The 140,455-nt window shown below is 46.4% G+C and overlaps 3 protein-coding genes across 3 annotated transcripts in view; 1 reads left to right on the top strand and 2 right to left on the bottom strand.

Moving 5' to 3' along the window:
- Positions 1-22,264, bottom strand: part of IFT57 (intraflagellar transport 57) — a 23,000-nt gene extending 736 nt beyond the window's left edge. The window contains exons 1-10 of the mRNA XM_064143131.1: positions 22,062-22,264; positions 19,630-19,792; positions 14,035-14,153; positions 12,782-12,872; positions 10,587-10,655; positions 9,622-9,744; positions 6,964-7,035; positions 6,078-6,209; positions 4,135-4,197; positions 1,661-1,727 (exon numbers count right to left, since the gene is read on the bottom strand). Of these exons, the coding sequence (XP_063999201.1) occupies positions 1,661-1,727; positions 4,135-4,197; positions 6,078-6,209; positions 6,964-7,035; positions 9,622-9,744; positions 10,587-10,655; positions 12,782-12,872; positions 14,035-14,153; positions 19,630-19,792; positions 22,062-22,264 (1,102 nt within the window). The remainder of the gene's footprint in view (positions 1-1,660; positions 1,728-4,134; positions 4,198-6,077; positions 6,210-6,963; positions 7,036-9,621; positions 9,745-10,586; positions 10,656-12,781; positions 12,873-14,034; positions 14,154-19,629; positions 19,793-22,061) is intronic.
- Positions 22,265-24,149: 1,885 nt separating this feature from the next.
- Positions 24,150-40,313, top strand: HHLA2 (HHLA2 member of B7 family). The gene is made up of 7 exons (XM_064143938.1): positions 24,150-24,216; positions 31,485-31,805; positions 32,665-32,925; positions 33,780-34,064; positions 38,412-38,509; positions 39,973-40,076; positions 40,211-40,313. The coding sequence occupies exons 1-7, from the start codon at positions 24,150-24,152 to the stop codon at positions 40,311-40,313; spliced, it is 1,239 nt and encodes a 412-aa protein (XP_064000008.1).
- Positions 40,314-41,000: 687 nt separating this feature from the next.
- Positions 41,001-139,583, bottom strand: MYH15 (myosin heavy chain 15). Its single transcript, XM_064143129.1, has 43 exons — positions 139,458-139,583; positions 113,881-114,027; positions 112,192-112,295; positions 110,941-111,084; positions 107,487-107,643; positions 103,932-103,959; positions 102,245-102,338; positions 101,771-101,791; positions 101,101-101,193; positions 98,700-98,763; positions 98,497-98,595; positions 93,348-93,451; positions 92,521-92,659; positions 91,695-91,813; positions 89,815-89,964; positions 88,480-88,650; positions 87,185-87,364; positions 86,444-86,576; positions 82,928-82,995; positions 82,204-82,291; positions 81,041-81,158; positions 80,604-80,727; positions 78,723-78,859; positions 78,101-78,356; positions 76,975-77,217; positions 75,619-75,795; positions 74,928-75,073; positions 73,503-73,593; positions 71,664-72,053; positions 69,666-69,792; positions 66,972-67,090; positions 65,143-65,339; positions 62,735-63,084; positions 61,267-61,391; positions 57,354-57,469; positions 51,053-51,245; positions 48,632-48,835; positions 47,484-47,609; positions 45,441-45,611; positions 44,840-44,944; positions 42,507-42,602; positions 41,713-41,850; positions 41,001-41,146 (listed from the first exon to the last, which is right to left on the bottom strand). Exons 2-43 carry the CDS (start codon positions 113,972-113,974, stop codon positions 41,129-41,131), a joined length of 5,817 nt encoding a protein of 1,938 aa, XP_063999199.1. The 5' UTR covers positions 113,975-114,027; positions 139,458-139,583; the 3' UTR covers positions 41,001-41,128.
- Positions 139,584-140,455: the final 872 nt, after the last annotated feature.

Genomic DNA, 140,455 nt, shown 5'->3' with positions numbered 1-140,455 from the left:
CTTCATTCCAGTACCTGACCTGGGGTTTGGTAGAAAACACCTCCAGCAGGATGTCATTTTATCTGTGAAAACCTGTTTTGTCCTCCATACTTTATGTCTAGTCCCTCAGTTTCCACTAATACCACCCTTAAGATACTGCTCTTTTTAATTCTGGCTTCTAGACTTTATCCTGGCCCTTGGCCATGCCACAATACACAACAGATGTTGCAAGGGAAGCAAGTAGCTTCTTCAAAGACAAAGCAAGGATGCACAAAAGTTCTTTAAGCAATAACACGTCACAGGATCACAGAATCACAGGATGTTAGGAGTTGGAAGGGACCCAAAGTATAGAGTCCAACCCCCCTGCCAGAGCAGGACAATACTATCTAACACAGATCACAGAGGAACACATCCAGATAGGCATTGAAAGTCTCCATAGAAGGAAACTGCACAGTCTCTCTGTGGAGCCTGTTCTAGTGCTCTGTGACCCTCAAAACTTACAACTCCTTAAGAAAATTAGCTGGCATGGGTAGAGCTGAAGATGGATACAGCTAAATGTGGATGCAGCTTGCATATTTAGCCCTGCTGTAACATGCACCAATTTATTTCTGCATTCCTACTCCTTCTAGGTTTGCAAAAGGATTCATTTACCAGGAAAAAAAATCTCAATTTATGAGACAAATTTAAAGAGATATGAAAAGTGAAATATTAAAGATGTCCAGACATCAAAACACTAAAATCAATTTTCTTACTGACTCCAGCCAGCCTTAGTTGGGGAATCTAACAGCTACTGCCAATAATAATGCTGCCAATCATTCAAAAAATCAGCCTCCTTTAAAGGGCTTGAGGCAACTGCCCCCCCCCCCCCCTTTTTTAATCTTTCTTTGAAAGAAATACACAATTCTTTGAAGAAATTCACAAATAATCTACCCAAGGTGTCTCAGTTCTAATTTAAATTCCCAGAGACTCAAATATATTTGATAGAACCACCAACAACTTTTTAGAGTGCCCTTCCCTCTTCCCCAAAAGAATGGAATTAGATGTAGAGAGTGGCAAAGTGGTAAGCACTCCCAAACAAATAATCTCACTCTGACTTGGAAGTTAGAAGGAAAATTTAATGTTAAATTAAAAAGGTATCTGAGGTAGGGAAGTTACAAAGGTATAGGGAAGGGAAAGCAAATACAGAATGTGTAAATACAACCAGATTTTGATGGTAAGAGGTTTGCCTGCCTCGTGGGTGATGGCCACGTGGTGAAACAAAGAGAACCAGGAACAGGATGGTGATGCTGGTAAGCAGGGAGCACAGAGAGAGACAGAGAACAGGAAGTCCTCCTGCTTTTATAGACCTTTAACCAGGAAGGGGGAGTGGGCTAACCATGAATCACCTGCTGGTGTTCAGAACCACCCCTGGGGAGGGGTCAAGACCACCTAGGGTCAGGTTCAAGGTCACTCCTCCTGGAGGGTTAACCCTGTACACCAAGGAGGAAATTCTGAATCCCTACCTTCTGCAGATATCTTTTTCAAAGCAGTTTAGACTCCTGATTTTCCTAGATACCTTTAAAAATCTTAATACTGTTATTTTCAACTAGTTACTCATTCTGGTCTTCTTCTAATAAAGAACAAATCATCTACTTGTCAGGGGGAAAACAGGTGTTTTGTTTGAGGCAAAAAACATACTCACCACCATCAGTCATGCTGCTTCCTTTCTCTTCTGTTTCCTGCTTTACCCTCTCTAATACTTCTGTAATCTTAAAAAATAAAAGAGAGATTTTTTTTTGTTTAAACCAGATGAATGCCAAATTGAAAGAGAAAACCAACCAACCAACCAAAAATCTCTCCTGAATAACAGCATTAGCTAAAAAAATGAACCAAACTGAACCAATCTCTGCTGGCCAGCTGCATTAGTTAAAAAAAGGAACCAATCTGTTATAGTTGTGCATAAGGAGGAACTTTTCAAACATCAAGAAAAAAAATACTTAGATAATCTCCTGTAAAATGACATGGAGGTTGAGATGGTCCTTGGGGTCCTCTCCAGCCCTGACAATTCTATGATTCTGTGAAACACCATGGTGTTACAGAGGCTCTGTGCATCACTAGGACAGGCTGCTCAAGGTCTCGTCCAACCTGGCCTTGAACACCTCCAGGGAAGGGGCCCAACCTCTCTGGGCCACTCGTTTCAGTGTCTCAACACCCTCACTGTCAAGAATTTCTTCTTAATATCCACTCAAAATCTCCCCTCTTCTAGCTTCAATCCATTCCCTCTCATCATATCACTACAAGCCCCTGAAAAACATGCCTCTCCATGCCTGCTGCCCTCCTGGAAGTGTCAAGACTTCAGCAGGAAACAGCAGGAATTCAGAGATTAAGAATAAAAGTGCATTTCAGCACTGAATCTCTACTGACCAGTCTGCCTTTGTAGACAGCAAAGAAAACACAAGGGGACACAGTCTCAAGTTGTGCTGGGGAAAGTATAGGCTGCATGTTAGAAGGAAGTTCTTCCCAGAGAGAGTGATTGGCATTGGAATGGGATGCCCAGGGAGGTGGTGCAGGCACCGTCCCTGGGGGTGTTCAAGAGGAGACTGGCTGAGGCACTTAGTGCCATGGTCTAGTTGACTGGATAGGGCTGGGTGCTAGGTTGGACTGGATGCTCTTGGAGGTCTCTTCCAACCTGGTTGATTCTATGAGTCTAAGTTACAGTATATTCAGTATCTCTACAATATAAAAAAGGCTCTTCATTAAGGCTTCAGCAAGCCCTTTCAGTAATAGAAAAGAAGCATTTCTGCACTGTTCTTGCATACCTATAGTAGCCACATTATAAATCTGAAGTCATCATGAAGTATTCTGCTTTTCAAACTTACTTTTTTTGAGAATGGAATAGAAAGAAGCTTTTATTCTGCAGAATCCATACACTCAGCTGGAAAGCTCTCCTTGAATTGCTGGACTAGATTCTCATTGGAGATCCCTTCCAGCTGAACTATGCTATTCTAAACCATCTCAAACTAGTTTTGCAGTTTCCAGTATTTGATCTTTTTATATGTTTATATGATTTTTAATATGATTTTTCCAGCATGTGGTCTAGTAAGTGAAGCAAACCTTTCAAACCCAAAGAACAAAGCCATTACAAAACTTAATTTCTGAATTGGGTAAAGGCCTGGAAATCAAGCAGTAATTCTAAATAAAATGCCACAAAACACTCAACATGCTGAAGCAGTCAGGGGATTTAAAATGCCAGGAAACACAGAGAGGCTGAGGGACCTGGGGTTGTTCAGCCTGGAGAAGAGGAAGCTCAGGGGTGGCCTCATTGCTGTCTGCAACTACCTGAAGGGAGGTTGTAGTCAGGTGGGGGTTGGTCTCTTCTCCCAGACAACCAGCAACAGAACAAGGGGACACAGTCTCAAGTAGTGCCAGGGGAAGTATAGGCTGGATGTTAGGAGGAAGCTCTTCACAGAGAGTGACTGGCATTGGAATGGGCTGCCCAGGGAGGTGGTAGAGTCACCATCCCTGGAGGTGTTCAAGCAAAGCCTGGCTGAGGCACTTAGTGCCATGGTCTATTTGACTGGCTAGGGCTGGGTGCTAGGTTGGACTGGATGATCTTGGAGGTCTCTTCCAACCTGGTTGATTCTATGATTCTATGTTGAGGCAGTTAGGAGTCAGGGGATATTTTTCTTTGTATCTCTCTGATTTAAAACAAAAAACACCATCACAGAAAACCAACTTTAGGTAATTTGTCTAGCATGGAAATGTTACTAATTAGTCGAATATAGCTCCCCCCCCCCCCCCCCCCCCCCGAATTGTTAATTTTAATTAAATATTGAGCTTTTCTCATTCCAAGAATTTATGGACATGACTTGACTAATCCTCAACAATTCCAGGATACAGGTTATTAAATACAGAACATTTATTCTCTTTGATAAACTGGGGAATTGAAGAGCTTGCAATCATTTGCCCAGCTTCACCAGTTAAAAAGAAATAATCAATCACAGTCTAGGTTCAAAAATTACTGACTGGACTAGAGAGCACCCACTAAGCAGATTAATCTTTAACATGAAAACAAAGCATTAAGAACTGGGCTCATACAACTGCAAACACTAAATGCCAGCTCCATAGAGATTAATTTAAAATCAGAAAAAGAAAATATGTGAAGATGTGTTTTACCTCAGAAAGCACTTTAATCCTTTCAGTTACTCCTCCACTTCCCTCTTGGTACTTGTCTTTGGCCTGGAAAGAAAGAGTTTTTTTGTTGTAATGACTAAGGTGAAGAGATTATGTGCACATAGCTCAGGAAGAACATCAGAACTTGCTCTTGTTCATCACAATTCCAGACACTTTCCCACAAAATCCCAATGGTATTTACAGCACTACACGTATGAGGACAGGTTTGAAACATCAGCCCATGTAATGCCTATTATTTAATAAATTAATACAGTTGGAAAACAATTAATACATTGGCAATAAAAAGCATGTTTGCTAATCATTTACATGAGGAAATAAAAGTGAGGAAGTTTATACGAGGAAATAAGCATCACCAAACCTTGCCAGAAGGCACAGAATTGAATCCTGAAACCCAGAATTTTCCCTTCATCAACAGCAAATTACTGTTTTGAAGTTTCCTTACACTAAAGTAAACAGAAAGCAGAGAAGTCAATCCTGTTAGCCTTGTTTTAATGTCATAGTCACAAAGCCAAGAGCTTGTCAAATGGTAGATTATATAGGTCTCCTAACTAGGAGATCGTGTTCTTGGAGCACAACAGTGCCATGAATGCGTCAGGCTTAGGGCAGGTAAGTTGCCTGGCAGAAAAAGACATGGGGGTGCTGGTTGACAGCAGCTGAATGTGAGCCAGCAGATTGCTCAGGTGGCCAAGAAGGCCAACAGCCTCCCAGCCTGGATCAGGATTAGTGTGGCCAGCAGGAGTAGGAAAGCGATTGTGTCCCTTTACTGGGCACTGGTGAGGCCACACTTCCAGTGTGGGGTCCAGTTGGGGAGTTGGAGTGAAGACTCCAACAAGAACATTGAGGTGTCCAGAGAAAGACAACCAAGCTGGTGAGAAGCATGGAGAACAGGAACTGGAGTTGTTTAGTCTGGAGAAGAGGAGACTGAGGGGAGACCTCACTGCTCTCTACAACTCCCTGAAAGAAGGTTGGAGTGAGGTGGAGGTGTGTCTCTTCTCCCTATTATCAGGTGGTAGAACAAGAGGAAACAGCCTGGGGTTGTGCCAGGGAGGTTTAGGTTTGGATCTTAGGAAAAATCTTGTTCCTGCAAGAGTGGTCAGGCATTGGAACAGGCTGCCCAGGGAGGTGCTGGAGTCACCATTCCTGAAAGTCTTCAAGAAGCACATGGACATAGCACTTTGGGACATGTTTCCTTTGCCATGGTGATGTCGACAGTTGATGAGATTAGAGGTCTTTACCACCAAAACAACTCTGTGATTCTGTGATCAAAAAGCTTCTCAAACAGCACTCTGCTGGCATAAAAACTAAAAGAAGTAGGAAAGTAATCACAGTGCTTTGTGCACATTAGCAGGAGTGATCAATACAAGAGATGAATGCTGGAATAAGACTGTAGTTTTCCACTCACCACAGATGTGTGAAATTCACAGGGAGAGCAGAACTAGCAATTTACTAGCTGTTGAAGATTGGCAATGAATTTGCATAATAATCAGGCAAAACCCCCATTTACTTTCCCCTGTGGAATAGTTGTATAAAAGTTGCTAGCTTAGCTTGAGAACTATATAATTTGACACCCAGTCAACATTTCCTCTGCTTTATATGCAATGACAGAATTCACAAAGGGTAGATTTAGACTGGATATTAGGAAGAAATTTCTTGACAGTGAGAGTGGTGAGACATTGGAACAGGTTACTCAGAGAGGCTGTGGATACTCCCTCCCTGGAGGTTTTCAAGGCCAGGTTAGAGGAGGCTTCGAGCAACCTGGTCTTAGTGGAAGGTGCCACTGGCCATGGCAGAGGGGTTGGAACGAGATGGTCTTTAAGGTCCCTTGCAACCAAAACCATTCTATGAACTCTTTAAAGTCTACTTTGCCTTTATCTTCACTTCATATCCAATTAATACTAGAGAAGGCAACACCAGAAGTTCATTACCTCACTCAGCAACGCTTGTGCTGAACGGTACTCTTGGACCAAGTGCTCCAGCTGATTGTTGATGTACTTCTCCCTGCTGTTGATCTTTTCCAATGTTTTGCTGATTTCATTGTGGAGTTTGTCAAGGTAACCCTAGAAAATCACATTCTGTAATTTGACAGCATACAGATAGTATGCAAACAGTATTAAAATGGTGTTGGAATTAAGAAAGGGGACAGAAATCTCTAAGTGAGAGAAACAGTACAGAAAAGCTACATTTAACCAACAAAAAAAAAGGATTCCTTATGTGTTTGCCCATGTCCAAACCACTTATTTCCACTGTTATTTCTTCCATTATATGGAAGCCTTCAGCAACCTGGTCTAGTGGAAGGTGTCTGCCCATGGCAGGGGGATTGGAACTAGATGATCTTTAAGGTCCCTTTCAACCCAAACCATTTTATGAGTCTACAAATCATTCTCCTCCCCTCAATTAGTTACAAATGTCTGTGTTGGTAATTTACTGTAACCCCAGTATTTGACATGAATTTGAGGTTCATAACAGCACCTATTTTCAGACTGTACTGTTGTATTTGGGGGGGGGTATTTTGTGTATTTTATTATTCTAGTTTGCTCCCTGCAGTCAGGATGTACTTATGATAATTCACATAATAGCTTATGGTGAATGAACCCTGTTAGCCTTCATTTGCACACTCTTTATCTCAAGGTATTTTACCCATCTCTTTATCACAAGATATTTTGCCAGTCTCACTGTCCCTAATCATCCCTATCACAAGTTTCCCTTTTTAGTTTTATCAATAAAATGAAGAAAATAAAATAGTTTCTAAAATCAAAGAGTAAATGAAAATGCTGATAGGTGAGTGAAATACTCTGCTCATACAAGACATACCCTAGTTTCATTCAAAGAAGATTCAATTCCATCCTTATGCTGATGCATCTGATCTACATGAATCCTCCAATCCTAAAAAGGTAAGTAAAACAGAGGTAAGTAGAACTTTTGTCTTTCCTCTTATTACTAAACAAAGGCCAGTAGCAAGACTGGGGCTGTCCTCTTTTCTGCTATTGCTGTGTATCATTCTGCCATTGCCATGCTCATATCCAGAGGCACTTGCTTAATGTGACTCAATTTATAAACCTCCTAAATGTCACATGTCATGCTCAGATCCATAAACAAGCCCTGACATCCTCACTGATACCACACAGTAGCTGTGCTTTTTAGAGTCTGCTTGATGGGACTGTTAGAGACTTTAGAGATTTAAAGGCTGTCTTCATGGAACTATTTCTGCTAGAAAAAACTCTGAGCACAAATACTGAAAATATTGATTATAGCTGCACTAGGTATAGCTCATTGGTGTTTCAAATGCCCAACACTTACCAGTTCCAGACTATCAGATCTTCCCTTTCTACTTAGCCCTTACTGTTATCAGGAGAACAGAAAGAAATGGAAGAGAAGAAATGCACAGACTGATTTTTGATTAGGACAGAAAACATAGATGGTCTCTAGTGCTCAAAACACACTAGAGTGTGGCACTTTGGGACATGGTCTAATGGTCACAGAGGTGTTGGGTAAAGGCTGGACTTGATTATCTTAGAGGACTTTGCCTATGATTCTATGTGGGAAGAGAAAAAGTGCTGGTTTAACTTGCTAAGTATGTATCTTTTACTCAGAAATCAATTCCAGTTGCTAAGCTTTATCACAAGTTTTTTCATTTTACATCTCCCAGACCAGCTGCAGACAAACTCTGAGTTCAAAATGAAGCAGAACAGCATCGCTGCAAAATTAATGCTACTTCAGGATCAAGTTTCTGAACATGCTAACAAATATTTTAACCATTTTCAAGCTTTTGGCATTGTACTGGTCTAGGTGATTTTAAAAAGAGTCACATTAATAAATCTTCATCACCTAAAAATCAAACCTTAGGAGACTTTCTTGTAAAACAGGTTCTCTATACTTTGAAGTTGAAAGGTTGCTTCAGTAAGATTCTCTGATCAAGAGTCTTCACAAAAAGGATTGCAAGCAGAACACAGAGAGGCACAAACCTGACTGACAGACAATAATGGAGGCAGTAAGAAGAAGCAAGCACTATTGGATAAGGGCACGTGGAGTGGAAGAACTACACTTATCACTACAATTATCTGACCCACGACTTCGCCAAAATGGGATGGTACGGAAAAGGGAGAGGGGAAAAAGCCTACAGAGACACAGAGGTGTCAGACAATGTGTGGTCAGCAGGAGCAGGGAGGTCATTCTGCCCCTGTACTCTGCACTGGTCAGACCACACCTCGAGTACTGCGTTCAGTTCTGGGCCCCCCAGTTTAGGAAGGACACTGAGATGCTTGAGCGTGTCCAGAGAAGGGCGACAAGGCTGGGGAGAGGCCTCGAGCACAGCCCTACGAGGAGAGGCTTAGGGAGCTGGGATTGGTTAGCCTGGAGAAGAGGAGGCTCAGGGGTGACCTTATTGCTGTCTACAACTACCTGAAGGGTGGTTGTGGCCAGGAGGAGGTTGCTCTCTTCTCTCAGGTGGCCAGCTCCAGAACAAGAGGACACAGCCTCAGGCTGCGCCAGGGGAAATTTAGGCTGGAGGTGAGGAGAAAGTTCTTCACTGAGAGAGTCATTGGGCACTGGAATGGGCTGCCTGGGGAGGTGGTGGAGTCGTCGTCCCTGGGGCAGTTCAAGGCAAGGTTGGATGTGGCACTTGGTGCCATGGTCTAGCCTTGGGCACTGTGGTAAAGGGTTGGACTTGATGATCTGTGAGGTCTCTTCCAACCTTGGTGATACTGTGATACTGTGATACTGTGATACAAACTCTAAAGGAGGCAAGAAACAGCTCAGAAACACTAACATGCAGGGAGCTGGGGGCTGGAGAGGAGCAACTGTGAATAGACTGGAACAATTTCAGTAGTTTCCACCAAAGAAATTTATGGAAACAAACACACAGAAATAATGTGCCCAGGGAGTAGCAAAAGAAAATTATTCTTATACAGGACCTTGAGCAACCTGGCCTAGTGGAAGGTGTTCCTGCCCATGGCAGAGGTGTTGGAACTAGATGATCTTTAGGTCCCACTCAACCCAGACCATTTTATGAATCTATGACAACATTGGGGGAAAAAAAAAAAGCCCTACTGAAAATCATTGCTTCTAGGGTCAAAGTAAGTTCACACAAATAGCACTGGAGTGCTCATTATTGACAATAATTCTTGGCATAACAAAAGAGGAAAATAACCTTTAAATGGAAAAAAAAAACCTTTTAAATGGAAAATAAAATAACTTTTAAATGGGAAAAAAAACTTTAAGATGGAAAATAAAATAACTTTTAAATGGAAAAAAATTAAATGGAAAAAAATAACTTTTAAATGAAAAAAAAACTTTTAAATGGAAAAAATTTAAATGGAAAAAAATAACTTTTAAATGAAAAAAATAACTTTTAAATGGAAAATAAAATAACTTTTAAATGGAAAATAATAACTTTTAAATGGAAAATAAACACCAGTGACTGAAATGACACTTCCTTCAGCATATGTACAATGTAAATCCAGTCTTACACACCTTATTGTCAGTTCTGACTGTAACTTTCAGCTGTGGAAGCACACGTTCCACTTCCAGATTCCACTCTGCTGTGTCTGTTGTGGACTGTAAAATCTCTTCTTGCTTTGCTATGTCATTCATGTCCTGTCCAAAAATCACAAGGTTCATCTATAAAATACAATCACTATGCAGTATGCAGAGTGTAAACTGTTAGAAATCATGTTACAACAGCTGGCAGTGCTATATTTATATCCAGAATGGTGTAGATTACACATGTAACAGTCATGTCATGTCTTCAATGACTTCCACTGCAGTTAAAAATATTAGGTATTCAAATAAATGTATCTTCTTATCCTATTTAAAATTGAAAACAATGCAATGTTGTGATGGTTTGGGTGTTACTGGTCCCCCCACACTTGGAAATCACTCAGACTAGACTCAGCCAGCTCTGGAAATATGAATGAAGCTTATATTTACAGCTGGCACAATAGACAAGCAGATATTTACAGTAGATACAGTTATAGACAGAAATAGACAAGGTAAAAGGTAATACAGAAACACAACTCCCCTCCCAGAAACCTGAGTCCCCAGGAGGGGCTCCCAACCGCCCTTCTACCTTCTCCCACCCCTCTCAACCTTACCCTAGTCCCAAGGAAGAATGGAGGTTTCCCTCACTGGAGAGAATTTCTTCCTAATATCTTGACTAAATCTACCCTAAATTATAATATATTCCAGATACAGCAGGGGAGAATTAGAATATTCAATAAATTAACACTATGTTTCCTTAAAAGCCTCTGCAAATATTTCTTGCAAGTGTTTCCAGCACCCCCACAGTTGTATCAGCTGAGAATCTGGCTGCACATTTTCAAAACAAGCTGATTCAATTTAATTGGATTGGAGGCTTTTCAGATTTGAATCCCACAGAAATGAACTGCTGCTCCAGGTGCAAACAGCTCTCACGAGAAGACCACTCAGTAACGACTTACTGATCTGTACGTTTGTGCCTTTAGAATATTCAGGTCAATAAAGTTTTCTTCATTGTCTGACTCTTCTTCCTGAAGGAAAGTTGCAAAGACAGACATCAGTAAGCCTTGCACAATCCTTCTCCAGAATTTCATTTTGCAGTACAGAACAAGAAGTACTAAATTCCATATTTCTGAACAAAAGAAGATATGCAGAGTTTGTGGTAATAGATTCATAGAATCATAAAAAAATCCTGTTCAAGGCAGGATTGGACGTGGCACTTGGTGCCATGGTCTAGCCTTGAGCTCTGTGGTAAAGGGTTGGACTTGATGATCTATGAGGTCTCTTCCAACCTTGGTGACACTGTCATAAAATGGGTTGGGTTAGAAGGGACCTTCAAGATTATCTAGTTCCAGCCCCCCTGCCATGAGCAGGAACATCTTCCACTAGACCAACTTGCTCAAGGTCCCATCAAACCTGGCCTTGAACACCTCCAGGGAAGGGGCATCCACAACCTCCCTGGGCAACCTGTTCCAGTGTCTCACCAACCTCACTGTCAAGAATTTCTTCCTAAATACCCAGACTAAATCTACTCTCTTCCAGCTCAAACCCATTTCCCCCTTCTCCTATTACTACAAGCTGTAGTATAAAGTCCCTCCTAAGCTTTCTTGTACAACTTCTGTTACCCATCTTCTCCACCAAGGTCAAATTTCATCACCCACCTTCTTTCCAGACAAACCATGAAAGCTGCAACACAGGTCTTACAGTAGAGCCCTACAAGACTCAGTGCTTACTCCTTTGCCTTGCCTAGTTTCTAATAACAGGGACCACTTTATTTTCTTCTGGCATGTTTGGCCCCTAGTTCTCTGAATAGTTCCAAGAAATAAATAGTGATTAGATTGGGACTACCTCATGCTAAATGCACAAACATACATTTATTCTATTAGAAGAAAATACCACAACACTACCACAACAACACAATTAGCTATGAGAACTGAGGAACCAAGCTGCATACACCCAGCCTTACTGGCTGCTGCTCACTGCCCAATTCCCCAGCATTTACAGAACTAGGCTTGTCCCTCAGCCTCAAATTTTATTCCAGAATCAAAGGCAGAAGAGGAATCAATAAACCTCACCATTAGCATTTAACTACTGGAAATACTGCTAAATTCAATTCCAGATAGAGCAAATACACCCAGGACGTGTCGATATATTGGCAGAAACCATGGACTAGGGAAAAAATTACAACATATAATTAATTCCTGTAGAACCATTAGGGGCTATAAAAAGTATGGTTAGATTCCACTGCACTTTAACTACAAGTTAATGGCCAGCAATGTGTGCTCACAGCCAAGAAGGAAAATGGTCTCCATGGGTACATTAAGAGTGTGGCAAGCAGGTCAAGGAAGTTTTCCTCCCTCTCTATTCTGCTGAGGCTGCATCCGGAGTAATTTGGTCCAGTTCTGGGCTCCCCAGTTCAAGGACAAGGAACTACTGGAGAGTGCTCAGCAGAGGCTACAAAGATGCTGAGGGGCCTGGAGCATCTCTCTGAGGAAGAAAGGCTGAGAGGCATGGGGCTGTTTAGCCTGGAGAACAGCCTGAGAAAGGATCTTCTTAACATCTGGCAAGAGCTAAAGGGTGGGGGGCAAGTGGATGGGACCAGGCTCTTCTGTCCAATGACAAGGGGTAACAGGCACAAACCGGAACCCAGGAGGTTCCAACTGAACATGAGGAGAAACTTAATTGCTGTAAGGGTGCTGGAGTCCCGGAATAGGCTGCCCAAAGAAGTTGTGGAGTCTCCTCTGGAGAGATTCCAAACCCACAAGGACATTGTGATCCTAAGCAATCTGCTATGGGTGACTCTGCTCTACCTGGGAGGCTGGACTGGATGTCTCCAGAGGTCCCTTCCAACCCCCACCATGACAGGATTCTGTGACTATTAAAGAAAGAGATCTCAGGTTGTTTACAAATGAATTGGTGTTATATTGGTACTATAAATGCACATAAGAAGATACACTCTGGCCCAAAGAGTTAACAACCTTATCTAAAAGGAAAAACAAAACTCTGCAGAGAAGTTGATGATGCAAGAATAGAGATGCAGGGTGACTGAACAGCTAATAGAAAAGGCTTCTGAAAACTCAAACAAATGAGCAGCAAGTGAACATTTTCTCATAGCTGACCAATATTAATATAATCAAAACCAGACAGGTAAACCTACTGCAATGTCTTCTTCCAGTTTACTCAGTGTTAATTCTGCATCATCTTCTGTTATTTCTTCTTCTTCTAGCTCTTCTGTTGGATAAACTGGCCTAAAATCAATTCAAAGAACAGCAGAGCTTTGAAATACAGGGAATTGGAAATAACTCTTTACATTGCTCCTAAGCAAACACAACGTCCCAAAAGAAGCATGGATAATGTGGAATATGACTAGACAGTGTACTTAAATAAAATGAACACTCAGCCTTTACTTATGTTGAGACTGTCTTAAAAGCAAGGCTGAGTTACTGTGAGAAGTAGTGCAGTACATTCATACTACATCTGGGGAGTCAATTTTAATTTCTCTTCTGCTCTAATTTCTTACACTTCAGGTGCAAGTCATTACAGACTGATTTTCAGCCCAAAGTGGAATTAGTGTACTAAACTGAAGTAACAGGGAAGTATTTCCAAAGTAGAAATTACTTTGCTATATTCATTTTAAAACTCATCAGAGGGAAAGAATGAAATAAATAACACTTCTAAAGAAATCTTCATATACTGGGAATGATCTGTCATCTCATTTCTCCTAAATTTTCCTTTGGATTAATCAGAGTTGTTGTTGCCCACCTGTAACATGATCACACTCTGTGCATGCCACCAAATTAAGAGGTCAATAATTTAGCTGTTCATAGATTCATGAAATAGTTTGGTTGGAAGGGACCTTAAAGATCACCTATCTCCAACACTCCTGCCATGGACAGGGACACCTCCCACTAGACCAGGTTGCTCAAGGCCCCATCCATCCAGGCTTTGAACACCTCCAGGGAGGGGGCAACCACAAGCCCCCTGGGCAACCAGTTAGGATCTAAAAGGATACTGAATATTTGAACTGTCAGATTAACAAGCAGTTATGCATAAGAAATGACTGAAAAAAGATCAGCAAGCAAAACTTTATTGATGACCTATTGATGGTCCAAACTCATCCATTCAGTCCTTGAGCAACCTGGTGTAGTGGAAAGTGTCCTTGACCATGTCAGGAGAGTTGTAACTAGATGATCTTTAAGGTCCCTTCCAACCCAAATCATTCTATGAATCTATGAACTCTTCCTGGTAATAAATGGTGTGAAATTGCATAAAAAATTAATTGGTTCCACTGCATTCTGCATCTCATGAAACATCAAGTAGAACATTTGTAGTTATTACTATGCTTTGTCTTTATAGTGACATTTTACATCTTGGTGGAAAACAGGCAGGATGTTTAAAAGTGTACTATACCTTTTCCAGCTAAAGCCAGTAGATTTCAGGGCTTCCTCAGCTAAGCAATCCAGAACATAGCACACTTGCTCTCCATAGCCTGCCTTTAATTTTGAGGGAGGAAAATCCACAGGCCTTCCCTAAAATAAAGAGATATACTGATTACTAATGGCTACCCATCAATCCAAGTACCCTCTCAGGAAGAGAATAAGACTTTTTTACACTAAAACCCAAGTGTCCATTGTGTCTGAAGACTTTTTAAAAGTCAATGTAATAAGAGTATGATTATATTCTATATAATTCTACCCAGCACTCTGTAGTTGTGCTGGTTTAACATGGTCTGCTTTCACAAGCAAGTGCCCCACACACAGATGGGAGGGAAAGCTAACACAAAAACCCCCACCCCAACCTGGGTTGAGATGTCATCAGCCTGGTATTGAATACTCAGCAGCAGATTCAGTTGGCTAAACCTATGACATCCTCCACCCCTTGTTCTATACCATCTACATCGTGCCCAGCAGCAATTCACATCGCACAACATAGATCATGAATCACTCCCTGTTCATTCTCACTCAAAAGGAGATCACTTTGCACTATACAGAAGACTTCTCATTGCAGATGCTTTGGAGCTTCACCCTGTTCCAGTACAGTCTGGATCAGTCCATGACAAGTCCAAATGGTGGGGCTGTGTTTGGACCCCTAGGGCAGCCATTTCCAGTGACTCCTTCCATCCCTCCAAGTGAAAGCAAACGGTGGCCTGCGTTCTGGTGCTCAGCTTTGAACACATCCAGCTGGCTGTTGGGATCCCTGTCACACCAGAAACACAGATGTTTGGTGGCATCAGAGTACCCTGGGTGTCTGTATCTACTAAAGCTTTATATATGTGGATTCAGCACGCTGCCAGGCTGTCTTGATGCATACAATCCAATAAACTCAGTTGTCCATCTCCTGCATCTGGTTGGAGGCAGGGCCCCTCTAATCCTGAAAGGAATCACTTGCATCTTGTGAGGATGCTTTGGAAGTCCCTTCAGGAAGATCAGAAGCAGTATCACTCCATCTGCCCTCTTTGGATGATTTTCACTGGAAACTGAGGCAGCATTCTTTGGGGGAGAATTTCCCTGTAATTCACATCCTTGAGCAGCTAGGACTGAAGTAGTTTCTCCATCCCACTTCCTCATGCCTTCCTCATGGTCACACAAGTAAAAACCACAGTGTAAGTCATGGTGTATACCTCCCAGATCCTCTTCCTCGAACACAGGTGTGGAAGAGGACATGTTCTCTTTGAGTTGATGGACCTCCTGAGACAGCTCCTCCACAGCTGAAACACAGGCTTGGAGAGAAGAGAGACTTCTCTCACATTGCCAGAGCCTGCTAAACATTACATCCACTGTTTATCCTTGGTAATCTTCCCAAGCCAGAGATAAAGAATGAGTGAACATTCCTGGCTCTTCCTTTTGTTCCTGCGATGATCTTTATCCATCCTCATCCTTTGCCAGAGGAGTTGCTCTCCTTCTAAGTTTCTTTTTCTGTACAGGAGCAGCTGATACTGGCACAGGCTGGTTCTCTGAAGCAGCTGCCATGCCTGCTGTTGGAGTCTGAGTAGCCACAGGGCCTGCTAGTCTGCCTGTAGGTCCAAAGACCTCCTCTTGCCCCTGAGCATTCCAAGTGCTAAGAAGGGCTTGATAGGTATGGACCAGACCCCAGCACATCACAGCAATTTCTGTCTCTCAGGAGCTTCTGGGCTGGCAACAGACTTCTCCAAACATTTCATCAGCTTGTCAGGATTTTGCACTCGTTCTGGGGTGAAATTCCATGTCCCACATGACATTTCTGAACTGGGAAAGCATGGAGTTGAGAGGTGGCCTACTGGCTACATAAGGAACTGGCTGGATGGCCACACTCGGAGAGTTGCAGTCAATGACCAATGCCAGACCCCATCTGGAGTGCTGTGTACAGCTGTGGGGTCCCCAGCACAAGAAGAACATGAAACTGTTGGTATGGATCCACAGCAGGCCACAGAGGTGATCAGAGGACTGGAGCACCTCTGCTGTGAGGACAGACTGAGAGAGCTGAGGCTGCTCAGCCTGGAGAAGACCTTACAGCAGCCTTTTAGTACCTGAAAAGGGCTTACAAGAAAGACAGGGAGGGACTTTAGATGAGGGCTTGTAGTGACAGGATGAGGGGCATTGCATTGAAGATTGAGGAGGAGAGATTTAGGCCATTAGGAAGAAGCTCTGTACGGTGAAGATGGTGAGACACTGGAACAGGTTGCTGAGGGAGGCTGTGGATGCTCCTTCTCTGGAGGTGCTCAAGGGCAGGTCTGCTGAGGTCTTGGGCAACCTGTTCTAGTGCCCATGGTGGCAGACTGGAACTAGACAATCTTTAAGGTGCCTTCCAACCCAAACCATTCTATGAATCTATAAATCTATGAAATCAGAGATGACCACTGTTCTAGGTACATACTCTCCCACACATTCTGTTACTCATAATTATCCAGCCTTGAGGCAGATCTCCGAGTGGTATTCTTGGGAAGGACCTGCATCACTCTGGGCAAGACCAGGCACACATTTAGGAGGCACAAGAATGGAAGCAGGCTGGTGTGACAAAGACATTCTAAACCCTCAGAGGATGAAAAAGTGTTTTTCCATCTGTCAGTTGAGTGAGGTTATATGTAACCAAGTGACTAGTGGAGTAACCATATCATAATATGGCAGCATCCAGCACAGTCACATGATAGCTCTAGTTCATACCCCTGAGGTGATGAGCATCACCAGAAAGACTACAAACAGTACAAGTGCATAAGGTTTGATGTAACATAACCAGTGCCAGGCTCTAGCACACACTCAGAAAGCAAATTCATCAACATGATGAGCACACCACAGGAAAACAAAGCAAAAACAACTGTCCCCACCCTCTCCCCCAAAAAACCCAATTCTAAATGCAATTCTTCACGACAAATGAGATCATTAACTTGGACAGGAGTAGGATCACAAGCCCTGTGGCAACTTTTCAGATAAAATCTTTGTAGGTTTGTGCTGGTTTGAGGCTAATTTTTACTGAGAGAAATTAAATCCTTACTTGTGAGAAGAAAGAAAGAAAAAAGTCAACAGTAATCTGTGTCCCTTAGTTTTCTGCTGAGAAATGCAAAATGCAACTAGTCAAAATACAGCCATGATGGTCACTTCTCACACACTGCTCAGCTCTCACTTTGGGCTGTGCCTTCTTTCTGGCAGTCTGGTCTCTGTGGCTGACTCTGCCTTTAACTCTTTAATCCACCTAACCCCTTTTTCCTCTAACCTCTTTGTCATCTTTTTTTTGACATCTCACCTCAGATCTCCAGATTTATCATGTGAGATATACATGGTTTGACCTGGTTATTTCTGAAGGGAGGAAAAGAGGGAGGGGGAAGGGGGTTTGGGTAGGGAGCCCTCCTGGGGACTCTGTTTCTGGGAGGAGTATTCTGTTTCTGTGTTACTTTAACTCGGTATATAGCTGCATATATTTGTGTATATCTGATCTGTTTGTAGATTGTGCTAAGCTGCAAATATGGCTTCATTCTTAATTTCCAGCTCAGCTGAGTCTAGTCTGAGAGATTTCATAAGAGTGGGGGGGGAGGTAACATCCTAACATCCAAACCATCACAAGATTGTACTATCATAAATGAGTAACATATGTGGCACTACAAGAATCACAGAATTGTAGGATCACAGAAACGTTCATGTTGGAAAAGACCCTTGGGATCATCAAGTCCAACCAATAACTCTACTCTACAAAGTTCACCTCTAAACCATATCCCCAAGCACCACATCCAAACAACTTTTAAACACATCCAGGGTTGGTGACTCAACCACCTCCCTGGGCAGCTCACTCCAGATCCTGACCACTCTTGCTCTGAAAAAATGTTTCGTAATGGCCAGTTTAAACCTACCCAGTGGCAGCCTGAGGTCATTCCCTCTTGTTCTATCACTACTGACCTGTGAGAGGTGACCAGCACCAACCTCTCCACTATGTCCTTTCAGGTAGCTGTAGACAGCAATGAGGTCTCCCCTCAGCCTCCTCTTTTTCAAACTAACCATCCCCAGCTCCCTCAGTCACTCTTCATAAGATTTATTCTCCAGCCCCTTCCCCAGCTTCCTTGCCCTCTGCACTCACTCCAGCACCTCCACATCCCTCTTGTATTGAGTTGCCCAAACCTGAATACTCAAGGCATGGCCTCACCAGAGCTGAGTACAAGGGGACAATCACCTCCCTACTCCTTAGCATTTCTAATACAAGCCAGGGCACCACTGGATTTCTGGGCAACCTGGGCACACTGCTGGCTCATATTCAGATGGTTGTTGATCAGAACACCCAGGTCCCTTTGTGCCAGACAGCTTTCAGACACATTTCCCCAAGCCTGTAGCACTGCTTGGGGTTGTGATCCAAGTGCAGGGCTTGGTGTTTGGCCTTATTGAAACTCATCCCGTTAATGTTGGCCCACAGATCCAGTTTACCCAAGTCTCTCTGTAGAACATCCCTACCCCTGTGCAAATCAACAGTACCACCTAACTGGTGCCATCTGTGAATGTACTGATGACACACTCTGTGTCTTCATCAAGGTCATCAATAAAAATGTTAAACATTTGTTGCTCGCCTTGAGGAACAGCACTTGTGACCAGCCACCAGCTGGATTTAGCTCCACTGACCACCACTCCCTGGGCCTATTCTCCCAGCCAGTGCTTTAACCAGCAGAGCTGTGCTCGTCCAAGCCATGAGCAGTTTGTCCACTAGAATTGTGTGTGGAAGTGTCAAAGGCTTTTTGGAAGTCTAGGTAGACAATATCCACAGACTTTTCCTCATCGGATAATCAGATCATCTTGTCATAAAAATAAATCAGTTTTTTCAGGTGGGACCTGCCCTTCATGAACCCATACTCACTGGACCTAATCCCCTGGTTGTCTCCTACATGGTGTGTTGTGGTGCTTGAGATGACCTGCTCCATGACCTTCTCTGGTACCAAGGTCAGACTGACAGGTCTAGTTTCCCAGATCCTCCTTTCTTCCTTTCTTGTAGATCAATGGACAGTCAGATGGCTCGGCTCAGAAGGAACCACAAAGATCAACTAGTCCCAAATGCCCTGCCACAGGTAGTGACACCTCTCACTAGACCAGGTTACTCAAGGCCCCATTCAGCCTGGCCTTGAACACCTCCAGGGAGCAGAACAGTTTCCACAACCTTCCTGGGCAACCTGTTCCAGTGTCTCACCACTCTCACTGTAAAGAATTTCTTCCTAATATCCAATCTAAATCAACCCTCTTCCAGTTTAAAGCCATTACCACTCACTACAACAAGCCCTTGTAGAAAGTCCTCCAGCATGACTTAATTTCAGAGACTGTGGAATCACAATAATAGTGAGAATATAATAACACTATTTTTATAGTGCCAAAATCTTAGCAAGCAGGCACAGACTGAATAAACCTCTGATTAACCAATTAACATAGCACAAACTCATAGAGAAGTCTATCCAGCCCTTGGGAAGATAATCAGAAAGGAGACAAAGCATAGCATGACTGTTATTTCTGAGGGTCATGCACCAGCTTGAAACAGACTTAAGGAAACAGCGCAGTCAGCACTTACAAAGGAGCGCAATTCCGACAGCACATTTGATATCACAGCATTGGGGTCATCATATTCCTGGGGCTGCTCAAAAGGGTGTCCTGCTTTGGTGATCATCCAGGCAGCAAGAGTGCAAAACATAAAGAACTGCTCACCGGGGTTAGTGGGCAGTGCAAAGTAGTGCCTGTTTAAAAAGGAGGAAAAAAAGGTCAGTTTTAAGGCCAGCACAAGCTAGAAAGCATCTTCTTTAACTGACTTTCTCAGTAAGTGACCCATATGAACCAAGGCCAGATGTCTAGTTCCACACATAACCACATCAGGCTAAATCTTCTACATGCAGCTTACCCATTTCACACTATCACACAGGACTGTAGTGGTTGGAAGAGACCTCTGGAGATCATTGAGTCCAACCTCCCTGCCAAGGCAGGGTCACCTAGAGGTCACACATAAACATGCCCAGGTGGGTTTGGAATGTCTCCAGAGATAGACACTCAACCACCTATATCTAGGCAGCCTGTTCAGTGCTCCACCACCCTAAAATTAAAGACATTCCTTCTCGTGGTTAGGTGAAACTTCTCATGTTCATATTTGTCCCTGTTTACCTCTTGTCCTGTGACTGGGCACCACTGAAAAAAGACTGGTCCCACCCTCCTGACACCTGCTCCTTAAATATTGATTAGTGCTGACGAGATCCCTCCTCAGTCTGCTCTTTTCCAGACTGAAAAAAAAATAACTGTCTCAGTCTTTCCACATAATGTTCCAGCCTCCTAATAGCTTCTTGGTGACCTCTGCTAATGGCATACTTTGTGGTCTGTTGCGACACAAGATGTCTTCTGACTGATAATAGCAAGGACACTGCTGTCAAAGTGAGAATGATACCATAAGCTGAGCACAACCTTTAACAACGTTTTTACCTCCTACCAAAGTGTTGCTTATAGAAAAGCTTAAGCGTGTGATGGCTGCTGCAGAGTCTGCTTGAAACTGACAGAGGGGGTTGAAGGGTTTTTGGGCACGTGGACGTTGGTCCCACTACCCAAGTTTCTTGTTTCCCACCATGTTTTAAGAAAAAACTATCCCATATATGAAATAATGTGCAATAGATTAAAAAACAACAACAACAAAGCAACAGATTTGAGCCCCATTACAAATACAGTATCACAGGATCACCAAGGTTGGAAGAGACCTCACGGATCATCAAGTCCAACCCTTTACCACAGAGCTCAAGGCTAGACCATGGCACAAAGTGCCACGTCCAATCCTGCCTTGAACAGCTCCAGGGATGGTGACTCCACCACCTCCCCAGGTAGCCCATTCCAGTAGCCAATGACTCTCTCAGTGAAGAATCAGAGAATGCCAGGCTGGAATGAACCTCAAGGATCATCTGGTCCAACCTTTCTAGGTTATAATAGAGCTGACATGAGCTGGCTCAGCACCAAGCTGAGTCTTCAAACTGTCCAATGTAGGGGAATCCACTGCTTTTCTTGGGAAATGAGTCCAATCTCTAACTGTTCTCACGGGGAAACATTTTATTCTGGAGTTCAATCAGGAATCTCCCCAGCAGTAAGTTTTTTGACTACCTCTTGTCCTTCCCATGTGACCCCTTGTAAAAAGGGAGTCTCCATCATCTTGGTAGCCACACCTGATGTATTGTTGCATGGTAATAAGGTCTCCCCTAACCCCTCCCTTGCCAAGGCTGAAGAAAGCCACCTGCCCCAGCTTTTATTCACATGGCAGGTCCCATCCTCTGATCATTTTCTTGCACATCACAAATACTTATCCTGGATACCAGACACTGCATTAGGTAGACTGCTTTTTCTTTTTGCACAGATACACTGGCATGGCAATATCCAACTCCAGTAAACTACTAGGAGCAGGGAAGTTCAACTGACTGTTTAGTGATGATAACTCAACCTTTAGAGGAGCCTGTTCTCTTGGTGGTTTCCAAAGTATAGTGGAAGTTATGAAACTGAAATATTGACTATTAGAAATGGGTGTTATTGAATATTAGAAAGCAATTCTTTAGAGGGTGATGAGGCACTGGCACAGGCTGCCCAGGAACATCGTGAATGCCCCCACTCTGCAGGTATTCAAGGGCAGGCTGGACGAGGCCCTGAGCAACCTGCTCTGGTGGAAGGTGTCCCTGCCCACGGCAGGTGGGTTGGAACTAGATGATCTTTAAGGTCCCCTGCAACCGAAACCATTCTATAAACCTATGAAACAATGAAGTTGACTTCTTTTGACTTAACTCCTGTACCTGGCAACCTGAGAGCCACCTTTCCTTCCCTAATCTCTGAGCCTCCTCTCTGATGGCCTCGCTACGTATCTGACTGACGGGTCTCCCTGTAGCCCCTCACGAGTGAAAACTTCCTACGACGCGGCCCCCCGGCGGCAGCCATCGCCACTGCCCTCCCCGGGACCCTCCTCGGCCTCACGGTGGAGCGAGCGAGAGGCACCTGGAGAGCGGCCGCATGTTGTGGCGCCGCAGCGCCTCCTCCTCGTAGTTCAGCAGCTTCAGCTTGTCCAGCAGGTCCTCCATCAGCACGAACATGTGGTAGGCAGCTCCCGGCCCCCGCTCCGCCGCCAGTCCCTCCTCGTCCCGGTCCCGGTCCGCCGCCCCGCGCCGCACACCGCTGCCCCCAGCCCCTTCCTCCGCCATTGTGGAGCCGCCGCCCGTAACCAAGACAACCGGCCGGCCAATCACCGCTCGCCGCGGCCCCAAATCCCTCCTCCTGCCCAATCACACGCTCCAGAGCCGCCGAGAGCCCGCCCCCGTACATAACCACCAATGGCGCGCGTTATGGCGAGCTAGCCTCCAATCAGCGCTCCGCGGCGGCACGGCCGGGAGCGGCGGCGCAGAGCGCATCGAGTGGCCGGGGGAGCGCCCTGCCTGCCCGCACTGCGCAGGGGCGCCGCTGGCTGCGCCTGCTTGCTCGGGGCACACCGAGTTTGATCTTGGGTGGCTCCAGGAATGGGGCAGCCACAGTTTCCCTGGATATCCAGTTCCGGTATTTCACCTCTGTGATCTCACCTAAACTAAATCGACCCTGCTCCAGTTTCAAAGCATGGCACAACGACCAGTCACTACCGAGCAGCTTTAAACACTCCCTCCCCAGCCTTCCCGTAGGTCCCTTTTAGATATTGAAAAGCAGGTCTAAGGTCTCCCCAGAGCCATCTCTGGGTTGAATAGCCCAAATTCTTTCCGAGTGTGCCTATATGGGAGGCGAGGAGGCCACCTTCGTGGTCTCCTCTGGACCTGCTCCAGTAGGTCTCTGTCTCTCTTGTGTTGAGGGCTCCTTAGCTGGACACAGCACTCCAGGTGAGGTCTCACCAGAGCAGAGGGACAGAATCCCCACGCTGAATCTGCTAGCCATGCTTTAGTTGCAGCCCAGGATGCCATTGACTGCGTGATAGGAGGAGGTGGGGACTAAAGCCGTGCTGTCCTCAGCTGCACTGGCCTCGGTGTGCACGTGTGTGGTTTCTTAGCTAAACCCTGGTTGCCCACTAGGCTGTGACCATATTAGACCATGCAGGCTGAAAGGAAGGAGCAGCTATAGCTGCCGAGACCTGATGGCCTTGGGTGGGGTAGTTTGCAGCTGGGTGGATGCCAATATAAGGCTGGAGAAGTGGGCTGAGATGAACCTCATGAGGCTAAATAGGACCAAATGCAAGGACTTGCATCTGGGTCGGGGCAATCCTCAATATCAGTCCAGGCTGGAAGATGATGAGATTGAGAGCAGCCCTGCAGAAAAGGACTTGGGGGTGCTGGTGGGTGAGAAACTGGATATGAGCTGGCAATGGGCACTTGCAGCCTGGAAGGCCAATGACATCCTAGGCTACATCAAAACCATCATGGCTGGGAGACTGAGAGAGGTGATTTTGCCCCTCTGCTCTGGTGAGACCTCACCTAGAGTGCTATGCCCAGTTATGGGGCCCCAGACATAAGAGGGACGTGGACCTGCTGGGCCAGGTCCAGAAGAGGCCACAAAGATGATCAGAAGGCTGGAGCACCTCTCCTACAGGAACAGGCTGAGGGAATTGGGGCTTTCAGCCTGGAGAAGACAGGGCTCTGGGGAGACCTTAGAGCTGCATTTCAGTATCTGAAGGGGACCTATAGAAAGGCTAGGGAGGGTTTGAACGAGATGATCCTTTAGGTCCCTTCCAGCCCTAATGATTCCATGGTTCTATACACTGCTCCCTCCCTCTGGTTCCTAAGCCCAAGCACAACCCTGAAGTGGCAGCACCACTGCTGTAGAAATCACATCTCTTAACCCTAAAGGATGTCTTCTGTTACTTACAGCTTGCAGTACTTCTCTAAAGAGTTTGTTCACCAAAAGCAGGCAGAAGAAAGGGCTGAAAGAGGAAAAAATGATTAGGATCAAAGACAAACGAGGCTTGACAGCTTGTCATGTGTAAGAGATGTGTGGCTAAGTTGTCAGGCTAGGGCTGGGTGCTAGGTTGCACTGGATGATCTTGGAGGTCTCTTCCAACCTGGTTGATCCTATGATCCTATGATTCTAAGTGCTTTATGTCCTCCCTAAGCGATGCTTGTTGGCAGCATTCCTGAGCTCTGGGAGATGTGGGTGCGGCCGATGGCAGAGAGCGGCAAAGGTGAAGGGCGCAGGAGAGCTGCGTGTTCATATTCACTTATGTAAACCCTGCCTAGAAGCACCTGAGACCAGACTCTGGATTTTTTTTGGCTGCTTGTGAAATTGGAAGAGGTAAAGCCCACCCCCCCCCCCCCACCCCCCCTTAATTCTTACAACAGCTGCTTGGGGTCGTGAGAGTAGAAGGTGGGGGAGTGGGGGGAAACATGCTACGTGTATACAGTATTTCTGCTCTACTTCCTAAGACAGTTTTGGGTGTTCAGAATGGGGGAATTGTCTTTTTTGGGAACGTTTAGAACGTGGGAAGTTTCTTCTTGTGCCAGAGCTTCTGAACAACTGAAGTACGGAGGTAGCGTTGTCAGTCGCAGGGATTTCATCGCAGGGCGGTGGAGAATTACAGTATCACAGTATCACCAAGGTTGGAAGAGACCTCACAGATCATCAAGTCCAACCCTTTACCACAGTGCCCAATTCATTCTCTCTTCTGCTATTGAAAAAGCCTCCTGAAGGTTTGGTAGGGATATTCTGGCAAGCGAATGTTACTGTGGCTAGTATGGGATTTTAGCAATGTGTGATCAACCTGATATGTTTTAGAACTTTACAAACTCCTATTTCTTGTGGGCATTTGCATCCCTTGTACTTTGCACATTTATTTTTTCTTGCTTACTGGGAGCGTTTCCCAGTCCTTGTCCCTTGCACATTGATTTGGAATGGGCTGCCCGGGGAGGTGGTGGAGTCGCCGTCCCTGGAGCTGTTCAAGGCAGGATTGGACGTGGCACTTGGTGCCATGGTCTAGCCTTGAGCTCTGTGGTAAAGGGTTGGACTTGATGATCTGTGAGGTCTCTTCCAACCCTGATAATACTGTGATACTGTGATTTTTCTTGCTTCTCCAGGGGCATTTTTAGTCCTTTTAAGTGTGTGTGTGCGCTTGAAATGTGTTACTAAGTTACCCTGAAAAGGATTTAATCAAAATTCTTTACACTAAGTAAAGGAATTGCTTTGTTTGACAGAATTAGGAGAATATTACTGTGTGTATGGCTGCTCTCAAGTTACACCACAGAAAAGTTCACAGAGCAGAGATTGATCTCAGTGTTCTTAATCAGGTTTCACATTGATGCAGAATTCAAAGGGCATGTGGTTTTGTTACTGATTAGCAACAAGAAAATCATATACTGTTTGATCTTTGCTTCCTACAATCACAGAATCACATTCTCAAGGTTGGAAGTGACCTCAAGGATAATCCAGTTCCAACCCCCCTGCCGTGGGCAGGGACACCTCACATTAGATCAGGTTGCTCAGAGCCCTATCCAGCCTGGTTTGAAAACCTCCAAGGATGGGGATTCCACCATCTCCCTGGGCAACCTGTTCCAGTGCCTCACCACCCTCATGCTGAAGAACTTTTTGCTAGCATCCAGTATGAATCTACCCACATCTGGTTTTGCTCCATCCCCCTAGACCTATTCCTACCTGGCATCCTAAAAAGTCCCTCACCAGCTTTCATGCAGGCACCCTTCAAATACTGGAAGGCCACAATAAGGTCCCCTGGGAGCCTTCTCTTCTCCCAACTGAACAGCTCCAACTCTCTCAGTCTGTCTGCCTCCATAGGAGAGGTGCTCCAGCCCTGAGATCATCCTTGTGGCCCTTTGCTGGACATACTCCACCATGTCCATCTCCTTCTTGTAACAGGGTCTCCAGAACTGGGCACATTACTCCCAGTGGGGTCTCACTAGAGTGGAGTAGAGGGGGAGAATCACCTCCCTCAACCTGCTGGCTATGCTTCTCTTGATGCAGTCCAGGATACAGTTGGCTTTCTGGGCTGCAAGTGCACAGTGGTGGCTCATGTCAAGCTTTTCATCCACCAGTGCCCCCCAAGGCCCAAGCAAGTGCAGCCTGTCTTGAAAGATGCATTTTAGTCCTCTGCCTTGCTCTCAGAAATCCTGCCTGAGCTACTGTCCAACAGCCTGTGATGGTTCCATATGAAATAAGTCACCTGAAAACTGGAGCATCAGTAACTGACATGACCACAGAAATCTTAATTCTAGTTGTATAGTGTCTAGATAAAGAGGAAATCATTATTTCACTGCAAAGCTTTAGTATGTGATTTCTTGGTTGTGCCTGTAACAAGCAGGAAAAACCTGTTTCTCCAGCCCTTTGAACTGTGCCTCTCTTACCATGAATCTACTTTATGCCTGTAAGACTTCAGACCTGCTAAAGAGTCTGCGTTCCTCAGGGTTTTCTGCAGAGCCAAACCCTTTTTTTTTCTTGACATACTACAGATACTGAGATTTGTACTGAGCATGAACATTTTCAGATAGCTAGCCTTGTATTTCAGTGCTGCCTTTTGCAACACAGCTAGAAGATGCAAGGCAACCTGCGCTGTCCAGGCTATACTCCTTGGTGCAGAGGTACTGTTGGAAGCATGTTACTCTCAGAACATCACTGCCAATTAAACTTGACTATTAAATGTGGTAGATCACATTAAGTCAAGTTTGTCATTGACTATGATTTCTGAGGTTCAAACATCAAGCACAAGACATGGTTTAATGAGCGTGGTGATGTTACCTTGACAGCTGGACTCAGTGATCTTGAGGTCTTTTTGAACTGAAACAACTAATAGCGTGGACAGCAGGACCAGGGAAGTCATTCTGCCTCTGTATGTAGCACTGGTTAGGCCATACCTTGTCCAGTTCTGGTCCTCTCAATTTAAGGAAGATGTTGAGGTGCTTGAACATGTCCAGAGAAGGGCACCAATGCTGGTGAGGGGGTTGGAGCACAGCCCTATGAGGAGCAGCTGAGGGAGCTGGGGTTGTTCAGCCTGGAGAAGAGGAGGCTCAGGGGAGACCTTATTGCTCTCTACAACTATCTGAAAGGAGATAGCCAAGCATGGATTTGGTCTCTCTTGCCAAGCACCCAGTGACAGAATGAGAGGACACAGTCTCAAAATGCACCAGGGCAGGTTTAGGCTGGATATTAGGAAGAAATTCCTCATGATAAGAGTGATTGGCATTGGAATGGGCTGCCTGGGGAAGTGGTGAAGGCACCATCCCTGGAGGTGTTTAAAAGGAGGCTGGATGAGGCACTTAGTGCCATGGCTTAGTTAATTAGAAGGGTTAGGTGATAGATTGGACTCAATGATCTCAGAGGTCTTTTCTAGCCTGGTTAATTCTGTGGTTCTGTGATTCTATGATTCTATATATTGTCTCAATCAAGTTGAAAGTAAAAGACAAATGATTGAAGGAACAAAACATCCACTCAAACATAATGTAATGCAAGGAGTGGAGGTGATACTAGAAGTCACTGCTAATGTGAAGAAACTGTATGTCTTAAATGTTTGGTTTGTGTCATCTCTCTCTCAAGTTTAATATTTTGGTGCCCCTCTGTTGTTTGCTTTTCCTCTAATAAAAAAGTGAGACTACCTAAAGTAATCACACTAGCTTGGCAAAGCAAATAACATGCAAAAATCTTGGGGATGTAAGATTCTTCAGTATGAGGGTGATGAGACTCTGGGATACATTACCCAGAGAAGTTTTGGGAGAGAGGCCTTGAGCAACAATGTCTAGCTGAATCACAGAAACATCCAGGAGCTTCCAGCTTTTCAGCTTGGAAAAGACCTTTGGAATCACCAAGCCCAACCATTATCTCTACTCTACAAGGTTCACCCGAAACAATATCCCCAAGCACTGCATCCAAATGACCTTTAAACACATCCAGGGCTGATGGCTCAACCACCTCCCTGGGCAGCTCAATCCAGTCTCTGACCACTCTTGCTATGAAAAAATGTTTCCTAATGTCCAGTCTAAACCTACCCAGTGGCAGCTTGAGGCCTTTCCCTCTTGTTCTATGGCAAAGACCAGCAGCAGCCTGTCCACAATGTCCTTTCAGGTAGTTGTAGACAGCAGTGAGGTCTCTCCTCAGTCTCCTCTTTGTCAAACTAACCATCCCCAGCTCCCTCAGTCGCTCTTCATAAGATTCTTTTTCCAAGCCCTTCCCCCAGCTTCATTGCCCTCCTCTGCACTTGTTCAAGCACCTTCACATCCCTCTTGTATTGAGGTGCCCAAAACTGAGCACAATACTCAAGGTGTGGCCTCACCAGAGCCCAGTACAAAGAGACAAGAGAGGTGTCCCTGCCTGTGGCAGGGGGCTTAGAATGAAGTGATCTTCAAGATCCCTTGCAACCTGAGCTGTTCTCTGGTTGACATCCAACACAAATGCAACCACAAATGCCATTAAAACTATTCTTTAGTATTATAGCATGTGGGAATGCATTGTGAGAGGGAATAATAAAAAGTAGACTGAGCATTTCAGCCTTGATTCCCACAGCTTTTTTCCTCCACGGGGGAGGAAAAGCTAGTGGGACACCTGGTGAGTGAGAAAAACGAGGCATGACCTATGTAAACGACTGGGTTGTTTTTGCCTAGATTATGCTGATGTGTAGATGTGCAGTCTGTGCTCCAGACTATGTAAATGGAGTCAGAACAAACAGTAAAGGTCTGCAGTGGGATTCACATTGAATTATGTGGAGTCTGTGTGGTGAGCCTCACTAATGAGTGGTGACCTGCAATGCGTTCCTGGTGCGTTTGCGGCTAACGATAATAGCTGGCTGATGAGCCTGGCTAAACCTGTGCCCTGTATAAGTAGGAGTAGTAGCTGTAGCTATCCTTTGGGGGGAAGAAAAGGACTAGGGGAAGCTCTTTAAACTCTTTTCAAGCTAATTCATGACCTAATGTCTCTGCTGTGGTATGCTGTGTTTTAGAGTAGCTGCCTGGGTGGACGAAGAGTGGGATCCTATCAGTTACAAGAGTGTTCTTTTTATTCTGTTGTGCACAAGAGCTTCCAGTTCATTGTTTCTTAACTGATGGGAGAACCTCCTTCTCCTTTGCATTTCTACCCTAGACTTCCATATGTGATTTTTTGGGAAGTTTAGCTGCCTCTGAGCTTTTGATCTGGCAAAGAATAAACTCTGTGAAGTTCCTTATCTGCAACATTCGCAACTGCAGGCAAATTTCCCACCCCAGAAAGTCAACTGTTGCAGTAATGAGAGCTAAATATTAGGAAAGTGGAAAAATCTGGCTTGGCAAGGGATGTCTGACATATAATTAAAACATGCCTTTTACATGTAATTTAAACATGTTTTTCTCCCCTTCTTTTATGTTGTCATTTGATGTGAGTCTGCAAGGAAATGAAGACATGAAAAGACAGCAAATTCTCTCTCTTCTCATCTGTTCATTTCATATAGGTGCTACACTTCAGGGTAGGTTTTAGCTCTATTTTTATGAGAAAGAATAAGATAAATGTTACTTGGTTGTTTTTCTTTTTAATGGGGGGAGTTAATTAATTCAAACCTTGTTTATTAGTGGTAAAGAGTCAACTTGAGATAACATAAAATAGTCCCAAAGCAAAAGATGACTGGAAGATGGCTGAATCAGTGCCATGAGCCATCAGCACACAAACTCTTGCCTGTGATATGGGAAAAGAGTAAGAACATAGAGTGTAGAAACCTAGTTAAGTCATTAACTGTGTGAGCACTGATATAAAGCATCATCAATCAGATAAACACAAAGGAGATGGGTTAAGCTTGGGAGGGTCTTGAAACACTCTCATAGAGAAGAATACTGTATTCAAAGATGAGAACATTGGAGACTCTAGCCAAGAATGTGACCCACAACTGATGCCAGTTGGGTGAAAGGTAGAGAGGTCAGACTGAGGAAGACGTTGGCCTTCCTCCCAAAGACTCCAGAAGGCAACCACTGGGTGGCAATGAGCATGAGTGAAAGAGGTGGCACATTATGGAAATGAGTTCCAGGAGCTGACTGTAATAACCCCACCTATTCCCAGAACTAATTGTAATAACCCTACCCCTGTACTGAATATGTGTAATTTTGTAGCATAAATGTTTTACCTGAACAAGGTGAAGTTGTGCAAGGGCTTCAGAGAATGACTTCCCCTTGTCACCCAGCACTGATTAAACATGCCTTACCTAATGATGCTTTCCATGAGTCACCAGCCAACGTTTCTGCCCCATGGATTCTCTAGTGGAGTGCCTTGTGTGACCTTTCAGCAGCAGTGGTGCTCAGTTCATGCTGAAAACGGTTTGCACTACTTCAGTTGATGTCGCATTGGGAAGTCTGAGAAAGAGTCATCCATGTTGCTCTGCCACATGAGCTGAAGAGGGAATCAAAATTTCTAAGGAAGCACCTGCTGCAGACACCTCCTAACAGGTTGTCTGGATTGCCCAAGAAGGTCCCATACATGATGCAAAGTTCATGCAGGCAGCTTTAGAAATGATTCATTTAAAATACATTATTTTATGCTAGCAAGACCTAACTGAACAGCAATCAGCTGCTACCACTTACATGAATTAATTTAGAGGAATCCACACCTAAATTACCTTTGGGGGCACGAACAGAGCTCCCTGACAATGGGGAAGCTGTTTTAATCATAGAATCAACCAGGTTGGAAGAGACCTCCAAGATCATCCAGGCCAACCTAGCACCCAGCCCTAGCCACTCAACTAGACCATGGCACTAAGTGCCTCATCCAGGCTTTTCTTGAACACCTCCAGGGATGGTGCCTACACCACCTCCCTGGGCAGCCCATTCCAATGCAAATCACTCTCTGTGAAGAACTTCCTCCTAACATCCAGCCTATACTTCCCCTGGCACAACTTGAGACTGTGTCCCCTTGTTCTGTTACTGGTTGCCTGGGAGAAGAGACCAACCCCCACCTGGCCACAGCCTCCCTTCAGGTAGTTGTAGACAGCAATGAGGTCACCCCTGAGCCTCCTCCAGGCTGCACACCCCCAGCTCCCTCAGCCTCTCCTCATAGGGTTTGTGTTCCAGGCCCCTCACCAGCTTTGTTGCCCTTCTCTGGACACGTTCAGCACCTCAACGTTTAAGGAGTTCTGTCGGCACTTGTGATGGTGCAATAATAACCCTGTGAACGTTGCTGGTAACCTGTGTCACTGCAACATGGCACTATGAACATTGGGGCAAGGAGCAAGCTGCAGCTCAGAAGGGTTTGAGGTTTAAGTGGTGCATTTGAAGCTCAGGTGGGGTGTGCTGGTTGGGATCTGTAGGTGCTTGTAAGCTAAATGACCAGAGCTGTGTATTTCAATATTGGTCAGGCTGAGTGAAAACCTGTGTTGGCCCTCAAACTCATGACACAGAAAAGTCCTGCAAGAGCTGTTGGCACTCTTGGTAGGAATGTCCTGGCTGCCAGAACAGTTTTGTCAGGACTAAATTTGATTTCTTCATCTGTACTCACGTGCTTTAGGTGTTACAAAGCAGGCAACAGTTGAAGGGCTGTTCTCCAAGGATTGCATCCTTCCTTGCTCTTTCCCACCTGGGAATGGTGAAGTAATTCACTGGAAGAAAGGGGACAAAAATGTGCACAGCTACTACATACAGAGTGATCAGATGAAAAATCAAGACTTGGATTACAAAAGCAGAACATACCTTTTCCACCAGAACATTCATAATGGAAATGCCTCCTTGAAACTTAGTAACCTGACTGTGACTGATGAGGGCCTTTATAACTGCTATGTGGGAACACTGGAAACAAAAACAGAATGGAAAGTGACGCTGTATGTAAGAGGTGAGTACAACAGCAAAAGTGCTTGGATCATGACACTGAAAATGGGATGACACAATCAGATTTTCCAGTGCCATTTCTTGCAGGGAATCAATAATCCTCCAACTCTGCAGAACACCTTTTGATCCTGCTGATGCAATCAGTCATCTAATTTGCTCTTGTGAAATATTGGAGCATGAGTTGAGAAATGACAGTGCAGCACTTAATCTCACAACCTACGATACTGTGGTTTCTAAGGGACATTTAGGTGATACACTTGAGTTTTAAAACCTTTAGTGGCTGTACACTCTGGCAACGACAGTAAATGCTGCTATGAAGAGAGGAGGAGGCAAAGGAGAGACCTCATTGGTCTCTGCAACTCCTTGAAGGGAAGTTGGAACAAGGTGGGGGTTGGTCTCTTCTCCCTAGTATCAGGAGCGACCCTGAAAGAGGTGTAGGAACTAGATGATCTTTAAGGTCCATTCCAACCCAAACCATTCTATGACTCTGATAGAGAAAGTTTAGGTTGGATATTAGAGAAGAATTCTTCCTTGCTACAGTGGTCAGGCATTGGAACAGGCTGCCCAGGGAGGTGTTGGAGTCACCATCCCTGGAGGAGTTGAAGAAATTTGGGGACATGGCACTTTGGGACATGGTTTTATGGTGGTGTTATGTTGAAGGTTGGACCCAGTGGTCTTTGAAGTCTTTTCCAACCAAGACAATTCCATGATTCTATGCTTTCTTTTGAGATCAAACACGGATTAAATTCCGCTCTCAGCTCTGTTTATTCTACTCACTGTTATTTCAAAAGATAACCAAGTTAAAAAGGATTCTCAAAACAGTAGGACTAACTTTTTGTTTGTTTGTTTTCCTTTTAATCCAGTTTCCTCTTATTATGCACTGGAATACCAAAAGACAGGCTCGAGAAGAATGCTGATGTGCTACGCCTTCCTCACATATCCAGCACCACAGATAACTTGGCTACTAGGCAATACATCCATCCAGGAAACAAATCAGGAGACAAGCAGGGATGGAGTTCTGTATTCTCTTAGAAGTGACCAGAATATTGCAAACACAACTGACACTTACCACTGTCGTATTCATCTCCCCTATGCAAACTGGACTGCCGAGTGGCGGATGGAAGGTAGGAGCAAAACAAAGTGTCTTCCTTCATCCTTGCTGAACACTGCAGATGTTTTCAGAGCCAGATTACAGACAGGATTTCTGCAGGGGGACAGCCATGGAAATGGGATCATAGAATCACAGAATCGTCTGGTTGGGAGCTGGGATTGTTTAGCCTGGAGAAGAGGAGGCTCAGGGGAGACCTTATTGCTGTCTACAACTACCTGAGGGGTGGTTGTGGCCAGGAGGAGGTTGCTGTCTTCCATCAGGTGGCCAGCGCCAGAACAAGAGGACACAGCCTCAAGCTACACCAGGGGAAATTTAGGCTGGAGGTGAGGAGAAAGTTCTTCACTGAGAGAGTCATTGGACACTGGAATGGGCTGCCCGGGGAGGTGGTGGAGTCGCCATCCCTGGAGCTGTTCAAGGCAGGATTGGACGTGGCACTTGGTGCCATGGTCTAGCCTTGAGCTCTGTGGTAAAGGGTTGGACTTGATCTATGAGATCTCTTCCAACCTTGGTGATACTGTGAAAAGACCTTGAGATCATTGAGTCCAACCATAGCCTAGCATCTCCCTCTACACAGCTGTTAGACCATGTGCCTAAGCTCCTGACCCAGATGTCTTGTTAACACCTCCAGAGACAGTGACTCCACCACCTCCCTGGGCAGCCTGTTCCAGTGCCTGACCGCTCTCACAGGAAAGAAATTCTTCCTAATATCCAACCTAACCCCCCCTGGCACAATTCCAGACCATTTCTTCCTCCGTTACCTGATTACCAGGAAGAAGAGCCCAACTCCCTCCCCCACCATGTCTCAACAAGCTCCACAGTATTTACCAAAAAAAACCATGAGCAGAGTTCTTCCATTTCTCTTTTCAGAGCAGCTGTCTGTTGTAGAAGGAGGGAACACTACAGTTCCTTGTGACTACAGCAACACCATTGCAGACACTGAAGGTTTCAGTGTTGTCTGGACAAGAGATGGAGTGATTTTAGGCATGGCTGCCTTCAATGGAACATTTCACTCATCCCATCCTCGAGCCCAGGTGAACCAAAGTGACTTTTCACTGATGCTGCATGATCTTACTACCCAGGACAGCGGAGAATATCTGTGCAATATTTCAACACCTTACTACACAAAGCTCATTGTGAGAACTTTAGAAGTTGGTAAGTTGCTGCTTTTATTCATTTTATCTCTCATTTTATCCCTTATCTGCCCGTAGCTGGTCTGGGGAGACCTTAGAGAGCAGCCTTGCAGTACCTGAAGTGGGTTGAAGGAGAAGTGGGAAGGGACTTTTTCCAAGGCCACTTCCAAGCCAGATTCTATGAGTTTGGAGGATGGGGAACATGTAATTAGTACAAGTGGGTAATAGAGAGGTTTTGTTATTGCTGTGCCTGGGGAAATACATTTTAATTAAGATTTATTTGTTTAAATACATGAACATTCTTTTATTCCATTTGTTGTGGCAAAGCTTTCCAAACTGCTGGCTGCTCTCAGTTGCTACTGACAGCTGTCAGATCAATCCTCAGAAGCATGTCCCAAATCCTCTGCTAATAGCAAATGCAGCCTCTAAAATTAGCGAGGAGATAAAGAGAAGCCCAAAGATTCACAGATTCATAGAGTGGTTTGGGTTGGATGGGACCTTGAAGATCATCTAGTTCAACCCCCCCTGCCATGGGCAGGGACAGCTCCCACTAGACCAGGCTGCTCAAGGCCTCATCCAACCTGGTCTTGAACACTTCCAGGGAGGAGGCATCCACAATGTTCCTGGCCAACCTGTTCCAGTGTCTCACCACCCTCATTGTCAAGAACTCCTTCCTAATATCCAGTCTAAATCTCCTCTCTTCCAGCTTCAATCTGTTCTCTCTTATCCTATCACAAGATAAGCTATCAATGTGCCTGCAGAAGAAACCTTGTTGAGGAGAACACAGAGTTATTCTCAAATCTTAATTCTACCCAGCAGGTCTTTTTCAGACCCAAGGACATCTATGTTTATATTCATGCCTGCCTTTTAATTAAGTTTCCAGCTGTTACACATATCCCATTGCCTATGATTTCAAGAAGACTTATAAGTTAAGTTTTTTAACTACTGTCAACTCTTAACTAAGGTTAAAAAAAATATACATCTTCTACAGCTCTCTAAAGTTACAGATCAAATGACAGACTTGATAAAAAACAACTCAGTGTGCCCTTTGGGATTCAGCCTCTTTGAATCTCAGTCCAAAGAGAGAAGGCAAAACCTCAGCTGTTGAAACAGTAGAACACAGGCATTGTATTAAATGTAATTAATAAGCTGCATTAAATAAATGGTATTTCACACAGTCACCTGAAAGACTGGGAACTAATACAGGGCACCTTAATTGTGGTTTGGGGCTTTTTTGGGGGGGAGGTTTGGTGGGTTGGGTTGGGTTTTTGTTTATTTCTGTTTTTAAAGAAATAAGAGACCTTAAAATAAGCTAGGGCATGAAAATCAGAGGTAATATGGCCTCATTTTACACACACCCCCAAATTGACATATTCTGTCATCATCTCCAGGCTCATTTAAAGTGAGCCCTCTTTCCTTTGAGGGTCTCAATGGCTTCAGGCTGGTTGTGTTGCTTTGATAGTTTTCCATAACCTGGGTATGATTTTTGAGGTGGTTTTGGATGATGTTGGCTTGGAAGAGATAAAGCTGCTTGTCTTCCAAGTGTTGTGGTGATCCTGGCCTGCATCAGGAACAGTGTGGCCAGTAGGACAAGGGAGGTTATTCTTCCCCTGTACTCAGCACTGCTCTGGCCACATCTTGAGTGATGTGTCCAGTTCTGGGCTCCTCAATTCAAGAGAGATGTTGAGGTGCTGGAAGGTGTCCAGAGAAGGGCGACAAAGCTGGGGAGGGGTCTGGAACACAAACCCTATGAGGAGAGGCTGAGGGAGCTGGGGGTGTGCAGCCTGGAGAAGAGGAGGCTTAGGGCAGAGCTCATTGCTGTCTACAACTACCTGAAGGGAGGTTGTAGCCAGGTGGGGGTTGGTCTCTTCTCCCAGACAACCAGCAACAGGACAAGGGGACACAGTCTCAATTTGTGCTGGGGGAAGTCTAGGCTGGATGTTAGGAGGAAGTTGTTGCCAGAGAGAGTGAGTAGCATTGGAATGGGCTGCCCAGGGAGGTGGTGGAGTCACCATCCCTGGAGGTGTTCAAGCAAAGCCTGGCTGAGGCACTTAGTGCCATGGTCTAGTTGACTGGCTAGGGCTGGGTGCTAGGTTGGACTGGATGATGTTGGAGGTCTCTTCCAACCAGGTTGATTCTATGAATGGGTTGAGTGTTTTTGAGGTCTGGAGAATCTTGACTGGTCCTATGGGGTTGTTTTGCTCCTTTTTGTTTTCCTCTAAGGAATCAATACCAAAAATATGATAGTAGGAAGAGTGGAAAGTTGGCAAATAATGATATTCCAGAGGAAAAATAAAAGGCAGAGATTGGGGATGTTGGAGAAGACAAGGTGGAACTGGTGGTCATGTGGCTCCCTCTGAAGAGCAGAAGCCACGTGGAGTTCTGAATGTGAATTGCCTGGTGCAGGACAACTTCAACAACGTTTGAGAAGGGAAGATTTAGATCAGACATTAGGAAAAATTTCTTTGAGGGTAGTGGGACACAGGAATGGGTTGCCCAGGGAGGTGGAGGCTCCAATTTTGGAAACATCAAAGGTCAGGTTAGACAGGGCTCTAAGCAATCTGATCTAGTTTGGTATCAAAGGAAGTTGGACTAGCTGACCTCTAGAGGTCACTTCCCCAAACCACTCCATGAAAAGATGCTAAGAATCCCTGTCTTCCTTTCCCAGTCCCTTAAAAACATAGCTGTAGTCTGAAATCTTGGTGTAGGATGTGATTGAAATGGCCATTGTTATGTGCAGCTTAAAAGAGGAGAGTTAAGCAGTCAGTCAAACACCCTTCCTTGAATCTCAAATTCCAGCATGATCTTCCTTACTTGTAAACCTGATATTATGCCTCTGAAGCAGGGACATTGAACACCTCTAATGAACTCACAGGCTTAAGTGATGTGCACCAAGTCCATCAGTCTCTCTCTACATTCAGTGGGGACAAATAACACCCATCTCTTCAGTCCAAATATGACCTGGATCATCCTCTCTGAACACCTTTCTCTAGCTACTTTCTGTGGATTACTCTTACAGTAGAATCATAGAATGCTTTGTGTTGGAAGTAACCTTGAAGATAATCTAGTTCCACCTCCTGCTATGGGCAGGGACACCTCCCACTAGAGCAGGTTGCTCAGGGCACTATCCAGTCTGGCCTTGAACACCTCCAGGGAGGGGGCATCAACTGTGTTCTTGGGCAGCCTGTTCCAATGTCTCACCACCCTCACTGTCAAGAATTTCTTCCTTGTGTCCAATCTAAATCTTCCCTATTCCAGCTCCAATCCTACCAGTCCAAGCCCTTGTAAAAAGTTCCTCTCCAGCTTCCTTGTAGATATTTTTACCATATTGGATATGTTTTAAAAATGAGACTTCTATGATGAAGTCATCAAACCCTGTTCTGTGAGCACACATGGATTTTTGTATCAGCACAAGCAAATAAAATAACCTGCTTTCAGCTCTTCACACTGAAGTCATCATAAGAAGGACAGAGATCTGTTGGAAGGAGTCCAGAGGAGGGCCATAAAAATTATCCAGGGGCTGGAGCACCTCTGCTATGGGCATAGGCTGAGGGGACTGGGGTTGTTCAGCCTGGAGAAGAGAAGGCTCTGAGAGGTCCTTATATAGCTTCCTTCCAGTACTAGCAGGGAACCTACAGGATGGTTGTAATGAGACTTTTCATAAGAGTGTCTAGCAATAGGACAGACTGGAGTAGTTATTAGATGAAGGTTTAGATATAGGATTTTAGGAAAACATTCTTCAGTATGAGGGTGGTGAGACTCTGGAACAGGTTGCCCAGGGGGGCTGTCAATGCCCCCTCCCTGGAGGTGCTCAAGGCCAGGTTTGATGAGGCCTTGAATCATAGAATCAGCCAGGTTGGAAGAGACCTCCAAGATCATCCAGTCCAACCTAGCACCCAGCCCTATCCAATCAACTAAAGACTTCATCCAGTCTCTTCTTGAACACTTCCAGAGATGGCAACTCCACCTTTGAGCAACCTGATCTAGTGTAAGGTGTTCCTGCCTATGGCAGGGGAATTGGTGTAGATGATATCACAGTATCATCAGGGTTGGAAGAGACCTCACAGATCATCAAGTCCAACCCTTTACCACAGAGCTCAAGGGTCCCTTTCAACCTAAGGCATGAGGATGATGACTGAAATCATTAAAGTCTCTTTTAAAGGTCTTCTAGTATGGGTCAAGTAACCTGAATATTGTTCTATTGGTAACATTGAAAAGAAAGTGAGATTTTATCCCTAACTCACGGATTTTAGATTATAATTAAAAAAAAATTAATGACAAATCACAGCTTTGATGTAATGACTGAACAATAGAGAACATCAATTTGTGATACCAAGCACTTCTGTTCAACTTTTTGGGGTTTGTCAAGAGAACTCAAAAGGCATCGGGGCAATTGTGACTGGAGCGATCGTCTCGGCTGTGGCGCTGCTGGTCGGTGGTGGTGTTGGTGTGGTTTTCTGGAACAAGGTATGTACAGTCACCAGGAATTCATCTTTAAAGGCATTGTTAAACTTAAATTCAGGTTTTCAATGTCTGACTACAAGGTAAGTTTGATTTTCATAGATTAAAGCGTACAAAAAAGCAGACTGAAGATGTAGGATGATAAGTCTCAGAATAAATCAGTTGTCCTCATTCTTGCTTTATTTCTACACCCAGAAGGCCCTCTCTGGTGCATCTATGCAATAGGCATTTGGTTGTAACAACATTAACTTAGAATCACAGAGTTGTTTCACTTGGAAGAGACAGTATCACAGTATCATCAGGGTTGGAAGAGACCTCACAGATCATCAAGTCCAACCCTTTACCACAGAGCTCAAGGCCAGACCATGGCACCAAGTGCCACCTCCAATCCTGCCTTGAACAGCTCCAGGGACGGCGACTCCACCACCTCCCCGGGCAGCCCATTCCAGTGTCCAATGACTCTCTCAGTGAAGAACTTTCTCCTCACCTCCAGTCTAAATCTCCCCTGGTGCAGCCTGAGGCTGTGTCCTCTCGTTCTGGTGCTGGCCACCTGAGAGAAGAGAGCAACCTCCTCCTGGCCACAACCTCCCCTCAGGTAGTTGTAGACAGCAATAAGGTCACCCCTGAGCCTCCTCTTCTCCAGGCTAACCAATCCCAGCTCCCTCAGCCTCTCCTCGTAGGGCTGTGCTCAAGGCCTCTCCCCAGCCTCGTCGCCCTTCTCTGGACACGCTCAAGCATCTCAATGTCCCTCCTAAACTGGGGGGCCCAGACCTCTTAAGATTCTGTAGTCCAACCTTCAACCTAACATCACCATAGCCATTAAACCATGATCCAAAATGTCACATCCATGTTTCATTTAAACACTTCCAGGAACGGTGACTCCACCGCCACCCTGGGCAGCCTGTTCTGACACCTGAGCACTATTGCATTAAAGAGTTTTTTCCTCATGTGCAAGCTAAACTTCCCCTGGCACACTTTCAGGCAATTTCCTCTCATTCTGTCACCTGATACTATAAAGAGGAGACCAACCCTCACCTCATTGCAGCCTCCTTTTATGGAGTTGTAGAGAGCACTGAGGTCTCCCCTCAGCCTCCTCTTCCCCAGACTGAGCAATCCTAGTTCCCTCAGCTGCTCCTCACCAGACCTGTTCTCCAGGCCCTTTACAAGCTTCATTGCCCTTTTCTGGATGTGCTCCAGCAACTCAGTATCACAGTATCATCAGGGTTGGAAGAGACCTCACAGATCATCAAGTCCAACCCTTTACCACAGAGCTCAAGGCTAGACAGATGCTGTTGTGTGCTCTATGAAAAGATACAAAAGTTGGTTGCCTTTTACAAATTCTGATAACTTAAAGAGCCATTTGGTTAGTTTTCTCTCAAAAAAAAAACACCCAGGTGGTCCCAAACTAGAACATGAAGTCAAACAGTACACTTACCTAGGCTTCTTTAAGGTCCAAATGGCTATTTCAGGTAGATCCAACACTGAAGCTTCAGTGTGAGAAGAGTGAACACTCAGCTTCAGTTATGTTGCTGGTGGATCAGATGGAAGAAGCAAGAATGTTTCCTGCACTGTTGTATGAATGCTTATTTTCCTCAGCTAACATTAAAAGGGAAAGCACTGACTTGTCTTTATAACAAACCTATTTGTCTCTACTCAAGGATTAATTTTACACTTCAGTAATTCTTATGAACACTTTGTTTTAACTAGACACGTAGAAGAAGAGAACATGAAAACAGAGCTGCTGCTGCTGCAGAGAGTGGAGTGCATCTTCCACTTAACCTCCCGAAGTCAAAACAACATGAAAATGTGATTATGTGAGCCATAGTAACAAAAAGACTGAACTGACAAGAAAAAAAAAGAAGGTGGTAAATCAGTTGGCGTCTGTGAAGAACATGGGTTCTGCCACAGTGAGGAATTCTGCACAGAAAACTGAGATTTGAGAGATTTCTGTCTTTTCACTATGAGAGAAAGAGAGGGCTTGTGTTTTCCACTTCATTTAGTGGCTTAATTTCAGGCAAAGACAACTTCATTACTTCAAAAGGCAAAGATCTAAGAGACACCTTATTTCTGAGTCACAGCCAGTGGACTGGACATAGCCCTTCAGAGCATCTCCTACGCTTCTCCTGCAGCTGGTGGGCAAAAGTAAATTGGCTGGTAGCAGTGGAAGCTTCTAGTCAACTGTTTGTGTGAAGAAGTGTGCTTTCTGCTCTCCTACAAAACTCATACAGACTCTGACTGGCATCATGGATGGAAGTTGGGTTATCCAAGCTGTCCTGCACAGGTTTAATTTGCGCTGCTTCACCAATCCACACCTAATGCATGAAACTGTGAATCACAGCTGAAGTTACCCTTGGTTTTGATTTTGTGAAGACATCTACCAATTACGATTTATTCTCACATAATGAAGTGGGCTGTAGACAAGATTTAATCTTTTGTTGATCCCCAGGGCTTGGCAAAATAGAAAGCCAGAAAGGAATGGAATACACTGCGCAGTGTCTTTGGGTTCTCACTTGATGTTTATTTCTCTAAGTGCTTTTTTTCTTTTTCATGTGTGTGCATACATCTGCTTTCAGTTCTGCCTGATTATGTCAAGCATCTTCTCACATCTGTCAACTTGGACCATACTTACTCCTCTTCATGAACCTGAAATGCAATTGGGATAGTATACAGCTGTTAAAAGGGAGGTGTCAAGGGTGTTTTAGAGTGAAGTCACAAATAAATGCCAAAAGTATTTTTGCTAATGCTTCTCCTTGCTGGCGTTACTGGTTTCTGTCTGAGGCAGACTAGCATCAATCTAGTCAACCTTGGCTGTCTTCAGTTCATTGGAAGAGCAATGTTAAAGTGTCTGGGCATCTGCCAGTGCTGTCAGCCCTAGGCTTAGTACACACATAGAAATTTACACCATCAGAGGAAGGAAATGATGGAGGTTTTAAATACCCCTTACATAAAAAGCCCCAACAAACCTAACTGCCATTTCTGGAACCTTCTGGCTGCTGAGCACAGAGGTTCAGTGACAACGTCAAGAAGACAGAGAATTTGTTTTGCTGTTATAAAGGCCTGCCTTAATGGCAAAATCAAGGGGAGGCTGAAACTAATGATGTAGGAAGCAATATTTTTTCCTAGCCCCTTGCTACTTCGATAGATGTAACAGAGGTTCCTGCGTAGGGTGTATGAAACAGTCACCTTTGCCCCTTGTGCTACCAACATACCTTCTTCATGCCAATGTCTCTCGACTTGCTCCTCAGCTTGTTAACCTGAGATTCAGCTATTTCAGCTCTTTCTTCAGCATCATCCAGATCATGTTGCTGCTTTCTGTACTTTGAGAGGTACAGATTGGCTTGAGCTTCCTGGTGAGAGAAAACAGTGCAGCTGGTTTTCTCCTGTCTGGATGAATCAAAGCTTTCCATTTCAAGTGGGTCGAAAAGGGCTCAGCATGACTAGATAACACTGGATGGGAACCACTTGCCTACTGGAGAACCAGGACTGCTGTTCTGCAGTTGGTATTTCCAGAGGCACTGTTTATGTTAAGTGAACTGGGAGGTTCTCAATATGCCTACTGATGGACTAGGAGGAAAAAAATCTTTCCTGTTCCTTCCCTTGCAAAGTATATTGCACTCAAGATAAAATTGAACACCTTTTCTTAATAATCAACAGATTCATGACGTGGAATAGTTTGGGTTGGAAGGGACCTGCCATGAGCAGGCACACCTTGCACTAGACCAGGTTGCTCAAGGCCTCATCCAGCCTGGCCTTCAGGGAGAGTGTGTCAACAGTTTGCCTGGGCAACCTGTTCCAGTGTCACCCAGATATGCTACATACTTTATTTTCCATTATAATAGAAAAGTTGAAGTGTAGCATTTTGCATGTGTAGGAATTCTATGAATTTAAACACAAATATTAATACATAAAATATGTGTTTGTACTAAAAGCTTCCATGGAGCAAAGATTGTGAGGGAAAGGACAGCAAATTCTCAAAAGTGAAAAAGCCTGAATAGTTACTCACAGCTTCCTCTGCTTGGTGCTTGTAGCTCTTCACTTTTAATTGAAGCTTGTCAATCAGATCCTGCATCCTGGTCAGATTCTTCTTGTCTTCTTCTGACTGCATAGAAAAAACATTAATAGGATTGAGAGTGTAAAAAGGCCTTAAGCATCTCCCACACTGAAATAGGTATGGCTGACAGAGGTAGCATTTTAGATACCTAGAGCTTAAATGCAAACAAACCATACACTGATCATGCTGTGTAGATGAGAAGGATGTCTGTGGGTTGACTGAAGATGTAGACAAGCCTGGAGGGTGAGGACTATAGGAGACTGCCCTCCCATTCATGTCTATATGTGTAAATATATATACACAAACCTCTATGTGCACACACTTTCAGAAGCATAAACACACAATTTGTTCCTTGCTCAGGGATGAGGAGCATGATGTCATTACAGAGTGTGTCTCCTACAAAGGCAGGCTAGAAGAACTGGGGCTGTTCAGCATGGAGAAGAGAAAGCTCTAGGGAGACCTTATAGCTGCATTTGAATATCTGAAGGCTGAGGAGGGACTGTTTAGAAGAGCCTGCAGTATGGATAATGTTTTGAAGTGGAGCAAATTTGAGATGGAGACTTGTTTTGGTTTGAAACTGGGGCAGGACAGGTTTTGGACTGGACATCAGCAGGAAGCTCTTCACAATGAGAGTGGTGAAATACTGGAAAAGATTGCCCATGGATGCAGTTGAGGCCCCATCCCTGGAGACAATCAAGATCTGACTTTATGTGGCCTTGGGCAGCTTATTTGAAGATGTCCCTGGTGATTGCAGAGGGGGTAGGCAAGATGGCATTTGAGGGTCCCTTCAACCCGACGCGTTTCTGGCAAAAGAAGACAGGTTTAAGCTGTTGCAGTGCATAAGCAGAAGGAGCAGCTGCCCCTTCCTTGGAGGTGTTCTAGGGGTGGTCAGGCCCTTGAGCAGCCTGGTCTAGTGGGTGGTGTGCCTGCTCGTGACCTGCTTTAAGGTCCCTTCCAACCCAAACCATTCTGTGAATTTATGATTCTGTATTCCAAGGAAGCAACCTTCAGCTTCTGCTTGTGAAAGTCAGAGTGAAACAACAGGTAGGAAGCTACATAATCTCCTAAAGCAGATGGATGGGATTATCTTCTTAAGGATGCTGTTGAAAGCAAAGGGATCAGCGCTCTGTGCTGAAGACCTTTGTTGAAAGGCAAGCAGCTGTTAGCAATCTGTGTGAGGCTTTAGATTCTAGACCCTGCTGCTCAGCAATAGGTAGCAAAGCCCTGGGACTGGGTAACCCTACACTGAGTGATGCATTAAAGCCAACTGAATCCTTCTGGCTCGTTTTAGCAACATCAGCGTAGCTGAGGGACAGCTGGGCCCTTTCTTCTCTTGCAGTGTCAATAGTCATCTGTGCCTGCTCCATATTAATGCTGTGCTAAAACTGTCCAAATCCCAGCAACAGAGGCTTTCCAACATTATCCACAGTGAATCAGGCAGGATGACAGTAGCCTTAGGGAGATGTTCTTCAAAACTCTAAAGCTTCCTCAAATCATAGAATCATAGAGTTGTTTCAATAGGAAGAGATCTTTAAGATCCTCCTACTTTCAAAATCTTTCTTAACTTGAAGTGGTCATCTTTTGAAGTAAGAGTGGGGAAACACAACTGAGAGCAAAATTTAATCTGTGTTTGATTTCAGGAGAAAGCATAGAGTCATAGAATTGTTTTGTTTAGAAAAGACCTCCAAGATCATTGAGTCCAACCATCAACCCTCCACCACAGCCATTAAACCATGGCCTCAATCATAGAATCAACCAGGTTGGAAGAGACCTCCAAGATCATCCAGTCAAACCTATCACCCAGCCCTAACCAATCAACTAGACCATGGCACTAAGTGCCTCATCCAGTCTTTTCTTGAAGACCCCCAGGGACGGTGCCTCCACCACCTCCCTGAGCAGCCACACATTTCTTGAACACCTCCAGGGATGGTGACTCCAGCAGCTCCCTGGGTAGCCTGTTCCAATGCCTGACCACTCTTGCCTGATCTCCAACCTAAACCTCCCCTGGCACAACTTGAGGCTGTTTCCTCTCATTCTACCACCTGATACTAGGGAGAAGAGACCAACCCCTACTTCATTTTAACCTCCTCTTAGGGAGTTGTAGAGAGCATGGAGATCTCCTCTCAGCCTCCTCTTCTCCAGACCAAAGATTCCAGAAAGAAAGAGAAAGCTCTGGGAAATGCCATCTCTCATCCTTCACTGAAGCACTGAGGTGACTGAAGCTGTTGTTTGGGAGAATCTATTTCTGCCCAGTGGAGGGCTGGTCACCACAGCCCTCACCATACCTGGTAAGTCAGCTCTTTGATGCGTCTCTCAAACTTGCGTGCTCCTTTTTGGGCATCCGTGTTGCGACGCAGTTCAGTCTCCAGTTCATTCTCCAGCTCACGAACCTTCAAAACCCCAGGAGAAAGAGAAACCCCTTTGTGTCACTCAGCTTTGCAGATAATTGGCTCCATGGTTCAAGAAACACTCGTTTTCTCAGCACCTCCATAAAGCTGAATTTCAGGAGCCAGGCAGAATGTCACCCCTCCGTTCTGCTTTTGCAAGCTGCACTTGCAGTCAAAGCTGCAGCCATATGCAAAGGCAAAAAAAAAACCCACAAAGATTTAACTGAAGCAAGGCTTGGAGAAGCTTTTTGCTGGTTTAAATTGTTGTTTTTCTTAAATTTCATGTTAAATCAAGGGCTTTGTCATCTGCTGTGGCTACAAGAGCTTGTTGTAGCTGGATGATGAAGGGGAAGCATGCTTCCAAGAAGTAAAACACAGGACAGAATTCACACTGTCTCTTGTTGACCTCTATGAACTTGAGCAGGCAGCCTTAGGGCACCTACTTGGTTCCACTTCTGTAAGCAGGAGGCAGTGGTCCAAAGTTGGATCACAAACTTACCCTGGATTCCAGTTTCTGGATCTGCTTCTTGCCACCTTTCAGGGCTATTTGTTCTGCTTCATCCAGTCGTTTCTGGAGGTCCTTGATGGTTTGCTCCATGTTCTTCTTCATTCTCTCCAGGTGAGCACTAGTATCCTGCTCCTTTTTAAGCTCCTCAGCCATCATTGCTGCCTGAAAAACAACCACATTTTACAACAGCTCCCTTGTGATACTGAGTTGTGATGGAATGATGTTAAGATCTATCTGTTGGGACTATCCCCTGTTTGGATCACTCCCTGTACCCAAAGCTTGAGACAATACCTTGTGTGCTGATACCTTGCCTAGACAAAGAAAACCCAAGGACAGAATAGCCTTGGAAGAATTGTTTTCCACCCTGTGGCTGAAGATTCCCCACAAACTAGGACTTGGGCTACACCATGTCTCATTTGTAACACCCATAAGTAAGTCTCTGTCATGCACTGCAAACATCTTACATAGACCTTACCCACAATTTAATCTTGGTGTGTGGAGCTCTGGAAAGGTAGAAGAAAAAGCTCCAGGGAGACTTTATAGCAGCCTTCCAGTACCTGAAAGGGGCTACAGGACAGCTGGGGAGGGACTTTTTACAAGGAGTTGCTGTGATTGGATGAGGGGCAATGGCTTTGAGCTGGAAGAGGGAGGATTTAGACTGGATATTAGGGAGAAATTCTTCACAGTAAAGGTGGTGAAACACTCTAACAGGTTGCCCAGGGAAATTGTGGATACACCCCTCTCTGAAAGTGTTCAAGGGCAGGTTTGATGGGGCCTTGAGCAACTTGGTCTAGTGGAAGGTGTCCTTGCCCATGTCAGGGGTATTGGAACCAGATGATCTTTAAGGTCCCTACCAACCCAGACCATTCCATGAATCTAAAACTACTAGCAGACAAATTTCCCTGCACAGCCATAGCCAAGAACTGCCTCTAGCAGCAGAGCAGCTTCTGCAGTCTGGTCCCAGCCACCTGGGACAGAAAACTCAGCCTAAACATATTCCACTGGTCCCTGGCTATTCTGTGAGACACGTAAGGGGAGTCCCCATTAACCCATTCTTTCTCTGATGTTTGTGCCTGCCACCAGGAACCATTCACAGATTTTATACTCATCTCTCAGCACCTTTCAGCGTGCTGCAACCACTGCAACCAGGCTGGAGCTGGATCAAAGATGGTTATCATCTTAGAATCACAGAATCATAGATTTGTTTGGGTTGGAAAAGTCCTCTAAGATCATCGAGTCCAACCATTGACCTAACACCACCGTATCCCCTTGATCCCATTAAGCCATGTCCCAGAGGATCATCACATCTACTCTTTTTTTTTTAACACCTCTAGACATGTGGCTCACAGAAACCTCCAGCTTTAGCTTTCCTTTTGTCTGAGCTGAACTCTGAAGACGTGGACTTATCCAGGTCTATATCTGCCCAAAGTTTGTCTTCCCTAGAGGAAGAATGCACTCCATTTCTCCTCCTGGGATCTTTGGTGTTTTCCTAGACACCTAGTTCTGAAGTCCTTTGTTTGGTATTCAGTAATTTTATTTCTTACTTCAGATTCTGTGTGCAGCAGAAGACCAGTTAGGGCTAGTTCAGTGTGAACTGGCGTAGCCTGTCCAAATGTTTGATCTACCTGATTCGAAGGTGACATGACCTGAGTCTTTGAGGATCAGTCAGACCCTAAACAACCTGATCTAGTTGAAGGTGTCCCTGTTCACTGCAGGGGAGTCAGACAACATGACCTTTGAGGATCCTTTCCAACCCAATGCAGTCTGTGAATCTGCAAATGGAAACTCCATTCTTGGGGCAGAAACACCCCAACAGAACAACCAAACCCCAATCCTAAATATCAGGAATAAGTCTTTCCTGTCTTTTTACTGCCAGCTTCTTCTCTTTTGCAGTTTCATCAGTTACCTCCATGGAGTGCTTTGGATCTATAAACTTTGGAACAAGCACAGAAATGGGGACCTGGGTATATTTTCTTGGCTGTCCCAAGACATTATGATACTGAAAAGAAGTGACCAAGGAAGCATCCTACTTACATCTGTGATTGCTTTCTTGGCTTTTTCCTCTGCGTTCCGGCACTCCTGCATCGATTCCTCCACTTCATTCTGCATCTGGGAAATGTCACCCTCCAGCTTCTTCTTTTGATTGATCAGGCTTGTGTTCTTTTATGAAGGAATAGTGGAAAAAGAGAAACAATGATGATTAGAGACATAACTCCTCTAAACAGCATAGCACACCAAGCCTCCTAGTATTAAACAGTCTGAAGCCTCACAGGTCAAGATCAGCCCTCACCTCATACCTGGATCTCCTTGCCCAAATACTTCTCTGTTTAATACTAAGGAAATATTTAAAATCCTCTAAAGCTGTAAATATTCAAATAAAATAATAAGCAATGGGCTGAAAGAGAAAAATGAGTAAAGGCAGTTCAGTTTAGAAAACTAGTGGTCCATAATCAGCTAGGCAATGAGAAGACTGAAACAGAAGCCCCACGTCATCAATGGGCTGGATGAAACACTGTGTCTGTAGCCCATCTTTGTATCTTTCTGACCATTATTTGGTGAAGAGAAGCTTTGGGATTGGTGGTGAGTCAGGACATGGCTGTCCATGGCCCTGAAAAAACTGTGGTGTCCACTGTGACAATCACAGAATCACAGAATGATTTGGGTTGGAAAAGACCTTAAAGATCATTTAGTTCCAAACCCCTTGCCATAAGCAGGGACACCTTCCACTAGAATAGGTTGCTCAAAGCCTCATCTGGCCTGGTCTTAAACACTTTCAGACATGAGGCATCCACAGCTTCTCTGAGCAACCTGTTCCAGTGTCTCACCACCCTCATAGTAAAGAACCTCTTCCTAATGTCCAAAGACCACCCATGACTAGTCTGTAGCAGCAAACTGGTTTTGCAGTGTGGAAGAAGGAAAGAAATAGAGCTTGCTCTGTTATCTTACATCACCACTTTTTCTGGGGACTATTTATAACCAGTTGGCTGAATCACCATTCCAGCTGACTCAAAGGGAGGAAAGTGGCTTATCTACAGAGTGACTAAGTTTTTCTCCCTCATTTTCTTCCTTGAAGGAGGGCAAGGCGTGTCTGCCTTATGGCAGCAATGGACAAAGAGTGGCAGTACCTAATAGACAAGCCCCAGTTCAACCCAGTGAGGGAGGAAGCACAAAAAAAACCCAACCTGAGTGTGAAGCAGGTTCACACGTTCAGTGGCTTCCAGCAGCTCATGCTCTGCCAGCTTCCTTGCTCGCTCAGTCTGGTCCAGCAAAGCCCTCAGCTCATCCAGCTCTGATTGGAGAAGATTGTTCCTCCTGTCAGAGACCGCCAACTGCTCCTTCAGATCTTCATTAACGTGTCCTGAGTCGTCCAGCTGCACCTGAAGCTCCTAGAATCATAGAATTGTTTTGGCTGAATAAGACCTCTAAGGTCATTGGGTCTAACCTTCAGACTAACACAACTGTGGCCATTAAACTACATTCCAAAGCACCACATGCACATGTTTCTTGCACAGCTCCAGGGACAGTGACTCCACTGGGCAGCCTGTTCCAATGCCTGACCACACTTGCAGCAAAGAAATTTTTCCTAATCTCCAATTTAAATCTCCCTAGCACAATTTCAGGCCATATCCTCTCATTCTGTCACCTGATAGGAGGAAGAGCAGACTGACCCCACCTCACTTCAACCTCCTTTCAGAGAGCTGTTGAGAGCACTGAGGTCTCTCCTCAGCCTCCTCTTCTCCAGACTGCATTATAGAGTCATAGAATCAACCAGTTTGGAAGAGACCTCCAAGATCATCCAGTCCAACCTAGCACCCAGCCCTAGCCAATCAACTAGACCATGGCACTAAGTGCCTCATCCAGGCTTTTCTTGAGCACCTCCAGGGACGGTGCCTCCACCACCTCCCTGGGCAGCCCATTCCAATGCCAATCACTCTCTCTATGAAGAACTTCGTCCTAACATCCAGCCTATACCTACCCTGGCACAACTTGAGACTGTGTCCCCTTGTTCTGTTGCTGGTTGTCTGGGAGAAGAGACCACCCCTCACCTGGCCACAGTGTCCCTTCAGGTAGTTGTAGACAGTAATAAGATCACCCCTGAGCCTCCTCTTCTGCAGGCTGCACACTCACAGCTCCCTCAACCTCTCCTCATAGGGTTTGTGTTCCAGGCCCCTCACCAGCTTTGTTGCCCTTCTCTGGACACTTTCCAGCACCTCAACATCTTTCTTGAATTGAGTGACTCAGAACTGGACACAGGACTCAAGGTGTGGCCTGACCAGTGCTGAGTACAGGGGCAGAATAACCTCCCTTGTCCTACTGGTCACACACTGTTCCTGATGCAGGCCAGGATGCCATTGGTTCTCTTGGCCACCTGGGCACAACCCCAGTTCCCTCAGCTGCTCCTCCCCAGACCTTTTCTTCAGGCTTTTCACCAGCTTTGTTGTCCTTCTCTGGCCATGCTTCAGCATCCCAGTGTCCTTCCATTTGTTCACAGTATCATCAAGGTTGGAAGAGACCTCACAGATCATCAAGTCCAACCCTTTACCACAGAGCTCAAGGCTAGACCATGGCACCAAGTGCCACATCCAACTTTGCCTCAAACAGCTCTAGGAACAGCGACTCCACCACCTCCCCGGGCAGCCCACTCCAGTGTCCAATGACTCTCTCAGTGAAGAACTTTCTCCTCACCTCGAGCCTTTTTTTACCACTGCAATTGTGCTTTGAGCTTCTGTTGCTTAGTTAAGAGGAGCTCAGATAGCAGAGGTACTGTGGGGCCCACCTAAAGAACTCCAATGCCTCATAAAGAAGAGAGAAACAAATAAATGGAGAAAGGCTTCCTCCACGCTGTGAGCTCTTGCGGTGCGTGTGTTGCAATGGGGGAAAGACCTGTGTGTCCAAACCTGAGAGGGCTTGGGATTTTGCCAAGGCAGAACTAGCTGCTTCAGCGTGGGAGAGGAGATGACTTCAAAGGTATCTTAGCAAAGCATTTCTTCACTTCTGGTTTTTTTTCTTCCCCTCCCTGCCCCCCCCCCCTTCTTTATGCCATTACAAATGTTGAAGCAAACAACAGAACTGAAAAGACTCATGGAATCACAGAATAGTTTGGATTGGAAAAGATCTTAAAGATCATTTAGTTCCAACTCCCTGCCATGGATAGGGATACCTCCCTGCTAGAGGCCTCAGCCAGCCTGGGCTTGAACACCTCCAAGGAGGAGGCATCCGTGACCTCCCTAGGAAACCTGTTCCAGTGCCTCACCACTCACTCTGTGCCCTCCAGCCAACTGACTTCCTTTCAGATGTGAAAGGTCCTGCAAGGTCACAAGAAAATCACAGACCTTTAGTTCCTCATGCTGTAGGATTACTTCCTCCCTGGTTGTAGCCAGCAAGGGTTTTACGACAGGAACTCATCCAGTCTGTATACAAGTCTCAGAGGAAATCTATTTATCATCATTCTCTTACACCAGATGTGATCTCTAGCAGCCTTTCTTGTACATGTTCAGGAGCAGCTTCTCAACTACCATCCTGATTCTGGGTTTGTTCTGTGCTGGATAAAGCCTGGCCCACACCTACCACTGGATGCTCGGGACCGGCAGCTCTTGTACTACCTTTATTTGCGTCTGCAAGCCACGTGCTGACTTTGTGGCTTCTGCAGCATGCCTGTTAGCGTGGCTGAGCTGGATTTCCATCTCGTTGAGGTCCCCTTCCATCTTCTTCTTGAGCCGGATGGCCTCATTTCTGCTCCGGGCTTCAGAATCAAGGGTAGACTGCAGTGAATCTATGGCACGTTGCTGGTTTCTCCTAAGAAGAACACATGAAGGGTGAGCAAAGCCATTTGCATCTCTATACAGGAATGCAGAACTGCATGCAATGGAACTTCACTTCCTACAAGTGTCTTATTGCCAGAAATGGGAGTGTACTTCTGAGTTACATGGATATCACAGGTGTGCACTGCCTCACTTCTCACTGGCTGGCGTGCTTCACACCCTCAGCTGACTCCTGACCTGTAAACAGCATCCTTCCACTGCACTTGCAGGTGTTGATCTGTTGGAAGGTAGGAGAGCCCTGCAGAGGGACCTGGACAGGCTGGATAGGTGGGCAGAGGCCAATGGGATGAGATTTGACAAGGCCAAATGCAGGGTTCTGCACTTTGGCCACAACAACCCCAAGCAGCACCACAGGCTGTGAACTGAGTGGCTGGAGAGCAGCCAGGAGGAAAGGGACCTGGGGGTACTGGTAGATAGTAGCTGAACATGAGCCAGCAGTGTGCCCAGGTGGGCAGCACAGCCAGTGGCATCCTGGCCTGCATCAGGAGCAGTGTGGCCAGTAGGACAAGGGAGGTTATTCTTCCCCTGTACTCAGCACTGGTCAGGCCACAACTTGAGTCCTGTGTCCAGTTCTGGGCTCCTCAATTCAAGAGAGATGTTGAGGTGCTGGAAGGTGTCGAGAAGGGCAACAAAGCTGGTGAAGGGCCTGGAACACAAACCCTATGAGGAGAGGCTGAGGGAGCTGGGCCTGTTTAGCCTGGAGAAGAGGAGGCTCAGAGGTGACCTCATTGCCGTCTACAACTACCTGAAGGGAGGTTTTGCCAGGTGGGAGTTCGTGTCTTCTCCCAGGCAACCAGCAAGAGAACAAGGGGACACAGTCTCAAGTTGTGCCAGGGAAAATATAGGTTGGATGTTAGGAGGAAGTTCTTGCCAGAGAGAGTGATTGGCATTGGAATGGGCTGCCCAGGGAGGTGGAGGCACTGTCCCTGGAGGTGTTCAAGCAAAGCCTGGCTGAGGCACTTAGTGCCATGGTCTAGTTGACTGGATAGGGCTGGGTGCTAGGTTGGACTGGATGATGTTGGAGGTCTCTTCCAACCTGGTTGATTCTATGATTCCTTTGGTGGCATAGGAGCAAAGCATTCTCTCAGATATCTTGTAAACTCAAGAACAGCTTTGAGACTCAAAATAGGCACTTCAAGCTTAACAGTTCTCTCACCAAGATCATAAAAATGTCCATCTAAACTTGAGGAAGAACTTATTTAATTTTAGGGTGCTGAAGCACTGGGACAGGCTGCCCAGAGAGGTGGTAGAATCTCCATCTCTGGAGACATTCAAAATACGCCTGTGCACATTCCTGTGTGACATCTAGGTGACCCTGCCTTGGCAGTGGTGTTAGACCTGATGATCTCCAAGAGGTCCCTTCCAACCCCTATCACTCTGTGGTTCTGTGATATTTCACAGATTCATAGAACATCATGTTGGAAGGAACCTCAAGGGTCATCTGCTCCAGCTTTTATTGGGAAAAAGAACAAATAAGTTCAGTAACAGTACAGAAATCAAGACAAAGGTCTGGCAGTTAGCATCATAGAATCATAGAATCAACCAGGTTGGAAGAGACCTCCAAGATCATCCAGTCCAACCTAGCACCCAGCCCTAGCCAGTCAACTAGACCATGGCACTAAGTGCCTCAGCCAGGCTTTTCTTGAAGACTCCCAGGGACGGTGCCTCCACGTACTGGCTTACACAGGCAATTGGTGTGGTGGTCCTTGGAAGTCTATAGGCAGGTTCTAGAGCCCACACAGCCTCCCTGGGTGCTCACAGGGCTGTGTTTGCAAAGCTGTCCAAGTGGCAAACAAATATATGTGTTCTTTTGTCAGTGCTGTTCATTTCCAGTCAGTGGGGTTAATGGAGAACTGGGACTCTGACTGAAGACTGGGGTTTACAGAAAACAGAAAGTCGTGGTAGCACTTCACATAGAATGGTTTGTGTTGGAAAGGACCTTGAAGATCATCTAATTCCAACCCCTCTGCCATAGGCAGGGCCCTAGCCAGTCAACTAGACCATGGCACTAAGTGCCTCAGCCAGGCTTTTCTTCAACACCTCCAGAGGCAGCAACTCCACCACCTCCCTGGGCAGCCCATTCCAATGGCAAATCACTCTCTCTGTGAAGAACTGCCTCCTAACATCCAGCCTATACCTTCCCTGGCACAACTTGAGACTGTGTCCCCTTGTTCTGTTGCTGGTTGCCTGGCAGAAGAGACCAACCCCCACCTGGCTACAAGATTCTATAATCCTATGATATTCCACTAGATCAGGTTGGTCAACGCTTCATCCAACCTGGCCTTGAACACCTCCAGGGAGAGGGTGTCCACAACCTCTGGGCAACCTGTTCCAGTGTCACCACCATTCACTGGGATGTTTTACATCTCAGCCTTTTCCCAAATGCAGTCTTGGAAAAGCTTGATCAAGCTGAGAGTAGGCAGCTACATTCTAAGTTAATTAGGTGCTCTTGATAGTAAATGGCACAGCTAAGCTATAATTTATTTTGTTTTCAAGTGTATGTTGGACAGCATCTCTTAAGCTCAATTAAAAGAGGAATAATTTAGGAATGGAAATCTGTGCTACGGACATCTAATGTTAGAAGAGATTAAACTCACCCTAATTACTAGCCTGGTCCCCATGTGAAAGGCAGCTTGGAAAGTGGATAGAGACAGGTGCTTCATTTTCTTGCCTATCTAATAGTCAACTCCTGTGATGAAAGTCTGGCAGCCTTACAACCTGATTATATATGACTCACACAGAAATATTTATCTTACTGCTGGCCAGGTTTTGCTGAAAGGGCCTGGGAAATCACCAAGTCAACAAGGAGAAACTTACTGCTTCAGCAAGATACTGAGCTAGACTCCCAGAAGAACAACAGTGTGTCTGCTGAACGAGTTAGCAGCTAAACATGGTTGGACTCCATGATCTTAGAGGTCTCTTCCAATCAAAAGAATTCTATGATAACAAAGCTGAGGAATAAAATATTAATGAGGGTAGCTTGTCTGAGATGTCTATAATCCAGACACCTGCAGGACATCAGAAGGCAGTATCTGAAAGGTCCAAAGCATTCTTTGTTTTTAAAACATTCATCTTATCAGTCCTCAGCTGGCCAAGCTGAACCTTGGACTTGCCCTTCCCTAATCTTTATTTTACCAAGAAACAACTCCATGGTTCTTGGGTTAACAGTGTTACAATGATGACTGAGTCAAGGGCAGAGATTTCCAAAGGAAGGGTATAATGAAAACAAGTGCATTCTCATAGGGAGAAGTGTATGGAATCAGAGAATTGTTTTGGTTGGAAAAGATCTTCAGATCATTGCATCCAAACATCAACCCAACACCACCATGGCCATTTGTGAGAGTTCAAATCCTCTCTCTTGTTCATCAACAAAGAGAAAGATTGCCTTTGTTAACTCCTGGGACTCAGACTCCGTGCTTGGCCTAAAGCTCAGGGATGCAGATCAACAGACAACGCCTTGGAAACTCCTGGATCTCAGCCTGGCTGGAATGCTCAGGATGCCTACATCTTTACTCAGCCACCCTGAAGAGAAAAGGCTGATGTGTATTCAGGGTATGGACAGGTACAGCCAGGGAGGGGGTGGAGGCCCTCTCCCCGGTGGCACTGAACTCTTGCCAATGCGTGAGGGTACACAGGAAGATATCCTGGGGAGCTGCAGCTGGACACCCAGCAGAAAACTGTATAAAAGGCAGGAGGAATGCCTGCCAAAGGGTGGCACTCCCACCAGACCACCAAGTGCACTTCTATCAGACTACCAAGGGTGCATTTCCACCAGACTACCAAGGGTGCATTTCCACCAGACTACCAAGGTGTGCACTCCCACCAGACCACCAAGGTGTGCACTCCCACCAGACCACCAAGGTGTGCACTCCCACCAGACCACCAAGGTGTGCACTCCCACCAGACTACCAGGTGTGCACTTCCACCAGACCACCAAGGTGTGCACTTCCACCAGACCACCAAGGTGTGCACTTCCACCAGACCACCAAGTGCCCTACTACCCGACCACCAGGTGTGCACTTCCACCAGACCACCAAGGGTGGACCTCCACCAGACTACCAGAGTGGCACCACCACCAGAAGAACCCCTGACAAACTCCACAGAAGACCATCCCTGGGCCAGGCACCTGTCTCTCTCTCCCCCCCCAATTCTGCTACTGAGGATAATATGATCCCAGCTCTCTTCCTTCCCTGCTTCTTCTCTTCTTCTCCATTGTTCTCTTTATCTCTCTCTCCCCTCCTCTGTTTTGTCCAACCTTATCCTTTAATCAACAGTTCTGTGGTGATATATGGTCTTGTTGGCACCTTAATTTCACAACATGGAAACCCATACGAACAGATCTTGCTCCTCTGGCCAGAGATATTGTTAATCTCTGTTCCCTGGACCTTGACACCATTAAACTATGTCCCAGAGTGAAATAGCCATCCATATATGTTTCTTGAACGTCTCCAGGGACAGCGACTGCACTAGGGAAGTCCTTGGGAGGGCCCAGGTAGGTTCCTGGGCAGCCTGTCCTGATGCCTGACCACTCTTGCAGAAAAGAAAATTTCCTCATCTCCAACAGGTGACCTCATTGCTGTCTACAACTACCTGAAGGGAGGTTGTAGCCAGGTGGGGGTCGGTCTCTTCTCCCAGACAACCAGCAATAGAACAAGGGGACACAGTCTCAAGTTGTGCCAGAGGAAGTACAGGCTGGATGTTAGGAGGAAGTTGTTGTCAGAGAGAGTGATTGGCATTGGAATGGGCTGCCCAGGGAGGTGGTGGAGTCACCATCCCTGGAGGTGTTCAAGAAAAGACTGTCTGAGGCACTTAGTGCCATGGTCTGGTTGACTGGATAGGGCTGGGTGCTAGGTTGGACTGGATGATCTTGGAGGTCTCTTCCAAGCTGCTTGATTCTATGATTCTAAACCTCTCCTGGCACAATTTCAAGCCATTTCCTCTCATTCTATCACCTGATACTAGGGAGAAGAGGCCAACCCCCACCCCCTTTCAGGGAGTTACAGAGAGCAATGAGGTCTCCCTTCAGATCTGCCCCAGCCTAGCAGCATTTTAGCCTAGAGCTAGTCCTCAGGGGTGGAGGAGAGACAAAAGCCATCGTCCTTCTGTCATAGAGATGTTTTCCTTTTTTTTCCCCCTCTGTTTATCTCTTTCACCTGCAAGCTTCACTCATTTTCTATCCATACTTCCTGCAGCTCTGCAATACTCACTGCTTACCCAACTTGTGCACAGGGAACAGCAACCGTCTCAGGTCCTCCCACACTCAGTGAGCTGTAAGTGCATACATTAACTAAATGCAGAGCTACAGACTGCCTGAGGCTTGAGCACCGTGTCTGACTTCACCTGTGGCTCCCCTTGGGAGGCAGCCATCCTCAGTGACTGGAAAGCAGCTCTGCAGACTTCCTTGTCTCCGTGCTGTCAGCATACAAACTTAGGGGCCCTCGGTGTGCTGCAGCCAGTTGATTGTGTTGCTATCTGATAGGTTTATCTGTGTGCTGACAAGGACTGATCTGACAGGAGTACTTGAGCTAAGAAAAGGTGATGTGGTGGGACTACCCCTGGGCAAGTGATCGGAGCCAGTTTGTTTGCTGGCACAGACACCATCAGCTCCTGCTGGCAGAATCACAGACTGGTTTGCACTGAAAGGGACCTGAAAGATCATCCAGTTCCAACACCCCATCATGGGCAGGGACACCTCCCACCAGGTTGCTCAAGGCCTCATCTCACTTGGCCTTGAACACCTTCAGGGAGGGGGCACCCACAACCTCCCTGAGCAACTTGTTTCAATGTCTCCTCACCCTCATTGCCAAGAATTTCTTCCTAATATCCAGTCTAAATCTCCCCTCTTCCAGCTCAAAGCCACTGCCCCTCATCCTATCACTACAAGACCTTGTAAAAAGTCCCTCCCCAGCACTCTTGTAGCCCCTTTCAGGTACTGGAAGGCTGCTCTTATGTCTGCCTGCAGCCTTCTCTTCTCCAGGCTGTGGTGTTCCTGTGGTGCATTTGACTGGTTTGGGTCTTGAGATGGTTTCTTATCTTTTGAGGTTTTCCCGTTAAAAAAAGCATGCTGCTTCCTGCACAGTACCTTATGTTTTCCATCTCCTCTTCCTTTTCTGCCAGCTTCCTTTCAAAGTCTGCCTTCAGCTGGGAAAGTTCAAGCTGAAAACGAAGGGTCTTGCTTTCTTCGTGCTCCAAAGCTCCCTGAAATAGAAAGCACCAAGGCCAGGAGTTGTTACTTTGGGGTTTTGGTGGTTTGTTTTGTTTTAGCAGCGGAAACTGCTGCAGAAAGATGAAGCCTGATCACATCTCCTTCCATTCTCCATAGCATGGTTTCCTGTCTACCTGGAATCGTAGAATCATAGAATCAACCAGGTTGGAAGAGACCTCCAAGATCATCCAGCCCAACCTAGCACCCAGCCCTAGCCAGTCAACTAGACCATGGCACTAAGTGCCTCAGGCAGGCTTTTCTTGAACACCTCCAGGGATGGTGCCTCCACCACCTCCCTGGGCAGCCCATTCCAATGCCAATCACTCTCTCTGGCAACAACTTCCTCCTAACATCCAGCCTAGACCTCCCCTGGCACAACTTGAGACCGTGTCCCCTTGTTCTGTTGCTGGTTGCCTGGCAGAAGAGACCAACCCCCACCTGGCTACAGCCTCCCTGCAGGTAGTTGTAGACAGCAATGAGGTCTGCCCTGAGCCTCCTCTTCTGCAGGCTGCACACCCCCAGCTCCCTCAGCCTCTCCTCACAGGGCTGTGCTCTAGGCCCCTCACCAGCTTTGTCGCCCTCCTGTGGACACCTTCCAGCACCTCAACATCTCTCTTGAATTGAGGAGCCCAGAACTGGACACAGGACTCAAGGTGTGGCCTGACCAGTGCTGAGTACAGGGCAAGAATAACCTCCCTTGTCCTACTGGCCACACTGTTCCTGATGCAGGCCAGGATGCCATTGGCTCTCTTGGCCACCTGGGCACACTGCTGGCTCATGTTCAGCTGCTATCTACCAGTACCTCTCTCTCTCTAGGGAAGAACATGAACAGTTTATATGGGAAAAAAAAAAAGCATGTATTTGCCTTTTGATGCAGCTGCAAAACTGAGCAGCAACCTCCTTAGAGGACAAATTTTCAAGTAGTCCACAGCTCACAGAGAAAAAACATGTCAGACCCTGCCTGCATGGGTTTGCTATCAGCAGATGATGTTCTCTGCTCCACACCACTGCATGGACAACCTCTAGGAATATATGGGCTTGTAAGGGATAGACTGAAACTAAAACAAGCTGCTTGTTGGGAGACCGAAGTGGTCCACATATCCCTCAGCTCACAAAGATCTCTCCAAATCATGACATGTTGAAAGCAGCCCAATTATACAATCTTCAGGCAATATGACTTCAGGCAAGTCAGTGAGACACTGGAACAGGCTGCCCAGGGAGGTTGTGGATGCCCTCTCCCAGAGGGTGTGCAAGGCTGGGTTGGTGAGGCCTTGAGCAATCTGGTCTAGTGGGAGGTGGTTGGAACTAGATGATCTTTAAGGTCCCTTCCGACCCAAACCATTCTATGAAGCTTTGAAATGAAAGCACTGACACTCATCAGCTCTGCATGACAAAATGCAAACATTACTCTGTCTATAATGAGAAGGCAAACAATGAAGAGTTGTTCCTGTGCCTATTCTTACATTTCTTGGAGGCCAAGAACTGACAATAAAGATGTAACAGGCACTCTGACTTCCAGGTCATGCATAAGCCAGACACAGTGATATTCTAGCTCCTAACAGGGAAGGAAAGCATAGAACTGAACAACATAGAATCACAAAGTAACTTAAGCTGGAAGGGACCTTCAAGACCATCTAGTTCCAACCTCCCTGCCATGGGTGGGGATACCTTCCACTAGACCAGATTGTTCAAGGATTCATCCAGCCTGGTCTCAAACATTTCCAGGAATGAGGTATCCACAACTTCTTTGGGCAACCTTTTCCAGTGTCTCAACACCCTCAGAATGAAGAACTTCTTTTCCATCATATAACATGGCTGAATCATCTCTTTTGAAAGTGCTGCCTGCAAGGTAGAGTTGCACAGGCTTAACTATGCCTCCCTGGAGAGATGATGGAAATAGAAGGAGGTTGTGAGGACAAAGCTCTTCAAAATCCTTGGTAACCTCTGGCCATCATGCAGCAGCCACAGGTCAGCTGAATGCACACTTCATGCCAAGGAGCCACAACACATTAATGGGAACAGCAGACAGAAGTACTGTGTCACCAGCTGGTGACTGCCAGAGCCCAACAGTCACAAGGAAGGGTGAAAATCTGTGTTCAGTCATTTCCTTCACAATTCAACTAAGATACATCACCACTTTACTTCCGTTATTTCCTCAGCTCACTGAGCTTCAGGAAGCCATTTCACACAGTCCAGCAAAGTAAAGTGTGTCCCTTAGATCCCTCAAGCACTGATGTATCCTTCCTTATTGACAGAGCACAACATCACTCGCCACAGCTCAGAGCTCAGGAAGAAAGGCTCTTTCCTCTGCTCTGATCGTGACACCTGCTTGTTTGGTTGTGAAATCCCTGCAAAGTATAAAGCATCCTGTAGGAGACAAAAGAAGTCACACAGCATTTAAGGTCTTCAGAGAGCCCTCACTGTGTGATGTTTGTTTTAGCAGATTGTAGAATCATACAGTGTTAGAGGTTTGGAAGGGACCTCTAGAGGCTGAGTCAACTCCCTCTGCCAAAGCAGAATCATCTAGGGCAGGCCACACAAGAATGCATCTGGGCATGTTTTGAAGGTCTCCAGAGAAGGAGACTCCACAACCTGTCTGGGCACTCTGCTCCAGGGCTCCAGAACCCTCATAGCAAAGAAGTTTCTCTTTGTATTGAGGTGGATCTTCCTGTGTTCCCGTTTACATCCATTGTTCCTTGCCCTATCACAGGACACCACTGAAAAGAGACTGTCCCCTTCTGCTTGACACCCACCCCTCAGACACTTAGAGACATTAATAAGGTCCCCTTTCAGTCTCCTCAAAATGAACCAGTCCAAATTCTCTCAGTCTTTCTTCATAGGAGAGGTTCCAGTCCCTTCACCCCCATAGCTGTCTGTTGGGCTCTTTCCAGTAGATCCCTCCCTCTCTTGAACTGGGGAGCCCAAAATTGGATACAGTATTCCAAGTGCAGGGCAGAGTAGAGGCAGGAAGAGAACCTCCCTAGATCTACTATTCTTTAGGGGACAATTCAAAGGATCACTAAGAACCCCTTGCTATGAGCTGCGTTTCTTTTAGCCAGCAACACCCACAGCCTCTTCTCAGCTTTGAAATGCACTCTCAGAATTAACAGCCAAGCCCTTCCAGTGATTTCCAGTTGGCTTGTTCCTTCACTCTTGGGTCCATGCATACTTGTGACCAAAGAAAATAATGCTCAATGTCTTGACCAGACCCCATCTGAGAGTCGAATGTTTTCTAACTGGCCTGTTTTCATTTGGCATCTGACACTGCTATCACTTTTCTGAAGCAATGTCCAAGGCAACATTTGAGACAGGATAAAACTTAAAGTCGTCAGGAGGGTGGTTTCATTGCTCTGAAAAACAGGAAATGGTGAATTTGTGGTTGGAAACTAGACAGCAGAACTATCTGACAAAAGAGGCTATGGTCATGATTCTCAGCAGTTCCTGTTTAGCATGGAATATTTTGGTCTTTCAGGAAAGTGAATGAGGGTTGGGTTTTCAGGAAATGGGCAGAACATTTCTGGACTTCCTGAAAGGTGAAACGGAAGCCAAACCCAACAACAAGAGATCAAAACCCACAAGGCACCTCCTTTGAAAGCCCTTCAGCTGGATGGTCTCAGAGCTGACACCTCCAAAAAGTCGTTCTTGAAAACCCTAGTTTAGGGAGGCCAAAAGAGCTGAGGCTGCAATTGCCAGCAATTAGTGCATTGCTTGTGCTGCTGAGAAGGTGAAACAGGAAGGAGGATCACAATAAAAACACCCTTTCCTCTTCCTACGAGCTTTCTTTCCTTACCTCTGCTTCTTCCAGAGCCAGCTGAACTTCTGACTTCTCTTGTTCAATCTGTTTCTTGGTTTTTTCTATTTCATGGAGGCTCTTGTTTCCTTCACTGATCTGGTTGGTGAGGTCAGAAATCTCCTCTGAAACAAGAAAGGATGGATGGCTTTAGCCATCAGAGTGCCCCAAACATCCTGCAATCCATGGAGCATGAACACAGGATCCATGCCTCAAACTGCTCCCTGAAGGGCTCCACTGTATGCAGGTGCAGCAACTTCTTCTACCTTTTAACAACTTGAAAGCACAGTTTTCTGATGAGAACTTTTTGAGGGCCACAAGGATGATCAGAGGGCTGGAGCACCTCTCTTACGAGGACAAGCTGAGAGAGTTGGGTCTGTTCAGCCAGGAGAAGAGAGGGCTCCAGGAAGACCTTAGAGCAGCCTTCCAGTACCTGAAATGAGCCTGGAGAAGAGGAGGCTCAGGGGTGATCTTATTACTGTCTACAACTACCTGAAGGGGCATTGTTGCCAGGTAGGGGGTGGCCTCTTCTCCCAGGCAACCAGCAAGAGAACAAGGGGACACAGTCTCAAGTTGTGCTGGGGGGGAAGTATAGGCTGGATGTTAGGAAGAAGTTCTTCACAGAGAGAGTGATTTCCCATTGGAATGGGCTGCCCAGGGAGGTGGTGGAGTCACTGTCCCTGGGGGTCTTCAAAAAAAGACTGGATGAGGCACTCAGTGCCATGGTCTAGTTGACTGGATAGGGCAGGGTGCTAGGTTGGACTGGATGATCTTGGAGGTCTCTTCCAACCTGGTTGATTCTATGATTCCGTGATTCTATGAGCTACAGGACTGTTGGGAAGGGACTTTTTACAAGGACTTGTTGAGATAGGATGAGGGGCAATGGCTTCGAGTTGGAAGAAGGGGGGATTTCAACTGGATATTAGGAAGAAATTCTTAGCAGTGAGAGTGGTGAGATACTGGAACAAGTTGCCATTGGTACCTGCTACTTGGAGATGTGAAAGGTTGGGTTAGATGAGGTCTTGAGCAACCTGGTCTAATGGGAGGTGTCCCTGCCCATGGTGGGGTGTTGGAACTGGATAATCTTTCAGGTCCCTTCCAAACCAAACCATTCTATCAATCTGTGATAATAGGTTAGTTTTCACCTGTGGTCTGCCGGTTACCAACACTGTGCTGTGCTTTGGAAGCTATCTAGGCTTCACCCACTGCACTTCTCCTGTCTGCCACCCGAGACTGGCATCTCTGCCAGAGGTCTTCAGGTGAGCAGAAGGCTGCTCTCCTCTGGCCATCCCAATTTCTAAGTTCAAATCCTTCAATGCCAGCATCACTCAGTGTATCCAGATGCTGAAAGCTAGTCTCAAGGATGACATGAACACCTTTCTCCACAGCTGCTACAGGGCACCTCCACCCCTCCTGCTGTCCTGTGTTGTGTCTCTCATGGTGGACATGGGGTCTGAAAAAGTCCTACCTTGGAGGTTTTTGTTTTCCCTTTTCAGTGTCTCTAGATGGTCCAGTGTCTCCTCATAGGCATTCTTCAGCTTGAAGAGCTCAGTGCTAAGGCCACGGGCCTCCTTCTGGGAAGCCTCCAGCTCAGCCTGTGACTCTTCATACTTCTGCTTCCAGTCACTGATGATCTTGTCAAACCCACGCTGCTTCTTGTCCAGGGAGGCAGCTGCTGAGTTGGCCTTCTCCAGGTCAATCATCATGTCTTCCAGCTCATTCTGCAGCCTGTGTTTTGTCTTCTCCAGAGAAGAGCACTTGGCATTGGCTGCTTCAATTGCTTCCTCAGCTTCTTGCAGGCGAGCAGCAAGCTTCTTCCTAGTAGGTGGGAAGAGGCAGTGAAGTGACAGTGGCACCGCTGCGGTGTCATCCGGAAAAGCAAATGCCGTAGCAGCAGCTCAGTAAATCAGTTTTGAAAGGGAAAATGGGGAAGGCAAGGGGAAAGGAGGGGCCAATCAAGCCTCCAGAGAGAAAGGATTATGAGAGGTGAACCCCATCTTAAATTACAGAATCACAGAACTGTTTTGATTGGAAAATGCTTCTAAGATTATTGAGTCCAGCCACCAACCTAAGACCACCATGGCCATTAAACAGTCTCAAAGTGCTATGTCCATAAGTGTTTATTGAACAGCTGCAGGGAGGATGACTCCACCGTCTCCCTCCAGGCCTGCTCCAATGCCTGAACACTCTTGCAGGAAAAAAGTTTTTCCTAATCTCCAACCTAAGCTTCCCCTGGCACAATTTCAGGCCATTTCCTCTTGTTCTGTCATCTGATATTAGGGAGAAGAGACCAACCCCAACCTCACTCCAACCTCCTTTCAGGGAGTTGTAGAGAGCAATGAGGTCTCCTTTCAGCCTCCTCTTTTCCAGGCTGAACAATCCCAGTTTCCTCAGACCTGTTCTCCAAATCCTTCATCAGCTCTGTTCCACTTCTTGGGATCTATGCCAGCAACTCAATGTCCTTCTTTGCATGAGGGGCCCAAATGAAGCTATGAATTGTGAGTGCTGACTTGTGGCAGGTATCTCTGTGCATTTGTGTGTGTGTATGAGTATTTGGAGTGGAACTTCTGAACTTGCATGCAGCAGCTTGCCACTGGCTAGCTGTAATTGTATGGCTTGGTGGTAAATTTTGCTAACACCTGGTCCAAATGAAAGTGCTGTGCTGCTCCTCTACTTAAGAGGTAGGAAACAGAGCCTCCAGGTAGATTAGTCACACCTTGGACTTTTGTTCACAGACCAATTAGATTGGAAAAAACAGAGGGCTGGGAATTTCAGCAAGAGGTGGTTCTGGAAAGAAATGAGGGCTCAGAAAGGAGAATGTGAATATGCTAGAAGGAGAAAACACACTGAAAGAGGGTTGAGATGATTCAGAGCAGAAGTCTGTGGAGGCAGAAGCTGGAGATGCTCAGAGATCTTGTGCAGTAATACCCGATACTAGTAACTGAGAGTGGCTGCAGAACATGAGCCAACATGACTTTGTATCCTACTTTCCCAGGGCAGCCATCATCTACCTGCTGAGAAGGGAAGGGAACACAGCAGTGGGTTGGGGTAAAGCAAGTGAGAGTGCCAGATACCCAAACAGGGTAATCTAACCTTGTTAGTTCATACATAAATCACATCATCCACACCCACCACCCCATGGACAAATGATCAGTAGAAACCTTGACCTGCTTGAACGATAAAAAGAACAGGAGGACAGCCACCAATGACAGCAGTGAGCTGCCCTGTCTCCTTAGTGTCAAACAAGCTCCAGGGAGCACAATCATAGAGTAGTTTAAGTTGAAAGGGACCTTAAAGATCATCTAGGTCCAACCCTTGTGCCATGAACAAGGACACCTCCCACTAGACCAGGCTGTTCAAGACCCCATCAAACCTGGTCTTGAACAGCTCCAGGAAAGGGGCATCCACAACCTCTCTGGGTAACCTGTTTCAGTGTCTCACCACCCTCACTGTCAAGATTTTTTTTCCTAATATCCAGTCTAAATCTCCCCTCTTCCATCTCAAGGCCAGTCCCCCTTCACCCTATCACTACAAGCCCTTGTAAAAAGTTCCTCCCCAGCTCTCCTGTAGCCCCATTCAAGTACTGAAAGGATGCTCTAATGTCTCTCTGATGCCTTCTCCTCTCCTAGCTGAACAGTTCTAACTCTCCCAGCCTGTTCCCATAGCAGAGATTCTCCAGCCCTCTGATCATCTCCACGGCCTCCTCTGGACCTGCTACAGCAGTTCCATGGCCTTCTTATGCTGGGGACACCAGAACTAGATGCAGTACTCCAGGTGGGATTTCACAACAGCAAAAGCAGGAGAAAAGCACATCACTCCTCCTGCTGGTCAGTCCTGCCAGACGAGGGCGAGATGAAGCCCACATAAATCACTTACTTGGCATCTTCCAGCTCCTCAGTTCTCTGAATGGCATCAGTCTCATACTTTGTTCTCCACTGTGCCACTTCTGCATTTCCCTTGGAGAGGGCCCTCTGCAGCTCTGCCTTGGCTTCCTGCTCCTCCTCATACTGCTCCCGCAGGAGGTCACAGTCATGCCTGGCTGCTTGCAGAGCATGAGCCAGGGCATTTTTGGACTGCAAGAAGAGAAGCATTGCAGGGTTAACTACAGCAACACTCAAACAATCTCCCCTAGAAAGTCAAAGTTTTTTTTTTTTTTGGCTCTGGCCCTGAACAGTCCAAGTCAAGTGAGCTAAGAAGTCATCTCTAATTGGTGGCATGCTGAGGAAGCTACTGAGACTGAAGAGCATTTAACACCTTTGGAGAAGCATCCAAACTTTCAAGGTGCAAGACCTGAGATTTTGACTATCCTACTGGGTAAGTTTAATTTAAGTTATGGATGCTGCTTGTTTTCCTAAGCTACTCTCTTATGACCTGCCCAAGGGCAGAGACCTAGACCAGTGCAATTACCAGGAGGCATTCTCACTCCAAGTCATAGAACTGTTTTGCATGGAAAAATCTTCTCAGACCACTGAGGCCAACCTTCAACCTAAGACCACCATGGCCATTAAACCATGTCCTAAAGTGCCATGTCCACATGTTTCTTGAACACCTCCAGAGACAGTGGCTTCACCATCTCCCTAGGCAGCCTGTTCCAATGCCTGGCCATTCCTGTAGCAAAGAAATTTATCTCTCATTTCAGCTTTTATCCTAATTGTAAACGAATATGAACCTTTCCTCCCATTCCATTTCAATGAATGGAACAGAGTCATGGAGTCATAAACCACAGAACTGATAGGAAGAGACTGGTATCTCTCTGGAGCCTTCTCTTCTTCAGCCTGGCTAAGAGAAGGCTCCAGGGAGACATTACAACTACATTTCAATATCCGAAGGAGATCTACAGGAAGGCTGGAGAGAGACTGCTTAGAAGGGCCTATATCAATAGGATGAGGGGCAATGGTTTGAAACTGGATGAGGGTAGATTAGGTTGGACATTAGGAGGAACTTCTTCATAATGAGAGTGGTGAAATACTGGCCCAGGTTGCCCACGGATGTGGTTGAGGGCCCATCCTGGGAAATAATCAAGATCAGACTTGATGTGGCCCTGGGCAGCCTGATCTAGTTGGAGATGTAGAGGGTTAACACTCCTGGGGGAGTAACCCTGAACCTGACCCTAGGGGTCTTGGCCCCTCCCCAGGGGTGGGCCACACTCCAGGTGATGGTTAGCCCACTCCCCCCACTTCCTGTGGTATAAAAGAGGAGCACTTCCTGCTCCTCATCCTCTTTCCTTGGCTCCCTCTTGACCCAAACACTCACACTGCATACCAGCACACCACGTGGCAGCCACGAGGCAGAGACACCATCACATTGCTCGGGTTGTATCCATCCCTTGTTGTATTTTGCTGTTTTCCCTTCCTTATCCTTTGTAAACTTCCCTACCTCCAATACCTTTTCTAAGTTATTGTTAAACTTTTCCTTTTTAACTTCCAAATCGAGTGAGATTGATTTATTGGGGTGTGCTTATCTCTTTTCTCTCTCTCTATCTTTGGGAAAAGGAGGGGGAAGAGGGGAGGGCACTCTATAAATTCTATAAATTGTCATTGGGTCTATTAAATTTATTAGAGTCTCTGGGAACTTGCATTTGAACCCAAGACAGGAGGGTGTCCCTGCTGACAGCAGGGGGGTTGGACAAGATGACCTTTGAGGGTTCCTTCCAACCTGAGGCATTCCATGAATCTGTTAATCAAGTACAAGAGCCAAAGCATTACCTTGGTCTCCTCTTCAAGCTGTCTCCTCAGTTCTTCAATCTGTTGTGTGAACGACGTTTTCCCACGGGACAGCTGACTTATCAGTGACTCCTTTTCCTCAAGTTGCCTGGTAAATTCACCTGCCACAGCAGAAAGCAAACAGTCAGGTGATGAAGGGATAGAGTCCCAGCCAAAATCAAAGTCTAACGTGTCCAATTCTCCTGAAGAAAAGAGCTCACAGTGATTGTAGCTGACCTTCTGTGGAACTTCTTCCAAAGCTCTAACCATCAGGCACTTTACTGGGGGGGGAGGGGGATGTTTTCCTTAGGGGTTGGTTTGTTTGGAGGGTTTTTGTGGTTTAGGGTTTTTTTTTTCCCCTTTCTGTTTTGTTTCTGGGTTTTGTTTGTTTGGGTTTTTACATTGCTTCTTTTGCTTTTTTTTTTGTTTGGGTTATTCCTTGTTACTTGTGGGCTCTTTGGTTTGTTTTTTTTTTTCCCTTTGTTTGGGTTTTTGGATTTTGTTTTGCACTGCTGCTGCCTTGATTTGTTGATTTTCCTTTAGCTCATGAATGAGACTAGACTGATTCCTACTGTCATGGTTTCATTTATACTTTTCTCAACTACTTAGAATCATAGAATCAACCAGGTTGGAAGAGACCTCCAAGATCATCCAGGCCAACCTAGCACCCAGCCCTAGCCAGTCAACTAGACCATGGCACTAAGTGCCTCAGGCAGGCTTTGCTTGAACACCTCCAGGGATGGTGACTCCACCACCTCCCTGGGCAGCCCATTCCAATGCCAATCACTCTCTCTGCCAACAACTTCCTCCTAACATCCAGCCTATACTTCCCCCGGCACAACTTGAGACTGTGTCCCCTTGTTCTGTTGCTGGTTGTCTGAGAGAAGAGACCAACCCCCACCTGGCTACAGCCTCCCTTCAGGTAGTTGTAGACAGCAATGAGGTCAGCCCTGAGCCTCCCCTTCTCCAGGCTGCACACCCCCAGCTCCCTCAGCCTCTCCTCATAGGGTTTGTGTTCCAGGCCCCTCAGCAGCTTTGTTGCCCTTCTCTGGACACCTTCCAGCACCTCAACATCTCTCTTGAATTGAGGAGCCCAAAACTGGACACAGGACTCAAGGTATGGCCTGAGCAGTGCTGAGTACAGGGGCAGAATAACCTCCCTTGTCCTACTGGCCACACAAACTTCTTCTCAAAGGACTGCAAAGCATCCTGAGAACCTCACAATAACTATCATACAGAGCAGAAGGCTACCTAAGGACAACTTCTTTCATCACAAGCAAAGGAAGTCACTGGAGGGTAGACACTGCAGCCTTCCATCTAAGGAATGCAGTAACATAAAACTATCAAACAAAAGGAAATGAAAACTCTGCCTTTGAAAAGATACAGAGCAGTGGTACTTGAGGAGGATGCAGAGATGAAACAGCTCTGGCTAAAGGGTGTCTCAAGCACTTAGAGGACAGTGGATATTTTTAGTCAGATGTGACCAGCAGGAGTGATCTGATTCTCCTCTACTGCTCTGCTCTTCTGAGACCCCATGTGGAGTGCTGTGTCCAGCTCTGGTGTCTCCAATAGAAGGAGGACATGGAATTTTTGGAGCAGGTCCAGATGAGTCCACAAAGGTGGTCAGAGGGCTGCTACTGGAACAGGCTGGCAGAGCTGGGGCTGTTCAGCCTGAGGAGAAGGCTCTGGGGAGCCCTTTGAGTGGCCTTCCAGTACCTGAAGGGGGCCTACAAGAAAGCTGGAGGGACTTTTTACAAGAGCTGGTAGTGATAGGGTAGAGGCAATGGCTTTGAGATGGAAAATGCTAGATCTGGACTGGATATTAGGAAGAAATTTATGACAGTGAGGGTGGTGAGATGCTGGAACTCAGGGAGGTTGTGGATGTCCCCTGCCTGGACATGTTCAAGGCCAGGTTGACTGAGGCCTTGGGCAACCTGGTCTAGCAGAAGGTGACCCTGCCTGTGGCCGGGGGGTTGGAACTAGATGATCTTTAAGGTCCCTTCCAACCCAAACCATTCTATGATTCTATGCTTTCCTAGAGTGCAATGCTCAAGATCATGCTGAGGAAGACAGTATTTACCCAGGCAGCAGCAGTTATGTCAATTCCTTCATATTCCCTCTAGCATTGCAAGATAGATGTATGTAGAATCATAGAATCAACCAAGTTGGAAGAGACCTCCAAGCTCATCCAGTCCAACCTAGCACCCAGCCCTAGCCAGTCAACTAGACCATGGCACTAAGTGCCTCATACAGGCTTTTCTTGAACACCTCCAGGGATGGTGACTCCACCACCTCCCTGGGCAGCCCATTCCTATGCCAATCACTCTCTCTGGCAACAACTTCCTCCTAACATCCAGCCTAATGTCTTTGCTTCTGAAACTGGACACCTACTCAGCACCCACTTCGGCACAGAAGGTGGTGTCACAGCGTGCTGGTGGCGATGGTACCACAGTGTGCTGGGAAATATGGCTCTAGATTTGTTTCAAAAACCAGTCTGAGGCAATGTCCTTACACCAAGGCCATAAATACCTGAAGACAGGAATGTCAAGAGACACAAAAGCTACTGCTCCATCCAGCAATCCCAGTCAGAGCGGATAGCGTTGCATGATACATCTGACCAATGCTGCGTTGAGACACACCCGAGCCGTTACCAGGGCACAGATAACTCAGGCTGAACATAGACACAGATGCACCTACCATTCTCACTCTGAAGTTTTGCTTTCTGAGTGGTGAGGTCATTCATCAGGCGTGTCATTTCCTCCAGCTTCGTCTTTGTCTCGTTCAGGTGGTCTTCGTAAGTGCGGCAAAGTTTCTCTGCGTTCGCCTAAGAGGAATTAGGATAAAGGGCAAAACCTGTAGGCTCCAGGCACCCGTTGGAAGCTGCAGCCCTCTAAGTGCATCCTGTCAGAGGAATGATGATCAGAGGGTTGGAGCACCTCTTCTATAAAGACAGGCTGAAAGAAGTTGGGCTATTGAGCCTGGAGAAGAGAAGACTCTGGGTCGACCTTATAGCTACATTTCAATATCTGAAAGGGACCTATGAGAAGGTTGGGGAGGGAATGCTCAGAAGAGCCTACAGTCATAGGATATCACAGTATCACAGTATTATCAGGGTTGCAAGAGACCTCACAGATCATCAAGTCCAACCCTTTACCACAGAGCTCAAGGCTAGACCATGGCACCAAGTGCCACCTCCAATCCTGCCTTGAACAGCTCCAGGGACGGCGACTCCACCACCTCCCCGGGCAGCCCATTCCAGTGTCCAATGACTCTCTCGGTGAAGAACTTTCTCCTCACCTCCAGCCTAAATTTCCCCTGGCAGAGCCTGAGGCTGTGTCCTCTTGTTCTGGTGCTGGCCACCTGAGAGAAAAGAGCAACCTCCTCCTGGCCACAACCACCCCTCAGGTAGTTGTAGACAGCAATAAGGTCTCCCCTGAGCCTCCTCTTCTCCAGGCTAACCAATCCCAGCTCCCTCAGCCTCTCCTCGTAGGGCTGTGCTCAAGGCCTCTCCCCAGCCTCGTCACCCTTCTCTGGACACGCTCAAGCATCTCAATGTCCCTCCTAAACTGGGGGGCCCAGAACTGAACACAGTACTCAAGGTGTGGTCTAACTATGGGGCAATGGTTTGAAACTGGAGCAGGGTAGATTTAGGTGGGACATCAGGAGGAAGTTCTTCACAACAAGAATGGTGAAACATTGCAACAGGTTGCCCAGAGATGTGGTTGAGGCCCCATCCCTGAAGACATTCGAGATCAGACTCTGTGTGGCCCTGGGCAGCCTGATCTAGTTAGAGGCATTTCTGCTGACTGCAGGGAAGTTGGATAAGATGACCTTTTTGAAGGTCTCTTCCAGCCCAATGAATGGCAGATAGCAAACACACAAATGCCACTGCAGTAGAGAATAGCAGCCCTGGGCCAGAGGGCTCCCCATAAGACTACCTTCCACATTTCTTTTCCTCCATCTGCCTTCTGAACAGCAGCATCAGTGTAAAAAGACTGCAAGAACTTCAAAAGCAATCACATGCCTGTGAAGTTCAGGCATAGCCTCATCATAATTGCTAGATGGGAAAATCACCTCCAATGAGAATTGCTTGACTGATTCTGCTTTAATTGCCATTCATCATAAATTGCCTTTGATGACAGCTTTCTAAATCTCAGAATACTGAAATTTCTGTGCTTCACTTGCACTGAAAGAACTCTTTAGACAGCTCTGAAGGCTGCCAGGACTTATCTGCTCAGGAAACAAAACCCACATTTCACCCATCGGAAGCAAAAATACACAGGGTGGTCACAGAAGCCTTGGCTTGGCACTCCAACTGTGAATCAAGGGCAGGATCTGAGAGGACTCTGCTTAGGATACCCTGCCTCGGGTGGCATCACCCTGGTTATCACCAGTCTGGTGGAGCTTCGTGCTCTGAGATACATGGATTGACAACGTGCCAGCGGCTGAGGGTGCCCTATGCTTTTTAGACAGGCCATCTTAATTGCTGTCCCATCTCAATTGCTGCCCCATCTCCAGGTCAGAAGTGTCATACCACCAGCTAAGAAAGGTGGGCACTGTGCCACATAAGCAGCCTCAGACTGAAAGTCACCACCTTCTAAACCACTGCAGTGCTACCAGGTATCCTGGGAAACTCTCAGAGCAGCCTTAGCAATAGATGACCTCTGGGGGTTTGGAAAGCCTCAGGATGCTTACTTTTCCCTTGACCATCTGCTCCATGTTGGATGACAGATCATCCACTTCCATCTTCAGCTCGCTTTTCTCCTTTTCCAGCTTCTGCTTGACCCGCTGCAGGTTGTCCAGCTGCTCACCCATCTCAGCCACGCTGTCCGCGTGCTTCTTCCTCAGGGTGGCAGCTGTGGCTTCGTAGTGCAGCGTGGCCTCCTCCAGGTCCCGACGAAGCTTCAGGAACTCTGCCTCCCGTTTCTTGTTCATCTCCAGCTGGGCAGCTGTGGCTCCCCCAGCCTCCTCAAGTCGCTCACTCAATTCCTCCAGCTCTCGAGCCAGATCTGATCTCTGCTTTTCCACCTTGGCTCGAGCAGCTCTTTCTGCTTCCAGCTCCTCTTCTAGTTCTTCTATACGAGCCTACCAAAGAGACACAAGCATCTTTGGGTCATCTTCATTATGACTCCCATCAGAAGACCATGAAGCATTTCACAAGTTTTTAGACACCTTGCCAGCCCACATTTTACAACACAGGTGGAAGAAGAGCAGTTAAAGGACTTGCCCAGTAAATCAGAACTCAAGCTGTAGTACAGATGAGTCACCACATCTTTCTCACGGTAGAGTGCTCTACAAACTCTAGTTCAAGGTATTTAGGTCAAGTGCATTGACCTTCTACTCGTGTACTTGACATTCAGCTGAAGTACACAAGCAAAGTACTTGATGGTAGGAGTGGCAGCAACAAATTATCATTGAAGGAGACTCTTTGTGCCCATTTTAAGAGCTCTGTGACTGATGGAAGTTGTTTCTGAGGGTGTTCAGACAGGATTTCAAACCTAGCAGTGTGCAGAATGATTATTTGGGAACAGTCTTTTTTGTTACATAGTTATTTTTAACCAATTTACACTTCATGTCCAAGCTTGGCAAATGTATTTTACTGGAAAAAAAAGAGCTGATGTTTTGGGGAGGATTTTTTTTTGTCCTCTCATTTCTGATGAAAGTTTCCTGTACATCTGAGAGCTTTCCCTAAATATTAACCCCATGTTTATTACTGTTCACAGGCTCACAGGATGTTAGGGGTTGGAAGAGACCCAAGGAGATCACCGAGTCCAACCCCCCTGCCAGAGCAGGACAATCCTATCTATTAACTCCTCCCCAGCACCCACCCTCAGCTCCACGGTTTGGAACAATATTGTTTACTTAAAACAATACACCAGAGGCTTCCTGCCCTGCCTGAGGACACTGGCATTCTGTGGTCATATACCCTGACAAACCATCAGGAGACCAGTAACTCCTGTTATAGAGGTAATCCATGCCCAAGCTCTCTTGAACCCACAGTAAAGGTCTAAAGGTATCTCATTTTCAGTAGCATGCTTCTCTGCCTCTACTTTTGCCACTGGGAAGGAACCACTACAAAGCAAACATCCTGAGGGGAAAAGGGATCATTCTGGGAAAGTACCAAGTTCAAGTGGGGGTCTTGACAAGATAAGGTACAGGTCTTGACAAGACAAAAGGAAACTGCCTCAAGTTGCACCAGAGGAAATTTAGGTTGGAGACAAGGAACAATTTCTTCCCCAAAATGGTTGTTAAGGCCTGGAAAAGGCTGTCCAAGGTAGTGGTGGAGTTCCCATCTCTGGAGGTGTTTAAAAGACACAGAGATGTGGTGCTGAGGAACGTGGTTTAGCATCAGACTTGGTAGAACAAGATGCTGGTTGGACTCAATGACCTAAAGGTCTCCAAAGTGATTCTATGATTCACCACTGTGAGTCTCCAAGCTCAGGTGCAGCTAGGCATGAAAAGTTTCTGCAAAGCCTTCTGGTGAGGCACAAAGAGAAATTCATTTCTAAGTATGTGAGAAAGAAGAAAGCTGACCTGAAGCTCCTTGATCTTCTTCTGTAGCTGCATCACTATGGCTTGTTCATCTTCTATCTTGGAATTCAGCTGGCTCATTTCAAATTCTTTCCTGCCGTGGAAAGGAAAATCCTACTGTGACATTTTTCACTGCAGCTTCAAGTTAGTGTTGGCAATTTGTATCAATAAATATTCTCCAAGTGAAAGCAGTCCTCATCTATTGCAATTTGCATGTAAACACATCTTCCTCCGAGCAGCAGCTTCCATGTCAGGACTCTGCATGCATTTGTGCAAGTATATTTCTGCTTCTTTGTGTCTTACAAAAGCAATGTTATTTTCACCCTTAGTGGGAAAGTATATTTAACAGTCAGGTCTTCCAACAAAACTGCCCTAGCTAGATAGGAACACAAACCCTATGAGGAGAGGCTGAGGGAGCTGGGGGTGTTTAGCCTAGAGAAGAGGAGGCTCAGGGGTGACCTCATTGCTGTCTACAACTACCTGAAGGGAGGCTGTAGCCAGGTGGGGGTTGGTCTCTTCTGCCAGGCAACCAGCAACAGAACAAGGGGACACAGTCTCAAGTTGTGCTGGGGGAAGTATAGGCTGGATGTTAGGGGGAAGTTGTTGGCAGAGAGAGTGATTGGCATTGGAATGGGCTGCCCAGGGAGGTGGTGGAGGCACCGTCCCTGGAGGTGTTCAAGCAAAGCCTGGCTGAGGCACTTAGTGCCATGGTCTAGTTGACTGGCTAGGGCTGGGTGCTAGGTTGGGCTGGATGATCTTGGAGGTCTCTTCCAACCTGGTTGATTCCATGATGTGCAGCTTTGTAGGGCTTCCTTCAGTTTTCTCTTCTGAGCTATGAAAACCAAGTCATTTTGTTGTTTTGGAGTTTTTTTTGTTTGTTTGTTTGTTTTCAGTGCTGAAAAGTGTAATGAATACTGATGCTTCTTGTGCACAAGAGTGGTTTTCCCTTCCTCCTTGGCTACACAATCTGTCCTCATGGAATTTAGGACAAGGGGAAATGGATTGAAAGCAGAACACAGTAGATTTAGATTGGACATTAGGAAGAATTTCTTTACTATGAGGGTAGCGAAACACTGGAATGGGTTGCCCAGAGAAGTTGTGGATGATTCATGCCTGAAGTGTTTCAGATCAGGCTGGATGATGCTTTGAGCAACCTGGTCTAGTGGAAGATGTCCCTGCCCATGTCAGGAGGTTGGAACTAGATGATCTTTAAGGTCCCTTCCAACTCAAATAATTCTATGATTTTATGATTCTGTGAATTTCCTTTCACAGTATCACAGTATCATCAGGGTTGGAAGAGACCTCACAGATCATCAAGTCCAACCCTTTCTTTCATCTACCATCAGAGCAGGACAAGACACCTGAAGGCTCTGAAATGACAACGGGGACTTTGCTGCTTTATCTTGTACATCAGAATCAGTCTCTTACTTTTTGAGCTTTTCTTCCATCTGCAGCTTATCATTCTCCAAGTCCATGACACTCTCTTGGGTCAGCTTCAAATCACCTTCCAGTTTGCGTTTTGCCCTTTCTAGGTCCATTCTCACTTTCTTCTCTTGTTCAAGGGAGCCCTCAAGCTTTAGGAATAAAGACAGATGGTTTACAGCAATCAGATGTATGATGAGCCCAGTTTTGTGCTGCACTCTGGACAGTTACAAAGAGAAATGCTTAGTCCAAGCATCCTTGTTGGGGTTAGACATGATGACTTTTGAGGGTCCTTTCCAACCCAACACCTTCTGTGATCCTATTTTACATTTTTTTTCTAGTAGCCAGTGGCATATGAACTAAAGAAATGTACCACCCACGCTCTACATTAGTGCAAGCAGGATAGTTCTCTTTGTAGGAGAGCTCTGTTTGACTTCCTGCCAGCTGAACTGCGAATGCAGAGAGCAGGTTTTCTCTCATTATCTCTCTCCTTCCAAAGACTGAACTACACAGAGAAGCTCTTACAGCCTTCCTGTAATTGTACCTTCCATAGGCAGTACAAGGACTCCATTTCTAAATCCTTGATCACATCTAAAAAGACAGGAGTATATCTCAAAGCTTTGCAATGTTTCAGACACATGCAAACTCTAAGTGGTGGACAAATAAGCTTAGGGAAATGAGGGCAGAGCCAGCTTACATCATCCACTTGCTGTTCCAGTTTCACTTTAGCTTTGCTCAAAGTGTTGACCTTATCCTCCTCTGCTTGTAAGTCATCCAGAACTTGCTGATGAGCTTCCTGCAAGGACTTTTTCTCCTTAGTAAGTTTGCTGATATTCTCATCAAGGGTTGCCATTTCTTCTGTCAGATTTTTGACCTGTGTGAGAAAGAAAGATGTGTTTAGAAGGCTTTGAAACAAGGGATCGTTGCAACCTGGCTTAAGCAACTGTCTGTGCTGAATGTGTATGCAGGATACAATGGAAATAAAGGGACTGAGACCTCTCTCTGTGCAGCTGCATAAGGATTTAGAGTCAAATCATCAACAAGGGAGCCAATGTGTGCCAGATCTTCTTATGGGGTTGGAATATTCTTTCAAGTGGACTAAATTCTTTTCAGTGTGACTGTTATTGTGGTCAACTCCACCTTTTGATTCTCTCTGGGAGAATCACAGAATGATTTGGGTTGGAAGAGACCTTCAAGATCATCTAGTTCCAAGACCCCTGAAATAGGCAAGGACACCTCCCACTAGACCAGGTTGATCAAGGCCTAATCCAAACTGGCCTTGAACATGTCTGGTCAGGGGGAATCCACAACCTCCCTGGGCAGCCTGTTCCAGTGTCTCACCAGCCTCACCGTCAAGAATTTCTTCCTAATATCCAGCCTAGATCTAGCCTTTTCCATCTCAGAGCCATTTCTCCTCATCCTATCACTACAAGGCCATATAAAAAGCCCCTCTCCAGCTTTCTTGTATGCCCCCCAACAAGTGGATTTCATCTACAAGTCACCTGTACAATTACAGTTTTCCTTGTACAGACTCTTAGAAGAAAACCTCAAAGAACAAATGGGATGATTTTGTTTGGAAAAGACCTTTAAGATTATCAAGCCCAACCATTACCCCAGCACTACCAGGTCACCACTAAACCCTCAGCACCACAACTTCACAGCTTTGGAACCCCTCTAGAGACAGAGACTCCACCGCTTCTCCAGGCAGCCTGTGCCAGAGCTTGACAACCCTTTGGGGGAATAAATTTTTCCTTATGTTCAACCTAAACCTCCCCTGGTTACAGAGTCACAGCAGGAAATGGTTTACTCAGAAATGCTCAAATCTGACATAATTATTTAGCTAAACTGCAGGAAAAATCATTTCAGGAAATGGGAAACCTGGACTCAGAGAGAGTAAAATTTCCCTTCCAAGGTCAAATAACTTTGCATATACTGCTCCCTCGTGTGGCCTGTGTAACACACAGTATAAAATCATCAGGAGACCAGTAGATATTGTCATAAATGTAATCCATGCCCAACCTCTCTTGAGCCCATGGTGAAGTCCTAAAGGTACCTTGTTCTCAGTAGCATGCTTCTCTTTCTCTACTTTTGCAAGGGTTATCTCAAGGTCATCAATATCCTTCTTGAGTTCAGAGCACTCATCTTCCAACTTTCTCTTCTTAGAGGTCAGCTCAGAATTCATCTCTTCCTCATCCTCCACCCGCTCTGTCAGTTCTTTGACTTTGGCCTCCAGCTGAATCTTGGATTTGATCAACAAGTCGCATCGTTCCTCAGCATCTGCCAGGGTGTCTTGCTCCTGGTGTGGCACAAAGAAGAGGACAGCAATGACTGCCTGGTTTTTTCCTATCCCTACTTGTCACCTATCCTGTCAGAAAGCTTGATCCACTGTAAGAAAAACTTCCTACTCTTTATTTCAGAAGACAAGACTGAAAAGTAATGAATAGAGCAAGATTCATAGAATGGTTTGAAGGGACCTTAAGGGTCATCTAGTTCCAACCTTCCTGCCATAAGCAGGGACATTAGTGAATATGACTGGTCAACTACGAGATGACTTCCATCTCAAACTGCCATGGCCAGAACCTGTTAAGATTTGCATCTCTAGCCCATATGCTATAACATGAGAAGTTCTATCCACTCTAATTTTTGGCAAGACTTTGACAAGAGCAATGCCTGGTTTTAATTGAATTTCACTAGCATGCTGGTCTGTAAGCCTTTGAGTTTCAAAGAGCCTCTAATAGTTAAAATGGTAGAATGCAACAGGTTGGAAGGGACCTTCACAGAGAGAGTGATTTCCCATTGGAATGGGCTGCCCAGGGAGGTGGTGGAGGCACCGTCCCTGGGGGTCTTCAAGCAAAGCCTGGATGAGGCACTTAGTGCCATGGTCTAGTTGACTGGATAGGGCTGGGTGCTAGGTTGGACTGGATGATCTTGGAGGTCTCTTCCAACCTGGTTGATTCTATGATTCTATGATTCAAAGGTCATCTTGTCCAACCCCCCTGCAATAAGCAGGGACATTTCCAACAGGATCAGCTTGCTCAAGGGTGCATGAAGTTTGACCTCGACTGTCTCTAGGAATGGGGCCTCCACCACATCTCTGGGCAACCTATTCCATTATTTCACCACTCTTATCCTGAAGAACTTCCTCCTGATGTCCAATGTGAACACATGTGTTTACTCACAGCTTGCAGCTGGAGAAGCAAATCATTTTTTTCCTGGACTAAAGAGACTTGCTTTTCTTCAAGCTCCTTTCTCCTGGCTTCAGATTTTTCCAGGGCTTCCTTCAGCTTCAAGAACTCTTCTTTCATATTGGCCATCTCCTTTTCAGTTTCTGCAGACTTCAGAAGAGGTTTGATCTTGAAGAAAAGCTTCATCCAGGGCCAGTTCTTCACAGCCATGAAAGCACGTATGTTCCACTGAATCACAAGGAGGGCATCCCTGGTTTGAGAAGAAAACAAACCAAATTACCTGAAGCTTAGTCTGGATTGAGATTTTTTTTTTTTCCATTCTCAGACAGGCTTTTGGCTTTGTTCTCAGTAATCTGAGAGGAGCTTGTACTAGGTCCCAACATATGCAAGAAACTTTCTCCTCACCTCTTGATGTCCGAGAACAAGAGCCATTTCCAAACCTGATTTTTCCCGGAGCTGCAGGCAACTAATACACAGCTGCTATTTTTATCTTACATCCACTTTAAACCTTTAATTTAGGCCTACTTACAACCTTACAGTAATGGCTTCATTCAATGCATAATTAAATGATAATGATTATTATCTGCTGAGGTTTAAGGGGGTGCCTATATAATACCTGCGCTCCACTATCTTCTGGAACTCAATCCTCATCAGTCTGCCACGTGCTCTTGCCTGGATCATTGTTAAGATTTTTGCCAGTCTCTCATCCCTCATTTCTTCTAGATGGCCCAGGAGCCCAGCCTTGAAGAACACCTGGAACATGCATGGATGGAATGTTACCGTCCTGAATTGTTTTATTCCAGTTGCAGAACCACAGGATGTGTCAAGTTGGAAGGAGCCCTCATAATGCTTTCTTGTACCTGGGACTATATCTGTGTTCACTTTCCCATTGCCTGTTCCACATTCACCTGCTGTGAGTGACTCTGCTTTAGCAGAGGTGTTGGGCTAGATGTTCTCTAGAGGTCTCTTCCAAGCCTCACCACGCTGTGGATTCTGTGAAACAATTGATGTACTTTAAGGCATCTTACCCAACTTCCCTGCAGTGACCAGGGACACCTCCAACTATGTCAGGTTGCTCAGGGCCCCACCAAGAGTGACCCTGAACTTCTTCAGGAATGAGGCCTCAACCATATCTCTGGGCAGCTTGTTCCAGTATTTCACCACTGTCATTGTGAAGAGCATCCTGCTGATGTCCAAACTGAATCTACCCTGCTCCAATTTCCAACCACTGCCCCACATCCTATTACCATAAGCCCTTCTAAACAGTCCCTCCTCAGCCTTTCTTTAGGTCCCCTTCAGATGTTGAAATGCTGCTCTAAGGTCTCCCTGAAGCCTTCTATTCTCCAGCCTGAACAGACCCAATTCTCTCAGCCTGTCTTTACAGGAGGGATGATCCAGTCTTCTGATCATGTTTGTGGCCCTCCCCTGGACCTGCTCCAGCAAGTCCATGTCCTTCTTGAACTACTGAAATTCTTCAGAATTGGTACTCTTATTGACACACTATAAAGTTAAATACTTCATAATACTGCTCGAATCAGGAACTGTTTAGTTCCAAAGTTGTATTAAGACCAGGTCTCATATCCTCAGTTATGAGCAGGCTAGACTATTTTATTGCCATGGTACTTTCCAGCTATAACAGGGTTCAAAGCAGGTCAATTGAAACACAGCTCCCAGAGATCCTTGCTGATGGCATCATGTCATAATTGCACGTGGTCTCATTCCAAAGAACTGCAGCTGATCTTCTGGTCCATCTACATCTGAGTGTACTTATGTTAGATGAAATAAGCTATTGTTTCACAGCTGCTGCTGTATCTGCTCGTAGCAAGAAAAGCTTTGTGGGAGCTTAAGCCACAGAAATAAAATTCCTCTAGAACAGCTTAATTAATTACCTCTTTGATGCTTTATTGCTAGCTCCTTGTGTTATAAACTCTCCTTAATTGCCTCCACCAGAAACTGTATAATGTCCTGTTCAGCAAATTAGATACTACATCATAGATTCATAGAATAGTTGCATTGGATGTGACCTTGAAGATCACCTAGTTCAAAACCCCCTGCCATAGACAGGGACACCTCTCACTAGACAAGTTTGCTCAAGGACTCATCCAACCTGGCCTTGAACAGCTCCAGGGAGGGGGCATCCACAACCTCTCTGGGCAGCCTGTGCCAGTGTCTCACTGCCCTCCCTGTCAAGCATTTCTTCCCAGTATCCAGTCTAAATATTCCCCCGCTCCAGATTAGAATCATAGATTGCCCCTCATTCTATCACTAGAGTCTCTTGTAATAAGTCCCCCCCCTCAGATTTCCTGCAGGTCTCCTTCAGATATTGAAATGCAGCTATAATGTCTCCCTGGAGCCTTCTCCTCTCCAGGCTGAACAGCCCCAGCTCTCTCAGCCTGTCTCCACAGGGGAGGTGCTCCAGTCTTCTGATCATCTTTGTGGCCTCCTCTGGACCTTCACTTTTCCCTTTACATAAGCAGTGCTGGTCTTCTCTGGTTACCTTGGTGTGTCCAAAACGATACTGGTTGTGGTCAACATCTAAAGATGCCATCAGTTTTTCAGCAGCTTTTCTGCTGTCTACAAATGTGTCCTCTGGGATCGCGCCTGGATTCAGGATGCGGTACCTGTTAATAACAGATGAGCAATGAGCAAACGTGGCCTAGATTCTGCCTTTACACACCCACCCACCCCCCTGCCCTCCCTCAAGCTTAAAAAAAACCCAACCCAACAACCCCCAAACTTGTTTTAAATAAATAAATCATCCTATAATCATGTACGCAGACACAAGCAAGAGTAGAATTCTGCCTTTCCTGTTCAGGCAAACTGAATAGTAAATAAAGTTGAATGGAATAAAAGACCCCAGATAAAAATGAGAAGACATGCTTTGCTTATGTTGGCTGATGCCTCAGGACAGGAGAAAACACAGCTTGGCATTACCTTTGTTTAAAGTCAGCATAAAGCACCCTGTTTGGGAAACCCTTACGGCAAATGCGGATGCCTTCCAGGACACCATTACAGCGGAGCTGATGCAAGACCAGGAAAGCATCCATTTCACCTACAGGGGCAAAACCAAGCCTACATTAGATGGAGTTTCATCTTCTTTTAGCCAAGGGGAATACAAGGTGTCATCTGAAAGAGCAACGCCATTGTGATTGCAGACAGTCACAAAAGCATAGAATGGTAGGGTTTGGAAAGGAACTTTCACAGAAATCTGGCTGGAAAAGACCCCCAGGATCATCAAGTCCAACCTTTATCCCTACTCTACGAAGTTCACCCTTAAACCATATCCCCAAGCACCACATCCAAACGACTTTTGGTGACCACCACCTCCCTAGGCAGCCCATTCATATGCCTGACCACTCTTGCTGGGAAAAAAATGTTTCCTAATACCCAGTCTAAACCTCCCCAGTCACAGCTTGAGGCCATTCCCTCTTATTCTATCACTATCTGCCTGTGAGAAGAGACCATCACCAACCTCTCCACAAAGTCCTTTCAGGTAGCTGTAGACGCACTCTACAGGCAGTCCAACCCCTCTGCTCACCTTGGGCAGGCCACACAGGACTGCATGCAGATGGGTCTTGACAGTCTCTAGAGAGGGAGACTCCAAAACCTTGGTGGGCAGCCTGCTCCAGGGCTTCAGCACCCTCACAGCAAAGTTTTCCCTCACATTGAATGGAACTTCCTGTCTTACAGTTTGTGTCCACTGCCCCTTGTCCTGTCACTGGGCACCAGTGAAAAGAGACTGGCTCCTTCTTCTTGACACCCACCCTTCAGGTGGTTATAAACATTGATCAGATCCCCTCTCAGCCTTCTCTGAAGGCCAAACAGCTCCAGGTCTCTCAGCCTTTCCCAATGAGACAGATGTTCCAGTCCCTTCATCATTCTCATAGCCTTTACTGGACTCTCTCCAGTAGTTCCCTATCCTTCTTGAACTGAGGAGCCCAGAACTGGACACAATAGTCCAGGTGAGAGCTCACTAGGGCAGAGTAGAGGGGCAGGAGAAGTACGGTATGTAAGTACAAACTGGTGGCTTGGAGGTAACTATTGGAAGGACACAGTTGAAATATTCTGCAGCGTTCAGACTGCAGGATCTTTCCTACCTGGAGTTTTGGATTCGTTGGGGATAATGCATCGTACGAAGTGAGGGGCTGTGGATTTTAAGTTAGTCATCAGCTTGTTCAAATTTTCCTGCAACAGACATGTGAAAATCACAACCAGCTTTAGCTGTTCAGTGGAACTGCAATCCTTTATTCCTTCAGTTGGCTGTGATGTGTATTAATGTCACCCCTGTAAGTAGCCTCCAATAACATACCAAAGTTATCGCTGGGAAACATGTCCAAATAAACCAAAATATGAATTGACTTTAGTTGCAGAAACTCATCATTTTCAGCAGAGTCTTAAGAAGACACACATGTAACTCACAGCCCCAGAAACATCAGAAACAGGAGAAGCAGCAAGATACAGCATCATCACAGGATCACAGAATGGCAGGGGCTGGAAGGGACCTCAAAAGCTCATCCAGTCACACAGTCTCAAGTTGTGCCGGCGTAGGTCTAGGCTGGATGTTAGGAGGAAGTTGTTGCCAGAGAGAGTGATTGGCATTGGAATGGGCTGCCCAGGGAGGTGGTGGAGGCACCATCCCTGGAGGTGTTCAAGCAAAGCCTGGATGAGGCACTTAGTGCCATGGTCTAATTGACTGGATAGGGCTGGGTGCTAGGTTGGACTGGATGATCTTGGAGGTCTCTTCCAACCTGGTTGATTCTATGATTGCTCTTCAATAAATTGCCTTAACTCAAACAATCAGATGGCAAGAGGTGAACAAACCTTGTGCAAGGAGGAGACGGTCTGAAAAGAGGCACCTTTCTTACGTTTTTTTTCTCCACCCTGGTCACCTAAGGAAAGAAAATATGAAAAGAAAGAAGTAAAAGATCCAATCTGTGTCTCAGTAGAGAGTGCATACAGGTCATGGGGACAGACAAATCCTTCTGGCAGCACAAATCCCTTGCAGTGAAAGGCACAGCTAATAGCTTGCTGGCTCTGATTGCTCAAGTGTTATCCAAAACCTTCTGAACATCAAGTGGGATCTATTACAGGTTTGTAGATCTCTGTTCGTACTTGGGGTTTCTGTCAAGGACTGCTGCCAGCTTTCTGGATTGCATTTGCATTTCACAGCATCATTTGTTATACAGAAAGTCTACAAATATGAATAAGGTAGAGTCATAGAATGGTTTGAGTTGGAAGAGAACTTACAGGTCATCTAGTTCACAGAATTTGGAGATAGCATTAGGTTGGAAATGACCCTCAAAGGTTATCTTGTCCAACTCCCTTGCAGTCAGCAGGGACACCTCCAACTAGATCAGGTTTCTCAAGGCCACCGCAAGTCTGATCTTGGATGTCTCCAGGAATGGGACCTCAACATTCTGGGCATCCTGTTCCAGTATCTCACCACTGTCATTGTGAAGAACTTTATCCTGATGCCTAACCTAAATCTATCCTGCTCCAGCTTTAAAGCATTGCCCTGCATCCAGTCACTAAAAGCCCTTCTTAACAGTCCCTCCCCAGCCTCCCTGTAGGTTCTCTTCAGATATTGAAATGCACTTCTATGGTCATAGAATGAAAAAAATCAACCAGGTTGGAAGAGACCTCCAAGATCATCCAGCCCAACCTAGCACCCAGCCCTAGCCAGTCAACTAGACCATGGCACTAAGTGCCTCAGCCAGGCTTTTCTGGAACACCTCCAGGGATGGAAACTCCACCACCTCCCTGGGCAGCCCATTCCAATGCCAATCACTCTTTCTTGCAAGAACTTCCTCCTAACACCCAGCCTATACTTCTCCTGGCACAACTTGAGACTGTGTCCCCTTGTTCTGTTGCTGGTTGCCTGGGAGAAGAGGCCACCCCCCACCTGGCTACAGCCTCCCTTCAGGTAGTTGTAGACAGCAATGAGGTCAGCCCTGAGCCTCCTCTTCTGCAGGCTGCACACCCCCAGCTCCCTCAGCCTCTCCTCACAGGGCTGTTTCAAGCCCCTCAGCAGCTTTGTCGCCCTCCTGTGGACATGTTCCAGTATCTCAACATCTCTCTTGAATTGAGGTCTTCCTGAAACCTTCTCTTCTCCAGGCTCAATAGCCCCCAGTTCTTTGAGCCTGTCTTCACAGGCAACGTGCTCCAGCTCTCTGATCATTTTTGTGGCTTCTTCTGGACCCACACCAGCAGGACCATGTGCCTCTTGTGTTGGGTGTTTATAGCTGGACACAGTACTCCTGGTAAGGTCTCACCTGCTTGCCACACAGATCCAACTCCCCTGCCATGGGCAGGGACACCTTCCACTAGACCAGGTTACTCAAGGCCCTGTCCAACCTGGCATTGAACACCTCCATGGAGGGGGCATCCACAACCTCTCTGAGCAACCTATTCCAGAGAACCTGCACCAGTAAACAGAACAAGTCATGCTGCTGGAAAATTGCCACTGCACACTGTGCTGTACAGACACTGATGCACATGTGCCTGCTGTGCAGACACTGAACTCGTGCAACTAACATTGGTCTAGGTTTGAGGGAAATGAATATTTGCAATTTTAGATACAGCAGCTTTGCATCCCCTGAATTTTGCTTAAAGCTCCAGAGCCAGAATCACTCAGCTCCTCCAAAGGAGTGCTAGTTTCTGACATGACCTTTATGAAGTTTCACAAGAGCCAAACATGACCCAAAGTGTACAGCAATTGTTGCAGCTTTCTAAACACTGGACCATTAGATCATCACCGGGAGGTCTGGCGTTTTGTCACCTGCCAACAATACTCAACATCACAGGAGAAGTGAAGAGTGCAAGGTGCATGATGGGATTATCCACAGCTTGTCCCCTTTCTTGGCCATGACACTGCCAAGACTGGGAAAGGCTGACCTGGGCAGAGTATTCTTTTCTCCTGACACTGAGGAGAAAGGTGGTGGTGATCTGTTGGACAGGAATATCCACAGGCAAATAGGCAGTGACTTGCAAGGGTTTGCTAGTGGCAGGATTTTTATTGCTTCCATTCATCTCCACCTCTTATTCACATTATGGAGTCTGCAGCCTCCTTGCTTCCTCAGAAAGTGTCTCATGATTCATGACAACAACACCTATGGAAATTAGGTTACTAACAAATAGGTTGTAGCTGACTGTAACTTCAGGACATAGAAGCTACATCTCTGTAATGAATGCCAGTCTGATCTACTTAAGATCAGTGTTCTGGAGGCTTGCTACTTGTCTTAGAAATAAAACAGCTCTGTGTAATGCAGACAGCTTTAAAATGTTCAAAGAATCATAGAATGATTTGGGTGGGAGGGGACCTTAAAGACCAACTAGCTCCAACCCCCTGCTATGGGCAGGGACACATTTCACTAGACCAGGCTGCTCAGGGCCTCATCCAACCTGGCCTTAAACACCTCCAAGGAGGAGGATGTATGTCTTGGCAAGCAAAAAACTAGCAGCAAGGTGTATTGGCAAGTTCTTCTGCTTTTGCCAATGTGGAATGGTGTTGAGGTACTTTCAGTGTCTACTTGCCACTGATTATAGAACCATAGAACTGTTGAGCTTAGAAGAGACCTTTGAGGTCATCAACTCCGACCACTCACCCAAATCTCACAGTTCCACCACTACTGCTAAGCCACTACCACTAAACCACATCCCTAAGCACCACATCTGTGAATCTCTAAAACACTTGCAGGGATGATGACTTTGCCACCTCCCTGGGCAGCCTGTTCCAGTGCTTTATAACTCTTTCTGTGAAAAAATTCTTCCTACTATCCAATCTGAGCCTCTCCTGGCACAATTTCAGGCTGTTTCCTCTCATCTTGTCACTTGTTGCATGTGAGAAGAGAGTGGCCCCCTCTGAGGTAGCTGTAGAAGCCTCCTCTTCTGATTGCTTCAGCTGTTCCTCATAAGACTTATAATCCATCAAAATATTCCAAAACATCCTTTTGTATTTCTTATTGGATACAAGGCGGAAAATACAAGCAAGGGGGATGACAGCATGGGAAAGAAGAGCTGCTCTTTTCCACAGATATTTCTGTGCAACAGTTTTTGTGCCACACTTGCAGGCTCAAACTCCCCCTGGAGTGCTGACAAGGCTCAGATTTCCTTGCCAGAATTGCTCAAAGTTATTATGCATTCAAATTAGCCGAGTTAATGGCACTTTGGTATAACTGGCAAACTCCTACAGATGCTGTGCACATCTAAATAATTAGTCACTGCCTCATTTAGTGTTGAGCAAATTGCAGATGAGAGGATTGTTTTGTTTCTTAAATGTATTCCCAAGCATGCATCCCAGGAATGAAAGAAACCCCATGTGAGGCTGCTTCTGCTTACCACTGTCAGCACCAATGTAGCTTTCAAACAAGCTTGCCAGGAGTTTGTTGGATGATTTTTGGAAAATGCCCACTACAGTTTCATTAAGTGGGTCCTTGTTCTTCTCAAGCCACCCAATGATGTTGTAGGGAACCTACAGCAAGGCATTGAAACTAAATCAGAGGTTGCAAATCACAGAATCATAGAATGGTTTGAGTTGGAAGGAATCATAAAGATCAAGTAGTACATGGGCAGGGACACCTTCCAACCTGGCACTGAACACCTCCAGAGAGGGGGCACCCACAACCTCTCTGGGCAACCTGTTCCAGGGTCTCACCACACTCCTCTTCCTAATATCAGATCTAAATCTCTCCCCTTCCAACTTCAATCCATTTCCTCTCATCCTATCAGTATAAGCCCTTATAAAAAGACCCTTGCCAACTTTCCCAAGATTGAAAGTGGGATGCTGCCACTCTTTAATGACTAGTCTGAGTCTGGTTTAAGTGGCAAAGGAAAGGCATCTATTCAGCAAAAGCATCACTAGACTTCCTCAGTTGTTTCAATTCATTTGTGTACCCAAGGACCAGATGTCCTGGAGTCTGGTGACAACTTGCTGTGCTGCAATACTTGTGCAGAGAGAGTAGATGTCTGCTTTTATTCCTTGCTGTTTCTTTCTTCCCCTCTCCATCCTTCCCTTGTGGTGTGCTATGGACCCAACCCCACTTGGAAGACCTCTAATACAAAGTTGACAGAGGAACTTACTGAGCCAGCATAGTGACGAAGTTCAAAGTGGGCTTCATATTTCCTTTTCTTATCAGGCCTGGGCTTCTGTAAGTTAGGTGACTTGCCAAGATGGTTGTCATAGAGTTTGGCTTTGAATGTCATATCAGTAGCTTTTGGGAACATACATTCCTCTTCAAGGATGGACAGGATTCCCAATGGCTGTGGAGTTAAGAACACCTTTGTTGGAAAATGCATAGGCTGCCTGCTTTCAAGAGCTGTGCAGGCTGTGGTTTTGATCTGATGGAGTTTGAAGCTTGCAAAATTTCTTCTCACTCTGAGTAGAAAGCCTTTGGCTGTTCTGTTGAAATAGTAAGCACATCTTTGGCTATTCAGTATATCTGTTCTGCCTTATGATGACTTCCAGAAAGGGTGTGATTTACCATTCAAGGCAGTCAGACCTCTTTTGGGCCAGCATTGATTGCTCCATCAAATAACCATCATTTGGTTACATGATGAACTAGGAAAAGATGAACTAACTTCATAACACTAGACAGAGTGTTTGAGGGACTAGAATAATGCAGAGATATCCTGCTCCCCTAGAGAAGACTGATCAAGCAGAAGAGCACTTAATAATCAGCCTTTCTGTTCCAACTGTTCCAAAGGTCTCACTAATGCAATACTCAAAAAATCATTTTTTGCTCACAGATCAGCAGGGTTAGATGCCACAGGAGGTGTCAGAACAAGAGATGCAGCAAGGGACAGCTGTCCCCACCACACTGGGAAGGGAAGGGAAGGGAAGGGAAGGGAAGGGAAGGGAAGGGAAGGGAAGGGAAGGGAAGGGAAGGGAAGGGAAGGGGAAAGGCAAGGCATATATGCCATGCTGGGGAAAGGGTGAGAGAGAACCAATAGATCTGGGTTAGGAAGAGCACATCAATGTGTAATGGAAGAAAAAGGAACCTCACAGGGAGAGGTGACTGAAATGTACCAATTGCCTTGAGAAACGAGTTTGGTGTTAGGCATACATGGCACAAAGTAAATGGAAGAGCAGAAGGATGTTCTGTGAGTCTGATTCTGTGAAAAGTAAAAGCCAAAGAAGCTTAGGCAACCATACAAATTTAGCTATGGCTTGTGGTTGCTATTGGATTTGCTCAGCAGATTTATGGAGGTCAAGCCAAGAAGACACAGATACCACAAACAGTGGCTTTCTTCTCATTCTGTATTGCATATAGAAAGGCAAGAAACCTGTCCTGGTGTTTATTCTACCCTCTTTGGTGAGAATTGAGGACATGAATAAAACCAATTCAGCAAATACACTTTAGCACTCCTGGACATACCTTTTCAATTAGATCAATGCAGGCCTGCAGGTCCATGCCAAAATCAATGAACACCCAGTCAATGCCTTCCTTCTTGTACTCTTCTTGCTCCAGGACAAACATGTGGTGATTGAAAAACTGTTGCAGTTTCTCATTAGTGTAATTGATGCAGAGCTGCTCAAAGCTGTTAAACTGCAGAGAGAGAACAACAACAACAACAAAAAGAAGCATTTGTACCACAGGGCTTGATGGAACAGCAAAGACAAAGCTGTTTACATCTAAACCTTATAACTATCTGGTTGAGAAACTGCTGAGCATAACACCAAAGGCAAAGGAGGGGGAAGTTCAGCAGCTGTCTTCTGGAGCATGAGGATGTCCAGATTTGCTCAGGTCTCTCAGGATGGACATACCTTTCCTTCAGCAGCATGCCACACCATGTCTGATAGCAGGGCCAACATGCTTTGTGCTGTGCTGCATACAGAGAGCAAAATGAAGCAGCAACAGCAATTTTCAGGAATGGATCCTGAGAAACAGAAGCTTTGGTGTGCTCTCCTCACATACACTTGTTTACAACAACGATAGAGTCTTGGAATAGCCCTGTTTAGAATGGACTTCAAAAGATCAGCTGGTCCAGCCTTTTGTGGGAGAGGGAGCCTAGATGAGATTGTCTACAACCTAGTCCAAGCACACCTTAAAAACCTCCAGTGATAAGGATTCTATGAAATACTGGGAGCTTGTTCCTGTGAATGATTGTTACAGTATCACAGTATTATTAGGATTGGAAGAGACCTCACAGATCATCAAATCCAACCCCATTGTAAAAGAAAAGTCTTCTTTAAACTGAGGTGGAGATAGATCTTACATGCTGAGATACAAAAGGAAAGAAATAGCCCATGTGAAACATGCTTTCTCTCAAAGAGAAAGAGTGGGGGAAATACATTCTCCTAAAGCACAGCTCAAAGCATGTGAGATGTTGTATTTGCTAAAGAATCATACGATTGCTTTGGGTGGAAAACGCCTCTAAGATGAGTCCAATCATCAACCTAACACCACCATGTCCGCTAAACCATGTCCCAAAGTGCCATGTCCACACTTGAATATCTTCAGGGACAGTGACTCCACTACCTCCCTGGGCAAAATGTTGCCATCCTCTTCCTCCTCAAGAACTGTCAGCATATCCAGTTGTAGAAAGCATTCAGCATTTAGCACATCTGCACGTGGAAGAAGTAGTATTATGCTCTTTGCCTTACGGCGCTCTCAGGACTTTGCCTTCTGTTCACTTAGAAAGACCCACCCACAGCTATCACTTGGTGTCTTCTATGTCCTTCTACCAAGTTCTCACACATTAGTACTCACATCAAAGATTTCAAAGCCAGCAATATCCAGGACTCCAATGAAGAACTGTCTTGGGAGCTTGGTGTCCAAGGTCTTGTTGATGCGGACCACCAGCCATTTGAACATTCGATCGTAGACCGCCTTGGACAGGGCTCCAACAGCATACAAAACCTAAAGCACGTGGTTCAAAACACCACTATGAGAGACAGAATCTCCTGCAGATACAAGGATTGGAGTGCAGTAGCTGATTTCAATCCCTATTTAGGATTTATAACCACTGAGATAAACTTGATACAACACTCAACTTCCCCTCTTACCTATGCTGACTTCTCTTTGCATTCTGTATGCACATGCATACTAATGTGTATGTAAAGTGCTAGTAAGGTACCTTTTGGGAAACAAGTGGACAGGAAGTTGCAAATGTTTCAGTCCCTTTCATAGGTGTAGAAGTCAGGAGTCAAATGGCAGCCAGGAGCTATTGCTAGTATTCTGGGGAGGTCTGTGCTCAGGCTGCTCATGGCCATTTGCTTCCAATTTTTGAGGGATGCTATGGCAGATGATAGGAAAAGACTGACAAAAGTCTTCAGGCTGGATAGACCTCCCTCTGGATGTTTTCTGCTTTCTGAGATGGTGCCATGAGCTGTCTTCAATCAACAGTTTCACACAGTATCACAGTATCATCAAGGTTGGAAGAGACCTCACAGATCATCAAGCCCAACTCTTTACCACAGAGCTCAAGGCCAGACCATGGCACCAAGTGCCACGTCCAATCCTGCCTTGAACAGCTCCAGGGACGGCGACTCCACCACCTGCCCGGGCAGCCCATTCCAGTGTCCAATGACTCTCTCAGTGAAGAACTTTCTCCTCACCTCAAGCCTAAATTTCCCCTGGCACAGCCTGAGGCTGTGTCCTCTCCTTCTGGTGCTGGCCACTTGAGAGAAGAGAGCAACCTCCTCCTGGCCACAACCACCCCTCAGGTAGTTGTAGACAGCAATAAGGTCCCCCCTGAGCCTCCTCTTCTCCAGGCTAACCAATCCCAGCTCCCTCAGCCTCTCCTCATAGGATTATAGAATTGTTTTGGTTGGAAAAGACCTCTAAGAGGATCAGGTGACTCCATCATAGAACCAACCAGGTTGGAAGAGACCTCCAAGATCATCCAGTCCAACCTATCACCTGGCCCTATCCAGTCAACTAGACCATGGCACTAAGTGCCTCATCCAGTCTTTTCTTGAACACCTCCAGGGACGAGTCCAACCACCCAGGGAACACCACCATGGTCATTAAACCATGTCCAAAAGCGTTCAGATATTTCTTGAACACCTCTAGGGATGGTGACTGCCACCTCCCTGGGAAGCCTGTTCCAATGCCTGATCATTCTTGCAGGAAAGAAATTTTTCCTAACATTTTTCACCTAAAAGCTGCAACATCTTCCACAATACTGCCATGGATGCAGCAGTGCTAGCCCAGGGGCTTTTCCTAAACAAAAAGATACCTTTAAGTGGATATTACCTTTGGCTGATTGAGGTCACACAGAGCTGAAAATTGCATGAATAATGAATGAGTGAATAAATAATTCATGTTCAACTCTTTTAGGTAACTATTCTCTGCTAGAATTAGATGTTAATCCCCATGTGGTTTTCCTGCACCTGGTTTCCTTGAGTGGCCACTACTAAGACACCAGGAAAAATTTGATATCAAAGGCTATGCTGGCCACTAGTCCTTTGTCATTCACTTTACCAGTTCCCCCCACTTTCAGTGTCTGTTCTCCCAAGTATGGTGATTGAAAATGAGAACACGGAGTGGAGGTACAAGTTAATGTTTCTAGCAGCTCTCAGAAGTCACAGTTGAATCCATAGATCTTGCAGGACAAGTATCCAAACATCCTAAGAGCTTCTCCTTACCTGTTCAACACTTTGACCTTTGGTCACATACTCGTTACCGACTTTCACCCTAGGGTGCAATAAACCCTTAATCAAATCAGAGGAGTTGATTCCCATTAGATAGGCAGCCTTGTCAGCACCTGATCAAGAGAAACATGGTTTCAATTACTGTGACATTCTACATGGAAACATGTCTAGCCAAGAAAAATACATTGAGTACCTCCATTTCCAAAGGGAAACTCGATTGAGGTCTTATTCTCTTAATGATTTATGTTATGTGTGCCTAGCATAAATTGTTTGTGATAGAGCAGGTCCTTCTCCATTGTGATAGACAAGGTCATCTAGCTACAAGAATCACACTTGAGAGAATCTTCAGGTATACAAAAAAGAATGTATATAGAATCATAGAATGTTAAGGTTGGAAGAGACCTTTGCAATCAGCAAGTCCAATCACTCACCTAGAGCTCACAATCCCACCACTGCTGCTGAGCTACTGTCACTAAACCATGTCCAAACCCACTAAACCATGTCCAGGTGCAAGAGAAAGTAAAGAAATAAGACCTGAAGACATGAAAGAGAAAGCTGAGGCAACAATTTGTTGCAACTCTGTTGTTCAAATAGTCACAAAAATGGATTTCATTAGGTCACTCTGAATAGGTCTCTTCACCTTCTACTAGGTAAGGTAACCTACCACTGAATGAACTACCACACAGTACTCTTGGCTGAGCAGGAGCTACACTGTGTGGCACCAAACCAAACAGGCTGCTCATTCCTCAGCACAGCGCATGATAACTTCTCACATGCCAGAGTTTGGAAGGTAAGGATTCATTTTAGGTGTTATTCTTACTTTCAGTGCCGTCAGCCTCTGCCTGCTCTTCTCTGGGTCTCTGTTTGAATTTCATGTTCCCAAAGTGCATGATGGCACCTGTGAGCTTGTAGGAACCAGCCTTCTCATCTGGCACAAATCCCAAGATGTCCATGGCTTGCTGTGAAAAGAAGACAGGGATTTTGTCACTTCTCCATCCAGAAGCAATGACATTTTGCAGCCCTGCAATCTGCCTTTGCATGGCAGATGTTACTGACTTGCCAAGGGGCATTGTCTCACAAAGTAGGCACTGAACACCCTGAATTCCCCACAGTGGCTGGGGAGCAGGAGAGCTTCCTTTACCTAGCATTTTATATATCAACATTGTTGTGCCTATAGGCTTTACATGGAACAAGGCCAGATCCAGAGGTAGAATCACAGAATTATTGAGGCTGGAACACACCTCTGAGATCAGCAAGTCCTGCCTATGACCTCACACCACCACATTGACTAGACCAGGTCACTAAGCGCCACATCCAATCTTTCCTTAAACACCTCCAGGGACAATGACTCCAGCACCATCCTGAGCAGTCCACCCCAGTGTCTAATCACCTTTTCCATGAGGAAACATCCAACTTAAGCCTCCCCTGGCACAGCTTCAGGCCATGCCCTCTCATCTTGTCACAAGTTGCCTGGGAGTGGAATCCATCAGGCCTCATGCTTCCTGGTATGAATGTAATTAACACCCATTTTGGCTTTCATCTCGGTCTAGTAGCTTTAGTGACCAAAGTTAGGCTCCTCTCAGCACTTTTTCTCCCCTCTCCTCACACCTAACTGTGAAGAAGAAACTCAAACCAATATTAGCTTACATCCGTTGCTAACAGTTCTTCTCCATCATCCAAGTTGTCCACCGTAACTACTCCTTGCGAGCAGAAGTGGTAGTCGTATGGGTTGGTAGATACCAGCAGCATATCTGTGAAAGAATTGCTAAGGTTAAAAGAGCCATTCTGCACAACTGGTTATAAAGTTGGCTTGTTCTTTCAGACAGAAGATGAGAATATTGCACACACCTCTATTAAGCATGTTTTGCACCACACCGAGTTCATAATCATAGGTTGACTTGGGTTGGAAGGCACCTTTAAGGTCATGTAATTCCAACTCCCCTGCCATGGGCAGGGACACCTCTCACTAGACCTTCACAGTATCACAGTATCACCAAGGTTGGAAGAGACCTCACAGATCATCAAGTCCAACCCTTTACCACAGAGCTCAAGGCTAGACCATGGCACCAAGTGCCACGTCCAATCCTGCCTTGAACAGCTCCAGGGACGGCGACTCCACCACCTCCCCGGGCAGCCCATTCCAGTGTCCAATGACTCTCTCAGTGAAGAACTTTCTCCTCACCTCCAGCCTAAATTTCCCCTGGCACAGCTTGAGGCTGTGTCCTCTCGTTCTGGTGCTGGCCACCTGACAGAAGAGAGCAACCTCCTCCTGGCCACAACCACCCCTCAGGTAGTTGTAGACAGCAATAAGGTCTCCCCTGAGCCTCCTCTTCTCCAGGCTAACCAATCCCAGCTCCCTCAGCCTCTCCTCGTAGGGCTGTGCTCAAGGCCTCTCCCCAGCCTCGTCGCCCTTCTCTGGACACGCTCAAGCATCTCAATGTCCCTCCTAAACTGGGGGACCCAGAACTGAGCACAAGTTCTGACCTTCCACTAGGCCTTATCCAAACTGGCTTTGAAGACCTCCAGGGAGGGAGCATGCACAGCCTGTCATTTCCCACAGAGCCTTACTTTCTGCCCCGTATGCCTGTTGGTGTAAAATCCCACCTCAGTACAGTGCAGAAGAAGCTCTTAATGTGGTCCAAGATGGGGACAATAGGCTTGGTTCCTATGCTTTATGAAAGATCCTCACAAAATAGTGGCTTCCAGATAAGACAATTGGCTCTTGCTGAACAAAAGCCTGACTATGGTTCTCTCTTTCCTTATTCCATTCCCCCCAAAACACAGAGCTGTTTTCTAGAAAGCTCCAAAAGTACAGGGAGAGTCATAGAATCAGAGAATTAGCCAGGTTGGAAAAGACCTTTAGGATCATTGAGTCCAACCATTAACTCAGCACTACCAAGCCCACAACTAAATCATGTTCCTCAGCACTACATCTACACATTTTTAAGTGCCTCCTGTTTCCTAAAATGAACAGAAAAAATCACCCACATTCAGCAGAGGAGGGTTTGGTCTAGATTTCAGTATCTTATATACAAAGACACACACCAACCAGTCTAAATATATAGAGATATGTAAATCGTAGATTCATAGAATGGTTTGGATTGAAAGTGACCTTAAAGATCATCTAGTTCCAATCCCCCTGGAGTTGGGAGGGACACATCTCCCTAGACCAGGTTGCTCAAGGCCCTGCCTAACCTGAGTTTGGTTGTGTCTATCAATATATGTGTCTATAAAATCATAGAATCAACCAGGTTGGAAGAGACCTCCAAGATCATCCAGGCCAACCTAGCACCCAGCCCTAGCCAGTCAACTAGACCATGGCACTAAGTGCCTCAGCCAGGCTTTGCTTCAACACCTCCAGGGATGGTGACTCCACCACCTCCCTGGGCAGCCCATTCCAATGCCAATCACTCTCTCTGCCAACAACTTCCCCCTAACATCCAGCCTATACTTCTCCTGGCACAACTTGAGACTGTGTCCCCTTGTTCTATTGGTGGTTGCCTGGCAGAAGAGACCAACCCCCACCTGGCTACAGCCTCCCTTCAGGTAGTTGTAGACAGCAATGAGGTCACCCCTGAGCCTCCTCTTCTCTAGGCTAAACACCCCCAGCTCCCTCAGCTTCTCCTCATAGGGTTTGTGTTCCAGGCCCCTCACCAGCTTTGTCACCCTCCTCTGGACACATTCCAGTATCTCAACATCTTTCTTGAATTGAGGAGCCCAGAACTGGACACAGGACTCAAGGTGTGGCCTGGCCAGTGCTGAGTACAGGGGCAGAATAACCTCCCTTGTCTTACTGGCCACACTGTTCCTGATGCAGGCCAGGATGCCATTGGCTCTCTTGGCCACCTGGGCACACTGCTGGCTCATCTTCAGTCTACTATCTACCAGTACCCCCAGGTCCCTTTCTTCCTGGCTGCTCTCCAGCCACTCTGTCCCCAGCCTGTAATATCCTCTCAAAGTCCATGCTACTTTGCTACGCAGTCACTATGTATTAATTTATCCACAATCATCCACATTTAGAGATATGTGTGGTCATGTAAGAATTCATCACTCCTTGTCTACAAAACAAAAGCCCATGTTGCTTTCAGCCTCTCAGGAGCCTGTAGGCAAGCCCCTGCTGGCCGGAAACATTTGTGCCACTGAAGAGTAGACAGACAGACAAGTGATGAGAAGAAGCCTGTTTTCCCAGCATAGGACTTCACACAGGCATCTCAGTGCAGTGCTTCCTTGAAGTCTTTCCCATAATCATCATTAATTAGGCCACATAAAAGCTAAGGAGGTTAAGGACTTGACCACTGACTGCCAGGATAATAAGGACTTCAAACCAGATGGTGATTACACTATGGCTCAGAGCAGTTAAGTGCCGCAATCAAGTGGCTCTTCGATGTGCTTTATGAAATGTGTTTCTCCAGAGTACAAGTTAAAATCAGTAAACTGCATCACTCAACTACAGAAGCATAGAATGCATCAGGTTGGAAATGGAATCTTGTCCAAATCCCCTGCAGTCAGCAGGGACACCTCCGATGAGATCAGGCTGCCCAGGGCCACATCAAGGCTGATCTTGAACATCTCCAGGGATGGAGCCTGTGATGGTTTGGGTGTTCCCTGCCCCCCTCACACTTTGGAAATTACCCAGACTAGACTCAGCTGGCTCTGGGAATTGAATGAAGCTTATATTTACAGCTAGCACAATATACAGCAGATATTTACAGTATATATACAGATATACACAGAAATACACAAGGTAAAAGGTAATACAGAAACACAACTCCCCTCCCAGAAACTTGAGTCCCCAGGAGGGGCTCTCAACCACCCCTTCACCTTCCCCCTACCCCTCTCAACCTTACCCCAGTCCCAAGGAAGAATGGAGGTTTGGCCAGGGGGCTTAGGAAGCAAAGTGGATTAATTAAAGAAACAGCAGAGAGGCTAGAGAGAGAGGGAATGCAGCTCAGCCAGTTCCCCAGCAGAAGTGGGACTCCCTTATCTATGTTTGGATTTTTGCTTTTATACATCTCAGCAAGCCTATGAGAGAGGTAGGCATCAACCTTGTTTTCCTTTCACAGCCTGTAATCTGGTTCTTCTCACCAAAACATCCTAGCTAGGCTCAAACTAGCACAGGGCCTTAACCTCATCCCTGGGCAACTTGTTCCAGTATTTCACTGTGAACAACTGCCTCCCAATGTCCAACCAAATCTACTCTGCTCCAGTTTTGAACCACTGCCCTTTGTCCTTTCACTACAAGCTTCTAAACAGTCCTTCCACAGCCTTTCTGTAGGTCCCCTTCAGATATTGAAATGATGCTCTAGGGTCTCCACTGGAGCCTTCTCCACGCTGAATAGCCCAAACTCTCCCAGCCTGTCCTAATAGGAGAGCTGCTCTACCATCCAATCATCTTTGTGGTCTTCCCTGGACCCGCTCCAGCAAGTCCGTGTCCCTCTTGGATTGAGGAGCTGTACACAGTACTCCAGGTGAAACCTCAACAGAGCATAGGGGCAGAATAATACATCTCAACCTACTGGCCATGCTAGAGGGAAAAAAAACAACCAAACAATAAAACCCAAACAACCCCCCCCAAAAAACAACACCAACAACAGGAAAAAAGTCAGCTAGTGAAGGTTTTCTTCAAAGCATTAGCAAATGGAAATAGAGAGACCTCATCTGCTCTCTGATCTTCTCCAGCAGGTCTTTGGGACCACAGTCAACGAGGGAGAACATGAATATGCAGCTTTGCACATTCTCTTTCGCATCCTAACATGCCAGTTTGGCACTTGGGGCAGAAAGAGGTAAGAGGCTTTTCTTCACAGACCTGTGAGCAAATCTCCTCATGTGAAAATCTGGGCAATTAATTTTTTATCTCCCCAAGTGCTTTTGGAGGCAAAGCACTTTCCAGATGCTTTGAGACCACGGGTTACACGAATTAAAAGTGATGTTTCTTTTGCCTTTGTAACACTACATTTTAAAAGTCCTGCCTGAGACCCATGCCCTTAGTCTAATCTGTAATATCACTGCACGTTTGTAGGGTACCTGCAGCAGCCTATCACACAGACATGGTCTCTGTTGCTGCCACTGGAGCAGCATCTTGAAAAGAGTGTATTTAAGAAGTTAGTTTATATCTTTAACAGAGTAGATAAGTGGAAGTTCAGTTTTCTCAAATGGAAATATGAAGCTTTTTTTTCTGAGCACAAGTTTGCTCATTGACCCTTTCCTCAGCCACTGTCTGCTCACAGCATCATCACCAGGGACAAGGGAAGATGAAGGAGTGGGCATAACTGCTGCTGCCTGGGTCAATACCATCTTCCTCAGTATGACCATGAGCACTGCACTCTAGAGGATCACAGATTCATAGAATGGTTTGGGTTGCAAGGAACCTTCAGGTTCATCTATTCCCAACCCCTCTGCCAAGGGCAAGGACACCTCCCACCGTACCAGGTTGCTCACAGACTTGTCCAACCTGGCCTTGAACACCTCCAGGGAGAGGGCATCCACAACATCCCCGGGCAACCTGTTCCAGTGTCTCACCACCCTCACTGCAAAGAATTTCTTCCTAATATGCAGTCTGAATCTCTCTTCTTCCAGCTTCAGTCCACTGCCCTTCATCCTATCACTACAAGCCCTTGTGAAAAATCCCTCCCCAGCTTTCCTTAGGTCACTTCAGGTACTGGAAGGCTGCTCTAACGTCTCCCCAGAACCTTCCCTTCTCCAGGCTGAACAGCCCAACCTCTCCCAGCCTGCCCTCATGGAGACATATTCAGTTTAGGATTAGTTCTTCAAAGCTCAAAACCCATGTCATGCTTACCCAGCAGTTCTGGTTTCTTTCCTGATAGGATTTGGTAGAAGATGTGATAGTCTCTTTCACCTGGTTGCTGGAAAATCACTCGGGATTTCTCCAGTAAATCTAGATGCAGAAAGATAAAGAATGAAAAGGGCTTTGCAGCTTTCAGGTTAGTGACTGCTGGGGTTTTATTTTTCCTTTTGAAAAGAAGAAAGCTTGCTGCTTACAGATCTCAATATCAGCAGATGACAGCTTGCCTGTGGTTCCAAAATGGATTCGGATGAATTTCCCCTAATTCACACAGGAGAATACTGTAATTAGTGCACGCAGGATACGCAGAGGGCAGCAAAAGGACAGCATCTGAAGTGAATCATTTCGGTTGGAAAAGACCCTGAAGATCATCAAATTCAGTCTTTATCTCAACACTAGCAGATCACAGTTAAAACGTGCCCCTCAGCACCATGTTTCCACAGCTTTGAAATCCCTCCAGGGATGGGGACTCCACAACTGCCCTGGGCAGCCTGGGACAGGGCTTGACACCCCTTTTGGGGAAGATATTGTTCCTCATGTCCAACATAAACCCCTTCTAGGGCAGCTTGAGACAGCTTCTGACCTATAGCTTGTTCTTTGTGAGAAGAGACATATACCCTGCTCCAACCTCCTTTCAGATAGTTGCAAAGAGCCAGAGAAATGCTGAGATCCTGGAATGTGTCCAGAGAAGGGCAACAAAGCTGTTGAGAGGCCTGGAGCACAGCCCTGTGAGGAGAGGCTGAGGGAGCTGGGGGTGTGCAGCCTGCAGAAGAGGAGGCTCAAGGGGCTGACCTCATTGCTGTCTACAACTACCTGGAGGGAGGCTGTAGCCAGGCAGGGGTTGGTCTCTTCTGCCAGGCAGCCAGCAACAGGGACACAGTCTCAAGTTGTGTTGGGGGAGGTATAGGCTGGATGTTAGGAGGAAGTTCTTGCCAGAGAGAGTGATTGGCATTGGAATGGGCTGCCCAGGGAGGTGGTGGAGTCACCATCCCTGGAGGTGTTCAAGCAAAGCCTGGCTGAGGCACTTAGTGCCATGGTCTAGTTGACTGGCTAGGGCTGGGTGCTAGGTTGGACTGGATGATCTTGGAGGTCTCTTCCAACCTGGTTGATTCTATGATTCTCTCAGCCTCCTTTTCTCTCGTCCAGAGAGCCAGTTCATGCTAACTCTCTTTGCACAGGCAAGTTTTCAATGAGAGACTCATAGATTCTCCCTGGACAACCTGTTCCAGTGTCTCACCACCCTCACTGTCAAGAATTTCTTCCAAATATCCAGTCTAAATCTCCCCTCCTCCAGCTTCCATCCATTCCTCCTTGTCCTATCACTGCAAGCCCTTGCAAAATATCAGATATCCAATAATGATATGAAACTTTTCTAAGTCTCAGTCTGTGCAGCTTTGTAATCAGCTTTTAGGACCAGAATCACAGGTCACAGGCTGTTAAGTGCCAGGATGAGCTATGGGAATGCTTCCAGTTTCATTTCACAAGGCAGGTTCACTGTAATACAGGGTTCAGAGCAAGGACCCTGGACATCAGAAATGCAGGTTACTCTTCTGATTTCTCCTCATTTGCAATCCTAGTTTATATGCAACTTACTCAAGTCAGAAGGATTCTGTGATTTCCCACTGCTTTGCCCATTAACTCTGCATATTAATTCACCAAAATTTCATTAAAAATGATGTAGTTTTCATTTAACTTATCACATTCAAACGTATCAGCTCTTCAAAGTAGAGAATCATAGAGTTGTCCTTGTCCAACCATCAGCCTAAGACCACAATGACCATTAAACCATGTCCAGAAGTGCCATGTCCACGCATTTCTTGAAGACCTCCAAGGATGGTGACTCCACCACGTGCCTGGGCAGCCTGTTCCAGTGCCTGACCACTCTTTCATCATCGTTGTCATCCTCCTCCTGCTCCTCATGTTTGTCTAGTTTTCTACAGATGCTTACAACCACTGAGCTTCTCCACCCCTTCCAATGTAATTTTTAACCGAATTTGTCAGGGAAGCATGAGCCATAAACTCAGGCTATTGTCCTCTTTTATTCCTTTTTGGACCTCTAAAGCAATGTGGAGCAGATGTGTCAGAGACTGAGCTCCTGAGGGGATTGTCCTCCTGCAAGATGAGGGGCCCAAGCTGCCAGTACTGAGGGACAAACAGGAGCAGCTTACTTAGCCATAAAGTAGATGGTTTAGGTTAAAGGTACGAGTAATGCTGCATGTATAGGCCTGAAGAGGGAGAAGATGTGGGAAAGGAGCCGAGGTTGTGATGAATTCCTGACATTTAGTGACAAGGTAGAACTATTACAGGGAGAGAAAAATGACTTAGGCCAGTGCAAAACGTGGCAGGAAAGTCAAGCAACAGTCTTAGCCCTGGGGAAGATCTTGGAAGAGCTTTGCTTGTCTCCTGACCATGTGCAGTTTGAACCATTTTTCAGACTGGATCTTTTTATCTTTAATCCTTCCTGGAGTTTTTCCCTGTTTGGGCCCTACTTTGTTACTCTTCCACTGTGTGGAAATACAACCATGTTAGTGGATGAAGGAAGGAGCAACTTCTGCAGGGATTACTCCAGAGATGTTGAAGGGGACGTTACGAACTTACAAAACGTGAGGAGTTGTCGTTCCTCAGGGTTTTGGCATTGCCAAAAGCTTCTAGGGCTGGGTTTGCTTGAATGATTTGATCCTCCAAGGTGCCCTAGAAATCAAGGTTGAAATATTAACGAGGACCCTACAGGCCACAAACTCAGATGTCAGCTCTACCACAGCCATGCACTGACTTACAGGGCAGAAGCCTAGCAAAGGGATTTAGCTCCACCCTAGGGGAGGCACGGTGTGACTGGCATGGCAGCAAGGTCCTCAGCCAGTTCTGAGTTTGAGGCTTGAAAGGCCTCAAACATTCTGCTGCTTTCTACTGTTTTGCTTTGTAGATTGGATATTCTATGCCATCTGCATAGGAAACAAATCACTGTATCTTGCCATGTGCTGTGAAGCGTGTTAGGACATGCAAGGAGAGGGGCTAGGGGAGACAGCCACAAGCACTAAAATGCATTAGATTTGAAAGCAGTCAGAGCTTGTAATGGTTGTGGGCTTTGGAGTTGAGAAAAGCATTAACTGTCACATGCACAAACTTCAGTTTGCTGAAGCAGGCTGCCTGGGCTCCAGGGATCCTAGAGGACCACAGAAAGTGAAGTGCTGAGGTTCATGATGTGAACTGACAGAGCTCGGTGCCGTTTTCACGTGGAAAAGACAAAATGGCAAAGCTGATGACTTACCCCAGTTTTGGTAGCTGGTTGCTGTCAAAAGAGAAACAGAATGGGTTAAAAAACCACAACAAATGAGAGGATGTGAGTACTAATATGAAAGACATCACAAAAGGTAAAGACTAGCAAATGTGGGTGTCTAGTGGGAACCAACGCTCCAGCAGGGTGTTTTGCAGAACCATAGAATGGTTTAGGTTGAAAGGGATCTTAAAGATCATCTAGTTCCAACTCCCATGATGTGGACCCCCCACTAGCCCAGGTTGCTCAAGGCCTTGTCTAATCTGGCCTTGAACACCACCAGGGAAGGCACATCTATGACCTCCCCTGGCAACTTGTTCCATTGTCCGTTGTCTTATCATTGGCCACCATTGAGGAGAGTTCAGCCTCATGCTCTTTAGAGCATATGGGGTGAGGAGTGGTGAGGTGGGTGTTACACAAGAGATAAACCTTGGGAGTCCAAAATGAAAGAGCCCTCAGCAGACTTACATTCTTTTTACCAGGTTCCCCCAGGGCTGCCACGGTGGCAAAGTACTGGATGACACGCTTTGTGTTGACAGTCTTGCCAGCACCAGATTCTCCACTGGAGGAAAGAAGAAGATAATGCAGATATTGTTCAAACAGCTGCAAATGATCCTTCCATCTCTTTGTCCTGCACACAGGCTGTGCTCAGAACCACTGACTGATTTGTGGCCACTTGAGTGGAAATCACACTACACTGACAGAAGGAAGAGTTTTGTGAAAGCCTGCAAGAACAGCAACTCACTCACTCTTCATGTGGCTCAGAAATCTGGCACAAACGCTTTCTGCACTGAGCTTTCTGCAGGGGCACGATATTTTCTCATGACCTTCCAGGCTGAGAGTCTGAGGGACAATTACATGCAGCCAATAGGTTACAGAATGCAGAGTGGCTGGAAAGCAGCCAGGAAGAAATGGACCTGGGGATACTGGTAGATAGTAGCTGAAGATAAGCCAGCAGTGTGCCCAGGTGGCCAAGAGCCAATGGCATCCTGGCCTGCATCAGGAACAGTGTGGCCAGCAGGACAAGGGAGGTTATTCTGCCCCTGTACTCAGCACTGCTCAGGACACACCTTGAGTGCTGTGTCCAGTTCTGGGCTACTCAATTCAAGAGAGATGTTGAGGTGCTGGAATGGGTCCAGAGAAGGGTGATGAGAGTGAGGGGCCTGGAACACAAACCCTATGAGGAGAGGCTGAGGGAGCTGGGGTTGTTTAGCCTAGAGAAGAGGAGGCTCAGGGCTGACCTCATTGCTGTCTACAACTACCTGAAGGGAGGTTGTAGCCAGGTCTCTTTTCCCAAGCAACCAGCAATAGAACAAGGGGACACAGTCTCAAGTTGTGCCAGGGGAAGTCTAGGCTGGATGTTAGGAGGAAGTTGTTGCCAGAGAGAGTGATTGGCATTGGAATGGGCTGCCTGGGGAGGTGGTGGAGTCACCATCCCTGAAGGTGTTCAAGAAAAGCCTGGCTGAGGCACTTAATGCCATGGTCTAGTTGACTGGATAGGGCTGGGGGATAGGTTGGCCTGGATGATCTTGGAGGTCTCTTCCAACCTGGTCGATTCTATGATTCTGTGGTGGCTCCACCACCCTCTTGGGCAACCTTTGTTGATGCCTGACAGCTCTATCATCACCACCACCATCATCATCATAAGGTAGTGGACCATTTCATCTCATCTCTATGACTACCTAGATGATCCTTGGGGTCCCTTCCAATCTGGCATTCTGTGATTCTCCTTTTCTGTCTTGGTCATCTCCCTGCTTTTCTATGTGCCTACACAACATCCTGAAATATAATTTGTAGCAAGAGCCACCACACTGAAAAGAAGCCTTCTTTGTTCCAAGGGGGCAACCACAGCAAGGCTAAACCTGGAAGAAGCTTTAAAAAAAAATATCTGCTGAGTTGATTTCATGCCTGCTTGAAATGAACACCAGATGGGGATTAGAAGTGGGCCAGCCTCCATCAAGCTCTCAGCTGCTACTTTCCCATGAGGCTCAAGGCAGCTCTCAGGTGGCCAAATTGCCGGTGACTTGGCTTGGATCTAGTTCCAGGCAATCTATCTGAATTTTTCAGGGTCACCTTGTATTCCAATCCACTTATTTTTCCTTCCAGGTTTCTTGCAGCAGCAAAGTCTCAAACCAGTCAAAAAAGCAGCACTTACGTGATCAGCATGGACTGATTCTCCCGATCTGTGGAGGGGAAAAAAGAGATATCAACTTAGCAGCCTGTACAAACTGCTCATTAGAATTGCAAAGGAGCACCAACTACATCAAAATCAGTCCTGCAAGGAGAGGAGAGGAGAGAATCACATGGAGCAGAACATGGGAAGTTCAGTTCTAGTCCTGCCTTGGATCCTCCCTTTGTGCTTTGTTTGAGTTGTTACTAAAGAGCTGCCTGTCGTGCATGTTCCCCCTGTGTCTGGGAAACCATAATCATAGGCCACAGGAATAAAAGTTGGAAGAGACCTTTAAGATCATCACATCCAAACATTAACACAACATTTCCAAGCCCACCACTAAAGCATGTCTCTCAGCACCACATCCATGTGGCTTTGAAACTCCTTCAGGGATGGGGACTCCACCACCGCTCTCAATAGCCTGACCATTTTGGGGAAGAAATTGTTCCTCATGTTCAACCTAAACCTCCCCTGGTGCAACCTGAGGTTCTTTCCTCTTGCCCTGCCAATTGTTTGGAGGCCAGAAAAGAAAGTGATCCTGTCACCATCATGATTGTTTTCTGAGTCCTGAGTACACATCTGACCCTTCTGCTACTCCGGTACTAGAGCAACCCAAGTGATGTTGTTTGTTCACAGGCTGTTCCTCACTGTGCATACATATGCTTCTTCAGCTGGCCATGCTGCTGGAATCACAGAATTGTTTTAGTTGGAAAAGACCTCTAAGGTCAAGTCCAACCATTGGCCTAACCCTACCATGACCATTAAACCGTGTCGAGAAGTGCCATGTCCACACATTTCTTGAACACTTCTAGAGATGGTGACTCCACCACCTCCCTGGGAAGCCTGCTCCAATGCCTGACCACTCCTGCAGCAAATACATTATTCCTAATAGCCAACTTAAACCACCTGTAGCACAATTTCAGGTAATTTCCCCTTGTTCTATCACCTGATACTAGAGAGAAGAGACTGACCCTTCTCTGGAGACATTCAAGACCTGTCTGGATGCATTCCTGTGTGACCTGTGCTAGATTCTATGGTCCTGCTCTGGCAGGAGGGTTGGACTCTCATGTCCAGAGAAGGGCAACAAGGCTGGTGAAGGGCCTGGAACACAAACCCTATGAGGAGAGGCTGAGGGAGCTGGGGTTGTTTAGCCTGCAGAAGAGGAGGCTCAGGGGTGATCTTATTACTGTCTACAACTACCTGAAGGGAAGCTGTAGCCAGGTGGGGTTGGTCTCTTCTCCCAGGCAACCAGCAATAGAACAAGGGGACACAGTCTCAAGTTGTGCTGGGGGAAGTCTAGGCTGGATGTTAGGAGGAAGTTGTTGCCAGAGAGAGTGATTGGCATTGGAATGGGCTGCCCAGGGAGGTGGTGGAGTCACCATCCCTGGAGGTGTTGAAGAAAAGACTGGATGAGGCACTTAGTGCTGTGGTCTAGTTGACTGGATAGGGCTGGGTGCTAGGTTGGCCTGGATGACCTTGGAGGTCTCTTCCAACCTGCTTGATTCTGTGATTCTATGACCTATGGATATCCCTTTCAACCCCTATCATCCTGTGGTCCTGTGCCCCCTACCTCAGGTTTGTTGTGCCCTCACTCTTACTGGCCTGACTCTAAACTGAGCACCCTGACCATAGTACACCCTTCTCTGACAGAAGACCACCTCTTTGCAGCCACGTGTACGTCACCTCTGCCCAGCCATTCTGTCCCATCACAGCTGTGGCACGTCCCACGTTATCAAAACCAGGTGACAGCAGCAGATGTGTTCCCACCAGGTTTCTTTGGGATTTAGCCTGGTGCCTCCCAGGACCCTGCATGAGCACATCACTGCTGCCCTCTGCTGAAAAACTATCCTTTTTTCCAGCAATTTCAGCTTCACCACAAGAAAAACAGGAAAATCTGGGGTGGTTCAGGATGGAGAAGAGGAGACTGAGGGGAGACCTCATCACCCTCTACAACTGAAAAGAGGTAGGAGCCAGGTGGAAGTTGGTCTCTTCCCACATGCAACAAGTGACAGGGCAAGATGAAATGGCCTGAAATTGTGCCAGAGGACATTCAGGTTGAATATTAGGAAGATTTTCACCACGCAAAGGGTTATCAAGCACTGGAACAGGCTGCCCAGGAAGGTGGTGGACTCACCCTCTTTGGAGGTATTTAGAAGAGAAGTGGATGTGGTGCTGGGAAATGTGGCTTAGTGCTAGTGGCTTAGCAGTAGTGGTGGAACTGTGAGCACTAGGTGAGCAGTTGGGCTTGGTGATTTCAAAGGTCTCTTCCAGCCTCCACAGTTCTCTGGGTTAATGGTTGGACTCAATGATCTTAAAAGTCTTTTCCAGCATAAAAGATTCTACAATTCCATGAGCTTCTTGCTGGGGGATTGGTGCCCAGATCCATAGCAGTCAGTGCAACACTGCACCACAGCAGGTTCATAAGTCCACAGATTGCTTTGGGTTGGAAGGGACCTTAAAGATTATCTAGTTCCAACCCCCCTGGCATTGGCAAGGAAGAACCAGTTTCATGCCAGTGATGTGCACCCTGAACCCTGAGAGCTGCCCTTCACTGACTTCTGGCTGCAAACATCTTCTGAGAGTTAGAATGCTAAGGATAAACTGACAGTAACTTTAGTTTTGAGATTGTGAAAATGCTGACAGACTGTTCAGACATTTTGGGGGGAGGGGGGGGGCTGGTAGACTCACCCAGTTCAGACAGCTACATTTGTGCATCTTCCAGATAATCCTCCTGCTGACCTTACTGCTACCATGAGTGCCACAGGGACAGTCATCACAGAATCATAGAATGGCTTAGGTTGGAAGGGGCCTTAGAGGTCACCAAGTTCCAACCCCTCCTGCCATGGGCAGGGACACCTCTCAATTAGACTTTGGTTGCTCAAGGCCTCGTCCAACCTGGCCTGGGACAATTCCAGGGAGGCAACATCCACAACATCTCTTAGTGACCTATTCCACAGTCTCACCACTCTTGTACTGAAAAACTTCTTCCTAAGACCCAGTCTAAGCCTACTTTCCCTCAGCTTAAAACCATTCTCCTTTGTCCTGTTGATAGACACCCTTATGAGGAGTCTCTCTCCAGCCTTCCTTGATAGACACCCTTATGAGGAGTCCCTCTCCAGCCTTCCAGTAGGTTCCCTTTAGGCATTGGAAGGCAGCTATAAGGTCCTCCCAGAATCTTCCCAGGCTGAACAACCTCAGCTCCCTCAGCCTGTCCTCACAGCAGATGTGGTCCAGCCCTTAGATCACCTTTGTGGTCCTCCTCTGGACTTGCTCCAACAATTCTATGTCCTTTTTACCATGAGGACACCAGAACTGGATGCAGTACTCAAGGCAGGGTTTTGCAAGAGCAAAGGGAACCTTATAGTCAGGGGACTTAAGCAAACCAAACCAATCTATTAAAACAAACTGATGCAGATTGCCAGGCCCCTGTTGTATGTAGAGCATTTCTACATTGGTTGCACACTACCAAAGCTCTCAGTGACCAATCACACGAGCTAAACAGAGCAAAACCCCAATGTGGAAGCAAACAAAGCCACTTACTACGCAGCATATCGTGGTACGCATTGTCAGCGATGGAGAAGATGTGAGGAGGAGCCTCTGAGCGCCTCTTGCCTTTGTATGCAGCAACAACCTCTGACTTGTAGACAGGCAGCCACTTGTAGGGGTTTATAGTCACGCAGAATAAACCAGAATATGTCTGGAGAGGAAGACAAAACACGAGTGAAAAAAAAAAGCCCTCCTCAAGGAATGAGAAAAACCTCTCAGCTGATCCAGCAGGACCTGGTGTTGCCAGCTTCTGATTTGAGTTCCAACTCTGACTTGAATTTCAGCTGCAGATGTCAAACCACCTTCCAAAGAAGGGAAATGTATTTCGAAGATGACATCAACCAGAAACCATTCCTTTACAAAACAAAGGAGCAGCAAAGAGACCTACATCTGATTTTCTGCTATGCTACACTGGACATAGTTTAGTGACCATGGTGGTGTTAGGTCAACAGTTGGACTCAATGATCTTAGAGAACTTTGCCAACCAAAACAATTCTATGATTCTAAGAGTTGTTCCCTCTCCTCATTACGAAGGAAAGAAAAATTAGAGCTTTCCTGTTTGAACTCCATTCTTGGGAGGAGCAGCAGTCTCTCATTAGTAATTAGATGTGAGCTCCTTGGGGCAATTTCTGGTGGGCGTTCAAAGAGAAAACAACATCGTAGAGTTATTCCCCAAAGCTGTGGAGCTCTATTCAGCTTCTGGAGAAGTACTGTTGGTAAAGAATCTATCTTTAGAACTACTCTTTGGGCTATCTAGGTCAGCTAGCTGAGGCCTGTCTGTTCTGAGGAAGAAGCAGTTTTCAGTTGTAACACCAGGAAACCAGACTTAGCTGGCAGCTCTTGAGGTACTTACAGTATCACAGTATCATCACAGTTGGAAGAGACCTCACAGATCATCAAGTCCAACCCTTTACCACAGAGCTCAAGGCTAGACCATGGCACCAAGTGCCACGTCCAATCCTGCCTTGAACAGCTCCAGGGACGGCGACTCCACCACCTCCCCGGGCAGCCCATTCCAGTGTCCAATGACTCTCTCAGTGAAGAACTTTCTCCTCACCTCCAGCCTAAATTTCCCCTGGCGCAGCCTGAGGCTGTGTCCTCTCGTTCTGGTGCTGGCCACCTGAGAGAAGAGAGCAACCTCCTCCTGGCTACAGCCTCCCCTCAGGTAGTTGTAGACAGCAATAAGGTTACCCCTGAGCCTCCTCTTCTCCAGGCTAACCAATCCCAGCTCCCTCAGCCTCTCCTCATACTTAGCTCAGGTTGAAGGAAAAATCTTGAAGGGAACACAGTTACTACATGGGCACAGGCATTGTGTGCACACAGATTAGTAAACTCAATTGCATCCTAAAAGTTTGTGAAGCCTAGATGCCTTCATCTAAAAAAATCACAGAATGTTAGGGGTTGAAAGGGCCCTCCAGAGATCATCTAGTCCAACTCCCCAGAGTTGGCCTTGGCATAAATTCTCACTTTCTACCAGGAAAAGAGAAACTCCAACCAGTAAATTGATTAAGGTAAAGATGAGAGATTCAATGTTCTCCCTACGCTGACCTGCAAGCAAAGCTGTGCCAGGTGTGTCCATACAAAGGTTACTAGAGAAATGCAGAAAACGTTCAGCAATCAAAATTTAGTTTGGGAGAAGCTGGATTTGCTCCTCTTATGAACACCAAGAGCTAGAACAAGGATTGGCCAGAAAATCTACAGATTCCCTTGACAGTCACTGTCCCTGCAGATGTTCAGGAAACTTGTGGACATGGCACTTCTAGACGTGGCTTAATGGCCATGGTGGAGTTAGGTTTGACTCCATGATTTTACAGGTCTCTTGCAACCTAAACAATTCCATGATACTATGATTTCAGATACAGTTGGATACAACAAACTGAGAGCAAAAGTTTTGCCTCATAAAATGAGATGGTACTGAAGCTTGTTCAGCTGCTGACAGAACTTTTATTAATGAGGGTATGGGGAAGATACAGAAGAATCTAAAAGGTCAGACTGAGATAAGCCAGGTATCAGAACTGAAAATGAAGGGAATAAAATGACTGACAGAAAGGCTCATACTTCACAGAAGTTGTGTGTCTCTCCTAAGCTTGGGGCATTGTTTCTTAACAAGGACATCTCCCTGGCTGGTATCAACATGGATTCATATTAGGGAAGGAAAAATAAAACAGGTCTCCCCAGTGCCTGCACTGCAGAAAATATGAGCGATGACATCCCTCTCCTAGGCAACCACATAAAAGAGAGGTCCCTGGAGACATCCAAGATCGGACTTAGAATCATAGAAACAAGCAGGTTGGAAGAGACCTCCAAGATCATCCAGGCCAACCTAGCACCCAGCCCTAGCCAGTCAACTAGACCATGGCACTAAGTGCCTCACCCAGGCTTTTCTTGAACACCTCCAGGTATGGTGACTCCACCACGTCCCTGGGCAGCCCATTCCAATGCCAATCACTCTCTCTGGGAAGAACTTCCTCCTAACATCCAGCCTCTACTTCCCCCAGCACAACTTGAGACTGTGTCCCCTTGTTCTCTTGCTGGTTGTTTGGGAGAAGAGACCAACTCACACCTGGCTACAGCCTCCCTTCAGGTAGTTGTAGACAGCAATGAGGTCAGCCCTGAGCCTCCTCTTCTCCAGGCTAAACACCCCCAGCTCTCCTCATAGGGTTTGTGTTCCAGGCCCCTCAGCAGCCTTTTGTTGCCCTTCTCTGGACACGTTCCAGCACCTCAACATCTCTCTTGAATTGAGGAGCCCAGAACTGGACACAGGACTCAAGGTGTGGCCTGACCAGTGCTGAGTACAGGGGCAGAATAACCTCCCTTGTCCTGCTGGCCACACTGCTCCTGATGCAGGCCAGGATGCCATTGGCTCTCCTGGCCACTTGGGCACACTGCTGGCTCATCTTCAGCTACTATCTACCAGTACCCCCAGGTCCCTTTCTTCCTAGCTGCCCTCCAGCCACTCTATCCCCAGCCTGCAGTGCCGCTTGGGGTTGTTGTAGACAAAGTGCAGAACCCTGCACTTGGCCTTGTTACATCTCATCCCATTGGCCTCTGCCCACCCATCCAATCTGTCTAGGTCCCTCTGCAGGGCTCTCCTACCTTCCAACAGATCAACACCTGCTCCTAGCTTGGTGACTTGATGTGGCCCTGGGCAGCCTGATCTAGTTAGAGGTGTCCCTGTTGACTGCAGGGGGGTTTGGACAAGATGACCTTTGAGGGCTCCTTCCACCCTGATGCAATCTGTGAATCCATGAAAGAACCAGACGCACCTTGTTCACGCAGTTTCGTCTGTCTGTGTCTAGACACAAGCCAATTCCAAACAACTTCTTTCTTAAAGAAGCTAAGTAAGACCTGATCAAAGCTCTAAGTTGAATTTGAAGAGCAGGCTTTCAAATGTGAGATCTGAACTTGAAATGCAGCTTTCTAAATCCCCCCTTGCAGTAACCCTTACATAGATCATCCAGTTGCTGTAGCGCTTCTTCAGATTGTACAGCACGGAGGCCTCGTTCAGATGGGTCAGCATGGCCATGTCCTCAATCATGTCAAATTTGGGAGGGTTCATTGACTGCACATCATCTTCTTTTATGGTCATGGTCTGCAGAGAAAAAAAAAAACAACACATAGAGCAATAGTGGAAAGCATCAGGATTTCATGTTGCTTCCCATCCCTTACAGAAAAGCTTCTCTTGCAGAATGAAGCCTTCTGCTCACACCCAGCCTGGGTACATAATTACTTGTGTCAGCAATTGTGTGGCCAGCAGGACCAAGACAGTGATCTTGCTCCTCTACAGGGCACTTGTGAGGCCACACCTCGAATATCGGCCTCGGTTTTGGATGTCTCATTCCAAGAAGGACATCGAGGTGCTGGATCTTGTCCAGAGAAGGGCAACAAAAATAGTGAAAGGTCTGGAGAGTAGTCTTATGAGAAATGGCTGAGGGAGCTGTTTAGTCTGGACAAGAGGAGGCTGAGGGAAGACCTCACTGCTCTCTACAACTCCCTGAAAGGAGGTTTTAGTGAGGTGGGGGTCGTCTTCTTAATATCAGCTGGTAGAATGAGGGGAAATGGCTTCAAGAAGCACCAGGGAAGGTTTAGGTTAGATATTAGGAAAAAGTTCTTCACTGAAAGGGCCATTGGGCACTGGAACAGGCTGCCCAAGGAGGTGGGGGAGTCACCATCCCTGGAGATGTTTAAAAGACATCTGACTGAGGTGCTGAGGGACATCAAGAGCTGTGTAAAGGGAGGTGTTAGGCAATAGTGGGACTTGATGACCTTAAGGTCTTTTACAGCCAGGTGATTCTAAGGTTCTATCATATTGTTTCCTTCTGAAGCTCTCAGAAGAATGGGGGGAAACTGAGAAGATGGAAGCAAAGAGCATGGTGGTATTGCTGCAAATGGAACCATGGGATTTAATTACAGCCTGGGCCAAACCTTTGGGGGCCAAGCCAGGGCTATCTGGTTGCCACCTCTGCTGACAGACTGCCCATTGCTGAGTAGTGGCTGGTGGTACCTTATCCACCACCTCACTGGGGCCTTTCCACTGCTGGCTCTTCGTGTGCCATTCTGAGCTGGTCTCTGTTACTGGGGATTCCTGTTTGCAGCACATATCATGAATCCAGCAACTGAGCTTGATCTGGGACAAGCAATATGTGGAGCTGGCTGCTCCAGCCTTGTGGACATGAATCAGACAGAACTAATTCTGTACCCTTCCATCTGTTGTCTGCACGGTCACTTTGCCATCGCTGCTCTCTGTGATTTCAGCTTCAACATAAGCTTTCTTTTCATCAGGAACCCAACATTTCTTCTTCCCTGTGAAGTTCAAGAGGCAGAGACTTCAGAGTCTTGCATCAGATAGCACCACCCTGTCCAGCTATGGGAGATTTCTGGGCTACTTCTTCTGCACAAGCAACATGCAATGTGTATAGGCAGCCCAGAAGGCAACCATGTCCTGAGTTGCATCAAGATAAGTGTGACCAGCAGGACAAGGGAGGTGATTCTGCCCCCTCTACTCTGTTGTGGTGAGACCCCAACTGGAGTACTGTGTCCAGTTCTGGTGCCCTCAGCACAAGAAGGACATGGAAGTGCTGGAGTGGGTCCAGAGAAGGCCACAAAGATGATTGGAGGGCTGGAGAACCTCTGCTACGGGGCCAGGCTGGGAGAGTTGGGGCTGCTCGCCTTGGTGAAGGGAAGGCTCAGAGGAGACCTTAGGGCAGCCTTCCAGTACTTGAAGGGGGCTACCTGAGAGATGGGGAGGAACCTTTTACAGGGACTTATAGTGATAGAATGAGGAGGAATGGCTTTGAGCTGGAAGAGAGGAGATTTAGACTGGATATCAGAAAGAAATTCTATACAGTGACAGTGGTGAAACAGTGGAACAGGTTGCCCAGGGAGGTTGTAGATGTCCCCTCCCTGGAGGTGAAAAAGTTAAGTTGGATGGATGAGGCCTTGATTACCTTGGTCTAGTGGAAGGTGTCCCTGTTCATGGAAGGGGGGGTTGGAACTAGGTGATCTGTAAGATCCCCTCCAACTGAAACCATTCTATGAACACAAATGCCCTGGGACTGGAGCAGACGGGCAGTGCTGGGGGGCTGCCCACCAAAGCAAAAGGTGGAGGGCTCCAAAATGTTGGTTCCCCTTTGAAACCACCACTTGGATTCCTCTGTATCTTTCCAGCACAAAGTGTCAAAATATGATTCCATGATTTAAAAGTTGCTGCCTGAGCTTTAGCCTGCTTGGGAAATCTATTGCCATCGTCACCAGTGTGCAGATGGAGAAACTGAGACCCAAGCCCAAATTAAGGCATTTTGCAGTCTGGGTGAGGAATTCTAGCCCACATTATTTCCCTGCCAGATTTAACCTTCTTCCTGCATATTCTTCTGAGGTTTGGCTTGAAAGCCAGCAATATGAATAATTCACATGGTGCTATCTCTATGGCTTCTTAGAATCTTTAGTTACAGCAGCTATTCTGAATGGTGAGATGTTGTGATTGTTGGTGTGTTTATACTTATACTATTACACATCAGGATGCCCCCTCCATGGAGGTACTTAAGGCCTGGTTGGACAAGGCTTTGTCTAGTGGAAGGTGTCCCTGCCCATGCCAAATGGGTTGGAACTAGACAAACTTTAAGGTTGTTTCCAACCCAAACCGTTCTATGAATTTGAAGGTGCGAGCACCTAAAAGCTGTCAGTGGGCACTGGGGCTTCCACCACCTCCACCTTGGAACCATTCCAGGTCAAGTTGTTTGGGGCTCTGAGCCACCTGTTCCAGCTGCAGGTGTCCCTGCTGACTGCAGGGGAGTTGGACAAGATGACCTTTAAAGGTCCCTTCCAACCCAAACCACCCTGTGAACCCCCTCGCTCAGCCCCAGGCAGCACAAGGAGTAGTGGAACTCACCATCAAAGGCAACTGTCTGTGCCATCATCAGCTCCTTTTCACTCTTGCGGAGGAAGGGAGCAGCCTCCCCGAATTCTGACATGTCCATCATCATGGTTAGGCTTTAAAGTGGAACAGCTCAACAAGGGAAAAAGAAAGGAACCTGGTCTGCCAAAGAAAAACAAAACCAGCTGTCACTGTCTTTTGTGGATGATGTGAGACAACGTAAAACAACCATCACAACAGAAGTTGGCTGATCAAAGTCATCATAAAACCATCACAGAATCATTGAGGCTCAGAAAGATCTCTAGGATCATCCTAGAGTCCAACCTTCTACTGATTAAATCAATGATTACATTGAAACACAAACACCCAAAACAGATTTGGGGCTGCACTGCACCTTTAGCTAAACTCTTTCCTGGCTCAGCTTATTTAAAGCAGCCAGCTCCTGGGTGGTCCAAAGCCTTGACATGGGGTCACAGTTATCTCCACAGAAGAATTTAATCTTTTCTTTGTGGCACCAGTGGTGCTTAAGAGCAGGACATAAAGCAGCCCACTTGAGGCTGTAACTTTAAAAATCATTTTGTGGGTCCTATTCTGGCCCTCCTCAAATTTGCCTGGAGCAGGGTATGTTCTCCAGCATGTCATCCTAGGGCTGTGTGACTCAGCCACTTCAAGCATGATCTCAGGCTGTCTTCTGGGACTCAAGGAGCAAACCTTCACTGCAGCAAACTGAGAACAGCTGTAAAGATACGTGCTACACCTTTGGTGCAACTCCAGGCATGCATGCCCATGCTTGTGCTGGAGAAAGGCAGCAGTGGGGCTGGAGGACGCTCTGCTAACTGCAGCATGATGCAATTAGCAACTTAGAGAAAAGAGGACTTGTCAAGTTGCAGCACCACTGCCCTGGGCAGCCTGTTCCAATACCCAAAAGCTCTTTCTGTGAAGATTTTTTTCCTAATAGCCAACCTAAACCTCCCCTGAACAGCTTCAGGCCATTTCCTCTCATCCTGTCACCTGAGAGTAGGGAGAGGAGGCTGACTGCAACCTTGCTGCAACTTCATTTCAGGGAGTTGTAGAGAGCAATGAGGTCTATGAGGTCTCCACTCAGCCTCTTTTCCAGACTGAATAGTTCCAGTTCCTTCAGTTGTTCCTCATAAGACTTTTTCTCTAGACCCTTTACCAGCTTTGTTGCCCTTCTGCCCTCTCCTGCTGCTGCAGTACAAGCTTATCATAGAATCAACCAGGTTGGAGGAGACCTCCAAGATCATCCAGGCCAACCTAGCACCCAGCCCTAGCCAGTCAACCAGACCATGGCACCAAGTGCCTCAGCCAGGCTTTGCTTCAACACTTCCAGGGACAGTGACTCCACCACCTCCCTGGGCAGCCCATTCCAATGCCAATCACTCTCTCTGGCAAGAACTTCCTCCTAACATCCAGCCTATACTTCCCCTGGCACAACTTGAGACTGTGTCCCCTTGTTCTATTGCTGGTTGTTGCCTGGGAGAAGAGACCAACCCCCACCTGCCTACAGACTCCCTTCAAGTAGTTGTAGACAGCAATGAGCTCTGCCCTGAGCCTCCTCTCCTCCAGGCTGCACACCCCCAGCTCCCTCAGCCTCAACTTGCAATCTTCTGTCTTTTTGCTGTAGAGCAAACCCTTTTTTCCCCTCAGAGCTAGCCCTCTTTAAAGATTAAGAGCCTACAGAAGCACAGCTATTTTAATACTGCCTACCAACCAAAATTCCCATCTGGAGACACAGCTCAAAGCTAGCATGGTGAAGTTTCTCTGCCATGGGGAGTGCACCTCAGCTCTGCTTGAGCAATGAAATGCCATCAGCTCATACATCTAAACAGAACAGCGGCAGAGAATGTCAGTGTCATCTCACATTAAAGCTGCAATGCTAGAGGAGCCAGTCTGATGCCACTCTCCAGAACTCAGGACAGATTCTCACATGTCCTGATAAACACTGAAATAGTCTAACCCACTTCTGTGCAACCTAGAGCCAATTGCAGACCTCTTAGGTACAGTTACTCAGCTACCACCTTCCTACCCAACTTAGATGGTTTGTATCTATTCAGGGTGAACCGTTAGAGCAGGTGTGGGACCTTGAGCAGCCTGGGCTAGTGGAAGCTGTCTCTCACCCATGGCAGAGGGTTTGGAACTAGATGATCTTTAAGATCCTTTCCAACCCAAACAATTCTATGATGATTATGTGAGTTGGAATAGAAGTCCATATTTTCCAGCAGGCTCATCTACTTGGAGCTACAACAGAGCCCAGTGTGCACCTTGGTGGGTGCAGGGAGCTCAGTGAGGCAAATCTATTGCCAGATATGAGAAACTGGAAATGTTGTTTAATCTGTGGCCATCTGAGTATTTTTAAAAGGCAGTGAATAGGAAAGACAAGGCAGAGCTTAAAACATTTGCTTTCTCTTCAACCTGATCTAGCTGACAACAAAAAGAGCCAGCCAGCCTTTTTATATCAACTTTGGAAAATCCTTGGACCTTGAGGTGTTCTACTCCTTGCAGGAAAATTGTATTCATAGGATTATAAAACTGTCTTGGTTGGAAAAGACCTCTAAAATCATCAGGTCCAATCATTGACCTAACACCACCATGGCCATTAAAGCATGTCCCAAAGTACCACATCCATATGTTTCTCGAACACTTCCAGGGATGGTGACTCCACAATCTCCCTGGGCAGCCTGTTCCAATGCCTGACCACTCCTGAAGCAACCTCAACTTCTCCTGGCACAATTTAAGTGGCATGCCTAGGACCACAACCAAGTTGGTTGTGTGTTCAGCTGTGGCAAGAAAGGAACTAATCATTCCTTGCTGGGGCTATTGGGAGAGTTTCTGCATTGTTGAGGGCTCATCCACAGCAGCAGCACCAATGGACACCACTGGTCTTTGCCAGGCAGATCAGCAGTTCTGCAAGGGCTGTAATTCAGGCTGGATTAAAGAAATCCTTGGAGTGACAAGTTGCTTAAAATTACAAACTGCACATGCCAAATTTGTGGATAATAGAGAAGACAGAAAATATGACTTGCAGGAGCTGGCTAATCAGTCCACCCAGATGCATGCTTAACAAGGGACACACTGTTCTAAGAGGTTATTCTTTCTGGTGTTAGAGAAGAAACATTTGCTATTCCAGCAGTCAAGCAGCATCCCAGGGTGACTAGCACTATATGTTTAGTGATACCACTACTAAAATCCTAAGGCACAGGACAACCCTAGTCACATCACCCCACAACACAGTTAGAAGGGAGAGAGGTTGGTACTCACCCTGGAGGGCACACAGAAAGTGTCACCACCCTGCCTGCTCCACACTTTATATGCTCAAGGTCACTGGTGATAACTGTTTAAAGGCATCAGCAGTTTTCCTCCATGCCTATATTTGTCCAGCAGATCCTGGGTGAGGAGACAATGCATGAGGAGGGGACATGTGTGGCTGGTTGAAGGGAGGGGGGGTTGGAATGTCAGTGGGGAGCAGTGTGCTCCTCGCCACACCATTCTTGCTTCATGACTTCATGGAAGAAGCTTTTCCTGCTTCTGTGTTTTCACAGGGGCAAGTATTGTTTCTCCAAGTGCCTCAGAACTTAATTACCATGGCTTTGGGGCTGTCTGTGTGTGAAAATCAAGACTCTTAATCTGTAACTGCCCTAGAATGCAAACATTCAAGCACCGTGAACAAGGGGCAAGCGATTAGAGAGGGACTTTGGTTATGTGAGCCACGTTGTCTTCAAGCAGCAAACACTACAATGTGAGTTCTCACATCCCAAACATTTCCAATCCACTTCTTAAATGGATTTTTGTTAAAAGCCAAGCCTATAGGCCCAGCTTTGGGATACAGAGTGATCTCCTAGTTTAGGAGCAAGACAGGCAGTGAAGAAGCTTAGGAATACATTGATTCCACCTGGAAAGTGAATCAAAGGTAGTGAAGAAAGCAGGCATCAGTTTCAGTGAGTGGTTTTCTTCAGGAAACTCATTTATGAGACTGAGTTCAGGTAATGTCTGACCTTCTGATCATACCTTCATTTTTCTTACAGAGCAATTCAGGTCTCACTTCACTTCATCTCACTGACAGCAAAACAACTGACACATCAGATTGATTTGTTTTTCCATCATGGGTGGGTACAGAGAGGTTCCCCCCCAATTCTAACATAAACTGAACATAAAAGGACAAGGGAAAATAAATATTGTGGATAGTCATAGAATTGCTTGAGCTGGAAAAGACCTCAAGCCAATCTATAATGCTTGGTGGCTGCAAAGGAAGACAAGGGTGGTGAGACTCTATAACAAGTTGCCCAGGGAGGTCGTGGATGCCCCCACCCTTGAGGCATTCAAGGGCAGATTGGATGAGGCCTTGAGCAACCTGCTCTAGTGGGAGGTGTCCTAGCCCATGTCTGGGGGCTTGGAACTAGATGATCTTTAAGGTCCCTTCCAACCCAAACCATTCTATGAATCTATATTGTGGAGAATCACAGAGTGGCTTGAGCAGGAAGAGACCTCAAGTCACTCTGTGATGCTTCTTGACCACAAAGGAAGACAATATAGTAGAGCTTCATAAAGCTCAATCCCAGGAACTCAAGAGGCAGCAGGGAGGGAGTTTGTCCACAGCTTCACTGAATTCTTAGATACCCACAGCAGCAAATGGTTTGGTTTGTGATCAGACAAGAAAAATGTTTGCATACCAAGTGGGCTATTTTTAAACCTGTTGGCCTGATGGCTGGACAGCAACAGGTTGCACACACAAAGCAGGCTTGTAAGAAACAGAGGTATCTGTGGAAGTGATGGACTCAAAGATAGGAGATTGATGTGGCAGGTCTGAAGATCTGAGTGCTTTAGTAACCTGATATTTTTAGTGCTTGGAGAATGCAACCAAGAGACAGAGAATTGCTGCTGCTTTGCTAGAGACCTACCTGCCTCCAGACAGACCTAAATTGAGGAGAGGGTTGCTAAAGCTCAGAGTGAAGTTTCCAGTCGTGGCCTCATAGACTCATAGAATAGTTTGAGTTGGAAAGGACCTTGAAGGTCATCTGGTTCCAACCCCTCTGGCACTGGCAGGGACACCTCTCACTAGACCAGGCTGCTCAAGGCCTCATCTAACCTGAGCTTTCACACCTCCAAGTGGGGGCCACCCATGACCTCCCTGGGCAACCTGTTCCAGTGTCTCACCACTCTCACAGTCAAGAATTTCTCCCAAATATCCAGTCTAAATCTACCCTCTCTGAGCTTCAGATCAGGTCTCCATAGATCTGTAGAAGGAGCCTGTGCTTGGGCTGATGATTTTTGGCATGTATCACACTCCATCACTCACTTGGCTGTTGTGTTCTTCCCACTCATGTCCTTAAACCTGAATTGCCTCTCCCCTCTCCTAGCCTCTTGCTCTAGAGGTGCTCAGTGTCCCACTGCATGGCTGTGTGTCGACGTTGCACCCAATTCATCACCTTTGTGCTTTATGTGTGGTGCAAAAGAAAGCAGATCATTCTCTTAGCTGCTTAGGTGAGCAGTGGTTATGAAAAGCTCAGGCAGACACCCCTGACATAGTCTGAAAGAAGGTCAGTTGCTTGCATCCCCACAAGCTATGGCCACAGTTATTCTGTTGTGCAGACTGAGAATGGTTGTTCCATTATGATTGTTTCATGCCATGAGGGTAGAACATGCCAATGCATCCTCCCTCCTGCTCCTCTCTCACACTGCTTTCCTCCTGAACACAATATTCCATTACCACCTCCTTTGCTTGTCACAAACATGCTATTATCAGTTACATTTTTTTTTCCTGTTCTGCAAATATTCAGCTCCCATCAGTCCTGCCTCAACACTACTACCTCGCTCCCACTCCTCCCTTTGCTTTTTTTGGGGCTGCAAACAACTGTTTCTGTAGCTGATGCCAACGCAATTACAGCCCTGGTGTCACTTACAAAGAGGCACAACCATCACTGGTTCAAACCTGGTCGATTTCTTTTCTTTGCTGGCCTGAGGTGAATTGATGCTGCACATATTATTTCTGCCTTTCTGGAGTTTATCTGCTTTATTTTAACGGGCGCTGGAATTTGCAGCACATTTCCCCTAGACTAAACCTGCAGCAGTGGCAACCAAAGACATTTGTCTCTGGCAGGGGCTACTTTTAGAAAGGTTAATGCTGGTCACTGTTTCTAGGGAAACAAGGGACTTTGATAAGAAGCCCTTGTGAGTAACCTATTTTTAATAACATTACATATTGGAAAGGAATGCAATAAGGTTTATCAGCTCTTGACTCAGATAGTGTCAATATTGTGAGCTTATATAGAAAAGTTGGCATCTGGGGTCTGTCAAAGCTCAGTTATCAACCTTCTCTATTTTCTTAGAGGAAAGATTGACCAGCCAGCTGGGTTCTGACAAAAGAGACTGCTCCTACCAAAGTGTGCTCTGTAATAACCTGACACTGCTGAAAAGAAAGATCTGTGAGCTAGAAGGACACTACCTCAAGATAAAGAATCAGAATGGTAGCGGTTGGAAGGACAGCTGGAGAATTGCCTGGCAGTGCAAACCAAACAAAAGGGTTTCCCACCCATGTCTCCTGACCTCTCTTTCATAGAATGCTAAGAGTTGGAAGGAACCTCTGAAGACTGATGATCACCTAGGGCAGGGCACACGGGAACATGTCCAGGTGGGTTTGAAAGTCTCCAGAGAAAGAGACTCCACAACCTCTCTGGACAGCCTGTCCCAGGACTCCTGCACCCTCACAGCAAAGAAGTTTTGCCTCACACTGAGGTGGAACTTCCTGCATTCCAATTTGTGTCCACTGCCCCTTGTCCTATCACAGAACACCAGTGAAAGAGACTGGCACCTTCTTGACACTTGCCCTTAAGGTACATGTAAACATTGATCAGATATCCTCTTAGTCTTCTCCAGGCTAAGCAGCCTCAGGTCTCTCAGCCTTTCCTCATCAGACATGTTCCAGTCTCACTGTCCTCATAGCCTCTGTTTAAGTACTGTATCCCTGCCCCTCTTGTACTGGGGAGCCCAAAACTCAACACAATACTCCAGATGTGGTCTCACCAGGGAAGAGTAAAAAAAGAGGAGAATCTCCCTTAACCCACATGAAGAAAGTGTCTTCTGAGTCAGGCTCCTCATAAGCAAGCAGAAAAGACTTCCCCTCCACAACATGCATCTACATGTCTGTATCTAGAGACTGAGAACCTACTCCTCACCTTACAGGTTTTTTTGGACACTGGTACTGCAGTCTGCATTTAAACAACAAGTGGAAAAGAGGCCAAACGATCTAGTTGGATGCTCTTTGAAAGAGAAACGTCATGCACGTGGAAATGGTTTTGGCAGAAGGAAGATGTGAACATCACACCCAGCAGCAAAGCCAGGGCCATCCTCCACGAGTGGCTGCATGTTCTCTTGCAAGGAATCGTGGTTTAATTCTTTGAGCTATTGATGCCCCAAAGAGAAACTGAAGAGGCAGGGAGGCTTAGCTTTAAAAATAGCTGTGTTCTGCTACAGCTCTGAAGGATGAGAAAATTTGCTCTAACCAGTACATTTTACAATGGGCTTGTGACAATTAGACTCACATTGGAACCAGAGGTCTGCAGGGTTCTGCAAGCCTTTGTCCTCCCCCCGCTGCAGTGCCCAGAGCAGGCAGGGGCCACAAGTGCCTGCAGCCTGAAGAAGTAGCATCAGGAGCTTCTTTTCATAGAATCACAGAATCAACCAGGCTGGAAGAGACCTCCAAGATCATCCAGTCCAACCTAGCACCCAGCCCTAACCAATCAACTAGACCATGGCACTAAGTGCCTCATCCAGGCTTTTCTTGAAGACCCCCAGGGACGGTGCCTCCACCACCTCCCTGGGCAGCCCATTCCAATGGGAAATCACTCTCTCTATGAAGAACTTCTTCCTAACATCCAGCCTATACCTACCCTGGCACAACTTGAGACTGTGTCCCCTTGTTCTATTGCTGGTTGCCTGGGAGAAGAGGTTCATGCTCCTTTCAGGGTAATTTTAAATAGTTTCCACCAATTAATTCTTTGCTGATAGCAATTGTGTGGTGGGATGGTACAGAGGAAATGCAAATTCCCCTTTGGAAGGCATCTGCTTTATGCAGACATGCCTAGAGAAAGAACTTCTAAGACACCAAAAATGTTTTAAGTGCTTTTTAAGCCACTGAAATCCATGATCTATTGCTGCTAGCACGCTGGCCCCTGAAACAGAACACCTCTTCACTCTCTGCACAGCTTGGAATCACCAGTAGCTATGGAGAATTAACACATGGTCAAGCAGAGGGAGAAGCCTTTCTTAGCTTGGTAGCTTTCAGCAGCATCCGTCCCTCAGCCAATCTGCCAGCAGGCCCCTGCCTCTCATCCCCAGCCAAGTGCCCAGCTCTTGGCTGCACTGGCAGCTCCTCCTAACCCAGGCTAGGGTAATAAACACTTCAGAACTGTCACTGCTGCCTCTCCCTTGCTGACACTCAATCATTATGGTATCTGAAGAACGTTTAAATAGGTCAGGGCTTTAATGGGAGAGCTCAGCTCCTGGAAGTGAGACTGACAGCACTTTGAGAGCAGATTAGCAGCCCTGATAAATCAATCTCAGCCTGACTCACAGCCTCCAGAAGGAAGGTGAAAACAGTAAAATGTGTGCCTGATGAAATACATGGTCCCAGCTCCTCAAAGCTGTAAGTGCACTTGGAAAAAGAGAAGGTTTCCCTCATGTGCCTTCTCACTCCTCTCTCTCCAAAAACTGACATTTCTCCATCCATTCTGTGAGTTTTTGCTCCCCAGTCATAGAATCATCGAGTTGTTTGAGTTGGAAAAGACCTCTAAGATCATTGAGTCCAACCATCAACCTCAGACCACCCTGGCCATTAAACTGTGTCCCACAGTGCCTCATCCATATACTTCTTGAATACCTCCCTGGGCAGCCTGTTCCAATGCCTGACCACTCTTTTGGGAAAAAAATTTCCCCTGATATCCAACCTAAACCTCCCCCAGCACAATTTCAAGCCATTTCCTCTTGTTCTATCACCTGAAACTAGAGAGAACAGTTTGAACACCACCTCACTCCAACCTCCTTTCAGGGAGTGGCAGAGAGCAATGAGGTCTCCCCTCACATTAACTACACTCATGTACATTTTGAAGTAAAACACAGCAAAGCATATGCATTGAGTGTCTTTAAAATGAGCATGATTTTAATGTTTCTTTAGAATGATTAAGATTTCTCTAAGGTTACTCACAACGTTCTGGAGCCTCTCTGCTCCTCAGGTCAGAGAGTATGTAATGGCATGTTTGCAAGAGTTACTGTGCATCCTTTCCCCTACATCCAGAGACCTCAACGTCTCAGTCAGCTACTAGGGTTTCCCCCACACACATCTTAAATTACTCTGCATTATCCATACCCACTGGGGAAAGCATGAAGTGCCCTAGTGAAGCAAGGAAGTAGTTCAGGTTCACCTTCTCAGTATTTGCACAGAACATCATTAAAACCACCTCATAGAATCATAGAATCAACCAGGTTGGAAGAGACCTCCAAGATCATCCAGGCCAACCTAGCACCCAGCCCTAGCCAGTCAACCAGACCATGGCACCAAGTGCCTCATCCAGGCTTTGCTTGAACACCTCCAGGGACGGCCCAGTTCCATTATGCCCTTCTGGAGATAGTAGTCAGAAGTATTTTAGCCTTGATAATGCAGGGAAAAAAAACACAACACAAAACCCAACACTAAAAAAAACAAACCAAACCAAATCCATAAACTTGTTTCTAGGATTTGGGTTCCACAGCCTGGATTCAAAGGCAGGGTACCTCCTTCCCTACATTTCATCCACTGCCTGCCATACACTCTCTGTGCTCAAGCAACCTGAAAATCACATTTCCATTTCAATAGGCAGCGCTGCCCTAAAAACCTCCCAGCCCTTCAGACACAACAGATTCCAGCTTCCAGTGCCAAGCTCCTGCAAACGAATGTGCCTTTCTTTGCATTTCAGCCCTAAGGATGCAGAGCTTTCCCCTCAGGGATGGGCAGAGTTGGGTGCAGTCCTTGCTGAGTGCCTGGTTTTGCTGCCATAGAGGTTCATCCTCCAGAGGAGGTGAGGATGAAAGAAAACAAGATATTTTTAGACACAAGGAACTCTTCAAATTTTTGCTTCTGTAACTCATAGCTCAGCTTTCTGCCAAGGTTTGTTTTCTATCTTTTGTCTTATGGCAACTGCAAGAGAGAATGGCCACAAGCTGCACCTGGGAGGTTTGGGCTGCACACTAGGAAACTTTTTTCCCACTGAAAGGTTTGTCAGGCATAAGAACAGGCTGCTCGGGGTGAGGGAGTGGAGTCACCATCCCTGAAGGTGTTTAACAGATGTGTAGATGTGGTACTTGGGGTACAGCTTAGTGGTGAACTTGATAGAGTGGAGTTGATGGTTCAGCTGAATGAGCTTGAAGGTCTTTTCCAATCTAAAGGATTCTATGATTTAATGAGTCTAAAAAAATGCAGCAACTGTTTAATTGGGGAAATAATTGCCATGGAGTGGGGGGAGACACTTTATTCATATTGAAAATATTAACAGTCAAAGAAACTTGGACTAGAAGGGACCTTAAAGATCATCCAGTTCCAACCGACCTGCCATGGGCAGGGACACCTCCCACTAGGACAGGTTGCTCAAGACCTCATCCAGCCTGGCACTTAACACCTCCAGGGAGGGGGCATTCACAGCCTCACTGGCCAGCTTGTTTCAGTGTTTCACCACCCTCAAATTAAATGATTTATTCCTCATTTCTGTGAGAAATATACAGAATCATATGTTTGATCCGACCAATTCGTGGCAAGAGGTCACAGACAAGGAGGAAAGGGGGGGTTTGAATGAAACTGCATTCCTGCTTGCACCACCATCTCAATAAGCTTAAAGATAAGAGTAATTAGATTGGTGAAGGAGGGAGGCATGTGGAAGAGATAGTCTTTTGCATATTTAAATGGAAATGCATCCCTCCTGGTGCCACCTTTCCTGTATGAGCAAATAGAAGAACCAGGACTTTGAAGTTCATGAGGAAGACACTTAAGCAAGACCCCTTACTTCATCAAAGATTACCAGAGGGACCACCGGATAAAAGGAGACCTGTGTGGAAGAGACATCTCACATTCCTAAACACTGATAAAGAAAACCCAACCTTTTCTTAGTAAATATGTAATAGAATAGGGTATAAAAAGAGAAAGCTGAAGGCAGAGGTTGTGCATTGGGGTAGATCAGAGTCTCTCCTCGCACCCAGGCATGCACATTGCTTGATTCCTGCAACTCTATTAAAGCCTTAACTTGCATGAACACCAGTTTGTGCCTGTTATTTATGACAGTTCTAATCTAAATCTCCCCTCTTCCAGCTCAAAGCCATCGCCCCTCATCCTATCACAACAAGCCTTTGTAGAAAGTCTCTCCCATTGGAATGGGCTGCCCAGGGAGGTGGTGGAGGCACCGTCCCTGGGGGTCTTCAAGAAAAGCCTGGATGAGGCACTTAGTGCCATGGTCTAGTTGATTGGCTAGGGCTGGGTGCTAGGTTGGACTGGATGATCTTGGAGGTCTCTTCCAACCTGGTTGATTCTATGATTCCCCAGCTTTCCTGTAGGCTCCCTGATGGGCTTGTCACTACCCTAGACAGTAAGAAGGCACCGCAAGCATCAGAGTGCACCAGCTCTCAGCATTTCCATGACATGCTTCTTTCCAACTAGAGCTATGCTGAGCTTGTCACCTCCACCAAGAAACTCAGCCAGCAGAGCTCTTTGTGAAAATAAGGCCAGTTTGGGAAGAGAATCTATTTCCAGAGGTATTGCTTTGTGCCACGAGCTCAAAAAAGCACAAGTCTCTGCTCCTCGCACAGCCTAATGACTTGGTGCTTCTTATCAGACGAATTTAAACACCTCCAAAAATGGAAATGACATCCTTCTCTCCAGCAGCAATCTTCTGGAGGGACTGGCTGCTGTGTGCTTTTGAAAATCCCTCTGTAAGTACACAGACATTGCTAGGGCTGTGTGTGTACCTAAACATATAGAGATATTTATAGATGTGAACACGAGTTTATTTCCTAACATCTCCCCTCCCAGCTCTGAAGCTCCAAACTTACAGCTCAGTGCTAGATAAAAGGAACGTCTCCCTTGGAGATCTGCTGAACTGCTCCTACCAATTGCTGCTGTACTGCAGCCAAGTCCTGGTACCTTCCACCAGCCCTGCACTCCCCTCCTTTCACTGCACCAGGTTCCTGCTATACAGGCTCATATAATCACAGAGTACAATAGGTTGAAAGGGATCCTCAAAGGCCATTTTGTCCAATGCCCCCCTGCAGTCATCAGGGACATCTCCAACTAGATCACGATGCTTGGGGCCCTATCCAGTTTGACCTTGAATGTCTCCAGTGATGTGGCTCCATAAAAGGACAGAATTGTTTTGGTTGGAAAAGACCTTTAAGATCATTGAGTCCAACCTTCAACCTTACGCCACCATGGACATTAAACCATATCCCAAAGTGCTGTCCACACATTCTTTGAATACCTCCAGGGATGCTGACTTCACTACCTCTCTGGGCAGCCTGTTCCAATGTTTTGCCACTGTCATTGTGAAGAGCTTTCTCCAGCACAAGACAGAGGCCCATGATGGAGCTGAAACCCTGACATCGACATCAGAAGAACCCACAAAGAGCTTTAGACTCAGTCTCCTCCTTGTGCACTGCAATTCATGTTCTGCTGGATGAACACATTGTGTCTGACCCCAGATTAGCTGTTGCAACGGCAGAGCATGGTGAGATTGGAAAGGAGTGAACTGCAGTGAACTCAGCTCCCACCAATCCAGCATGGCTTGGGAAGGACAGACCGGAGCATTTAGACACCAAGAGCTACAGGAGAGCAGGTTGGAGAGAAAAAGCCATGTTGGAACTCCCAGAGAAAGCATGAACCCCTTTGTGGAAAGGTAGTGCTACATTGGAATGGGCTGCCCAGGGAGGTGGTGGAGTCACCATCCCTGGAGGTGCTCAAGAAAAGACTGGACGAGACACTGAGTGCCATGGTCTAGTTAACTGGATAGGGCTGGGGGATAGGTTGGCCTGGATGATCTTGGAGGTCTCTTCCAACCTGGTTGATTCTATTCTATTCTATGTCTAAACTAAAATCCACTGTCAGACCATTACTAAGATTGGCTGGGCAGCACCTTTGTGGAGGAGGACTTCCTTTGCCCCAAGAGTGAGCAGAGGCTGGAATGTTCAGTGAAGCTACAGGCATTTCAAGTCACACTGGCTCCTCACCAGCAGCTAAATCTTCTTAGAACAGAGCTGAATTTCCTAAAACCATAGAATCATCAAGGTTGGAAAAGCACTCTAAGAACATCCTTCTATCCAACACCTCCGTGACCACTAGATCAAGTTCCAAAGTGCCACTTCTACTCAGTTTAGCACCTCCAGAGATCTATTTTGTAACTGAAACATACATTTTGTCTTTACAGGGGAAAAAAAAAAAGGATGAAGGAGATGAGGAAAAAAAATGAATCAGGCTCTGTGATTGAGGCAATGCCCAGTTCTGTCCCAAACCTATTCAATGCAGACAGGTCTCACTGCTGTGATCACAGTGCAAAGTTCAAAGAGGAAAAACACCCTTAGCCAGAAAGGACAGGTGTTTTAATGTGCATTAAAAAGCCAAGCAGGAATAAGTGCTTTTCAACAGGAAAGGAGGTGGCAAAAGGACTATGACATTAGGAAGAAGTTCCCGACTATGAGGGTGGTGGGGCACTAGAACAGGTTACCCTGGAACGTGGTGCAGTCCCCACCTCTGGAGACATTCAAGGTCAGGCTTGATAGGGCAGCTTGATCCAGCTGGAGATGTCCCTGCTCACTGCAGAGGGGTTGGACAAAATGACCTCTAGAGGTCCCTTTCAATCCAGTGCATTCTGTGCAGGCAAACTTCCACTTTTCCTATTCTCCACACCACAGTCTGTTAGCAATGACAAGGTGTGACATGTCACACCAGGCTCTGCTGAGCTGAGCTCCAGACCTCTGGCACTAAGTCACCGATAGAATCAGCACATGGAAAACAGGGAGGTCCAAGTCTCTTCTCAACAGCCAAGCTCTGGGAGTCAGCAATGCCCACCTGACCTATCTCCAGTAAGTGTTCCCCAGGTCATTATCAGAACTAGAAGTGCAAAGGTTTTAGCAAAGGAAGGAGATTTTTGCACAGTGCTCTTTTACTGAACATGCTTCACGTTTGACTTCTGCTGTCCAGCTCAGCAGCAATGGGCTGGGTGAAGAGAGCAACAGTTGTGCAAGGACATGGCTAAGGACCTCAGCCAGTCAGGAAGGCTGCTCATCAGAGACTGCATTCAAAGAGCAATCCAAGCAACAATCACTCAACCATGCCTTAACATAGTCACATAATTTGTTTTCTGTAGTGTCACCTCCTTTCTCTACCTGCCCTCACCCAAGGACAAGATGATCCAGCATCTGGCTGGAGTCACTGCCCTGGAGACATTCAAGAAACATGTGCTCATGGTGCTTTGAGACATGGCTTTATGCCATGGTGGCCTTAGGTTGGCAGTTGGACTCGATAATCTTAGTGGTCTTTTCCAACCCAAACAGCTCTATGATCCTGCTCTGTTATCCTTTTGGACTTGGAGACCAAGTGCATGGCAGAAGGAGCACATCAGAACTCATCAGTTGTGCTTCTGCATTTACAAAACAAAAGACAACCACTTATGGGCGAGAAAGAATAATTAGCAGGTACTGCTTTAAACTTACTGCTCCTTTATTCACTGCTGTCCTCGAAGAGGCCTCCTTCATCACCCAAAATAAACCCCGTTTGAAATCAGAGGATGGCCACCTCACCTTGGATACTTTCACAACCTGACCAAACACTGACAGCGAATTCACCATCCTCAAGATTCAGCACTTGTCACAGAATCAGTTAGGTTGGAAGAGACCTCCAAGATCCTCCAGTCCAACCTATCACCCAGCCCTGTCCAATCAACTAGACCATGGCACTAGGGATCTGAAATAGCAATATAGGAATCCAACACTTGCCAAGAGAGAATCTTCCCAGCCGTAAAATAACAAAATGCAAATAAAGGACATATAAGAGATAATAAAATGATCTTAAATAAAAGAACAGCTTAAAACCTCTGATAATTCTACATGGAAATGTATGCAACAACATGATTTCTGAGAACCCAGTCTAAATCCAGGCTCAGCCTTTATCTTCTTCCATACTTGAAGAAAAGCAGATATTAAGGATAAAATTGCTGTTAGGAACATTCCACCATTAGCCTCCAACCAAGCACCGCTGATCCAGGAAATTAAGAGATGAGATAAAAAGAAAGCCAACTACACTGAAATGAGAAACATACAACTTGAAAGTTGAAAGGATCTTAATATTGCTGCATACCAAGGACAGATTGTGACTGAGGGATATGAAGGTCTGTGTCCCTGCAAACTCTTTTGAAGCTGATGCCACCTTTCTGACTCCATGGAAGGAGCAATCGCTAGCGTCCATTCATTTCATCAGGCTGTTTCTCTTTTCTCCCTTTCAGAAAGTTCTCATTCCCATCTGTCTGTGAGACTGAATGAGGAGCAGCAGCTGGGGTTCTTGCAGAAATCTCTGGCCTTCTGGAGAAGCAGAGTACCAAGCAGGAGAGCAGTGTTTTAAAGGCAAAGCTGTTGGGGAAGCATGAGACCACCAATGGGTAGCAGTCCTCTGAAGAGGCTGGAGCCTCTTTTGGGTGAGTAAAGCCTCACAAAGCAGCCTGGTCCACTCACACCTTTGGTTTTTAATTTACAGTAGAACTGGCTTAGGGGTGATTTTGGTTTTTTTTTTGAAAGGGAGAAGACATACAGAGAACTGGTGCTGGGCAATCCCATTTCATCTACACTATCACCTAGAAAGATGGGACTGGATGACCCTTGTGGTCCCCTCCATCCTCCTGCCGTTCTGCGATTCTGAGGTGTGAAGATTCTACTTTCTGGGCCCTACCAGCACCACATTTCTGCTGTTCTCAGTGTTTCTCCCTCATTCCCACCAGCAGCTTTCAGTGGTGTGGGGCACATCTCACTCAGAAAGATGCAAGTCACTCAACCATTAAGCCATTTAACCTTTAACAACTGAAGCTAAGCGACGCAGTTAATCCTCTGTTGAAGATCTCTGTGTGCCATTTCGGCTGCTGCTGAAGGCTGATAGTGAGCTGCATTACCTCTCAAGTCACAGTGGCCCTATTTAAGAAGTTTTTAGCCTGACTGTGTTCCACATGCAGCATGAAACACACCCATTTCTAATAACTTGGCTTCTTTATCAGCTAATTTCTTCATATACCTGCAGGCAGAATGTTTCGATTGTTTTTAATTACCTGGAAAGTTCCAAGTGTCTGTTTTATTCCATTAAGAGAATTCAGAACACAGCAAAACCCCACAAATGCCTAATTCTTTTAAGTGACAGGTAATTAATTTGAAGCCAGGCTACATAAAGATTTTCAGATTGCAACAAGCTACTCCACTTTCAAAAGGCAAGCCTTTAAATATACAGCACCCAGAGGAAAGAGTCACTCCCTGTGCTTTAGGAGCAAAAAATCTTTTCAGCCTTATCAGTGAGATCACAGCTGAGAGCAGGTAGTAGAAATGCTGCATTTCTTTGGACTCTCAGATATAAACCATCTCTCAAGAACACCCAAGCCCACTGCTCCCCCTTGGCATGCATACTGGAGACAGGAATAAGAGCTTCAGCCAGAGCCTTTGGCTGGATATATTCCCACCACCTACTCAAGTCATCATACAATGGTGTGGATTGGAAGGGATCTTAAAGATCATCTAGTTCCAACCCCCATGCCATAGGCAGGGACATCTCCCACTAGACCAGCTTGCTCAAGGCCTCATCCATCCTGGTCTTGAGTACCTCCAGGGAGGGGACATCCACAACAGAATCACAGAAACATTCAGGTTGGAAAAGACCCTCAGGATCACCAAGTCCAACTGATATCCCTGCTCTACAAACAAGCCTCATTCTAAATCACATCCTCAAGCACCACATCCCAAACACCTTTGAACACATCCAGGGTTGGTGACTCAGCTACCTCCCTGGGCAGCCCATTCCAATCCCTAACCACTCTTGCCATGAAGAAATATTTCCTAATGTCCAGTCTAAACCCACCCAGTCGCAGCTTGAGGCCATTCCCTCTTCTTCTATCACTAATGACCTGCGAGAAAAGACCAGCAGCAACCTCTCCACAATGTCCTTTCAGGTATCTGTAAACAGAGATGAAGTCTCCTCTCAGCCTCCTCTTTTTCAAACTAAACAGCCCCAGCTTCTTCAGTCACTCTTCATAAGATTTATTCTCCAAACCCTAAACTTTCCTGGGCAACTTGTTCCAGTATCTCACCACCCTCACTGTGAAGAATTTCTTCCTGATATCCAGTATAAATCTCTCCTCCTTCAGCTCAAAGCCATTGCCTCTTGTCCTATCACTACAAGCCCTTGTAAAAAGTCCCTCCCCAGCTTTCTTGTTTGTGCAGCACTACATCAAGAAGGAAACCAAAGCAGAGCTCTGATAGCCTCTCTGCCACAAAATAAGGGAACTGGGTTTGCCTGGTACCTCATGGAAACACCACCTTCAGTGGACAACTTCAAAAAGGAAAGGGAAAATACTTTATTTAGGATTTGTGACTGCAGAAAATCAGGCTGTGGTTGCACTACATAGCTCTTCTCACCCATAGTTACTTTTGTGCTCACTGATCAAGTCCAGTAACGTTTGACAGAGGGGAAGTGACTCTGGTGATAGTCTTACAAGTTAGTAGCTGGCTACAAGCTGAACTCTGAAGCTGAGGTGAGCAGAAGTTGCTTTAGTAACATTTTGTGCACCAGAGCCTGGGCCAGCTAGCACTTCCATAACTTCCAAGCCAGCATCTTGACATCATTTCCATCTAGTGGAACAACCTCCCCAGGAACATGGTAGAGCCCCCATCATGGAGAGGCTTAGGATGTAATTTGACAAGGTGATAGATAATCTAATCTAGGCTTCCTTTCCCATCAAAGCTTGGACCAGATGATCTGGAGATTTCCAAGAAAGGGACCTGGGGGTACTGGTAGATAGCAGCTGAAGATGAGGCAGCAGTGTGCCCAGGTGGCCAAGAGAGCCAATGGCATCCTGGCCTGCATCAGGAACAGTGTGGCCAGTAGGACAAGGGAGGTTATTCATCCCTGTACTCAGCACTGTTCAGGCCACACCTTGAGTCCTGTGTCCAGTTCTGGGCTCCTCAATTCAAGAGAGATGTTGAGATACTGGAAAGTGTCCACAGGAGGGCGACAAAGCTGGTGAGGGACCTGGAACACAAACCCTATGAGGAGAGGCTGATGGAGCTGGGGGTGTGCAGCCTGTAGAAGAGGAGGCTCAGGGGTGACCTCATTGCTGTCTACAACTACCTGAAGGGAGGTTGTAGTCAGGTGGGGGGTGGTCTCTTCTCCCAGGCAACCAGCAACAGAACAAGGGGACACAGCCTCAAGCTGTGCTGAGGGAGGTCTAGGCTGGATGTTCACAGTATCACAGTATCACAGTATCACCAAGGTTGGAAGAGACCTCACAGATCATCAAGTCCAACCCTTTACCACAGTGCCCAAGGCTAGACCATGGCACCAAGTGCCACATCCAACCTTGCCTTGAACTGCCCCAGGGACGACGACTCCACCACCTCCCCAGGCAGCCCATTCCAGTGCCCAATGACTCTCTCAGTGAAGAACTTTCTCCTCACCTCGAGCCGAAATTTCCCCTGGCGCAGCCTGAGGCTGTGTCCTCTTGTTCTGGAGCTGGCCACCTGAGAGAAGAGAGCAACCTCCTCCTGGCCACAACCACCCTTCAGGTAGTTGTAGACAGCAATAAGGTCACCCCTGAGCCTCCTCTTCTCCAGGCTAAACAACCCCAGCTCCCTAAGCCTCTCCTCGTAGGGCTTGTGCTCGAGGCCTCTCACCAGCCTCGTCGCCCTTCTCTGGACACGCTCAAGCATGTTAGGAGGAAGTTGTTGCCAGAGAGAGTGATTGGCATTGGAATGAGCTGCCCAGGGAGGTGGTGGAGTCACTGTCCCCGGAGGCGTTCAAGAGAAGAGGAGGAAGCTGGGACCACTGGCACAAAGCAATACAAGAACTTAAGGGCAGCAAAGGGCTGATCCCACAGTGCCTAACTTTTGCCACTTTCAGTACATGCTGCTTTAAATGCTTGAAAGACACCAGCTCCTTGAGAGGAATGAAGAACGCTGGATTTTCAGCCTGGCACCTCCACACAGCTGCTAGCAGCGAGCTCCCCTCCCACACAAAGTTAATGTATACAGTGACTGCTGGCTTCATTTCTCCATCTAGAGCGAGCAATGCACATAGCCATAGTAACCAGCTCCTGCCACTCAGCCTCCCTTCTCTCCTGCAGCCAATTTGTGCACAGAGCTGTGAAGAGCAGCTTAGACTTCTAGTCGAAAGAGTAGGTGAGGGACATACAGCTGCACAGCTCATCCACACGCCACAGAGATGACACGGAGTGACCTTGGCTATTGTTTGGTGAGTGGTGTCCCAGCATGTCACATGCAGCTGTTACCCACTTATCGACCCACTTGAGGCTATCTAAACCAGCCAATACTCTTCTGTGCTCAACACAGGTTATGAAAAATGCAACAGCAATGTGCTGCAAGGTTTTAAAGCATGCTTCCCAGTCAAGGTATTCATGTCTTTAAGGGGCTGAAAATGATTTGCATGGTGTTTATACAGCAAAAGAGATCGAAGCTGGAGGAGGGTAGATTTAGACTGGATATGAGGAAGAAATTCTTGACAGTGAGGGTGGTGAGACACTGGGACAGGTTGCCCAAGGAGGTCATGGGTGCCCCCCCACAGCATTATTTCTGTTGGATCATCCAGTCCAACCATTAACCTATCACTGCCAAAAAAACAAGCTTCCCAAAGCACTCACAATTCCTGCTAGCTGGAGCTGCTGTTCTCCTTTAATATTTGCTAAGACACTCAAGTACTGCTGGGAAGATTTTTTTTTTTTTAATCCCTTTTCTCTTGTTTCAAGATTCTAAAATATGTATGGAAAAGCCACATTAAAAAATTCTTCTTTGAAAATGTAATTGGCTCCAAAGCATTTGAACTAGAAATGACTGATTATCACAGTATCACAGTATCATCAGGGTTGGAAGAGACCTCACAGATCATCAAGTCCAACCCTTTACCACAGAGCTCAAGGCTAGACCATGGCACCAAGTGCCACGTCCTCAGAAATCATGTTGTTGCATGCATTTCCAGTTTTAATGAGCTTTTCCTATCATTGATTCATAGAATCAACCAGGTTGGAAGAGACCTCCAAGATCATGTAGAATTACCAGAGGTTTTAAGATCTTCTTTTATTTAAGACCATTTTATTATCTTTTATTTGCCATTGAACTAGAAATGAGTGATTATGTAATTTTTATCAGGTTGGATGAGGCTTTGAGCAACCTGGTCTATAGGCAGATAATCCCTGCCCATGGCAGGGCACTTGGAAATAGATGATCATTAAGGTCCCTTCCAAACCATTCTATGCTTCTACCAAAATAGGCTTGTGACTGGCACTCACATTAACACTGTGCCTGCTAAAGGATCTTGGACCTGGTGACACTGAGCTTTTCATGGTCTAAAAGCTCTGGCAGGCTTGGGTCTTTAACACAAGATAACAAAATCCCATTTCACTTGCCTAGGTCAGCCTCTGGAAGCGTTGCTGATATCGAGCCCCAGAACTCAACTTTATCCCTTTCAAAATGGGTAAAAAATAAACACATCCTGCCTTACCCTTTTAGAAGAGGAAAACATTGCAAAGGAGGAAGCCTGGGCATGCAGCTGTTGTGGAGGCAGGGAATCAATGTGGCCGAGCCAGGAATGTATAGAAAAAGAGAGTTATTTGATTTTCCTGAAAACCTGCCCCTAAAACTATATAGAGAAATTAATTTAGTTTGAATTAGCAGATTCAGTTTGTTTGAGAAGATCTACACAGATACCCTAGGTAATTTGACTGTTCTGGAAGTCAGCAGTTGGCAAAGGCTGAGCTATTAAATGATAGCGTTCTTCGCTAATAATAAAGCCAGAGTGTGCTAGTTTGAAGCAAGCTAGAATGTTTGGGTGAAAAGAACTAGATAATTGGCTATGAAAGGAAAACGTGGTTGTGTCTCTTCTCTCACAGTCCCGCTGAGAAGTCTGGGAACAAGAAGTAAACATTAGATAACATTCTCCATTTTGTTCTCTCACTGCCTTTGTCTTCAGACTGAGCCACATCTCCTTAACCTCACTGCCACTAACCTTCCTTCTTAACCTCTTGGCTGCACCTCTATTCTTTTCTCAGGATTTGGGGTAAGGTTGAGAGGGCAGGGGGAGGTGTTGGGGTGGTTTGAGAACCCCTCCTGGGGACTCAGGTTTCTGGGAGGGGAGTTGTGCTTCTGTATTGTTTATCCTTTGTATATTATCACAGTATCACAGTATTATCAGGGTTGGAAGAGACCTCACAGATCACCAAGTCCAACCCTTTACCACAGAGCTCAAGGCCAGACCATGGCACCAAGTGCCACGTCCAATCCTGCCTTGAACTGCCCCAGGGACGGCGACTCCACCACCTCCCCGGGCAGCCCATTCCAGTGTCCAATGACTCTCTCAGTGAAGAACTTTCTCCTCACCTCCAGCCTAAATCTCCCCTGGCACAGCCTGAGGCTGTGTCCTCTTGTTCTGGTGCTGGCCACCTGAGAGAAGAGAGCAACCTCCTCCTGGCCACAACCACCCTTCAGGTAGTTGTAGACAGCAATAAGGTCACCCCTGAGCCTCCTCTTCTCCAGGCTAACCAATCCCAGCTCCCTCAGCCTCTCCTCGTAGGGCTGTGCTCAAGGCCTCTCCCCAGCCTCGTCGCCCTGCTCTGGACACGCTCAAGCATCTCAATGTCCCTCCTAAACTGGGGGGCCCAGAACTGAACACAGTACTCAAGGTGTGGTCTAACCAGTGCAGAGTACAGGGGCAGAATGACCTCCCTGCTCCTGCTGGCCACACCATTCCTGATGCAGGCCAGGATGCCACTGGCTCTCTTGGCCACCTGGGCACACTGCTGGCTCATGTTCAGGCAGGTATCAATCAGCACCCCCAGATCCCTCTCTCCACATCCACAGGCCTCCCCACATCCACCAAGCGGGTCACCTGATCATAGAAGGGGATCAGGTTAGAAAGGCAGGATCTGCCCTTCCTAAACCCATGCTGGCTGGACCTGAGCCATATGCCAAAGTGCCATGTCCACATGTTTCTTGAACACCTCCAGGGAGGCTCACTCCACCAGCTCCCTGGGCAGCCTGTTCCAATGCCTGACCATTCTTGCAAGAAAAAATGTTCCTAATATCCAACCTAAATTTCCCTCGGAGCAATCTCAGGCATCATTGTAACTATCCAACACAACATTTTACTAGTTTGTGTCAGTGACACAAGTGGTAGCTGTTTACCATTTCAGTTCAGCAGAACTCTCCTCCAAGCACACATCCTTGTTAGATTTGCCCAAGCCTGACAGTGTCTAATGAGCCTGGGAGAAACCCAGGCAAATGTTATCACTGAACAACAGACAGAGATTAATGCCAGGCTTTAAGTATCTGATTGAAAGTTTTTATCACACATCAGCACTGCAGTGACAAAAAAAAACCACATTTCCCAAAGCTTGGTGCCATTCCTCCTGCCTGTCCTCCAATCACTTTCTACCTTAAGTTCTGAGAAAGAGAAATATTCTGCCAAGGTGATTCACAGATCCATCAGATTGGAACAGGCTGGTAAAGGTCATCTCGTCCACTCTCCCTGCAGTCAGCAGGGAGGACATCTCCAACAAACTCAGGCTGCCCAGGGCCATATCAAGTCTGACCTTTAATGTCTCCAGGGACAAGGCCTCAACCACATCCCTGGGCAACCTGTTCCAATATTTCCCTATCCTCACTGTGAAGAACTTCCTCCTAAAGTCCAACCTAAATCTACCCTGCTCCCGCTCCAAACCATTGCCCCTCATCCTATCAGTACAAGCCCCTCTAAACAGTCCCTCCCTGCCTTCCTGCAGGCCACCTACAGGTGTAGTGTAGGGGACACTCCAGTTTCTGTAATGCAAGCCATCTTGTGCCTCTTCACTTGGGCAGTACCCAGTGCCCTGGCTGTCCATGGCTGGACTGTAAGAGCTTTTGGAACAAGCTGCCCAGGGAGATGGTGGAGTCACCATCGCCGGAGTCGTTCAAGAAATGTGTGGCCATGGCACTTAGGGACATGGCTTAATGGTCACTGTGGTCTTAGGCTGTTGGGTGGATTTGATGATCTTAATGGCCTCTTCTAACCAAAACAATTCCCTGACTCCATGAAAATGCTTTGCACCCTCTAGCAGTCCTCTCTGTGAGCAAGCTTGGTAAGGTAATCAAACTGCATCTGCAGCTGAGGTTTAGCTTGTATCTTCTCACCCACTGATGAATAAACATGACAGCTTCTCATCAGGCCTTGAGTAGTTAGATTTGTAATAAACAAGTCTTGGGAGCAGGAGGGGAAGGAAAAATGTCATTTTGAGTACTCCAGTCATCAGAAACAGAGCTAAAATTGGAGGCTGTGTGACCTCGCTGCGGCACCTGCCTGCGTAAGCGCTCTGCTGCCAGGGCTCCGATGCGATGCTATTTTTCCCCTGGGGGCTCTGCCTCCTTCTGTATGAGATGGGCCTGCGTGGGGAGGAGAGCAAAGTCAGGTGGTGAAGGAGACACTGCTATCTGCATGCCCTTTCTCATTCTGTTGCAGAAGCAGCCTTCTTTATGAGTCAGAAGCAGGGAAAGAAAGATGGTTTTAAGACTCAAGCAATCCCTGACTGCATTAATAATGCCAGGAGGCTTCACCACAACATACCTGGGTGATGGTGAGCAAGCCACTGACACCACCTTTTGGACATGCAACCACCACAATTGGTTTGATTTTCTATGCAGCTAGGTTGAATCCCTCTGATTTCTCAGAATCACAGAATGGCAGGGGTTGGAAGTGACCTCTGGAGATCGAATTTAACACCTCTCTCAAAGCAGGATCACCTAGGGCAAGTCACAGAGGAACATGTCCACATGGGTCTTGAAAGTGTCCAGAGAACGAATCTCCACCACTTGCTCCATCCTCAAAGTAGAGAGGTTATTTAGATGGAACTTCTCATGCTCAAGAGTTAATGCCTATTATCAGTTGTCCCATCACTGGGGACCACCAAGAAGATAAACTTAAACATGGAAAGGCTGAGTAGAAGCACATCAAAGTATTTCATGCCAGGGCTGCAGCTAAACTCATGAAGAACCATTCTTTGGAGCTACAGAAAGCGAATCATAGAATGATTTAGGTTGGAAAGGATCTTAAAGATCATCCAGTTCCAACCTCCCTGCCGTGGGCAGGGACAACTCCCATGGGACCAGGTTGCTCAAGGCCTCATCCAACCTGGCCTTGAACTCCACCAAGGAAGGGGCATCGACAGTTTCTCTGGGCAACCTCTGTGCACCCAGGAATGAAGTGTTATGTACTAAGGAGTGGAGGCTTTCAACTTCTGACTTCTAACTTTTCACAGATTTGCAGTTTACCCCAGCAGGAATCTCAGTTCTGCTGCTGACAAGGAAGTAATTGAAGGCAGACAGAACCACAGGATGTTTTAGTTAGGAAAGACCTCTAAGATTATCAAGTCCAACCATCATCCTAACACCACCATGGCCATTAAAACATCACAGTATCATCAGGGTTGGAAGAGACCTCACAGATCATCAAGTCCAACCCTTTACCACAGAGCTCAAGGCTAGACCATGGAACATGTCCCAAAGTGTTATGTGCATGCATTTCTTGAACACCTTCAGAGATGATGACTCCACCAACTCCCTGGGCAGCCTGTTCCAACACCTGACCACTCTCATAGGAAAGAATTTTCCCCCAGTCTCCAAACTAAACCTGCCTTGGCACAATCTCAGGTAATTTCCTCTCATTCTATCACCTGAAACTAGGGAGAAGAGACCAACCCTCACCTGGTTCCAAACACTTTTCAGGGGGCTGTACAGAGTTATGAGGTCTCCTCAGCGCCCTTTGCTCTGTGCTGAACAGTCCCAGGTCCCTGAGCTGCCCTCCCCAGACCTGTTCTCCAGACCCTTCCCCAGCTTTGTTGCCCTTCTCTGGACACAATCCAGCACCTCAATGTCCTTTTCAGAATGAAAGGCTCAAAACTCCAGTATTGGAGGCGTGGCCAGGCTGCACAGATGAACATAAAATATCTAATGTGTGATAGCTAAATATGGGCAAAGGCTCCTCACAGACACCCATATGCTCAAGTAGAGGCTAAGAGTCCATGTCTCAGCACTTCAAGCTGCAGCCACATTCTGCTGAGAGTCAGACCAGCCTCTGCTCTGCCACTCTTAACTAAAGTATCTGTTGGAAGTTCCAAGTAAAGCCTTGGCAGGGGCCAGCTTGCCAAGAATTGAGCTTTCTACCAGTAAGCAAGGAAATCTACCCAGATCTATTTTTTTAAAGAAGAAAACAAAACCAAAGACATTTCCTTTGGAATCTCTCTTCTAATAATTACAGGGGCTCACTGCCCAACACAGACACATACCTTTCCTGAAGGACAGGGATATCTCCAAGCACCCAGGGAAACTGGAGCAGTGAGGCGATCGTCTCCGGGCACTGCTGCTAGAGAAGGTTGTGAAATGACTGAAGGTAGAGAAAAGGTTTCAACTTTGGAGTGTGTGTTCTAAGGCAAGAGGCAGTCTTTCCAGCCTTGCCTTTCAGACAGACACACACAGAATGGGAGGGAGTGGAAGGGGCCTCTGAACATCACCCAATCCAATCAACCTGCTAAAGTAGGATCACCTGGAGTAAGTCACGCAGCAGCACACCCAGGTGGGTTCTAAATGAGCAGGCTGTTAACCTCTGCAAGGGAGAAATGTCACCTTGGAGGGTAGCACACATCAGCAGCCAGCTCAAAGGTTGCACACTCTAAGCACACCATGCCTAAAAATACTCAGCACTTCAGCCACAGACATTAAGCAGGTGAAGGGGTGACAGCAGCCTCACACGGGTGTTGGTCCCCAGTGTGTTTGCCACTCCCTCCCCAGCAAAAACAGCTTCTGCTCTTGCCAGTGAAAGGCACAGAGGCAGTTCTGTACTCACTGAAGCACAAAACCCAACAGTAAAAACCCCTGGAGCACATTCTGAGCTTCTTGTGTTGAGGCAAATCACTTTTTGAGAGGATTGAACATACCCTCAGCCAGTCTGCTAGTAACACCAAACCAGGAGGAGTGGCAGATACAGTAGAGGCTGCCCTGCAGAGATCAGCAAAGGGGAACCTCAGCAAGTTCAATAAGGACAACTGCAGAGCCCTGCATATGGGGAAGAACACCAGGCAGCAATACAGACTAGAGGTCATCTTAGAATCATAGAATCATAGAATTAACCAGGTTGGAAGAGACCTCCAAGATCAGCCAGTCCAACCTAGCACCCAGCCCTAGCCAGTCAACCAGACCATGGCACTAAGTGCCTCATCCAGGCTTTGCTTCAACACCTCCAGGGACAGTGACTCCACCACCTCCCTGGGCAGCCCATTCCAATGCC

Source organism: Pogoniulus pusillus, chromosome 5, assembly GCF_015220805.1.
Source record: "Pogoniulus pusillus isolate bPogPus1 chromosome 5, bPogPus1.pri, whole genome shotgun sequence".
NCBI classification, from domain to species: Eukaryota; Metazoa; Chordata; class Aves; order Piciformes; family Lybiidae; genus Pogoniulus; species Pogoniulus pusillus.
The sequence above is the reverse complement of the archived record's forward strand: the minus strand, read 5'-3'. Positions and strand labels throughout refer to the sequence as shown.

What these genes read in the sequence shown, in the direction of transcription:
- HHLA2 (XM_064143938.1), top strand. Translation starts at nt 24,150, where the DNA reads ATGCTTGTTGGCAGCATTCCTGAGCTCTGGGAGATGTGGGTGCGGCCG. An exon ending in GATGGCAGAGAGCGGCAAAG is followed by an intron (nt 24,217 to 31,484) that starts GTGAAGGGCGCA and finishes CACGTGCTTTAG; the next exon opens with GTGTTACAAAGCAGGCAACA. An exon ending in TGCCGAGTGGCGGATGGAAG is followed by an intron (nt 32,926 to 33,779) that starts GTAGGAGCAAAA and finishes TTCTCTTTTCAG; the next exon opens with AGCAGCTGTCTGTTGTAGAA.
- MYH15 (XM_064143129.1), bottom strand. Translation starts at nt 113,974, where the DNA reads ATGATGATGGACATGTCAGAATTCGGGGAGGCTGCTCCCTTCCTCCGC. An exon ending in AAGGTCAAAGTGTTGAACAG is followed by an intron (nt 89,965 to 91,694) that starts GTAAGGAGAAGC and finishes CACGTGCTTTAG; the next exon opens with GTTTTGTATGCTGTTGGAGC. An exon ending in TGCTTCTCCAGCTGCAAGCT is followed by an intron (nt 77,218 to 78,100) that starts GTGAGTAAACAC and finishes GTGCCACACCAG; the next exon opens with GAGCAAGACACCCTGGCAGA.